The sequence below is a fragment of the Chiroxiphia lanceolata genome, chromosome 8 (genome assembly GCF_009829145.1).
Source record: "Chiroxiphia lanceolata isolate bChiLan1 chromosome 8, bChiLan1.pri, whole genome shotgun sequence".
NCBI classification, from domain to species: Eukaryota; Metazoa; Chordata; class Aves; order Passeriformes; family Pipridae; genus Chiroxiphia; species Chiroxiphia lanceolata.
This window is the reverse complement of record NC_045644.1, coordinates 2,269,883-2,413,679: the sequence shown is the minus strand read 5'-3', so window position 1 is coordinate 2,413,679 and position 143,797 is coordinate 2,269,883. Positions and strand designations below refer to the sequence as shown.

At 42.8% G+C, this 143,797-nt stretch overlaps 1 protein-coding gene and 1 long non-coding RNA gene across 8 annotated transcripts; one reads left to right on the top strand and one right to left on the bottom strand.

Moving 5' to 3' along the window:
• Window positions 1-4,255: 4,255 nt before the first annotated feature.
• LOC116790623 lies at window positions 4,256-7,912 on the bottom strand. Its single transcript, XR_004358427.1, has 3 exons — window positions 7,788-7,912; window positions 6,498-6,606; window positions 4,256-4,368 (listed from the first exon to the last, which is right to left on the bottom strand). It is a non-coding gene; the product is annotated as an uncharacterized LOC116790623 (long non-coding RNA).
• Window positions 7,913-34,918: 27,006 nt separating this feature from the next.
• On the top strand, window positions 34,919-119,093 carry FGFR2 (fibroblast growth factor receptor 2). 7 transcript variants are annotated; one of them, XM_032694810.1, is made up of 18 exons: window positions 34,919-35,367; window positions 40,038-40,294; window positions 55,709-55,975; window positions 56,670-56,744; window positions 63,803-63,972; window positions 70,042-70,165; window positions 87,826-88,016; window positions 90,678-90,822; window positions 92,994-93,196; window positions 101,446-101,597; window positions 104,706-104,827; window positions 105,442-105,552; window positions 106,334-106,524; window positions 109,400-109,522; window positions 110,785-110,855; window positions 112,615-112,752; window positions 113,566-113,671; window positions 117,313-119,093. In XM_032694810.1, exons 2-18 carry the CDS (start codon window positions 40,120-40,122, stop codon window positions 117,475-117,477), a joined length of 2,529 nt encoding a protein of 842 aa, XP_032550701.1. In that variant the 5' UTR covers window positions 34,919-35,367; window positions 40,038-40,119; the 3' UTR covers window positions 117,478-119,093. The 7 variants fall into 7 exon arrangements, with proteins under 7 accessions (XP_032550701.1, XP_032550702.1, XP_032550700.1 ...); XM_032694811.1 differs by lacking the exon at window positions 34,919-35,367 and adding an exon at window positions 36,108-36,202; XM_032694809.1 differs by lacking the exon at window positions 34,919-35,367 and adding an exon at window positions 37,811-37,829 and having other exon boundaries at window positions 92,994-93,190.
• Window positions 119,094-143,797: the final 24,704 nt, after the last annotated feature.

Genomic DNA, 143,797 nt, shown 5'->3' with positions numbered 1-143,797 from the left:
TACTGCATACCCATTAAAAAAAAACCTTGTAGCTCAGCCTTTCCTCGTCCTTCACTGCAGAAACACACCCAAGTTGTATCCTCCTCCTCTCACAAGCACTGTCCAACACTGCCCTTCCCTGGGTGTTAACCTGATTTATTTCTTACTACCTGAAAGGCTGATTTCTTCACTCAGCCTGTGTCTTTTGTCACCAGCATTCCCTTTGGTTGTGGTGATAACGCAGTTACAGCAAAACAAAGGATTTGGTAATATTTTAATATATTGGATTTTTAAACATTAACTATCTCAGCTTCCATTTCCTACAGACAAAGCAGGTTTTGATTCTGTCTGCAATGAGGGGGTTTCGATTTGGTGAAGCTTTAAGATGCACATTAACTGAAGCCTTTGATCTCCTTCCTCTTGCTTTGTGAGTAACCTTCAGAGCAAGCCCACGAAGCTGAGCTGGAGGACGCAAATCTGGCTGCTTCATTTCTGTGCAGAGACACTGGATCAACACCTGTGACACACAGCCAGGACTGGATTCCACATATTGTAGCACTCACTCCCCTGCCGACGTGGGGACAGAACAGATTGTCAGCTTCTGTCACAGCCATCTAATAACCCACCATCTGTTTTCCATTTTTAATTTAGACATGAGCAATAGACATGAATGGGTCCCAGATCCCATGAGGATTGCTAGAAATTCTTCTGAGTTCAATAATTAAATAAACAACAACAACAAAAAAATGGTTTAATCTCTGAGCAGAAATCAGCCGAGCTGTGCACGTGCCTGCACATCGTTACCTCACTCACTCCAGCCCCAGTGCTGTTAGGGCTTGTTCCTTGTCACATCTCAAGCCTGCACCAAAATTTCTGCAGGGCAGGGACTGTGTATGTTTGCCTGGTGATGTATCTATGGGAATAACGTAAAATACTAATGGTATTAACAGCAAGTGTGAAAGGTAGTTTGGAAACTGGAGGTAATTTTGAAGTTTGGCTCTTCGGCTCATCTTGAGTAATCAGGCAGAAAACGGGCAGAGGGAAGAAACATGTCATTAAATGTAATTAAAACTGGGATTTGAAATTAGACATGTCACCAAAGTCATAATGGGTATTAAGGAAATGGCCAATGAAAGACTCAGAGGGATCACTCCTCCTCCTGATTCCTGTCACGGTGTGGTTTTTTCCCCCTACAGCCTCACTCATCCCTTCTAACTTGGCAGATTCTGTGATTCTGTGATTCTCCTCTTCAGCTCTGTTGATGCATTCCTAACCTGCCTGCTGGTAGCCTGGGATAGGTGTCTACCTGGAAAACTGAAGGAATATAAAAGAATAATATTATCAAAATAGAGTATTTGAGGGTGAGGCTTTCCAGTGACTGTCTCAAGCTATTGAGGACTGAAGAGTCATCAAAATCAAGCTCCAAAAAGGAGGTAGTTCCTAAAAGACCTCTGCCTTAATCTGCAGTGGTAATGTCAACAGAAGAAAGAGAAAAGGAAAAAATCTATCCTCCTGGTGTACATCATTTAGAGATAAAAATAGCTGAGTGAGCTCATGTGGCTCCTTGGATTTGAATCACATCAAGCTGCTTTATGTAAACTAGAAATGATTGCTAGAGATACTCCTCCTGTGGCAATTCCTGGACCTCACCCTCACCTGGCTACCAGTGCCTCCAAATTCACATCAAGTGAAAGCATTTCAGATTACAGATTTTGATTCTAGAATTAATTGTGTTGAGTGGGTTTTGGAGCACATAAACCTGGCAGATCTAAGGGCTGGGGAATCTTAGCCCAACTTCTGTGTTTTCAGGAGTCTAGCATTGGTTTAGATTGGATATAGGGAAGAAATTATTTTCTGTGAGGGTGGTGAGGCCCTGGCACAGGTTGCCCAGAGAAGCTGTGGCTGCCCCATCCCTGGAAGTGTCCAAGGCCAGGTTGGACGGGGCTTGGAGCAACCTGGGGTAGTGGAAAGTGTCCCTGCCCATGGCAGGGGGTGGAAGAAGATGATCTTTAAGGTCCCTTCCAACACCACTCTGTGGTTCTGTGATTCTATGAGGGATTACTTGGTGATGGCAGAGGGTTGAAAAGCATTTTTGGGATGAACAGGTGAATCTCTCCACAAGGAAGACAGTGAATGGTCCAGTCCTTTGCTCCCCAAACACAAGGCATTTATTGACTGCCCTGGGTCTATGGAGCTCAGGTTTTGTTGTTCTGTTTCAAGTCTGTGGAGCCAAAAGCTACCTTGGGGTTTTCAGCAGCACCTCAGACAGTCCTCAGTAAAGAAGTGGAAGTCATCAAATGGGATAGACCTTCCAAAGGCCAGTGTCCCCCACATGACTGCAGGGACTTCTGCTTCTCCCTGGGAGAGCAAACAGGGCAGAGGCCATATTCCCATGGAGTGAAGCCAGGTTACAGGGATGAAGCAGAGCTGGATTTGCTGCAGTAAGGACTGCTGGTGGGAGAAGTCAGCTGGAGCTGCATGGCTGGATGCTGGCAGAGAGACGAGAGATGTCTCTCTCCCTTTGGCATCATGAATAGTTTCATCTGTTTTGTTTTCCCCTGATGTGCCAGCATGGTGAACAAGCTGGGAAAAACAGCACTTGTCTGGTGTGTGTGCCAGCAGGGAAGGGGAGTGGAGCAGCAGAACTGCTGAGAGTCACAAGGAAATTATATGGGACTGGGGCAGGCTTCCCTCTGGGTCTTACCTGGGCTTTAAAACCTGGAATGTAGCCTTGGGTTTGATTAGAGAGAGCTTCTACCTTCCTCCAGCTCCAGCCCTGCCCATGAGACAAAATCTGAGCTGCAGAGTTGAAGGGACTATTGTCATCCCAGTGCCTCTGGTGTTATTCCCCCCACCCCAGGAAAACAAGCATGTGGCTCTCTGCAGGGTGAGAGAGGATTTGGGCATTTTGTTCAGCCCTGGACCTCTGAATGGAAAGACTGAGCTCTGCACACCACTGAGCAAAGCTCCTCAGAGCTTTCTGCCCAGAAGCTGTGTCTCCTGCGCCAACTCTCAGCCGTGCCCAGCTCTCCCAGAATGTCCTGCAAAACCATCCTACTTTCTGCTCCTAATTGCGAGGAGCTTAAAATTAGGTTTAGAACAGGTGGGTATCGTCCTGGTCCAGTTCTGGTAAAGCTGATTGATAGGAGTACACCACTGAAAGTGTCTGCTAATGGAGATGATCCTGCAGAGCTCATCTAACGTGAAGGAAACAGCTTTTGTCTGAGTCTCACAGACCAGAAACAAAAAGAGACTATATAAATTTTTTTAAAGACGTTTCAGCTTCTGCCTGACTGTTGCAAGCATCATATTATTTGCTGCATCATTCCTCACCCTCCTTCGGGAGGGAGGTGGAGGGCAGCCCTGCTGTTTAATCACTTGCCTTTACTGCTCACTTGTGGCTCATACTTGCTCCTCAGCCTGGCAAGTGGAATGCAGTAGCACTGCTTTGCATTACCGCCCTAGAGCTGAGAACCAGGCCAATATCATCAAAATTCAAGGCATTCCTCTCCCAAACTCACTTTACATGGAAAAGTACCCTTAACTCTCTCTAGCCCCGAATACCAGGCTTGAGGGCCTCTTTACCTGCCAATGATGCTGGGCAAGCTTACAGCCCAGATAAATCACAGGCAGCTGGGGAATGGGTGGAGGCTCTTGTTTCACCACTTGAAAGGCAACTTTTAAAAGTTGGTTGGAATTCAGCCTTTAATTTTGCACCCACAGATTTGAACCTATAATCAGATGTGAGCTTGGATCTGCAGATCTCATCTGCTGCAGCACTAACACCACCTCTTGCATGCTGCCTGCCTAATCCAAAAGAACAGTTAGGTAATTAAAGGTCTGAGTGTATTTAGCTTTTCCCACCACTAGTTATGAACAGGGCATTAAAATGCACTGGGTCCTCTGCACAAACCCTGGATAAGCAGATTCCTGTCCTCCTTATCTCTTGGTCATTCATTCTGTATCTGTAAGTGCTTCCTGTATCATTCCCATTAATCTCAGGCTGCTTTCCTAAGAGAAGCCCTCTGACATACTGCTCCAAATGGAATTATTATTACTATTATTGCTGTTATTATTGTTATACAAAAACCCCACTCCCACATACTTCCCAAAGTGAGAATTCATTCAGTGGGAATTCTTTAAAACGTATTTATTTTATTTAATTTTCCAAATCCAAAGGTAAGGAGAATTTTGTATGCAGCACATGCAGCATTCATGGCTCGGGGCTGTGCCTGTGGGCAGCTGGAGCCTCCACACTGCTTCCAGGGGAACACTGCTCCACACAGCCCAACAGAAAACTGATATTTTTACTGGCATTCCTGCTGCAGCAGAATTTGGAAAGAGAGCATGGAGGAGCTTTATGGCGTGGTCTTCTTGTTCTTGTTGTCACTGGTGCAAAAAAACAGATAAATTTTAAAACTGCAGCCTCTGTTCTCTGCATAATGATGGGGGAAATGGTCCTCTGGCCTGCTTCCTTAGCTGAAATGTCACTCCACACCTGAGAGAAAAAGTAAGGTGAGTAAAATGGAAAAAAGAAACATGTTTTTTTTTCCTTTCTTTCCTAAGTGTTTCTAATAACTGTGAAAGGGGAAGGTATATTTTTGCTGGGACACTAAAATTGAAGTAATCACCGAAATTTGTGTTTATTGTTGGATCACATAATATTTAAACTACTTCACTCACAGAATGATGCATTTAACTCCTAGAATGAAGTCCAGTGGAGCAAAATGATTGGTCTTACTCCTAAATAGGTGATCCTCACAAGTTCTCTATTATTTTATTAAGAAAAAAATTAAGTCTTTGCACAGAAGCAACTGACGCTTCATCAGGGTTTGGGTGTCCTCTCACCTCACCTGTGGGACTATGATCTCAGTGATCTGGCAGATTTCCAGCTGGAAGTGAATGTTATCTGGGGGTGTTCCCAATGCCCAAACACACTAACCAGGGACAGGGGCTGGACAATTCCCCAGAGAAGGCAGACCATGCCAAGAAAACATCGCTTGCAGTAAGTCCCTGGAGGGGAGGTGCATTTTGCTCTGAGGCTCTGCTCTCAGCTGTGTTTCTCAGTCTGGATCATGAATAAAGCTGTGTCCAGTCTAAAAATTTAGATTTTTTTTTTTTTAAATAACTGGGCATTGAATTTGTTTTCTCTGTTTGTTTTTCTGCTGACTCATTTGAATGTGTCAGGCAAAGTCGTGTACATTTGTTATAAGCACCTGTTTCTTTCTGTGTCTTGGGTTTCATTTTATTCTTTCCATTCCTTTACGTCAATTACCTTGCTTTGTTGCAATTCAGATTGTAAAATCTAAGGGATAAAGATTTTACTTCTACAGAAACAGACCCACAGTGGTATATAAACCATGATGCAGAAGGCACAGTGTGTATTTTCATGGGCTATGGGTTTGTTAATAGGAAAAAGTTCTTTTTTTTTCAGATGAATGAAGAGCATGGAAGTCAAGTGGGATTTGAATTTCACAGAATCATTTAGGTTGGAAAAGACCTTTAAGATCATCAAGTCCAACTATAAATTTACCACTGCCAAGTCCACCACTAAACCATGTCCCCAGTGCCAATTATAAGCTCACAGAGCTCAGTAACGCTGCGCCCTTTCTCATGTTTGAACTCTGTGGAGGACCAGGACAATGTCAGATACCACGTAGGCAGTAGCTGGGAGGAAAACCACTCACAAAACCTCCAGAATTTGGGCGTTGATGATGTTAAACCTAATGTTCATCAATCTGCTTGGAGCAATGAGGAGCTGGAGTCACGCCCCTCCCCAGGGAGCTGTCGCAACAGGACCCCGATTGCTCCCAACCCACTGACGTGCTCACTCCAGCCTCTTGGCCCACTTCCCAGTAAGGATAATTGCATTTTATTTATTTTTTTTTTAATTTTTCTCCTTGCCTTTGCGCTGCTTGTTAAATGCCACACGTTATTCACTCCACATTTGCTGCCTGGAGCGTTGAGCGATGTTGGTGAGGGCTGGTACCTGTCCCGGCAGTGGAAGGGGTGGGGGGTTGGTGAGGCTGTGCAGGCTCCCTCAAGATGAAAGCCCCTGTCTTAGGAATATCGTGTTTTATTATTTATTTAAAGGATGTTTTCATGACACTGCAATTTCTAACCCAGCATGGCGAGACCATAAAATAATAGTGGGTCTGTTCGGAGGAACGTGTTTTATTTGGCACATTTCTGGAATAGCAGTACAAAGGGAGAAAATAAAGTTGCAATGTTTATGGCAGCTGGGCTCTCTGTCCGTTGGTAACCACTCACCACAAATAACTGCTTGCTGGTGCCCACACATGATATTTTAAGATCCGAGCTCTTAAAGAGAAGGTCTTCAACATCAGCAATATTTAGTGCTGTACAGCCTTCTGGCCACCACATAATGACTGCAGTGTTTTTGATGAAAATGAAACTCATCACATTCTGGGCTTTGCTTAAAGACCTCACATCAATCACTCAACCCCAAGCTGTGCCTCACACCTTTTCAATTCCCACAGCCTTGGTCTTTCCGTTACCTTAGTCTTAATGTCTCCTTTTTTTTTTTTTTGCCTTCTTCCTTGCTGCCTACTCCTTGAGGAAATATCCTCTCTCCAAAACTGCCTGCTGAACAATCCTCCTACTGATCTGGAGGAGAGATGGAAACCTGGTCAGGTCTATAAGGCAGATGTAATTAGAGCACAGTTATTGATTGTTACAGTAAAACCAAACATAAGCAGTAAAAAGATCAAGCAGCAGGTAAGACTAGTAAAGGAAAAAGTATTTTTGTCCACCACAAAATTAATGGTGGGACTCATTGCCACAGGATATTGTGTGGGACAGAATTAGAAATCACTTTTAAAAATTAACTAAGAAAAGGAATGAAGGCTGAATTCATCACTAGCTATGAAATGCAATGACTCAGATGAAAAAAGCCGCTGAGAAAGCGCCCAGGAAGTTGGTAGGAGCTGTGAGGACCAGGCAACCACTGCTGCTCCCGTGGGAAGGGGGATGGATCTGACTCAGCCACTCCCATGTGCCACCCGTAAGGGATAAAACAATTACAAACATAATTACAAACTGTTACAGACTGTATAAATGCAGTTAAATTAAGGAAAGGGTTCACCTTGCTGATGAAATGACCCAGTTCTTTAACTTTTTCATCTCTCTGTTTCCTCCTTTCTGCCTAATAATGTCTTTCTCCTGCTCTGCCATGATGAGTTTTGTTTGGCTGCTCCCCAGGGCTATGCCTGTGGCTTTCTGTCTGTAAGGTTGTCTCATGCAACTAAAATAAGTACAGCAGTTTATTCATTCACTTTTACTTTCCCCCATTCCCTGACAACCCCACATCCTATGGCTCTCCTTGCCCCTCAGTCTCCTCCTCTCTACACAGTGGACAATAAATGCTGCACAAACCCTTTCCATCAAGCAGGAAAATTGGTTGGACCTTTCCAAAGCGCTTTGCCTCTTGTCACAGACCCTCGTGGTGAAGCTGGGGTTCAACAAGCACCGAGGCCAGCGCTGAGTGTCTGAAAACTCTTCCCACCACCCTATTTCACTTTGAAACCCCCCCGCCCACCGGTTGTTTTGTTTTGAATTACGGTTTTGTCCTGGGATCGCTGCATCACACGACGTGACGTGAGAATATATATTGCAAACAGAACACAAAGCTGTTCTGTGGCCCTGGGTTGCCTGAGCATCACTTTCCATGCTGTGACTAGGCCAGTGCAGGATGCAGTCAGCCGAATTTCTTGCACGGAGACAGCGGTTTCCTATCCAGGGCTGTGATACCACGAAGGAAATGAAGGATAAGACACTGCTTCAGCAACCTCATTTGTCTTGTCCCTGCTCATCTGAGATGCTGGTGTACAAAGAGACACTGGTGGGCTTTGTTTCATTGCCCTGCTGAGGATGCTGGGCAGCGGGGCAATGCCCAGTGCTGCCAGTCACCAGATGTCCCGGCGCTGCGGAGAGCGAGAGCGCCCGCAGTAAACAACCAGGGACAATGGGCACTCTAAGGAGGAGGAATGGGTTTGTACCAGGGCTGGTAACTGTACCTGACATAACAAAGGGGCAATTCAGCTCCTTGGGACGGTGGCACACTGCGGCACAGCGCAGGGAGAACGAGTGAGGAGAGATTAGCAAGGCTTGGCACATGATAACATTATTGGTTCTGTCATTCGATGCTGGGTGAAGAACGCAGGAATAAAGTGCTTTTAGCCAGCTAAGTTAGCATATGATGTTGGTAAGGTTATTTTATGGTATTTTTCTGTCCCCCCGAGTCATTACTCTTCTCCTGTCATCAGGTGATATCCCTGGTTTTCAGGCAGCAGCAGGATCACAGGGTTCCTGGCTTAGCATCGCCAGTGCTGACCCAGCAGAGATTGATACACTCAGAAATTTTTGGGGTGGGTCACCAAGTGTCTGGGCAGGCTTTGAATGGATCAAAAACTGGATGTCTGGCCTGGGGCATTCATAATGGAGGAAAGGTAACTCACACCTGAGGAAAAAATGGTCTGGTGAAGTTTTTCCTCTGAGAACTCTGGATAGCTCTGCACAGCACTCACCGAGAAACCCAGCATTGCACACCTGGGCTTGAAGATGTTGGTTTGTACTCTCCGTGACACACTTTGTAAAACAGAAATCTTAATGTAAATAGTAGCAGACAAAGGATTTTTTAAAATGGCCCCTTGCCATGAAGTAAAGGAGCTGGGTGAGCAAACAAGCAAAGGCAGCTGAGAGAATGGTCCCATAACTCACTGCATTTGTTTACTTACTTTGGCATGAGACACAGGTGTGAGTTTGTTCTTTGTTTCCTTCTGCAGGCTGAAGGAAGGCTGCCTGCTCCTTACCATGCAGGTAAAATAACTCCAGTACTCTTTAGCCACCTTTTTTTAATGAAAAGCCTTTTGGGAAGAAAAAAAAAGTCCGTGGACCAGCTGAAGTTAAATAAATAAAACCTGCAAAGTGTTTCATGTAAGGCTCTAACAATGGTTTTCATTTACTCCACTCACCTCTCTTTGAAACAACATAAACTGAATGTTCATGGATTACTCTCCCCAGTTTTGCTTCCTGGCGTAGGTCTTTGCACATTTTCACCTCTCAGGTGCTGCAAATCTGCACAGCCCCTCCCCAGTGCAGACTCTTTAATAGAAGCAAGAAGAAAGTGTGTAGTCTTTTGTATTTTAAACGTATTTTTTTGCCACGTCAAATTGTAAGGATTTTTTTCATACACACTTTTTGATCTCAGACCCTTTTTGTGCAAGTTTAATGATATCTTCACAGAGAGGGCAAAGTGTAAGAGCAGTGGTGAGGATGGCTGAGGGGACCCCAGGTAGGAGCTGCTGGCTACAAAGGAACTGGTTTTGGGGAAGACTGGCCACATCCAGCCTCAGGAAAGGGGGTTTAGCTTTCAGAACTTCATGCAGCTGTGGGGAAGCTCCTGGAGCTCCAGGTGGAGGAGGTGTCCGTGCAGGATCACAAGGCAGCTGTGTAACCTGAACGCCTTTCCAGTGGGCTGGATATCAGGGAGAAAAGGAATATTAGGAACAAGTAATCTGGCTGGACTGACAGCATTATCTAATGTGGGGAGACGCCGAGGTTGGAGAGCAGGAAGGGAGAGGAAGAGTGAGAGAAAGAGGAAGAGCAGACAGCTGCTGTGTGGATGGTCGATGTATTTAGCTAATGATGGCAATAAAACAGGATTAGCTGCTAGTCCTGGATTGATGGCCATGGCAATTGCCAGACACTCTGCTTCCCTTCCGTGAGCAAAGGAAGGTGGTGGCATGTGGGAATTACTTTTAAAAGCTCATTAGCTGGGTGTTAAGTCTCATCAGACAGTTAACATTTCAAACAAGTACAACCTGGGTGTAATTGCAGCCTCCGTAAATTTGTTTGCCCCATTAATACCTGTCACTATCAATTATTTAATTCCTCCTCAGCTGTTTGAATGCTTGTTTCAAACCGGGCTTCACATGGGTTTGTTTATTTGTTTCTGGCCAGAAGATAGCAGGAGCCTTTTAAACCAGAAGATGTGTTTTCTGCTCCACGAGCTCTGTAATCTGAAGGTAAGAGGTTTAGTGGGAGACTTGAGAAAGACAATGAGGATGGTGTCCTGATAAATCTTTGGTTTGATGCTACGAAATCCACGTGAAATTTTTAGGGAGAGGGCAAGACCAGGTTTGAGAAGGTTGATGTTTGGAGGACCTGGCTTGGGTCTGGCAGATGTGACAAGGAGTTCCTACCAAAGCAAACTGAGCCTGAGTCACGCAGGAGACTTCTGCTGGTGTTTATACCAGCAACGGGAGAACCATAGCAGCAGGAAAACAAACTCTGGGAGAGACGACAGACGAACGAGACAGCCTCGGGGAGCGGGAGCGATTCCAACAGGGATGCCAGAGGGGAGAGAGGGGCGCCTGCCCTGGAGCACTGGGGAAGTGCAAGAGGGGTGAATTGTCCCTGCCAGCCTGATAAGGAAAGCAATAATCAGAAAAAATCTTTATTAGTGCTGACTCAAACATTTTTGCCATATCTCACCTCAGAATGTTTGCTTTCACTGCTGTTGATTTTTTCTGGCCGCTGCATCTCTGCTGAAATTTTTGTGGCACAGATGGCTCCCCAGTAATTTCTGTGTGTGTGTGTGTCCTTTCAGGAATATGCTATTCCAGGACAGCTTTTTAATTTTTTTATTTTTTTTTTTGAAGTGACACCTGTTGTACGTGGGTATTAATTGGAGACAGCAATAAAGTCGGCTGATAGGCGAAAACCCTTCCCTTGATCTCCCCGTGGTTATCTTTAATGCCTTAAAGCTCCTAGAATCAAAATAATTAATTAAGGTGGCATTTCTGTGGTGGAAGGGGGAGCGTTCCTTTGGCTCCCAGCTCTCCACAGCTGCTCAGCTGACTCGTGAGCAGGCATCTCTGTGCAGTGCATATGTGGCACTCTGCGGTCCTGGCGACCAGGAATAGGGGTTTATTTTGGAAACTGCTAATGGCTTTGTTTGCACATTTATTCCCTTTGCTGAGAGAGGCTGCAAACTGTTGCCGTGACCTTTTGTGTTTCTATGATAAGAAGCTGTTTCAGAGGGAAGCAGGGTCTGATGCTTTGGGCACCCAGGAGCCTTTGGAAAGGCCATCCATGCAGAGGGAGGCACGCTGCTGGTTGCAGCTGGAATCCATAGGCTGGGTAATGTTTGCTGGGGTAAATATTTAGAATGTAGGCGTAGGAATTTAGAAAGAAAAAGGTACATATGTTAGTATGTACTCACTCAAGACACTGGGCTGCTGATTTTGGGAGTTCAGTTATGGAGGCATCTCCAGCCGTGCCAGGACTACTTCAAGGTGATTTCCTATAGCACATAGAGATGTATATGGAAGGGAATGTGCCTTCCTCCCATCTTCACTGAGAAACCCTGTGAAGTTGTTCAGATGCCAGCTGAAAAGGGGCTTTTGGTTTCTAAAAAGGGAAATGGCAAACCACCCTGAAGACAGAGCACCACCAGACCTCACAGTGTTCTTCTGTCTTCGTGCCATCTCTTAAATATAGCTGCAAAAAAATTAAAGTTCAAATGTTAATTTTTATATAAGAAGCAAACTATAAATTGTGCTCGTTCTTTATTTTGACGTTAGAGCTGTGAACAACAAGGCATGTCCTATTGCCTTCATAAATTTACCCCCAAAAATTAGCTCTAATTTACTTTCAAGTTTTGGTAACATTGGTTTCCGTATATGTTCCCAATTTATATTAGTAAGGAAATTCTAGTTACATGAATCATAATTTATGACAGGGAAAACTGAATTATGAACACGTCCATGCTGAAAGTACAATGTGCTGGTTTGGGGTTTTTTGTTAAATAAGGAGCTTGAAACTGGTCATTTTGGAAAAAAAAAAAAAAAAAGAAAGAACAGTGCTTGTTGTTTTTTCAGTGGCCTTTTCAGATCATGCATGTAATAATATATAAAATGAGGCATATTTCCATAGCTGCCTTTCTGGAGTGAACAGAGCTTGTTATTAGCTTGTCTAGCCCAGTTTGTTTGATTTGAACTGCAGTCAGGGGGATGAGTGCATGCTTGACATTTCTTCTGCACTCAAATGTCTAAAGCAATGCCAGCCTGGGCTCCATTATGGGAAACCAGTAAAATCCATTCAGTATGTTCATGAGCAACTATTCTAACTTCCAATAACCCTACAAAGTATATAACCACTTCTGGCTGTTTATGCAGTCAAATGTTTTTGATGTTTTTAAAAACAACCCACTAGCGTAGGTTTTCTTAGATATGGAAAAAGTACCAGCAAAATCCAGTTTGGTTTATGCAGCTGAGCCTGTTTATATTGCCCATGCTAAGGACTATATGCCCTCAAAGAGGAGAGGAATCTTGTCTACAGCTGTTGTGGGGAGCCTTTACTATAAAAGAAGATGCAGAAAAAGTGAAGAACTTTCTTAATGAGTATATAACTAATGAGAATAGAAGGCAGACGAGGAGCAACTTCACTGAACCCTGGAAGTACTCTAAGTACATCCCTGAGCTGATCCCTGTTGAACAAATAATGTGAGTGCATCTTTAAGTTTTATAAGTTTCAATGGGGCTTACACATGTATTCAATAATTATGTATAATAAAAGCTCTGCTGAATTGGGGCTCCAGATTTGCTTTTCAGGTCATGGATAATGGCATTTGTCCAGCTTGCCCTGATAGTTACAGATAAAAGTACTCCTTGTGTTCGAAGTATATTCTCCATGCTTAAAAATGTTAAAGAAGTGTATTTTTCCCTCTCAGATTCCCTGGAGATGTCTGTCTTATTTGACTGATGGTTTGCCATCCTTTCTAGTGTATCTGAGCACATCAAACTGGAGTATGGTGCTTCTTAAAAGATCTCCAACTTGGCTTCTCTTTTGCACCTTCACACCAAGGATGCTGCACATCCAACTCTCTGTCCAAGCTCCAGGAGCAAGTGGTATCTCACTGAGGTTGTTCACAAGCCACCAGCTGCCTAAAATGGGAGTGGACTGATGTCACCCTAGAAACGTAATCTCTCTCTCTCTCTCTCTCTCTCACTTATATCCTTGGAAATCAGCAAAGAGAGGAGCATCAAAAAACAGCAGAGCCCCAAGACCAGGGCAGCTATTTCAATCTTTTTGGGGCTTCTGTAGCTCAGCCATGAGGGCTTGGCAGGTTGCTGTTGGGGCAGGGAAACACAGGGAGCTCCACCTGGAGCATTTGCCCTTTGTTTCTTTATTCCCTATTCATTCAAACGCAGAGGAGAGACAAGGGAGATAAAGAGGGAGGAAACCTGATACACCCTCCAAATCCTTTGCTAGGTGATTAGCAAAACCTTAACTCTGACAAGAACTTAATATGGCTTTTGAGTTGTGGCTAGGAGAGAATCACAGAATCATTAAGGTTGGAAAAGACCTTTAAGATCATTGTTGACCCAGTACTTCCAAGTTCACCATCGAACCATGTCCCCAGGTGCCACATCTGTATGTCTTTTAAATCCCTCCAGGGTTGGTGACTCCACCAGTTTCCCAGGACAGTCTGTTACAGTTCTTGCCCATCCTTTCAATGAAGTAAGTTACCCTAATATCCAATCTAAACCTCCTCTGGCACAACCTGAGGCTATTTGCTCTTGTTTTATCACTTGTTACTTGGGAGAAGACACGGATCCCTGGTGATATCTGTTGCTTTAGATATTGCTGTGCAACCTGAGGATCCCTTTCACTTAATGGCATTATTTATGTGTCTTTAACTATGCCCAAACTTTTTTTTTTTTTTTTTTGCCACATCAATTACTTAACCAGCCTAAAGGCTGATAAAAATGGGAATGAGTAAGACCAGAAATCAGCCTGCAGAGGTGGCCTCTACTACACACCTTTACTGCTGGCTCTGCTGGAGCCCTGTCAAGGCTCCTTCCCACAAGCTGGGTTGGAATGGCTGGAGGGATGGTCTAATTCTCACCCAGTGGCTACGAGCTCAGCCCAGACTGATGTGACAGGAGGCATCCAGGCACTGCCTTTTTCCAGCAGCAGGAAGCAGTTTCAGAGTTCCTCCTTTGGGTTCACGCCACCCAAACGTGGATATTTTTTTGGTAAATAAAGAATGTGTGCAGCTTACTTGACCTTGGTAAATACAGTGTGAATGTGTGTGTAAACTCGAGACCAGCACAGAGCTGGTGACTTTGAGAGGCTGGTCTGGCAGCCAGGGAGTTGCCACCAGTCACAGCCTGCTTCAGGGCTTCAGCCTTTGCCAGCAAAGCAGGCAGTGTCCACACCAGCAGGGCTGGAGGAGCAGCACTACAACCACAGCAGAGATCAGTGCAGGGAAGATAATGATGGACCAAAGGCAAAAAGCCTAGTTATCTGTGAGATCCATTTCTAAATGAAGTAAAAAAGAAATGTTTTTGTGCATAGCAGTGCATGAAGGCACCTGGAAGAGCAGAAATGCATCCTCCCAGCATCCATCCTGGGAGAGCATCCTGGTTAGGGATCCATCAAAGGGTCTTACCTGCTTTGAGTTTATTCTTTTGGGCAGTTAATGCATCTAATCATTCCAGGTCCCTTCCACTGAAACATTCTATTCCCATTGTATTTTCTAAGCACTTCCCTCTTCTGATCTAAATGAGGCACTTTGGCCAGGCTCTCTAACACAGATGTCTCAGCAAGTCATCACTGGTGTGATGCAGGATCCTCCAGGCACGGGCAACCTCTCAGTAGGAGGCCTTCCAGGCTGCTGAAGGCTAAGTCCTAATATTCCAAATAATAGGGATAATCAATTAAACTCCAGGTGAGGAGGAGTATGCTGATGACAAAACACTGCTGTATGATGTAATTTATCTGTGCTACTGTCATGTGTGCACAATAACATCACATCCACACCTTTCCCCAAATTAGCCACTGTCATTTTTTTCCTAGTGGCTGGCAGCTGTTGCTTGAATCTTCTTAACTAACTAGTTTGAGTCCCAAATAGTTCCAAACTGCACCTTAGTCAGTTTGCTATGGAGAGGAGACAGAGCTCTTTGTGCACAAAGGCTGTAAATTTGTGTTTCCTTCATGAAATCCCTCCTTTGGAATGTCCATGAAGTCTTTAAGCTGTCTGTCTCCAAATCTTCCCATAAAAGTCAAGGTTAGTAGCTGCTAGTGGTAGTTTCCCTTAACACTTCACATCAGACAGTGCAACTAACATTTTATTATTTTACTATTTATTGTTTTGTTTGGGGGAAACTTCAGTGATTTTTTTTTTTTTCTGAAGGTTAACCTGGACATCCAAAACAGAGGATGAAGTCTTCTGTAAACAGAATTATGCTTAATGGTCCCACTTCCAAATGGTTCTTGGCAGTGTTGCATTTCTTAAATCCTCACTGTGGACTTCCTAATAGTTTTTGATGGTGTGATGTTTTTAGTCTCTGTGCAAGAGCAGGGAGCTGCTGCCCCTGCCGTTTCTACTGTCAACTGTTAATCTGTGTTCACCTCTGCAGGAGTGCAATGAGTTTTTCCACAAGGCTTCTGTTTTTTCTGAATATAAGCTAACACAATTTGCATGTATATCCATTCCTTTTATAGATTTTTTTTTTTTTTGGGGGTGCATTTTAATGAAGATAATCTGTCCAACAAATGTGTGACTGGCAGTGATGAAATGACCCTTGTGTCACCATTGGTTCCTGTCAGGACAGTTTCAGTAGTGGCCCACTAGTGTTAAAGATGGAGATGAAGGAAGACAATATGGCTCCAATGAAGCTAATTGGAAAAACTCCCATGAACTGCAGTAGAATCAGGATTTAATCCCTGCTATTGTACAGTAAAGAAAAGCTACATGAGAGAGAAGCTTTAAAAAAATTATTAGAGAACAGTCGTGATCTTGTATGTCAAATGTATTTAATTAGAAGAATTTTTCCAGTATCTCTAGAGATTTAGGGACATTCAGTGGGACCTTCTTTTCTGTTTGGAAAATACTTTGCCCATTGTGGGCACTAGGAGAGGAAAAAAATTGAAATAAGCTGTCTCCAATCGCAGTTGGAAATGTAATACAATGGGATAGGGCTGAGACCCACAGGGAAGCAGTGGCAGCACTCCCACTGACCTTAATGGGAACTGGACCACATCCCACACGGCCTCAGAGACGTTTGTGGGGGAAAAAAAAAAAGTCTACTGTAAAACTGAAAGATGAGAATGAAGAAACGCATGGATTTCACAACTTTGTGGCTCGAGTGGGGCCAGGGCCAAAACCTGCTGAAGCAAACACAGAGTCAACGGTCAGGCTGGCTCTGCTTGACTCCTCTCTGTCCTTTTGTTGTGCAGAAAATTTTGTCAGTTGGTCAGCTCCTGCTCTTAGAGAATATCAGTTCCCCCAGCAGATAATGTGCATTAGCAACTCCTTTGTTTGAATGATGTACTGGATTTTATCCAAAACCTCAGGAGAGAGGTTACTGGTGTGTTTTCACTTCTCACAAATGAAGTGCATCAGGAGTGGTGACCTCCACTCTTGGGCAGTTCCCTTCCCTGTAGGTGATGTGAGACCTGTGGGCACAGACTGGGTCATCCTGCAGCCTGGGGTAAGGCTGGCAAACGGGGTTCTCACAGTGATGGGGTCCCTGTTACTGCCAGCTGAGGTAGACCAGGGTGCTGTACAAATGCTGCTGTCCTGCTGGTTTTGAAGACAGCAGCAAAAAATGAGGAGGAATGTTCCCTGGAGGTCAAATATTTTCTGGGTTTGAAAGGCAGCTGAGGAAAGGCTTAACGGTGAAAAGGCATTTGCTTCACAGAGAAGGAAAAAAGAACACCCAAAGGACTGCAGAAAGGGAGTGAAAATACCTTCCACATCAACAGTTCGGGGCCAGCAAGGACCAGAAAGCCCTCAAGCTGCTGTTGCTTCCTTGCCACTTTATGGAATTATGGAAAGATATCTCCACCACAGTTGAGCTCCCAGCAATCAGGTGTCTGAAGCACAAGTGTGGGCAGCAGGGAGCTAAAAGGCAGTAAAACCACAAAGCCTCATCCTGGGTGCCAGGATGAGCTCTGCTCTGTGCCTCTCCAAGTGCATCAGTTCTCCAAACTACACGAAAAAGCTTCCAGAACTTTCAACAAAGCAGGGCTCACTAACACCACCTTTGTAGGGAATTAGGAGGGTCCTCACCCTCAAACAGCACTCAGAGAGGCAAACCCCGACTGAGACACTGCAACAGGCAGGAAAAGCCCAGCTCCTGAGCAAAGGGCTGCTTGTGCTTTCAGAAGAACTTGCTAGAAGCCACAGAGCATCTTGGAAGGAGCGGGGCTCATATTTCAGCCTCGGATTTTAGGCACACGTTGTGACAGCCCGCGGCAGACCTGCCAGGAACTTCGTTCCCTAAATCACATTTCTTGCAAAGGAGGCCTCTGTGCTCAGTAGTAGTAGCATTTGTTTCTTCTTTTTCTTGGCTGCTTTGCTTGGAAGTAGTGTAAAGACTTAACCCTGGTGAGAAGGACCTGCAGAGAAATAATGGAGTATGTGAGAGCTCCGGCTTTTGCCTTGTTAAATGAAACTTGGTCTATATAAACACCCTTGAAAAAACCCACTGGTAATGCTGCAAACACAGGATTCAGCAATGGGCTGTTTTCATTTAGCTTTTTGGCAGCATTTTTAACAAGAATATGTTTTTTTGCGACTTTCAAACCAGACACATCATCTTGGATGAACTATAATGGTAATAAAAGCATTGCAAATATCTCTATTTCTAACCCAGGTTTTGCTGGAAACATCCTACTACCCAGAGGAGAAATAGAGCCTTTGTGTACTGAGTGTAACAACTTGCTTAGAAGTGAGTGTGTACTAAAGCATATTCCTGTCTTTACTCACACTCCAGCTTTACTCTTAGTGTTCTTCCTTTTTATTGCTCACCTTGCTATGGGTGGCTTTTACTTTCATCCAGCCACACTGCAGAAACTTCAGAAGCTACTGATGTATCTTGCCTTTTCCCTCTGAAGTATGTGATGTGTTTAGTGTAATAGTGTTTCATATACACAAAGGCTATCAAAGGCTGCCCCAAATTGTCTGTTTGTGGAGAAATATCTCTTCAGTCAGTTGGTGAGGGTGAGGAAGATCTCTGTTGTCAGGTAGGAAGATGCCTCAGTCTGGAGCAAGGTCTGCTTTGAACACTTCTGAGTAAATATTTTGCAAATAAATGTGTATATGGAAACGTGATGTTCAGTTTGACTGTAGTGGCAACCCTGAAAAATGGTAGTGGAGATAGTCATCCTAGAAAGGGTCTAATTAGTAAAATCACCCAGTGATTTGTAGAATTTGTGAGCGGCTGCAATTCAAAGCTCTGAACCCCATAATCAGCTCTCCCTTCATCACTTAGTGTACTCCTCTGCATATCCAGGCTAAGGTTAGGTAGGAATTTTCCCTCCCTGCCATATAGAAAGTTATTTCAGAGTCTCTCTCTGTAGGTAGAAACTTGCCAACTTCCATGTGTTCTAAGTTTTCCTATCATTGCTAGCTGGTAAGCCTGGCATAAGTTGTCCTTGTTAATCCTGAGCAGCACAACTCTATTCATTGTACCAGTGAACTCAGTCTACTTTTTTTTATTTTGGTCTGTTCTGATCCTCTTCTCCCAGAATGGACACTTCCACCTCCCTCTATTTGACAGTCTTTCTCAGTCTCATGCAATCAGCAAAATTCATGAACGTGCTTCTATTTCCTGTGCCAAGAATATTAATGAGAATATCTCCTATATTCAGCTCCAAGATCCAGCTTCTGGGAACTCTCCTCTTTGATTCCCTCTATGCTGATGGCCATCCCTTCAGTTTGAGATGATACCACCAGCTTTCCTAAGAAGTTCCCTCTGCCCTTGTACCCTGCTAGTTACTGAGCAGCCCACTGAAAAGTGCTAATGGTGGGTCACCAGGACTAAAATGGCCAAGGGTTTGATTTGTGTTTCAATAACTTTGCTGTACAAAATACTGTAAGAATGTAAAGAAGCCCTCCAAATTCATTGTTTCCGTAGTGAGTACTCTTGTGGTATGAGAAAAATAACCAACTGTTGATTTCAGAGGTAATGCCTAAAAAAACCGGAAGGCAGTGTGGAAACAGGTGAAGGAGGGAGTCAATGGGGAGATAATTCAGGGAAGTGAAGCTTTGCAGTGTTATTGCATTTTATAGTCTCCTGAGGTGGCTGAAAAGTGCTGTAATTGTCTTCCACCCTTTGACAGGCAAGCAACAGTCTCATTTTGTAATGACAAGGCCAAGAAGTACAACTTTTTATAATGTGCTGGTCATAGAATCATAGAATGTTTTGGGTTGGAAGGGACCTTAAAGATCATCTTGTTCCACCCCCCTGCCACGGGCAGGGACACCTTCCACTAGCCCCAGTTGCTCCAAGCCCCGTCCAACCTGGCCTTGGACACTTCCAGGGATGGGGCAGCCACAGCTTCTCTGGGCAACCTGTGCCAGGGCCTCCCCACCCTCACAGTAAATAATTTCTTCCTAATATCTAATCTAACCCTGCCCTCTGTCATTTTGAAGCCATTCCCCCTTTTCCTGTCAACACATGCCCTGGCAAAAAGCAAAAAAAAAAAAAAAAAAAAAGAACTCTTGAAGCTGGAGCTGTCTTGGAGCCAAAACACATCTTAATAATAAAAGGCTGAGTGTGAAAATGTGTCGCCTCTTCTGCAAAATGGCTGGGTTTATAAGAATTACATATAATGGGATGTTTATCACCAGTACTTCATTGCTTTGATTAAACCTCAGCCTTGCTGTCCATGAAGGTATAGATTTGGTATGTTGTCACACAGCTGCTGTTTACCAGCACAGCTTATTTCCTTGTAAATGTGTCCTCTGCATGGGGAAGGCTCCCCTCCTCTGGAGCAGAGCTTCCTTCTGGGGATGCCAACTGTGCTGCCCCGGCAGCTGCCAGGCAACCACCACTGACCACAGCAGAAACCATCAGCTCCAAACTCCCTGCCTTTTCCCAGGCAGTGCTGTGGCCAGAGAATTTGCCCTTTCCCCTCTGTCCTCCTTCACCCAGCCGAGTGACCAGCTCTTGCATGCCCATGACCACCAGCCTGCTGAGGGGTGTTTGAGCCTCACAGCCTGAACAAGGAGCGAGGGTGAAGCGAAGTGTTGGCCACTGTATTACTCTACACGGTGTTTCATGAGGCAGGTAGTGATTTAAATTTGTGCTCTGCTGCAGGTTGGAGTTACAAGCCAGCCTCTGGGCACGAACACTGCCCACGCATCAGGGAGAGCTGTCAAGCTGCAACACGCCGGAGCCACCGCGCCACACCCATCGGAATGGTGCCTCTGCTCCCCCTCGCTGCTCCTCGCCTCAGCCTCCAGATTCCAATGGAAAATAACAACCAGGTACTGCATTGTTTGTTTCCAAATCCTCCGTGCCAATGACAATAAGCATTCCCTGCTCTGTGAGGCGTAGGCAGGCACAGGAACAGCCCGCTCGCACTGTCCTGCTGATTTGTGACTCTGCACGTCTAAAGCTTCTTGCATTTGGGGCTTGTGGTGACAACAGCAGCTACAGCCCTGCATGTGCTTCAGTTTTGTGTTAGTATTCCAATTTCATAGAATCACAGAATGTGCTGAGGTCGGAAGGGACCCATCAGGATCATCCCAACTCCCGGCCCTGCACAGGACACCCCAAGAGTCACACCCTGAGCCTGAGAGCGTTGTCCAAATGCTTCTTGAACTCAGACAGGCTTGATGCTGCGACCACTGCCCTGGGGAGCCTGTTCAGTGCCCAGCCACCCTCTGGGTGAAAAGCCTTTTCCTGATATCTAACTTAAACCTTCATAACATATATATATAAAAATTTAATGATGTTTGACAATAACAAAACATATGAGGATAAGCTCCAAGAACAAGGACAGCACAAGGAGCACTTGGTGGTGGGAATGAGCCCCCCGTGAGCACGTCTCTGTGTGGTGGGTGTGCTCAGGGCTGTGTCTTGCCCTGGGACACTGCTCTTGGCTGGAATGGGGGGGATCAGAGAGAGAAATATGGGAGCAGAGGTGACGTGTGACTCCAAAGGCACTTTCCTGCCTGGGGCCACCAGCAGACCTGGGATGTGCTGTCCCTGCTGTCAGTCATACACTGCAGCTGGTGTGTGCTGGAAGCACAACTGACCAGGCTTTATTTTCTTTCAAATGTTAAATTGTTCTAAACAAAAGACTGGGTAACCCAACTTAATTTAGGTTACTGAGGGAACTCCTGTAAATGTAGTAAATTTACACTGAGTTTACTGGCTATTCCACGCCAGGTCTATCTCTCACAGTGTGTACATCACCCCACCGTGCTCTGTGTGGACAAACCATTAGTGCAAAAAGGTACTGGTGTGGGGAAAGGGCTCCTTAATGAAGCAAAATTATAATGAGGTTTTGCAGCTGAAAGCTGAAGCTGAAGAATTCCGACCTGTAATAAGGTGTGCATTCTTGGCCACTGGAGAATTTAATATCTGAAACAATTTGCCTAGGGATATGATGAATTCTCTCTTTGAAAACTTAAATTAAGATGGGGTTATTTTTTTCTAAACCATCTGGTTCAACCAGAAGTTATGGTCTTGATGCTGGAGGTTCTGGGAGCAAGTATATGACCCAGGAGATGCAAGGGTTCAGACTAGAAACTGCAAGTCTCCACTTGGGTGAAATAAAATGTTTACTAAATGTTTACTAAACCGCTGCTTACCTTCATGCTTTAATCTTAACTCAATCTGGAGTTATGGGGAAAAAGTGAGAACAAATGACATTTTCTGAATTGTTTCTTCTGTGATATATCTTTATTTCTTTAGCTATTCCTTCAATAATTTCTCACTGACATTAAATGTGCTTGACCTAAAGGGAATCAGCTCACCTTTATAGAGCCTCCTGATCCCTTTTCTTGTCCTTTGGAATGGGTTACTACTTGCCTGCTGGAATACCAGTGCTAAGGGATAATTCACCAGGAAATACCCCAGGCCAAGTAATGAACTGCACACTACAGCAGCCCTCTTTCTACTCATTTTCCTGCAAAAACAATCCTTGTGCTTAGACATTTAAGGAATGCAAAATAAAATGGTGGTAGTGACTTTGAGCTATTAAGCATATTTTCCTACTCTTCCCTTGGCATCGAGGGGAGTTTTACAAAAGCCCCTGTATTGGGCAGGGCACAGACCTCCCTGGCTGGAGTGGGACTGCTCCTTCTCCTCCTCCTCCTCCTTTTAGAAGAGCTGTGGCTGCAGTGCACTGACATCCAAACCACTGCTACCTGCCCAGATGGCTCCTGACTCCACCATCTCCTGCAGATGAGCTGGGGAGAGTATGTGGGCATGGAAATATTTGCTACATCCCTGGAGCCACCTGGGCTGGCAGGAGCTAACAGGGCTGCTACCACATCAGTGCTGACCAGTCAGTGACAGGGTTCTGATGAGAAGGAAGAAAAAAGGCCAGTAAGAAGAGGACCTTTGTTTGATACAGTGCCATAGAAGCAACCCCCACAGCCCAGGAGTACCCGACATACTCTTCCAGCATTGTGTAGATCTGCTAAATTAATCCAGTATTGATGACTTGGATGAACCCTTGTACTTATTTCAACTCTTTCTGTAGAAGGGCCTTGAAGGAAAATGAAGATAAAAGCCTATATATGAGGTCTACTTGACTTTTCTCTGTTGCTATGATAGTGGTGAATGAGTGTCTACAGGGAATGCCAAACTTAATTGTGTTGTCTGTGAATAATGAGTCTTCTCTTAATACTCTGGAATTAGTAGGTAAACAAGAAAGTGCTTTTGGGGGAAATAGATGTAGTGTTTCCAGTATTTCCCATGATTTTACATTTAAATTTATTCAGTGAGCTGGTTTGATTAGTCCTCAGACCATGTCTCCCCAGTTACATCAGACTCCCTCTCTTATTCTTTAGGAGATCATTGTAATAAATGTTGCTAGTTTTTTTAACCTGTGAGTGGAACAGGGATAGAGGAGAACTGAAATACCAATTTACTACATGTGAAGGTCTTGGGAAAAGCAGATAATGTCCAAGGGATAAAATACTGGAAAATGAGTCTTTCATTTGTTATCATGCTAAAGCCAGGACCATCCTTTTGCCAATGCTAAATTATTCTTTATTGTGTATAATGCAGCATCACAAATTTTTATTACTTTTTCAATCTTATTGCTCAGTAACTGTTGGAATGAACAGAAAAATTCATAGTTTAATTTAAAAAGTGTCTCACTACAGGGAAACAAATGTATTTACCTACAAGAACTTTAATTTCTGAAGCAAAAAAAAACTTTATGGATTTGGGGAAAACTGCATGAGTTCATTTCCCTGTATTTACTGAAAATAGACAGAAAAAATCTTTCTTACAGAGGTTCCCTTTACTGGCAATGAGGTACAGACCTGAAAAGCTCTGCTGGGTTGTGAGCTGGCAGCTGGGAAAGTTACTATGTTCTTCTGCTTTCATCAGCAGAGATGTGCAGGGTGGCATTTTAAGATTGTAGCTCACCAGGAGACTGTGTATTAATTTGGGAATCACACCCTCTGGACAAGCAAGGCAACGAGATTTATATGAGGAATTGCAGAGCTTGCAATTCAGTACTACATGCAGGTAACTTTTGCTGGGCAGATGTTTCTTTATTGGCCTCAGACACACACTTTAAAATGCTTTGTGCTTGGCCAGTAAATTATTTAATGGAACAAACAATCTTCAGTGTCCTAGCCTTGACTCTGGCTCTGCTCTTCAAGCTCATACTTACTCCAGAGCAAATGTTTCTGCTGACAAATTCACAGTGATTTTTCATGTTGTTGGCGTGGTCTGGCACATTTCTGCAAGAAAAATAAGTCTTGATATCAATTAGGGAATATTCACCTCAGGAGGAAAGAATAAAGGCTGCTTACCAGATATTTGGGTGTACCTTCCATCAGGAGAAGGAACTCATCCTTCAGTTTAACTCTTGGAAGGCTTTACTGACTTTAAACAGAAAGAAAAAATATGTTGTTAGCAGGAAAGAGAAAACATCGTCATCTCCTGACAAATATGTAAAATCCTGTCCATTTGTATTCACAGAGCAGAGCTGGAACCAACCAATGAATAAAGACCATCAGTAAACTTCCAGTAGATGAGGCAGCCTGCAATGGTCAGAAAGTAGATGGTATTGCCAACTAGCTGCTTATACCTTTTTTTGGATGATATTGTAAGATGTAAAGGGCCTGGCCTGCTGGATGCAGGGAAACACTGTAAGAGACTGCCCTACCTCAGAGGAGTTTAGTGTGTCATCAGCACAGAAAGCAACAGAGCTGGTACGAGACTTCAAGCTAATTCCAGATATTTTTGCCTGCTTAGAAAAAGGGTTCCAGACTGTCTGAAGCATTTTTCCTGTATGGACTAACATTAACTGAAAGTGTCATTAGCATACAACCATCTCTTCCTTCAGCTAGTCTTCTGATTAAAGGTTGATTAAACCTTGACATAAGGAAGAGGTTTTTTTACAGTGAGTGTGGTGAAACACTGGCACAGGTTGCCCAGAGAAGCTGTGGCTGCCCCATCCCTGGAAGTGTCCAAGGCCAGGCTGGACAAGGCTTGGAGCAACCTGGGCTGGTGGAAGGTGTCCCTGCCCATGGCAGGGGATTGGAACTAAATGATCTGTAATGTCCCTTCCAACCCAAATTATTTTGTGAAGCATAAAGGGAGATGTGACCCTGAGGTGCTCTCTAGCAACATGGTCCACCCAACAAAGTGGACACAACCAAGTGTGTGTAAGCAAGCCTTAGCCCAGCACAGTGACACTCTGAATGGAAAGCTGCTCTCAGGAAGATTAGCTGTATGGAAGTGGTACCCAGCCCTCACACAGAAATAATTTCCATGGCTTATCTCCAGGCCCCTCTGCAGCACTGGGTGACCTGAAGTCAAATATTACCCTTTAAAAGACAATTACGTGTCTTTCACTTCCTCGAGTCCCTCAAAAGCCAAATAGTGCTATCTAATCTAAACCACCCCAGCTCTCCTCCATCCCCTCAGACACATGCTGTGCATTACATTTCTGCAGAGATTCATTGCAGTCTGGTTCAGCAATCCCTTTGAAGTCCTTGGAAGCTTATCTGTATTTCAGCAAGCACGGGTGTGTCTCCCGGCCCGCTTGCAGGAGACCCTAAAGCAGAAATTTATCCCAGAGGCCACAGGTGCCTCTCTGGGCATTTCTTTCCCTGAGTATCAAGAAATCTCCAGAAGTCACCCCAGAATAAAGGGCTGCCTTCTGAGGCTGTTTCTTGGCTAAAGTGCTGCTGAGTGTGAGTGGGAATGTAGTGTGGGACACATCACGGTGTCTTTTGGGCATGGTCCACCAGAGCTTAAAAAAAAACCCTTCAAGAAATCACTGAAAATGGTCACGGGGGCATTTTGGTACAATTGAGCAGGCAGAGATAATGCAGGGCTGGCAAGAGATATCTCCCTGTCTCCCCTCCCATCTCAGGCAAATCCTGGTCTATCAGAGCACTGTAGCCCTCCAAGGGCACCCACCAGCATCAACTTTTCCCTGCCCAGTTCCACTCCCATTCTCCAGAGGGCATCCAGACCCTGCTCCCCCGTCCCTACCCCAGGGTCCCACATCCATCACCATTCTCACCCCCTTTCTAGTAACCACAAATGCCTTCCCCAAAACAAGCTGGAAAATGGCTTTACTGCCCCAGGAGAAAAAAAAAACAAAACACCAAAAACACAAGTCTGACATTAATCCTGAGATGAAAATGGCTGAGCAAGTATTTATGTTGATTTAAGGCTGTTCTTGTTACATTCTTGAAACTACTGAGGTTATCTTGTAATCCATCTGAATTGCAGCTTGTGACATTTTGAGCTAATTTTCAATTGTGCTGCATTTAACTATTCTTTACCTCCTTCTGCCTCTCAGTATATGTGGAAAAACATACATGAGGCTTAGGTAACCCAAACCTATACCCTGTGAGGCGTCTCTGCATCAGAAAATGGAAACAGAGCATTTATTAAAAAGAGAAATTTTGGGTTCTGATGAGACTGCTGAGAGGAGACACTTTCCCAGCGCTGGGCTTTGGCTAGAGGAGAGTTCACTGAGCAGCACTCTCTCTGTTTATTTTCTGAATGCTTTGAGAGAATGCACGTCTCTGTAGATGTTTAGAGAGCAACAGCACTGGAGATGAGGTTTATTTATTCACAAGATATGTATCATGCAAACAGCTGTGGGCTGCTTCTCCTCACTGCTCTGCTGATGCGACTCAGCTCCCAGCCCAGCAGACCACCCGATCCAGCAGGGAGAGGCAGCACAGCCCCCTGGGACGTGGGGTCTGCATGGCCTGGAGGCTGCTGCCTCTTCTCCAGCAGCTCTCACACCCTTGGCCTTATCCCTTTCTGGAGCTGGAGCTCTGTACAGCAGCCTGAGAAGTGGGTGAAAAATTGGGCATGACCTGGCAATAAGGCACTCACAGCCCAACGAGCCAAGGGGATCCTGGGCTGCTCACTGTGAGAGGAGGGTAAAACACCCTCTGTGGATGCTCCATCCTTGGAAGTGTTCAAGGCCAGGTTGGATGGGGCTCTGAGCAACCTGGTGTCCCTGCCCACAGCAGGGGGAGTTGGACTGGATGACTTTTAAAGGTCCCTTCCAACTCAAACCATGCTATGATTCTAACGTGGACACAAAGATTTTGGAAGATTTTTTTTTCCCACTGCTGAAGTTAATCCCCTTCTCCCACTGTTCTCTCTATTAAGAGAAGAGCCCCAGCTGGGTGGCACATTTGTCAGAATTTTAGATGAAAGGCATAAGGAGGAATTTTCTCCTGGGCCTGTTTGGTGATCTTCTCAGCATCCAAAAAAGGAAGCCTCGGTACTAAATCTGGCATGTGACATGTCCAATGACCAGACAGATTTTCCTGAAGTACAAAGCAATTGGGTGTCTCTAAGCAAATGGAATCACAGTGTGATTTTCCTCTGGGATCTTTTGCAAGTCATTCCCTGATGAAGGTGGGGGTTAATCCCATTTTTCACATGCCTTTGGAAAATGCTCTTGGTCTGCTCTTTACCCCTTAAACCATCAGAAACCTGGGTATTCGAGGCAGGGTATGTGCAGAGAAACCATGTATTTCCACATCATTTCTTGGCTTCACAACAGTTTTAGCAGAAGTACCCTATGAGCTCCTTACTTTACTCCTGCAGCTTCTTTTCTCTTTTGTCCCTGCTCCTGACCCCCAGGCATCCCATGGCATAGAAGGAGACCCATCACTTCTAGTTACTGCTGCCTGTTTGTTTGCAGAGACAGGGTTAAATCCTGTGTTATGTCTTATCTGTAAATGATGTTTTCCCGGTTGAGCAAAATTACAAATGCAGCTCCTTTGCTTTTAGCTCAATTTTTCACCACTTGCTTTCCACCCCCCCACACCTCTTGGCTGCACTCTGGTAATCACAGTAGTTTCTGTCTAAAATGTTTCAGTTTCTCTGTTTTCCAGAATTAACTGGGAGCCTGTTGCTACACGCTGAGCAGGGTGGGACTACTGCTGATTCCTTCTTTCCCCCCCCCCCCATCAGAAAATAGATTGCTGAATGTAAAGCTTCAGGGAATAAAATTTACAGGAGAGAAATTGCCTTGCATGTTTTTAACACAGAGCTACCTTACTGGCCAACATAGAATTTTACCCTTTACATGCCATGAAAAACTGTTATTAGTGCTAAAACTTTCTGAAACCCAGGAGTTGGCGTTTCTCCAGTTCCTGACTCCTTATTACTCTTTTCTTTCCTCTGTGGCAAAAATGAAGTTCACTGCTTTCAGATGCATCGCTGAGTTGCTCTTATTTGCATGTCATGAGGCTGAACATGCCAGTAAATATTTGGAGCCCCATTTAAAAAGCTGATTTTTTGAGAGATTTTTGAGATTTATCATCCGTCGCTGATCCACATTAGGGTCCTTTTCGAAGGCCATGCAACATTTTGGGACCTGTCCAGCCTGGGAAGGTGGGGAGAGGCCATCTCTTGTGAGCCCCCTGTGGGGGACACATGTGGGACAGGGTCCTGCAGGGTCCCCAGCCAGGAGCCAGGGCTGCCTGTCTGTGCCCAGGGCAAGGGCCACTGCAGACAGCACAGCAGGTCACCCCTGTCCTCCCACACACACACACACTGCTTCCTCACAGGAAGCATCGTGGGGGATCTGCTGGGATGTTCTGGGATTTTTTTTTTTCAGCCTGTGTTTATGCTCTTAGGACCTGATCTTCCCAAACAGCTGAGGGCTGGGGCCAAGAAGCACTGCAACAGCAAGTGAGGTCCCTGAGTGCCTGGTGCTCTTCCCAGCCAAGGGAACACGTGCTGCAAGGTGGGACATCAGTGTGCTGGCCTCACCAGCATCTGGTCACATCCCTGCTGGCTGGGATGTGTGACCTGGGACCCAGCCATCCCCATCCATGGCAGGGCTCAGCTGGGAACACTGTGCAGCTTTCCCAGTCTCCAGGCTTGTTCCCAGACTTTGCACTCGGGATTATTTCAGCTGAATGAGCAACAGCTCTGAGACTTTACAAACCTCATTTACTACATGATTACCGTCCTCTTGCCTCAAACGGCCCCATTACCTGCTCATCAAATGCAAGGTGGTCAGATAACCAGGTCCTGCTGGCTCTGCAAGGCTCTCTTTGGCAAATTAAAGGAGCACTAACATTACCAACCAGCGAAAGCATTCCTGCCCATCCATGCAGACCTGCTGTATTCCTCCCACTAGAGGACGGTAGCTGGTGTGCACAGCCACCGGTAGCGTTTTACAACAGAAGCAAGAATAAAACAGCCCTACCCTTCCTGTAGAAACATGTTCCTTTCTAGTGGTTTTCACATAATGAATCCCAGTGAATATTTAACTAAGTCTCCCCTGTAATCAACTTTCTGGCCTCCTTACTTGTCTCCACAGTGCAAAACACTTCCTGGCCCACTGAGTTCCCCAGCCCTGGGAGGCTCTGGCAGGATCTGTGTCTCTGCTCAGTTGGCAGAAGAGCAGCAAGATCATTGTTGGGTTTTTCTCAGCCAGCAATCACTGATACGACCTTTGCTATCCCTTCAGAGATGGAATGGATCCTTACAACCTCAACTTGGCTATCTAAATCAAAAGCAGGCCTGCTCTTCAAGCCCTGAAATATTGCTGTATGTTTATACATATATGAATATTCATTGCTATGCATATGAATATTCAGTAATGCAAGTCTAGATTTCATGCAAAGCAAGTTTCCCTGCAACCCTCCATTTAAAACAGGAAAGAATGAAGGAGGAAAGTGTGTCTCTGGGTTTGTGCAAGCAGGGAAGGACAGTTTGAGTCTATGTGGTGACCTGGGAAACCTTTCCATGGTAAAATCCATGACTTTTGCTTAAGGAACTCCCCATGCCTGCATAAAATAGCAAATCCCTATTTGTCTTTATCTGGCTTTATTTGCTTGACCATTGCCTTTTCAGCCTGTTTTTGGGACTGCAGCTTGTGAACTTGGTTACAGAGTGAACAAATGAGGGCTGTTAAACCCTTCTGCATCTCCATTTTTGTGGAGACTTTCTTGGACAGGTCACTGGCTTCTCATCCAGTTTCTCAAATGAAATTGTGGGTACCTTAATCACCTGGTAAAGTGGAGGAGGAGGTCATCTTACAGTGGGGACTGGAGCTGATAAAAGACATGGCTTTCACAGAGAGAGAGACATAGAGGAAAAAGCAAATTCCTGTGAAAACTGTGGTAGGAGATACGGAGGGGAAATTATGTGCAAAGGAAGGGGAGAGAAGAAAGAATATTGACTGCTTGTAGAATGCTGACTTAAAAGATGTTTGAAGGTTGAGTAGAATGAGGCAGGGAAATAGTTGTAGGCATTTAGGGCTTTATTACCCAGGGTTGTGGAAAGTAAAAGAATTATTTTTACTTTATTTTTTCGAACTGCTGCAGAGTGACTGTGCCTGCTTGTGTCTGCAGCTGGGCCCCCGGAAGGGTGATCTGGAAACACGGAGCTTGGCACTGCAGCGAAGGATGTGGGAAGCAGGAGGGATCTGCTGGGATTCAGTGGTGTGGGATGGCTGGGTCAAAGAACAGAGTGCCTACACTGGGGGTCCCTGCCGTTGAGTTTTCTGCTCCTTCCAGGATCTGAGCTGTAACATGAACCCTGCTGCGAGCCTGACTTCACACCTTCTGCTCCGAGGTTGTGCCTGAAAGTGAGAGCACCCTTGCTGAACCCTGTGGTGTCACCAGAGAAGAATCTGATCTGATGTAACTGTGGCAGGGGAAGCTGCCACAACCACCAGTTGGTCTCGTTAGACAGCAGAGCTCCAGTAAAACAAACCAGAGTGTATTGATCAACTGCAAACAGAAAAAAGAGGTGCACGGGCCAACAAGCAAAATATATCCAAGATCTGTAACAGAAGGACAAATTGTCTTCACAGCCTTTGTCTCCTCAGTTTTATAAGTCTGGCTCTGTCTGTCTGTGCCCTGCTTGGCACTGAGAAGGAGTTTATTCATATGGTTTCTCTGAGGTTGCTGTTAAAAGATCTTCTCCAATGCATGCTGCTTTCCACTCTTTTAGAAAAGACATCATTCCCCAAGAGCCAGAGGTGCTCTACCAGGACAGCGTGTGACAAATTCTTTATGAGAGAATACATAATAAATTGAGGATTTTCTTTTATTTTGGTTATTTAGTATTCAATATTTGCATTATGGAAGTGCCTGGAGGTTCCAGCTGAGATCAGTGTCCTATTGTTCTAAGCCATGCATAAAAACATGGCCAGAGATGAGGAGCTTACCATCTAAAAAGATGAACTGGATAAAGGCTGGGAGACAGGAAGCATCTATTATTCTCATTTCATAGCTGGAGAGCTTGGACACAGACAAATTAAGTGCCTTTCCCAGGACTGTGTAGGAAAGCCAGTGTAGAAGGGCAGAAAGCATTGAATGTCCAGGATCCCAGTGTAATACTCTGCTCATAACACATCACATTTCCTGTTTAGATATATCTTGTATCAGTATAATAAAAACAACAAATATTTTTTGAATATTTTCCTTAATATTCAACAGTATTTTCCACCAAATATTTCCACAAAATGAGAAGAGCAGCAGAAAGGTTACATGGCTACAAGGCATAACAATCCAAAGGGAGTGCTGACACTCAAATGCCATTGCAAGACATTGACACAACAGCAGTGAAAATAACCTTTTTTTCCCAACTACTTGGCCTTACTGCCTGAAGAAGTATCTCTTAGAAGATTCTGCTGTGCATAATGCAGAGGAAAATCAAAAATTGATAGACAAAAGTAATTAATTTGCCACTTTCTCTAGCTTAACCAAAATGAGGGGTTTTTTTGTTGATAAACACCCAGTAAAACCATTCCTTTACAGGCCAGGAACTGCAGACCCCCTTCCTGTATACATTTTGCTGTAAAATAACTTGATAGCCCATCTGCTTCACAGTTTGATGGATAATTATTGTTTGATCTCTTGGCATTAAAATAAATTAATTTTTATCTCAGTTTTTCGGTTTAGCAGCACCTTGAAGTAATACCTGGTGACGACTAGTGATGGAAGTCTCTCAACAATAGTTTTTATGTTAGAGAGGTTTTGTGTTTATATGAAATGACTTTTCCCTAAGACACTGAGAAATATATTGAGCAACTTTGCCTATCTTTGAAAACAAAATGATTTTCAGAAGTGGGTTCCTATGATTTGCTTCTTTGGTACCCTAAAAAAAAGTTCAAAGCTGCCAGGAAAGGGAGCCATAAACAGTTTGGAAACCAGGTAAATATTTTAGCTGGCAGAGTTTGGGTTTAGGCATTTAGTTTTAGAACTTTAAAAAAAAAAAAAAAAATTTGGGACAAGCATTTAATTTATCCATCATCATGATGAGATATTTTTGGATGGGACAGTTTGAGTAACAGGGAAGAATTGTTGCTTCCCACTGTCTTCTAGGGAGAAGGTAAACCCTCAGTGATGTGTGTGGCTGAATTAGGACCTAGAGAGTTTTTCCCCACAGATCTCTAAAACTTGAATGTGTGACTTTTCATTTTCTTTCTTTTTTTTTTTTTTTTTTTTTTTTTTTTTTTTAATTTAGCTTCCTGTATTATATTCCTATTTTCACCAGGTAGAACTGTGACAGGTTAGCAGGTGCTGCACCTGGAGAATAGATCAGTACTGCAGAACTTGCTTCCCCGTGGTACCCGTGGCCTCCCTTGCCATCTGTCTGCAATGTGGCAGGAGCTGCAGCTTGTTCCTCACCGGGCTTCCATGGAGGAGCCAGTTCCTGTGGAGCCCTGGCTGCACTGATATCTCCTGCACTTAAAAGAAATGTCAGACACTCTGTAAGGATTAGAACTGAGGAGTGCTCAGAAGCTCTGTGTCGTGTTTTTTTCTGAGGTGACTTTTCCCACATTACTCGGAGGCATTGGTGGCCCATCTTACCTCATCTCTCTGCAAACACAAGTTCTTTGTCACCTGCTTAACCTTCTACCTTCATCCCTAAAAGTTGGGCTTTCTAGGGATGAGTTGGGCTCTTGTGGGTCCAGCCCAGGAACAGCCTGAAGTCAGGCACATCTTCACCATGCCCTGCCAGATGAAAGAGATGTCGGGGGGGAAAGTAATTCATCTCCTCACCTCTGCCTGCTCCTCGCCGGGGATTTGGCCGAGCCCAGCTGTGCCTTCCCCGCAGCTGGAGCCCCTGGCTTGTACCCTGCCCCTGTTGAACATTAACTGTATCCCTGCCTGCGTGCGGAGGGAGGACCAGGGTTCAGCTGACAGCGACGACAAAGAGCTGGCAGGGCTGAAAGATTCAATTTAACTTTCTTTCTCCTCCCCCGCTTCCATATGCGGGGGGACACAGCACTGCTCCTGCTTTTGAAACTTGCGGGGCAAAGGAGCATTGGTGTCCTCATTTTCCTTCCTCCCTATTGATGTATCATTGCCAGGATGAAAAAGGACGTCTCAAGAGCTTTTGAAAAAATGGGTGACTACTCAAGACATTTTATAAAGGAGGAAGAATGGGAAAGAAAATAGGACTCGGTAGGGGGTAGAAGGAGCCTGAATGTGTGCCTTGTCTGTCTATTCTTTCGCTTGAAACCTGGAGCTGTTGTTCCTATTTCAGTTCAAACTGTCACCTTTAGTTCATGATGGCTTTACTGCCCTTGCTCCTGAACCTCAACAGATTGGGGCTTATTTACCTATTCACACTCTGCTGTGGAACCTCATTAATAGGCTTATTAGCCACACCATTCACGTGCAGGAGGGCTCACAGAAAAGATCCCAGCCACTTTGAGAGGAGGAGGAAAAAACTGTAAAGAGATTATGCTCTCATTCAGCAGCCTAACTGCTATGAAAGGCTCCCTGGGCCCACTGAGATCTCTTGAAGCCTAAATATGATGACAGAATTGATCCCCCCCCTCCCCTTTAATTCCAAACATGCTTCTGCTTTTCTCAGATTGAGGAGCTGGGCTGTTGTGGGCCACTTCAGGAGAATGTGGCTCATTTAAGAGAAAAGGCTGCTATTGATAGACTGCTATCTTTTCATCCCCAAAAAGAATAAATTCTGACAAGTGCTTCCAGACCTTGGAAATAGGTGTTCTGATTTTGTCATTTTTAGTGGAATGCTTCCTTTTCTTTCAGAGTATGCAAAGATATCGATGAATGGGGAAAGGTATTGCAGCTTCCTGTGCCGGACAATAATTTATGTGAGAATGTGTTAACAATGTTTTCAATGGGCGATGGACATGCCCAGAGCTGGGAAAATTGGATCTTGACTGTGACATCTCAGCTTCTCAATTAGAACGTTCAGATGTCTGTCGCTTAAGGAACAAAAAAATATTAAACCTGTGTCTCTAATCAATTACAAATTTGTCTGCTGTCCCTCATAAAGCCTGAAGTACTGGCGGGAAAATACTTTCTGGGAGGTAAGTACATATTCTACAGAAAACTTGTTTTCAAGTTTTTTGGTGTCTGGGAGAGTGTAAATAGAGTTACATTATGCTGTGTGGCCACAGTCCTTGAAAATCCCCTTGATCAATATTGCACACAATTTATAAAATGTACAGTAGAGCTATGCTTAAAGAAAGTAACATTAAATTGATCAACACTGATTTAATTTGAGGCAACCACCACTTATTGATTTTGTTGTCAAGTTGATTCTGCAAGCATTACGCAGACTCCATATTCAAAACCTTTTAGTTGATGGTATCTAAAGCAAATGTTTTATTAAGCAAAGATCAGGCTAAGCTATATTGAATTTTGAATACACGTATTATGCAGTTTTAAATCTGTGTGTCCAGGTAAATGATGTTTACCTAACTTTTCGACAACTTTTCCCGTTTGGGCACCACACAGACAGGTATTAAAGGTGCACTGTCAGATAAATTCACAGGGCAGTTGGAATCGGGCTTTGGACTGAGAGGCTGCTGAGGGTGATTTTTGGAGCGGACGTTATCCAGCCATCCTCTAGAGCTGGAATCGGCCACAGGCCAGCCAGAAACACCCTAGGAGAGGTTTTGGGGAAGGCTGTTGAGCTGGTACCATTTTAGTGTGAGGATGCAGACGCTGCCCAGTGTCGGACTGTCGGTGCCACAGCCCGGGCTCAACCACTCCGGCGGGACGTGCCGCGCTCCCCGTCTTTTCTTTCCAACCCATTGGAAAACTCCTGAGTGGAGCGACCGTGCGGGAGCCGCGCTCCCCTCCAGCCCTGCGGTCCCTGCGGGATGCGCTGCCCCGCTCCCCGGGGGAGGCAGCGGCCGGAGCGGGGGGTTCCCTGTTCCCCTCCTGCCCCTCCTCGGTCCCGCTGAGCCCCCCGTGTCCCCGCCTGGGCGGCACCGGCCACCCCCGTGCGGGGTATCCGCGACCCCCGGGCGGGGTGCGGGACTGGGAGAGGAGCCGATCCCGCACCTCCCCGGGCCGGGCGGGCGAGTGCGGGGGAAGGGGCTCGGCGGCGATTGGCAGAGCCCGGCAGCGCCGTCCAGGAAACGGCTCGGGTTGCAGCGGGGGGAGTGACCGGGGGAGGAGGAAGGAGCCGGAGGAGTGCGCCGAGAGGGGGAAAGGGGGGAGAGTGAGCCCACCTCCCACCCGAGGGGGCTGTCGGCGTGACAAAGCTGCGGCGGCTCGGGGCGGGCGGCTGGATGGAGCGGAGCGGGACCCGCGGCGCGGAGCTCGGCGATGCCCGCGCGGGGGAGGAGGCGGCTGCTGGCGCCGGGCACGGCGGGCTCGCCCCTCTGAGGCGGTAGCCGCTGCGGCCGAGCGAGGGGACGGGACGGGACGGGGCGCCGGGCCGGCTCCTGCCTCGCCTCGCCGCCCTCCTGCCTCCCTCATCCCGCGGGGGATGCGCCCCGCTGCGCCGCTGCGGGATCGCCAGCCGGGGCCGCCCGACGAGTGACCGCGGCCGCGAAGGAGTTTCCCCCCCGTCCCGGGAGCCGCCGCTCGGCACCGAGCCCCAGCCCCGCGGAGCCGACCCTGCCCGCCCAGCGCTCCCGCCGCAGGTAAGGGCAGAGGAGGAGGAGGAGGACGAGGGCTGGGGGTCCTGCCGCTCTCTCGGCGCCCTGTGCCCGCAGCAGCGCTCGGACGGCCGGAGCGGGGCCTCGCTCCTGGTGCCCGCCGGCCTCGGGCAGGGATGTGCCCGTGCGGGGCTCGGGGGTCCCCCGGGCAGGGATGTGCCCGTGCGGGGCTCGGGGGTCCCCCGGGCAGGGATGTGCCCGTGCGGGGCTCGGGGGTCCCCCGGGCAGGGATGTGCCCGTTCGGGGCTCGGGGGTCCCCCGGGCAGGGATGTGCCCGTGCGGGGCTCGGGGGTCCCCCGGGCAGGGATGTGCCCGTGCGGGGCTCGGGGGTCCCCCGGGCAGGGATGTGCCCGTGCGGGGCTCGGGGGTCCCCCGGGCAGGGATGTGCCCGTGCGGGGCTCGGGGGTCCCCCGGGCAGGGATGTGCCCGTGCGGGGCTCGGGGGTCCCCCGGGCAGGGATGTGCCCGTGCGGGGCTCGGGGGTCCCCCGGGCAGGGATGTGCCCGTGCGGGGCTCGGGGGTCCCCCGGGCAGGGATGTGCCCGTGCGGGGCTCGGGGGTCCCCCGGGCAGGGATGTGCCCGTGCGGGACTCGCCTGTCCCCGGGGCTCGGGGGTCCCCGGGCGGGCTGTGCCGGTGCGGGGCTCCGTTGCCCCAGTGGGGCTAGGTGTGGGTTTGTCCGTCACTTGGTCGCCACTGCGGTGCGCGGGGAAGCCCGAGCAGCACCGCTGTTTCCCTGCCTTCCCCCTGCCCGTTCCCGCTGGGGGCACGGGTGTCTCTGGGGATGGTGACAGCAGGACGGGCAGCAGGGGCTGAGAGAGAGGTACCGCCCGGAGCAGCCCGTCCTTGCCCCCAGTGCTGCCGGAGCGGGGCCACGGGGTAGAACCGCCCCGCTTGAGAAAAGGGGGGAGAGAAATCTTCAATGAAATATATATTTAAATGCAAAACGGCCCCTTCGAACTGGGACTCATTATGCGTTTGGTGTGAAACGCTATCAACATTTAAAACTTCATTGTCTCCTTTGTACCAAATCCCTGTAAATCTTCCACTAGCCTTTTCTCATTTTCATCTGAAAAGCCTGTTTGGGCTGAATAGACAGCAATCAGCAGCCTCTGGACTTCTCTCTCTCTCTCTGGAATGTCAATTAAAATGCAGATTTCCACCCCCCCCATCTCTTGGTGGCAAAAGACTTGAGAAAAACAGGATAGTAGTCCTGGAAAGCAAATGAAAGAAGTTCAAACAATGAAAAAGTACTGAAGCTGCCAGCCGGTTCCCATTAGTCCTCCAGAATTAATGTTTAATAGCTGTGATGCGCAGATTTACTCGGAGGCTGAACTGTGATGAAGAGTCCTGTTAGATATATATGTGCGGGTATATGTATATATATTTATGGTCTTGCGTATTTCTATCAGTTTCTGTCAATACACGGTTCCCGTGTCAGTAGTATTGTGTATACGGTGTATGTGTGAAGCTTTAAAGTTTTGTCTGCCTTGATTTTTCTGATGAAGTTCTTGGGCTTTACAGGGCGCTTGAGGTTTCTTTGTGGAGGGAAGGTCCATATTTCATTCAGATTTTGCTATTCCCTGCCTAACAGGGAAAGATGCTGAAAAGTTATACGGAAAGCAATGTATTGATTTGGTTAACATACTCTACAAATTGTGCTCTCCCTGGGGAGTGATAAACATCTTATAAACAACAATGGAAGTAGATTAAAAAGAACACTGAGCATTGAATTTAATTAATGCCACTGCTGAACAAGTACTACTTGTTTGTGTGTGCGAGTGTGTTTAAACTGAAGTACAGCTTGGAGGAATTTGGTTGGGCTCCCAAACCAGTCTGCTTTCCCATGCTTGTCAGTTTGGCAGAGAAAATTTGGGCAGGTATGTGACGAGGTGAAAATTGAGTTGATGAGCGAGTGGCAAGGAGAGCCATCAATCATTGGGGGCTGACAACTCCTCCCCAAAGTGTAGGCTGAGAAGAGAGACAGAGTTCCCTTTCAAGGGGAAAAATAAACACTACGTGTGGCTTTCACTGAGTCTGAGACTCCAGGAGGGATTATGGTATTGTAGTCAGGAAGCCAGAATTGTGGAGGCCAAAAAGCATGCTGGGGCTGTGTTCCAAACATTGAGATAGAGGTACATAATTATCCAGCACAGGAGGTCTTTCCAGAGACTCGTCCCCCAGCAACTGTGGCAATTAAACTATGAAAAGAATTTGGATTTTCATCTTCGTCGGACTTCACTTCTTTTGGGGAAGGGCAATCCTCGAACCCTGGTCACTGCTGTGGTGGTAGAAAGTGGCTTGGCTCCATGGATGGGTCCAGAGCTCTGATTTTTGCTTTGCTGCACGTTTGCAAGCTGCGATTTTGAGTGTTCTGCTGCCCTGTGGATGAAGAGTCCCTTCTTTGTGCTGGCGGATGTTCAGGTGCAGAAGCCAGCAAAAATCTTCAGGTGAGGAGACGCGTGGCCAAGTAGGCTTGTGCTGCACTTAAGGATTTGGGATGAGGGTAGGAACCATAAACATGCTTTCAGTGGCATTTTGTGTAGTCTGAAAATCTGAAACAGCAGCAATCTCGGTGGAACTAAAGCTACTGGAGTCTAGAATATATGCTTGCGTTCTGGTATGTTTTCTTTTTGCAAAATTATGATTGAATTTTGCATTTATAGGCATAGTCTTTTAAGCAGAGTTTACAGGATGATGTATGGAAATTAAATCAGCATTACATCCAGCCTGTTAATTAGGGGTTTCTACCCGCTTTACAGCTGCATAAACTGAGCTGCAGAGCCGTGGCTGCCAGACGGGTGGGGCGGGAGGTTGAGCTGGGTGGCAGCATCCAGGGGGGCTGCTCTGCTCCTTCCCCAGGCACAGACGGGTCCCAGAGACAGAGCTCCCTTCAGCTCTACACCTGCTCTGTGCTTATTTGGAGAAGGGCTCGGCAAGCTCTTTGCAAATGTTTATGCAGTGGTCTGGTGGTGTTTTCACTGGTGATTTAATAGTAGTTGCTAGCTTGTGGTCTGGGATGCTCGTTCTGTGCTAAAATCTCCCAAAGCAGGGAGAGAGCTTTGAGGTGATATCAGCTGAGGTGAAAAAAGCTTGCCCTGAAGTATCAGGGGTTCACCTGGAATACCGTGTATTAATTATTTTCCCCAGGTGCCTTATTTTTGTCATCTAAAATCTGTTACTGCTGACTCCAGAAGTTACTCTATATAGTACCCAAGATAAAAGATGCCTCAACAGCACTCCTGTCCTTAGTGCTGTGAGCTTTTTATGTAGCAGACTAATAAAATCTGAATCAACTATTTAATGGTTGGCTTTTTAAGGGGAGAATATTTGTCCCTGTTTCTGTATGCTGAGGTACCGTACCATACCATACCATCCAAATGACAGGGAGTTTGGAGAAGTTTGACTTTATCTCTGCATTCCCTGCCTTTTTAAATCCTTAAGCGTGAGGTCGTGAGGGAAAAAGAGGTTTTCTGTTATTTTTCCCTTCAAGCCAAGTGCTCTCTAAGTTTCAGTTGGGTTTCATCACATCTAAGATGAATCATTGACCAGATGAGAGCAATTGCTGCAGTTACTTGTTTTATCCATCTACTGAGCTTTACCATCTTTTATTTTTGAAGCGGAAAATCGGGTCTAATTTTCTGGTTGAGCTGTTAAATCACCCTGTGAGGAGGATGCTCTTCTGACCCTCACCTGGCATCGTAGTCTGGTGGCAACAGGGTCTCCTGAAGGGAGTGCCAGATAATTTTCTACCAGTTCTCTCTCCCATCAGCCCATGCCTGGGTTACCAGTTGACTCCATTAATTGAAATTAGTTTTGCTGTGAATAAAACAGACTGTTGAAAAACATATATATCAATAAGCGTCATTGAGAGAGGGAGAAAAGAAATGTTTGTCCACACAGCTTGGCATGTATGGATGGAAAATGATGCTGGGCAGGTCTCCCATGAAACTGCAGTCTGTACCATACTTCATACAGATTTTAATTGCCTGTAATGTGGTGCAGTGAACCAGTGTGACTGTGAAGATAAGAGCCTTTCACTTGTTTGGGACTCTTGGCTTTAAAAGGACATTGAACGGAGTCAGGAGAAGGTACATCCATAGGGGAGCTGGAAGTCCTGTGGTGAAATAAAGTTTTACAGGTTTTCCAGGTCTAAGGAGTATATTTTTCAACTGTTTTTCTTGTGGAAAATTACCGAATTCCTGTAAATTCAGCTGGCTGCAGAACCGCCTAGGTGAAGGAATGAAAAACAAGGCAAACTTACATAAACCTTCAAACAATAACAAGAACATCATTTGTATAATTGTGGTAATTTTGTAGCATTACAGGTTATGTGCCTGCACATGTGTGCGCCTCTCGGTTTTTTTAAAACCTGTATGTTTTTCTGTCAGTAAAATAGCTCTCTAAATATGTGCTGAGAAGTGATTTTGTGAAAACAAGGAGGACTTGGTTACGCCTCAGGTGATGATGGAAACTGCTAACAGAAGATGAAAAGTCACTCACTTTTCACATATTCTTGAAGCTGGAAAACTATTTTTCCCCGTCCTCCTCCTCCCCTCCCTCTCACCTCAGCTCTCTGTTCGAGGCTTTATGAAGTTTTTTGGTCTGTGTTGTGAGATGTTTCTGCTGACAGTGTGAAATCTCTCTCCTCCCCACAGCAGCCGCCGTCGTTCCAAGGGAGGAGGCACTACCCTGGCCGAAGGCACGGCTTTCTCTCCATGCTTCTCTAGAGGTGCTCAGATGGGATTAAAGTCCACATGGAGATATGGAAATGGACCAAGAATTTACTCTAAAAAGATGGTCAGCTGGGATTCAGGTTGCCTTATCTGCCTGGTGGTGGTCACCATGGTTGGACTTTGCCTGGCTCGACCTTCATTTAATTTAGTTGTTGAAGACACCACGGTGGAACCCGAAGGTAAATCACTCTAGAACCCTTAATTCTTTAAAAGGAGTTAATTTTAAATGCTTGAACGTCTGAAACAGAAGTCAGCATCATCTGTGCTTGGGTAAATCCAAGGCAAGTAACAGATGAGCCCTCGAGAGTCGTGGGTTTTGACTCTCCCTTCTCTCACATGGGCTGTGTTTGTACAAGCACTCGTTTGTTTGTTCTTTTATGCAAGCAAGTGGTGTCAGTGATTTCACTTGGGACTGTCATCACGTTGTATAATCAAAGTGCATGGCTGGAAGTTTTCAGGAATGGTTCTTTAAGGAAACCAGCCTGTTGCACTTCCATACGTGTTCCGTGTTGCTGCCTCGAGGAACGAAGCGGATGAGTGGCTGCGTGTCTTTGTCATTGTCTTCACCTGAGAAGTCCAAAGGACTTAGTTTTTGGCCTGAGTGTTTAGTTTTGCCAGGCACTCTGCAGAAATGCAGCTTTGGTGGTGTCTGCCCTTAGAACAAGTTTCTCTCTTGCTGTTCATATCCAAGCACGGTCGGTGCCACGTGTGGATTGCAAGTCCTGAAAGTGTAAATGCTGAGATCTGAATAGCAAGGGCTTGAGTTTTTTACTGTCAAAGGCTAATTGAGACCTTCACGTTGGAAGAGGTGTTTGGATAAAATCTCCTGTTTTGAGCCTGCACCTGTTGGCATGTTCTTCTAGGTTGATCTGTTCCTCAAGCTTTGCAAAGTGGTTTTCTCTTCTGAAGGAGTAGGGAAGGGCTGCTTTTTTATTGTCGTGAGCTGATTGTGTCTAAGAATGTTTTTTTTTTCTGGTGTTGTGCTGCATCTTTGCTGCTCTCTGAGCACCTGGGGGGGAGCAAGTGAGGCTTCTTTCATAAGGTTATATCTGTCTTTTGGGAAGTGATTACAGTTCTAATAACTCTCCAGCTGATATAGTGGTCTACAGAGCATTTCTGGTCTGACAGGCTTGCTGGAGAGAATTTGGCCTTTACACGTTCCACTGCTCATGTCCACGAATACAGCTTTGTTTTTATTTAATATATTTTCACACAAAACTTACTTGTTTCTATCCCCTGCCTCTAAAAATAGGCATCACCAGCTAACACATTTTTGGAGACCGTTCCAAGTACATTTTTATTGATGGCAGGGGATGAACTATTTAGAGATGATGAGCCCTCTTCCCTAGCAAGCATTCCTGAAAAAAACTCATAAAGTATAGCAATACTGTCATCTGTCAGCCATGGAGATTGTTGATAGCAAAGATTTTTTTTTTTTTTCTTTTGAAGGTAACTTGAGAATTTAAAAAAAAAAAAGCCCAACTCTCACCACCACTTGCTGTATGATTTGTTAATTGAACATCTGGTGCCTTTTTGGCTTTTCAGGGGAATGACAAAATCATGAATAATTCTGGTTTCAGACTAGCTTTGTAGTGAGGTCCCCTAGTTTTAGGGTTAAGTTAGAAAGAATGTGATTGCAGAATTGGTGGAGTATTTTATGGCAAGAAGAGTAATATTTTTTGAATGATGCCTGATAATTTTTCAACTCTTCAGTGAAAGAATAGATTTTATTGTCTTAGAAAGCACATTTTAAAAATATATGTTTCTTCCACAGTGAATATGGAGGGGGTGGAATCTGGGTTTTATCAAAGAGTAAATTGTTAAAAGGGATTTAAAGCTTCTTCCCTGGGCAGGAATGTTACTGACATGAAACAATTTTAGATGTGAGAACCCAAATCATTACCAGAAATAAGAAAAAAAAATCAGAAAGCACTTCTAAGTTAATGGCATAATAAGAGCTTTTATGCTGCAGAATACAGGGAATTGTGTGGGATTTATATCTGAGATTTGGGAAATAAAACCTCCTTTATGTGCTTTGTTAAGCCCCTTTAAAAAAATCAAAACAAAACCAAGTTTTTACACAATCACCTTCTCTGGGTTCTATCACTGCCACCCACAAGCTCTTCAAGCCAAAACTAAAAAAAAAAAAAACCCTTCAAATAATCTCTTCAAAGACAAAGCAGACTTCTCTTTTAATTTAGTAAATGCCAAAACATTTTGGCCACAGCTAATCTGGGGGGCCAGGTGCTCTAATAATGTAAATTTTCTGTGGGGCTGCTGACTGTGCAGTCATTAGAGCTATGACATTTCATACCAGCTGAGAAGGTCAGCAAGGCCATGACCTTTGGTGACACATGTTGATCTGTTCCTGAGTCTTCCTTTTTTTTTTTCTTTTTTTAGTATGTTAGATGCTTTTATTGTTATTGTTTATTGTCTTAGTGACTCAGAATATTGGAAAAGCTGTTTGCAACATTAACAAGAATTGAGATGGTGGCTTTTTGTTCCTTAGGTTGTAACAGAGAATATACCTTTTCTCAGATAAACGTAACTTTAGGGATATTTGCAATCATTTTCTTCAGAGTCTCTGTTTAAGTATGTGTTTTATTATAAGCAGTATTTATCTAATAGGGCAATCAGCTGCATGGATAAGTGCAGGACATGTGCAAGATGTTGTCATGCCTCAAGGTACTTTTGGTTGTATTCAGTCAATCTTGAATAAATAAATATCCATCTGTGACCACTGGATATCACTCTGGTCCATATGAAGGTATTTACACTGAGAATGGCACACTGAGCCACTGTGACTGATAATCTTGGTGCTGATATCGTGGGTGCTCACTGAGGGCTGGACCCTGGGTGTGGTGGGTCTCAGTGTGGTGCTTTTTTCCTTCAGCAGAGGTGGTAAAACACGAGGCTGTTCCTCAGTGTGAGCAGAAGCAGGACCTGTAGGAGTTACTGTGGGCACTGTCAGCCGTCAAGCTGTGTCTTGCATCACCTGTTTACATACATGTTTTTTGTCCTGGGGAGCATAAAGACTTTCTGCTTTTAAGACTTAGACATAAATCCATCTCAGTGTGTACAAAGGAGCCATTCTGTGTGTCTCTGTGTGTGCCCAGGCTGTGGGGACCTTTGATGATAGCCAGCATTTCACAAGGGCTCTGACCGCACACATAGGCTGAAGGGTTACTTTGTGAACTGAATAATTAGTTTAGACATATATTTGATAAATAGCAAGCTCTCCCTTGACCTTCCCTTGCCCAGGCTGTGTGTTATCGTTCTGCTGGGGAGCTAATTTGGTCTCTTCCCCCCCCCCCCACGTGCAGTGCCTTGACACTGTCCTTGGAGCACCCACTTGGTGGAGTGACATTGTGTTTCGGTTCTTTTAATTTAGGTCATATTTCAGAAGATTAATTTAAGCTTTCCACAAGGCTATTTCCGTGTCCTGTGAAAAACACGATGGTTCAAAATGGCCTTAGATTTGTGTTTTGGAGCAGGAGGGAAGGAGAGAGAGAGCTCCTTTAGTGGGTGACAGAGTGTTTATGGTGGGGTCCAGAGCGAGTAACAACTTGTTATTTGGGTTTTGACTTGCTCACAGACACTTTCTGGCTTTAAACAACATACAAATATAAACACGTTCAGCGCAGTAGCTTCCTTTTTGTTAAAATGCTGGATAATATGAGCAAAATACCTTAATTTCTGTCAAATGTTTGCAGTGCTTAAAGATGAACGTCACCTGTGGCCGCAGTGGTCAGCACAGTCCACTTGGAGATCCCTTTTAGCCACTGTGAGCTGCCTGGATGAGGGTGTGGGATTTTAGGAGCGGGCAGGGCTGCAGCATGTGGAGGAGGGATGTGGTGATGGGATGTCCCCTCTCCCACGAGCAGCAGGGTGCTCTCCATCCTGGGGTGCCCCTGTGGGTCCTCTCCAGCCAGTACCACGCTGCTGACAGGTGACCCTACACAGCCATCATCTTCCATGGACAGAGGCAGTGTAGAAGCACCAGGATGCTGCTTCCAATTTGGTAGGAAAAAATAAAGCAAATAGTTCACTCAGGGTTTCCTTGTTACTGTTGTGTTTTGGCTTTTTTTTTTTTTTTTTTTTTTAACAAGAACAGCGGCTTTGATATCTGCAAGTCAAATTAACAATTAAAGCCAACTCTGATTCTCTGATTTAGCTAATCAGTTTTATCTTTTGACTTTATTTTACTTTTAATTTCATTTTAAGGAAGGGCAATTATCAAAGCCCATTAGGGAGGAATGTGACATCCCCACAGCTTCGGGTGAGGGCTGGATGCCCTTTCAGGGATCTGGTTCAGTAAGTTATTTGGCCCAGTACAGGATTTGCCAGCTGAGGTTCTGGGGAGTCGTACAAGCAGCCGGATTAAATCAGTTTTAATGTGTCCATTCTGTGTTTAAAATATGCAGTGCTTTAGCAGGGCCATGGTCTTGAGCTGCAAACTAATTGGGCATGGGTAGGGTTGTTATTTACAGTCGGTGTTGATGAGACACTGGGAGCTGGTGTGTTGGTGTGGCTACTACTTTGCAAAGGAGCAGAAATAATTGCATGTTTTGTGTTTATCTGCCATACAGTCACAGCTTTTTGAAGGGGTACAAAAATTATTAACTTTTAGTAATTTGATTCCTTTAGTGATTTTTTTTTTTGATTTCTTTTTTTTTGAGCCAGAAGATTTTCAAAGATGCTGAGTTGTGAGGGTTTTTTTATCCTTTTTTTTTTTTTTTCAACCACTTGTATGGATAAAACCCCAAACCAGCGGCTGACTCCAACCAGTGCATAGTTTCCTAATTTTAAAATAGTTCTTCCTTGGCAGAGAACTTGCCACAAGTTTCAGGCCATAGTAACTTTTTTTTTTTTTTATAGCCAAGTTACAAACCTTTGAAAGCAGAATTTGCCATGAAAATGCTGACATTTCCACTTATGCAAGGTTGTGTGCTCATGAGATGATGGACAATAGTCCATAGTGATGTTTTAATAATATAACACAGCTCTTAGTGAGTATATTTCTATATCCAACTCCCCAGCTTCAGTAGAAATGATCACTTGGCTTTAAACAAAAACATTCAAAGATTAGTATTTTCTTAGAATTAATATTTAGTTTAGGATCAGATGGGAATGCAGGAAAAATAGTTAACTATCCATTTTTCTATTGGAAGCATCAGATTTTTAAGTGTTAAACATTTTGAGAGTCCTCAAGGTTGAAGCTTTACAGTGGAACAGAGACTTTGTTCGAAGCAACGCTCCTGAGCAGTATAAATCCATGTTTTTAGAAGAACCATCACCCACTTAAGCAAGTTACATCTTGCCTACTTGTAATAGCACACCTGGTTTGACTAGAAGAGAAAATTTATTTCAGCGTAGTTAAAGAAGTGCAAAATTCAGGCTGAAAAGACTCCAAAACATGAAATGACGAGAGATCTAGAGTTTTGCACCAGTGTGACTGAGGGTTTGGTTCCCCAGTGGCAGTGGGACACGCTGTGCTCCTCCATCCCAGCTGGACAAGTGGGAGCATCCTCTGCAGAGTTGTCAGGACATGCTGCTTGTGTTACTGGGGGTGGTGGGAAACGGGGCAATGCTTGGTTTGGCGTGGGGCCTGCCAGTGTAAAATCATCCTCACAGCAATTTGGGAGCTGATTTGAAACTCAGACCTTTGAGTTCTGGTTCAGCACATTGCAATGTGTGCCTGTAGTGGTTCCTGGGAGTTTTTGGCACAGCGTGCTGCCCGACTCAGAGATGCCGTCTTGCAGTACCGGGGACTAAACTGACTTCTGAGCTGATTGAAAGAGAAGTTGGAGCAACTTTGTAGGAGTCGAATCTTAAATAAAGACCAGATTTTCAAGAGAGCAGCAGCCAACAGCTCCTGTTGTAATTACGAAACGTGCGCTGGGTGTGCTGAGCTGTTCTGGGAGTTTGGCCCTTCGGGTTTCAATCGCAGTCGAGAGCGTCAGCAAATCTGCGTTGGCATTTGCTCCTTGGGGACTGTGCTTCCCAACAAGGGTAGTTGCAAAACAAGATGTTCAGTAAGAGGAGTGGATTTTTTAATGTGGATTTTTTTTTTTTTTTTTTTTTTACTTTTAAAACCAGCTTATAATTCAGAAACCAATGAAGTACGTCTCCAGGTCGTCCTTTCCCATCTCTTAATTATCACTCCTGGTTTTCTTGTGCTGTTTTGCTTGGTTGGTTTGGTTGGTTTTGTTTCCAAAAAAACCTTTTTTTTTTTTTTTTTTTTTTAGGGGTTTGTTTTTCCTGGACTTCTGAGTACTAGAGTAGTCAGCACCTGATATAGGGATGTGTCTTATGGGCTTCACTTTCTGCTGGTTCAGGTTTTTCTACTGCTTGTCACCACACAAATGGCATTACCTGTATCGATGGAAGGGACAGAAAGCTGAATTCTATGGTGCTGCTTCATGTGCTTGCCATGCTGTTATTGTTTTAATTGTATTTTTGAAGTGGCTGTAAGTGAAAGCATTTGGTGAACCTCAGCGAAGCTGAGGAGTTGAGATCTGACCTACTTTCATTCCCCTCCTCACACGCCGTTGCAAGTTGTGTGTAATTATTGCTTTTCCTCCCCCGCCAAAGAACTGGCTCATCAGTTTGGGACATTACCCTGTGTCTAGCAAAGTGCCTTACAGTACCAAAGCCACAAGAACAGGGAAGAAGGGAAAATTCCTTTGTTCCGAGGGAACAGCTTGCATTTCTGAGGGTTTACTGGAAGGGACAGTGTGCTGGAGGACTGGAAGGGAGAGAAACAAGGATGAGAAGCTGGCTGGGGAGGAGAAAAATCTATCTTTTCACGAGTTCCTATTTGGAAAGGAGTTTTGTGGCACAGTAGTTATTACCTCAGGCTTTCTCCCAGGGGGCTTGTGGCTGTTTCTGAGTGGGGTTGGGGTGGGATGCTGTGGCTGGGAGTGCCTTGGTGGGCTGCACTGACCAGGGCAAGTCTGCAGGTTAAATTAGGGTTGTATGGACAGAACTTGATCAGAGCACTGCGTGACAACTTGGTTTTCAAGAATAATAAAAAATAGTGGGGTAGAAAAACTCTGTGAGGTTCATGCTGTGCTTCCTTTAGGATGGGCTGTATGGATGGGTGAGCTGCTGGCAGGACCTGCTGCTGGGCAGCAAGGAGAGCCTGCCTTCGTGAGACTGGCTTTGCAAGTTTGTACAGTGCCCTGCTCAGTGTCTCAGTGTTGCAATATTTAATTTGTTTCAAGGAAAGTAATAAGACTTCTAATTCTGATTGCCACCCAGCAGTTCTTAAAAATAATTTTAAGACCCCAGTTCGGATTTTGAGTCGTGCTTGAGCTTGGTTCTGTTTGATCATGGAAAAATAATCCTGTTTAGATACTACAGTGGTGAAGTACCCAGATTTCTCTGATATTGTTTACTCAGCAGGGTAGCACAGGTATTTCAGAGGTGCAGGATTAACGTGGAGCCTCTCTAATAAATCTGCAGTGAAGCACTGCTCAGTAATAGCCCTTCTCCTAACAATTCAGAAGCGTTTGAACAATCTTCCATTAGTGTGACAAAGTGCCCAGGAGCCACTGCTACCGTCAGGAGTGACAGAGGTGTCTGCAGGTTAAAATTAAGCGTTGTGTAAATGGTTGTGTTCCACCTGGAAGGGCACAGAGCCAGCCTGGCTTTTCACTTCGGGGCTTGTTGTGCTGCTCTTTTCCCCCACTGGAGACTACCCTCCATGTGGAGCTGGACTTAAACAAGTTACGATGCCTTTTGCCTAAATATTGCTAAAAGGCAGCCTGGTATGCCTTGAAGCTTCAAAGTATTTGGAGAATATTCCATGGTTTATGTGTGCTGTGGATAAGACTTTCAAAAGTGCTAAGGGGATGTTTCGGGGATATTGTTTCCAGTGACTTTTTTTTTTTTTTTCAAATCCTGCTTTAGGAAGTGGGGGAAGATGAATTTCAGGGGAACAGGCAAGATGAGACTTCCAGATGAGCTGCTAAAATTAAGGGGATTTGTATAGTCAAGTAAAAATGGGACCGTGTACAAAAGAAACAACTGCTGACTTGCTTGTAGGGAATCTGAAGAGAAGTTCTCTGCCTCCAGAACTAACACTGCAACACTGAATTGTGCAATTTTTAACCTCACGGTCGTAATTTATTTCTTTTGCACGTTGAGCAGTAATAGTCTTGAGTGTGGCCTCTGGCAAACCTGGAAGAAAAAGGTTGTGTTTTTATGTTTGGATTTATGCTATGTTCTGTTATGGTTTTATGTTGCTCATGAAATGCAAATAAAGAACCTCAAAAAAAGCTATGGATTGGAGTAGATGCAAGAAAATTATAACCCAAGAAAAACCCTTTGCGACCAAATATACGTGCTCATACATTTTCCCAAGGCTGTATATCTTATTATGGAGCCTTTCCCAAGCAGACTGTAAAGCTGGGTTGAACAATGGGACTTGGTTAAGTTACTCTGCTGGTTGGTTATGTGCAGAATATAGTCAAGGAGATTTGAAGTTTTGCTGCTGCTGAAAGAAACGATGAGAAAATGGTCCTGGTTTTGAATTCTACTTTTACGAGAGGGAAGATTGATTTATTTTTTTTTTTTTCAGCTTTTCATTTGAGGTTCTGGCAAAAGGTGATACATTTCCCCTTTGTATTGTATAATAGATTACATGAGAAGACTCTTCTGTAATGAGTTTGAGGAGTAGTTAATTATTTTTGAGATTGGGTTACATGTGTGTTAGGTTTTTATTGTACTCCCCAGTTCTCTTAAAACAGAGACTCTATTACTTTAGGCAGGTGGTGGAGTTTGACTTGAACAGAAGTAGTCAAGGTTTGGTGCCTGGAACCAGAAGTTCAGATCCTGAAGGTGGCCTGTAGTTCCTCATCATCCTGATGAAATGATAAAAGGCAGCACAATAACGTCAGGGGGTTTAGTGTGGCCTCAGGGTTGGGGGTGTTCTTTCCCTCCATGGTTGCCCAGTCTTTGTGCAGAAGTCATCCTGGTGCTTTCCTGTTTCTTGCTCTGTCCCATATCTGGGGAGATAAATCCTGTGGTGACTGCTGTGTAAAGAAGTCTTGGTCCTGTCAGGAGCAGACCGTGAGGAACGGGGACAAGCAGGAAGAAATCGCGGGGCAGTTCCCAGCAGCAGGAGGTGGCCTCGCTGGTCTCTCTGCTGTTTACTTTGAACTTGGCATGCTCCGAGTCTTCCCTGGCTTGGCTTCCAGAAGCACAAAGCACACAGCCAAGCCCACGAGCATGTGATACTTGGCATTTTTGACGCACGTTGCGCGGTTGTGCAGCCATAACTCAACGATCCCATCTATAAAGGCAGGTAGGAGCAAGCAGGCTACAAGCTGGAGGAATTTTTAATCTCTGCACGAAGCCTTGACAAGTACCATTTCTTTCTCTCTCTCTGAGAAGGAGTCCTCTTCCTTTAACCACGAGAGGGCTGAGTGAGGCACATCAACCCAACTGCTTGGCAGCCATCAAAGCCAGGCTGAAACAGTTCATGTACCTCACCCTATGTCAACCAACATAACAGGGTTATGAGGTTTACTCCCACTTAAGAGGTTTACTCCCACTGCCCTCTTCTGCTGAGTGCAGTGGGCCCATGTGGCTGTAGCCAGGACTAAATACTGCTTGGGGGTAGCCACCTCAAGGAGTAGCAGTTTTGTAGTTGCTCCTCTGCCAAGGAGCATGACACAAGGCAGATGGATGTAATCACGTGGGGATCATTTTTGGGTGCGTATGCAGAGGGTTTTTTTTTTTTTTTCTTGGCCAGGGGATCCTGCAAGTGGCAAAATGCTTTGCTGCTCACCAGAACTTTTTATTTTTCTAAGTCTTCAAAGCTTAGGAAAACAAGTTATAGTGCAGTGTAATATTTTCCCTTACCCGTGATGACATTGGCAAGTTATTGCAATTGGAGGAGATTCACTTTTTTTTAATGAGCTTGGTATATGTAGCACTCAATAGGAGTTGACATGATGCTGGAGGTCCAAGCTCTAGCAGGTCAGTGTGGCTGGAAGCTCTACACTCGCTGGAGCACCAGGCATGTGTGATGTGGCAACTTTGTTTTGCAAATGTTCACTTCCAGGGGAAGAGGATTATTCCCATTCGTTCGTTTTTTTTCTGTCTGGTTTCATCTCTTTACCCATCATATGACTAGCTCCTTATTCTATAAGGATAACAAGATTAAAGACAATACCAGGAAAAATTTATTTTGGAGAACCTGGCACTTTGTTTTGTGGAAGTTGCTGCTTTCACAAAGAGAAGCCCAGGAGCTTGTGTTAAAGAAACAGGTGAGGACTTAGAATCTACCACATGTTGATGTTTGGAGCTATCATGGATAGCTCTTTGATGCTTTGTGTTTGAAGTTTTTCTGCAAAGCCTAAATGCTTTTCATCAGATTTGAACAATTAATGTTTCTATACATGGGAGGGGGGAAAATGATTCCTGCTCTTCGTGGTCTTGTTCAGGGACAAGGGATTCTTAAAAAAAGAATAAAATCATTTAGTTGTTTAATGTTACAGGAGGAACTGTAGCAATTTGGAAAGTATTTTATCAGAACAGAGACTTCCTGACAGTGCCTGGCGGAGGCAGAGCTGGGCAGAGCTGGCAGCTAATGACGGAAACACAGCACAAATAGGACAGCAGGAATCCAGTGACTTTGGAGCAGCAGATGGAGGACTTGCAAACACTGCTTTGTCCCCCTTTGTGTGAGGAGACGGGCTTAGCCTTTGTGGCTTTGGTTTGCTGTTGGCTAATGGAAGATAGTCACCATGGCCAGGAATGACTCTTTGCATTTTTAAACTGGTGGCCGTGCCTTTTACAATCTGAGTTTGTCATCTTCTTGTCAGAAGAGGACATGGAGCTACTCTTATTATTGGCCTGCCAATGTAAAGGAAGGGAGAATCCCACCAGCTTTTACCTGGGACGTGGGAGGGGAAGGTTTCAGACCTGGCTGGTGATACCTGGGCTGCCTCCTGGAGAGAGCATAAAGCCTTGGGTCTGACTTGGGACCCGTTTGAAATCCCCATTCCATGTTGTTCATCCAGTGTGGTCTTGCTGGACTTTTCCTCAGTGAGAGGAAAGCCGTGAGCAGGGGGTAGGAGCAGCAGGAGCAGTGGTGGTGGTTGGCAGCCTGGTGTTCCCTGTGGGGACATTCAGTTTTGCAAAGAACCTCTTGGATTCTTGACGGGTCAGGTCTGTTGACCCTTCTGGGCACACTGTGGTGAGTGTTTAGTTATTTACTAAAGCCTTTTGAAGTGAAAGTGGCTTGATGGGGTCTGAGGCTTTTGTGTTCTGCAGAGCTGTGTGAGAATCTTTGCTGGGGTTAGCTATTAGCTGATCGTTTAATTATTTGGCTCTGTAACTAAGTAACTAAATGACTTGAGACTTAAGATAAGCAGCTCTTTGTTAACATTTTTATTAAATGGAGAAAAATAATAATAATAATTTGAAACCTAAGGAAGTATAAATCTCTCAGTGACCTAGTCCTGAACAGAAATATGATTTGGAATACAATCGTGTATCATAATAATCTGAGATAGAGCAGTCAGAGTGTCCCCAGTCCTCTATTGTGGTCATGGCTTTTATACAAACAGTCTTTACTCCATTTGATGCCTGGATGGCATAAACCATGCTGTGAGCCTGCATGAGCAGGCAGAGAAAAAGTTCACAGCTGTTTATTTAACAGCAGCCTGGTTTTCCGTGGCAGTATTGTTCAACAGCTCCACCTATAAAGTTTAAATACGTTGTGTGCACCACTATTACGAATAAGGATGTAGCTGAGAGCAGACAGTGGCAGAAGCAATTGTCCCTCCTGTGTCCCTCAGCGTTTCAGAATACCCCCAGAAATTTTGCACGTGCAGTTGTTGCTTTTTTGTTTTTTTAAGGGGTGATAGAAAGGTGTAATTCACATCAGGTGGTGCACCTTTGCAGTAGGAGCTAATGGCATTATTACAGGATTTGCAGGACAACTTGCTTAGAAAGGAATCCTGTAATGCCTTAGAATCATGGAATGGTTTGGGTTGGAAGGGACTTTTAGAAGCCATCTAATCCAACCTCTCTGCACTGATCAGGGCCATCATCAGCTAGACAGGGTTGCTCAGAGCCCTGTCCAGCCTGGCCTGGGATGTTTCCAGGGATGGGGCATTGTGGGCAACCTCTCTGGGCAACCCATGCCAGTGTTTTACCACCCTCATTGTAAAAAAACCTTCTTCCTTATATCTAATTAACAAAGCAAGCAAAGGGCTGGTTCACAGGCTTCTGGTGATGGCTGAGGATCCAGTTCCAAGGCAGAGCTCCAAAGAGGGCTGGAGGGGCATGGATGTGATAGCAGATCATCAGGCCTTGCCTGGTTCTGCAGGCTCTGCAGGGCAATCTCTTCCTTTTCCCCACGAGCTGTTTTCACTAAGGGAAAGTTCAGGATGCTGCTGAAAACACTGGAGTATGTGTACAAGTGATGGCTGAGCAAACTCACAGCCTTGTGTCTCCAGGTGTGGAAAGAGGGAAAGAGTCCTGTTGTCAGCCTCAGGGGAGCCATTGGTTTGATGGTACAGCATGGACATGAGTTCAAAATCTGTCCCTAAATTTCAGAGCAGTGTAAAAATCCTTTTGCAGTCCTGGGGAGAGTTAACTTTTGCAGAGCAGGTTGTTTGTGTGCTGCTGGGAATTTTTTAACAGTTTGAAGGGGTTGATTTTCTCTGAAGCTGTTGGGTGGACTCGTGCCTCAGAATCCCACCTGTTCTTTGTTTGCTTTTGGGCACCATTTCAAACCCACACTGGAAAAAGTTTATAGGCAAACATTATAAAAAGTGACAGTCTAAGTGCTGCTACATTCTAGTTTGGCAACACAAAGGCTTACCTGAAATAACTCACAATTTCCAAACATGACTTCATTATTTCATGACAACACTTTGCTGCATCTTCCCTGATACTCTAGAGGTAAAGAAATAGAGAAAGATAATGTTTATCAAATGCTAATACCTATTTGAAACTTTATTTCTTTAGTATACTATTTTCTTTGCAAAAAGAATTTTTTTCCTTGTAATTTTGAAATAGATTACTGTTCTTGAGTTTTGATTTGGATTTATATTGAAAGACTCAGTGTAAACTTGGAGTTAATAGTTTAAAAAGAGTTGAAATCACGTATGTGAGGTTAGAAAATTATTTTCCTTTTAATTGTATGTAAACAACTGATCTGCCCAAGAGCACACTGCAGCCTATGGGACCATCCTGTGAGTTTACTGGCACTATTCAGCAAAAGCCTCTAATGCACTTAAAGGAGAATTGAGTTATTGTCAGCCAAGGTGGCTTTTAAAAAGTTTAAGCAAAGACAGTTTTAGACTCTGGTGCACTGTTGGCACAGTGTAAACTCTGTACAAGAAATTTTCTTTGCAGGTAGAGCATTACAAAGGAGTCTTATTAAGTTCAAAGTAAATTAGGTAACTGGCTTCAGGTACCTTTTTTTTTATTTGACAGTGAAATCTAATTAAAAGAAATCTCAAGCAGACTCAAATATATTCATTACTGTTACAAAATATATGTAGAAAGGAGCTTATGCTCCTTCTGGAAATTAGATTTCTAACAGCATAATGTAGCAATCAGTGAAACACCTGCATTGCAGATCTGTGGATTCGTGACTGTATCAGCAAGACTGAATTAGTTTATAAGGGGTATAAATCTGTGTTGGAGCTCGTCCTAAACTTTGAGATGTAAGTCTGCACGCTAGAAAGTTTAGAGACCTTGTTATAAGCTCTAAATCCAAGAATCTTTACAGTCTACATAACTGTGGTTGAATGGTTTTATGTGCCATCTTTGTGTGATGCAGGTGTCCAGTCTTTTGTTTGAAAAAACGTGTTTACCCTAAGAAAAAAGGCAGAATAAGCTCTGAGAGGGCACGTCCCTGAAATTACATGATTCCAGGATGAGTGGGGAAGAGAAATTGGGCATGCTGTTTTCAAGTCCATCAGTCTAATCCAATTATTTAAATGTAGGAGTGTCCCATTGTGGTGGTCACTTCCGGTGCTCACAGAATCATAGAATATTTTGGGTTGGAAGGGACCCATGAGGATCAAAGAGTCCAACTTCCTACACAAAACTCAACTACTGACAGAACTTCAGCGTTTCCAGGCTCCCATGCACAGACTTGCTCAGATGTGGTGCTTGTTTCTGACTTCTCTGTTGGAGGCGTGACACAAGAAATGCCAACGCTGTGCCCCAAGGACAAGGAGCACGGGTTTCAGGGTTTCGGCATCCTTAGAAGGAAGGGTGGACATCAAAGACTCACCTCTTTTAATACTCTCTCAGACTCCCAAGCAGACAGAGGTGTGTTTTATTGCTGTGTGCACACAGTGGTGCACAGCTGGTGGCTGTGCAGGGAGGGATGTGCGCGGGGAGCAGCTGTCTGTGCGGTGCGACCCTCCCCGTGAGCAAACAGAAGATGCCCGCGTGCTTCTTTCCTTTATTTACCATTCCTGCCACCCTTGGCGAGGCCAAGAGGCTCGTGGGAGAGGGACAGTGTGTTTGTAGGGAGAATCCAGTCTCAGGAGCAGTGCCTGTATCTGGGACAGCCTGAGTTCATCCTAGGTGTGCCGAGCCTTCCCACTGCACTGTGGAGACTGTCTGGAGTGCCCGGGGCTGCAGTTCCATTCCCCATGCTGAGAGCCAGCCTTGGAAGGAGGAGGGGGTGATGAAGTTCTAGTAACTATAGGCAGATGTAGTTTTCCAAGGATGTTTTTTTGGAAAAAGGCTGTGGTTTGACATTCTTCTCGTTGTTTGGTTACAAAAGGGAGCTGATGGATGAGCCATTTCGTTTTGAACTGCTGCGTATACTTTGACTTTGAAAGCTTCACTTGTGTTCCTGCTGTATTCCACTTGGGAGAGGTTGTGAAATAAGTAATGAAGCAAAAATAAAAAGATTAAAGGAAAAAGTTACTATGGTGGAGAAAAGAGTTGACAGCGTAGAAGGCTAGCATAGAGACTTTGGGGTGAGTGCAGGGAGAAAAATGGAAGGCATCATATATTCTGCATATAGGAACCAATGTTTATTAGCTTAGTTAGTGAGGGGGTTTTTTGGCCATCCTTTTCTTTCAAAAGAGCACTTCTCAGGCTTAAAAATAAAAAAGCAACTTAAAATAAAATCAGATTGGGGGGAGATAAATATTCATTTGAATTGTGGACCCAAAACGCTAAGATGTAAAACCGAATTTGCTTTTTGAACTCCTCCTGCTCCTCCAAGTTCTCTGAAGCACCCCCCCCCCCCCCCTCGTTCAGCAGTGCTCACCTTCCCAGGGTCAGTTTGCTGTGTCTGATGAGGAGGGTCATGCCTTTGTGTGGCACTGGGGACAAGGCACATGGAAGATACCAATCAAAACTGAATGAGCTTTGTTTGTGGTTAACTTCTTGAAGATAAAACCTCTCCCACACCTGCATGTGGCTCAGTTTAACAAAACAGATTGCTGGGCTAATCTGGATGAAACTTTTTTTTTTTTTTACTTAACATAACTTGATTTCTGTGGATGAGAAGGGCCTTCACTGACTTTTGTTGGAAATTCTCTCCTTTCCCTTCTCTTTTTCTTCTTTTTTTTCCTCCTTTCCTTCCACCTTCGCAGAGCCGCCAACCAAATACCAAATCTCTCAGCCAGATGTTTACTCAGCACTTCCAGGAGAACCGCTTGAGTTGCGCTGTCAATTGAGAGACGCCGTCATGATCAGTTGGACTAAGGATGGGGTCCCTTTGGGGCCCGACAATAGGACAGTGATTATTGGGGAGTACTTACAAATTAAGGATGCTACAGCCAGAGATTCGGGCCTCTATGCTTGCACTGCTGTTAGGACCCTAGACAGTGATACTCTGTACTTCATTGTAAATGTTACAGGTGAGTGAGTTAAACATAGGTGGGTTTTTTTGCATGTAGAAGCTGTAAAATGTGATATAAAACCACATTTTGATCTGACATGAAACAGTGCACTTGGGCACAGTGAGTTAAGCTGAGTTCTGTAGCTGTTACTGGGATTTTTCTCCTTGTCCTGACCCTGAAATGGACTCAGTTTGTATATACTCCTTTTGCTTTGTGGGCTCTATAGTGATTAACAGCTGCTGAAGAGCTCTCTGTTTTATGCCACTGTGACAGGATTCAATTAGACAGAGTCACTATGCTGATGATAAAGACAGTAGAATGAATATAAGCTTTTGCCCCCTGCATCAGAAGAGGAGAAGGGATGTCCTACATCCTTTAAGTTCAGAGAGAAATTGTTCTGGAGATGCTCAGTTCTGTTCAACTGAATGTCTTTAAAAAAAGTTAAAGTTGCAAGTGGAAAGAAATTTTTGGAGTTAGCAAAGTCCCTTGGGAAACTTAGCAGTGTTTCAGGATTATTAGCTAGTTTTGTTACAATTTTATACCAAATAGCACATTTTGTGACTGGATTTTCTTTTTTTCTCTCTGGCTTCTGCACAACTAACATGAGATCTGTTCTCCTTGATATACAATCTAAGATGTAGCTTATTGGGTTTTTTTGTCTGTAAAAAAAAAACTAGGCTGGTTTAAAGACTTGGTTATTTTTAATGTGCAGATGCTCTTTCCTCTGGGGATGATGAAGACGACAATGATGGGTCCGAGGACTTTGTGAATGACAGCAACCAGATGAGTAAGTAACAGTGAACTGCCAGAAGTCACTAGCAAGATCCACGTGGAAAATAACCTGCCATCTCTTGCACTCCTGTCTTCAGAGCTTCTTGATTGTTAACTGCATGTGCTGTCAAATAGTGGTATCTTTGTCCTTCTCTGTTTTCTGCTTCATGTAGTTCGTAACTTGAAACAAAAAAATAAACTAATATTCTTTTGAACGTGCTTTTCTGGTCTGTACTTTCTTTTCTCTTTCCTTCCTGGCATTCCTGCAGTTTCCTTTCCTCCTGAATTGGAGATCGGTCTTTGTCTCGTTTAGACTCTCACAGATGAACTAACTTTCCCTGAACCTGAGCCGAAATTTGACAGGAGAAACAAAGATCCAGCTCATTTTGTTAAAAGGTGGTATGGAAACTTTAAAAAGAATAAGTTGTAATGAAGCAAATCCCTCAATCCTTAATCTTGGCCAGATCTCCCTGGGGAGAATGAATTTGGACAGTGAGGTTCTTTTGTCTGCGAAGGACCTTAAGGTTTGTTGCAAAGAAATCAATTCGGCGCTAAACCCACGTTTTATGTTACTTATGCATGATGAAAATGGGCTAAAAGAATCTTAAACCTATCTGAATGTTAAACGTCAGCCCCTTTGGAGAATTCAGGAAGCTATTAATAGGCTCTAAATAGAGCAGCCTCTAAGAAGAAAGAAAAGAGAATGTAAAATTCATATTGGTTCCTTGTGCCGCTCTGCGCTGTCGCAGAACCCCCTCGGTGACTGGTAGGTTGCTGTCGCTGGTGCTCTGTAAAGTCAATAACACCCAAAACACAGAAATCCTTCACGGGAGATGTCAGCAAGTGCCTGCAGTAGCCAGGTCGTGTATTTGCTCCTCAGCCTGATCAGTAATTGGCAGCTGTGCTGTACCTTGGAACACTCCTTCAGGTGATGAAGTAAGAGCCCGACTGCGGCTCCCCTGGTTAGTTCCTTTTGTGAACCACTGCCCCTGGTCTGAAGCTGTGAAACATTAGATGCTATTTAAAATGATATAAGTTCTTAACTGCCTTTTTGGCCCCCGCCATCTGTTGGTGTGATTAACCCTGGGCTGATTCACAGGTGCTGCTGGAAGGGGCTGATATCGGGCAGCTGGAGGCTGCTCTGACAAAGGAATGAGGTGGCAGAGATAATTGGAGAGTTTGGAAGAGGGACACTGCTCTTAAAAGAAGTTGTCTAGGTAAAACCCACCAATCCTGAAATGGAATAATGGGTAGAAATTCCTTTTAGGAAACATTTCCAATGTCTACTGTTTCTTAAAGCATTGTTGGTGTAGGTCAGAAAACAGTTTGCATTATTTTCAGTGACAATTGTGCTTCTGATCTGTATGACGGCTTGGGTGATTCATTATGAGCAGAAATGGCTTCTGGAAGTAGGTATAACGAGGGGAAAGAAGTAAAGGATGTGATCTCAAGGCAACTGTGCTCTGTAATGGTGCCATAATGATTCCTGCCCCTCCACGTGCGAGGGAGAACTGGCGCTAGCGACGTTCCTGTAGGACGAGCTGTCATTTTAAGCTACTGTTAATCAATCTTGATTCAGGAGCTGGTGAAAGGCCGGTGACAGTCTCCATCTGCCAGGGTGGGGGGGGCTGTGCTGCAGCAGGGGTCAGTCACACTTTCCCTGCTCCAAGTGAAAGATGCCTCTCGAGCGTGAACGTTCAAACATCTCGGATGGCGGGAAAGCGCAGACTCGCAGAGCGGAAGGGAGGGAGCTGCAACAAGACGGATTGCTCCTGAGCAGAGCATTGCACAAACAAGTCCTCGTTGGATTCCTCTTTTTACAAGGTGCCCACAGTCTGCTGGGGCTTCTTGCAAGGATGCAGGGAGCAGCACAGCCTTCCTGCTGGGCTCTGAGCTGGAACCGGGAGAACAATCGTGGCACCGCATCCCTCCGAGTCTGTTTTCAATGAAAAGTTGCATCATGGTAACTCTGGATTAATACAAGGTTGATGAAAGAGGGCTGTGATTTGGCAAGATTAGAGCTGTATGAAAGTGAGGGCTGGGACTTGGTGCGGTGCTTTTGTAAAGCACTGGAGCTCACATGTCTTCTAAGCCTTCTGTTCCTCTTACACATTTTTTATATTGTGTCCGAAAGACCACGTCTCATTTAAGATACTGTGTTACAAGACAAGTTGAACAGTGAATGAGGAGCTGTGGGGTAGTCCCAAGTCTTCTCTGAGCCTTCTGTGGGGCAGGCAATGTATCCAATGGCCAAATGCCCCTTTACCTCCTTCTCCTGCCTATGGAAGGTAAAGCCTGGGGAAGTCCAGGACCTCACAAGGGTCCCTGGTTGCTGCTCTTTAAGAGAAGTCTTTAAGTGTTTCCTGAATCATGGTTTGAGCTTTGCAGATCTCAAACGATTTAACTGATAATTTACATACAAATTACAGCTGTGATCATTAAGGATAAGCAATGGAAATTGGCCTGGTTATGCCTTTACTGATGGAAACAAAAGACCATAGTCTTCAAAGGTTGTTGCTTTTTGATGAAACAATTCTGATAAAGTCCAGCTGTCCTGGCACGTTAATTATGATGAGATGAAGCAGGAAATGGCTGTAGTGCCTTCCACAGGAAGCTGAACCTTGGCATTCTCATTCCTGCATATTTAAAACAAAGCTTTTAGAGCTGTTTTATTTATGCTGCTAAGTATTCTTTTAAGCTGTTTTATTTTCTTTGCCTCTGTTACAAATATAGATTCCAGAGGCCAAGGTTTTCAAATGCAGGCAGAGAGGCTGTTGAGTCAATTTTTCAAGGCTGCCCAGAAAATGCAACTGTTCCTGGAGTCAGTGGAGGCTGTGACTTGGTGGCTGTGAGGAGCAACTCGCCCTCTGGAGAGGAGGGCACTCGTGTGTACACATGTGCATTTGACCATTTGCCCTGTGTGTATTTTTAAGTAAAAGGCATGCACAGCAGATTTCACTCTGTGTTTGGTGTCCTTTTAGCTTGACAGATATTTTAACTGTCTGAAAAAAAACACTGTGGTAGATTTGTTCCAGACTGCATCCTGAATAGCTTTTTATTACTTCCAGCTTTTGTTGAAGGGATTAGTGCTGGTGGGGAAGGTGCAGGATTGGTTCCACTGCAAAAAAGTCCTATCTTTCCATGAAATGCCTTTGTTGGCAACTCAAGTTTTCCCCTTTGTTACCCTAAAGAGGTGCCTTAGCTTGGTTCTGGAGGGTCATCTCCAAGGACAGTGACCTGGAACTGACTTTTACAAAGCTAAGGGCTGATCACCATCAGTTCATTCTGGCAGCAGTGGAAAAGACATGGTTAGTGCTTGTTGCCTCGTCCTCATCATGATTTTAAGAGGTAGCCCTAATTTAAGGGGTTTCTGTAATCCTGACTTGATGCTAGCAAGGCAGCAGCTGTTGTGATGGTTGCAATGAAATCCACCAGCTAATTTATTCTGTAGACCCCTGGGTAGCCCTGAAGATGTTGCTGTTCTGCCTTCAATTCTAGTCAGGCGACTGGAAGCTTTATGACATTTTTTTTCTTATCGCCCTTTAAACAATTTCTTCTGGGCCAAGCAATGGTAAATTGGCACCAAGAACAAAAAGTATCTAAATGTAATCCACATGCTGTTCCTTTCATGCCTTGAAGAGCTTCAGAAAGGATGAAACAAGGTTCAAATTCATCAAATCCTGTAGAGTGGAAATCCACTCAGGGGAGCAGCAAAAATTGGATGTTGCCTAGAAGTGTTTTTTAATTAAAGGTCAAATACAATAGTACTTAAAACCTTGGAGGGTTTGATGTGGTCACTTCAGGCACACTATTGCCTGCTTGAGGTGCTTGTCAGGCAGGCTCGGAGTTGACTACTTTTGTATTTCTTTGTGTTAGATAAGTCCAAATAAAAATTGAAGAGTCCTGAAGTGAAGTGGTCCCCTGGGCTTCCTAATTTCAATTTCGCATGCAGGAGATTTGGCTGATTAGATGTAATGTCTTTGCAGTGGAGTGCAGTGTGGGTCAGCAGGATATTTTCTTCGCTAATGAGAACTCTAAAAGCAATCAGGAATTCCCACCCGTTCCCCTGCTGCTTGTTACTTCTCCATGCTGGAGTCTGCCTTGTTGTTACTGTGAACTTTTAGCAGCGGTGTTACCCTCCTTCCACCTGTCCTGGTAGCAAACATGGGATGTGATAGACATGGTCTGTGAGAGGAGTCATCACCTGGTGGTATCCACTCATTAACTATGTTCATTATTTGTTTTAGTGAGTCTGGGTGGTTTGCCTCTCAAGGAAAAAGAGAAGCAATAAAAAGGTGCTTTTAGGTTGCGATGAGTTAATCTATAAAGAGAAATGCTGTGTGTTAATCAGATCAACTGCATGAAAGCACAAATTGAGGGTGATTGTGATTGTGGGTGTTGCTGCCTTTTCCTCTTTTCCCTTAAACCTACCCCCAGTCTGTGTTACTGCTTCCTAGTAAAAAACCTGAGATGTCTTGAAGCATTTTCAGATGGCACTTTCCACATGTGATGTCTGCATGCTCTTCTCCAAGCTGACTTGTAATTCAGGAGCATTACAGGTTATGCTGAGGATTGCGCAAGGGGAAGCTTTCCAAGCAGAATCCTTTCTCCTAGTCTGCTCTGTTTCCTTTCCCCCCTCTCTCTGTGGTACAAAACTGAGTTGCTTCTATTCATTCATGCCTGCATCTTCCTGGGTTCTTTTCTACACCCACCTCTTCCATAGATTTTCCCCCCTGGACATTCGTTGAGTGCGAGTCTTACTGGAGCTTTTCCAGAGGCAGATTTTTAAAGAGTGAGGGTTGATGGAAAGGATAGTTATTTATAAGAAAAACAGAGGATGAGTTGCACTATAATGCAGTAGATAGAAACCTGGCTGCATGGAGCAGCCTTGTTTGGGGGGCTGCAGGTGGCTGTATCCTGACCGACTCTGGTGCTCTGGTCCCAGTCTGCACCCTGATCAGAGCTTTTCCAGAGCTTGGTCCATCCAGCCTGTGCACTGCCATGGGCCAGTTCTGGAGCCTATGGCTCGGAGGCTGTGCTTGCCAGCAGCTGCATCCAAGCTCTTTGTGTCCTGTCCCTGTGAGAAGGTGCATGTGATGGATGTGATGGGAGGTGACCGTGCTGGCTACGGAGTTGCTGGGTTGGCATCACCCATCTGGAGTCTGAAGTGAGCCCTCTGCTCTGTGTGAGATGCTGATATAACTTGTGTGGAGGGTTGACTGTCTTGGACCTGCCCCAGTTTGCTTTGCCTTTGTGGGAGTTGTGGGAGCAAGTGGTTGCCTTGCATTACCCGGTGGAAGATGTTTAGCAGTCCACAGAAAATGGCCTTTTAATCCATCAATACCAGCATGTAATTCTGACTTTGCCTGTTCTAATGTAATTTGGCCTTTGCCTGTAGTAGTTAATTCCTCTGGTTGGCTTTGTTTAAAGTCTTCTGTTGTTTTAATGTGATCCTGCTTTTAGCAAATAATGTTAACAGTGATTTTCCTTGCATCCCTAATTCACTTTAGTCTGTGTAACAATTTCTTAGTGTTGCAGTTAAATTTTCAATAGTTACCTGATTTTCTATTTTGATTACATGCACAAATTTGCTTTGCTTTTCTACTTCATTAATTTTAACACTAATTGCCACTTCAGGCAAAAAAAAAAAACCCCAAACACTTATCGTTTCTAGCATCATTATAAGACTTGCTTTTAGAATGTTTTCTTTATGCTGAGAGAGATGTTGTTAAAGGATTTATTCCTGTATTTTCTGTCCAGCTGTATTTTTATTTAGAGAGGGGGGTAGCAGGATTTGTGAGTTTGCACTGATTGTAAGAACTGCTATAAATATTTGAGGAACGGAAGAGTTTATTTATAGTGGAGTGTTGGGCTGCTAATGAAGGAAATGAAACAAGGCTGAGAGAATTGGAGTTATTTTTCTGGACCCCTCTAGTCCTAAAAATTCCACGCTAATCTGATTTGCTTCAGGAAAACTCCATTGTAAAAGAAATTAATGTTTCCTACTATTAAACAGATCTTGAATATTTAACTTCTTAAACTGCTATGGTGAGATGACTGAAGCGGTGCCACGAAGACATTGTGAAATGTAGCTGAAGTGGTTCATGGATCCAGAGCATGGGATAACCTCTGCCTCGATCCAAATGTACTTCTTGGAGGGGTAAAAACAGGATGGGCAGTTGTATGTTCTGTTCTGCTGTGTTTCCTCTACTGCTACATAACAAACAGTTAAGAACCTGGATGAGGGACGGGTTTTCCATGTACTTCTTATGCTGTTGGTGGTGGCACAGGCTGGGCCAGAGCATGGCAAGGAGGGAGTGAGAGCCAGGAGAGCCATTTCAGGGTTTGGGAAAAATGATCACTTCGCTGGGCTGAGAGAGACGCTCTCATTTCATGCCATGTTTTTGGGTGTCACTGAGTGTTTGTACTTTGACAAGCTCATCAGAGTGGGAAATCCCTGCAAAATGATAAATGCTTTTTCTGAGTTTTGCTGATCCACATTTACTCATTTTTTTCCTCCTCTTTGGTTAAGATTTCAGAAATATATTCCAGCTGTAAATATATTTCAGTGGTTTCTGTGACAGTAACAGCACAGTTCACCTTGGCGTCACACACTGTAAGTTTTGATGTGCTGTCCAACAGGTAGGTATGCTTATCCCCCTTCTAAAAGAAGGGGAAAGATGAAGGATGATGCTTCCAACAGGTCTTCTGTCCTGCTCTGTCCGGCTTCCCTTCTGATGTCCAAGAATTCAGAGTTTACTGAGCACTCACAGTAACTCAACTTGAGGTCAGAAGTGTCCGATGAAAACTTGGTCCCTCCGTCTTACTTGGCGTACACAAAACAAAGGTTATCTGTGGCTAATTATTGGAATTTTGTCATGAATTAAATGCTCATAGCAGCAGACTGAGCCCTTTACAAAACTCTGGTTGACACTTGCAACATGATTTCTCGTTGGCAACTCTTGCTAAACTGTGCTTCAAATGAACGCGTGAAGCGCTTTGCCTGCGGAAGCGGCTGGAGAGGGGGCTCGGTTTCCAAGTACTGATATTTCTGAATGTGTCTCTTTGAAACAGGGGCACCTTACTGGACACATACAGACAAAATGGAGAAGAGGCTACACGCTGTGCCAGCAGCCAACACCGTCAAGTTTCGTTGTCCAGCGATGGGAAACCCAACACCGACCATGCGGTGGCTGAAAAACGGGAAAGAGTTTAAGCAAGAGCATCGTATTGGCGGGTATAAGGTAAGGTCTCATGGTGTGGTTTTGTAATTTTTGTTCTTGACCAAAGCTGTAAAAAAAAAAAAAAAAAACAAACCAAAAAAAACCCAAACCAACCCAAACAAAACAACCAAAAAAAATCCAAACCTAAAAACTTGCTGAAGTCAACAGAAAATCTTTTAATGGCCTGGGATCAAACGTGGAAGCAAAAAAACAGTAGTTGTTTTCTTCTGGGGAAGGGTGAGTGGTTTCTTTGGCGGTTACTGAGCACCAATTCTGTATTTTTTTTTTTTTTCTGAAATTCAAGCTTGTAGCATAGCAGTGCAGCTAAGGATTATTTATAGAGAGTTATTTGGAAAACTAAAGACTGACTTTACAGAGCAGGTTAAGACTCTTTTTTGCTCTGTTCATTTTCAGCTGCGTTGTTGGCCATCCACTCTAATGAGTGTAGGCAGCTTAATAAAGGAAGGGTTGGAAGTCAAAAGTTATTATTTTCTATAGGGTTTATGGTCTGTGAAACTGAAATGGGAAGAAGAGTTTGAGGGAAAGTAGCAGCAATTACTTGGAAGGGTCTGTTTGAATTTTAAACAGCTTCAGATTAGATGTCTTATTCTAAATTGGTGGTTACTGATTAAGAGAGAGTTTTAGGGAGGCCAGCTTGCTCTGTGTATTAGTGCACGGACCTTTAACCTCCTGGTATCTGCCTGGGTCAGGTCAGAAGTCAGGGTTGGGTCATCTTATCCCGCTCCTCACAAGGAGTGGGAATGCGTGACTTTGATGGCAAATTGCTGTCCAAGCACTCGCCACCCTGCCCTGCACTTCTGAGTTACTTGAACCTCTTCCGCAGATCTTCTGTCAGCGGCTTTCTCACGTCTCCGACACCTCAGCAACTTCTCTCCAAAGATGAGAAGTTTCCAAGGTAGTCACCTCGTGTCACGGTTGTAAGGCACAGCCTAGAACCCCTGCTGAGCTGCTCAGAGCAATTTGTAATGGTCATTAAGACAGGAGTTAACTTTTGTCAGGCAATATGGTGAGCTCAAGACTGAATCCTGAGCTCCCCTGTCCCCCACTGCCTTACCCCCACGATTGCAGTATTTTTGGGGTGCTGCTCGATTGAGCCAAGGGTTGTATTGCTTTGTGTGCTGTTGATTCAGATGCTGCTTGGTGCAAAAAAAAAAAAAAATCTGTTTTCCAGTGCAGAGGAGGACAAGGCTCAGTCTCCTTTCCTCTCTCGCTGGATTTACTGCAGAAAGTGTCAGTTTTTCCAACATTTGTGTTAGTGGAGAGCGGAGCCCAGAAAATCTCCCCGCATGAATGCTAATTATCTAAGTAGACTTTTCCATCTATGTTTGCTTACACCATAAATTACTGTTGGTTAAGAGTGTACACCTGGCAACACCTTCTGCCTTTCATAACGCTGTGGAGTGTTAACGAATTGGCTCCAGTTCAGTGATTTTTTTTGCCTTTCTCGGTGCTTTTTTAAAAAACAAAACCAAAAAAAGCCAATTAAAGAAAAAAACTCAACCAAACTAATCCCATCTTGGAAAATAATAGTAACTACTCTGGTACTAACTAGGACGTTATTAACACTTTGCATCTTATGAAGGGGAAATGCAGATATCACTCTTGAAAACCATGAAGGAAAATGTGTGTCTGGAGAGGCAGGATGGAGATACTTGGTCTCTGTTTGGGAGGGCGACCTTTGGCAGAGTAAATCAGCCCCTGTGGGGCTCCATGCTGGCACTGCTATCCTGTTTTAGGAAGAGATCATTTAGATTTGGGTGAGATAATTTAGATTTGTGCCCATTAAGTGGCACAAGTTAAATTTTTGTTTGTATGTATTAAATGTATACAATTTCCTAGGTATGTGTGTACTCCGGGGGAAAAAACCACGGATGCCTGTTTCTAAAGCCAGCTGGGTTAGTGAAGTCTATACCTTTAATTATATATTGTAACTTCTTACATCTCTTTAGTCTAAACTAAAAAAGAGATGACACCGCTGAGGGTTTTAGGTTTTCTTGTTGCTCAGAAATACATTAAATTATCTGGTAGGATTTACTTATCATCGTCAACTCTACCAGATCTCTGTATATTCTATATTCTGTCATTTTGAATAGTCATCTTTTAAGATGGAAGCTTGTTTTCAGTGAATGAGTGTTGAAGAGTGAGGTCTCCAGGGCTTCTGGAACCTGTGTCCTTAACTTACTAGAGGGACAGAATGAAGTCACTGTGGGCTTATTCAAAATTATATCAGAATAAAGAGAGAATTGTGTTTTCTTGACACTACTATACCAACAAACCTTTCAGGAAGGAATCCCCAGGAAGGACTGAGTCCATCTGTGTTGGTCTGTGTTCGGGGAGGTATCACAGCAACCCATGATAATTCCTGCACGCGAGTTTGTCTTGAGCCTGGGCGTTGCTCTCTGTAAAGCATTCCTGTGGAGATATAATACTTTTTGGGTGACTACAACAGCTGGAACCAAACTTGGCCGTATCTGATGTCTCCTTTTGGAAGAGACAGTCATCCCCTTGAAGGCTGAAGGGACAAAGCAAAGGGAAAGAAAACGTGAAGCTTTCCACTAATCCTCCAGCCACCTCTTTCCTGCCGCCTTGAGCTGAGAAATCTCTTCTTGTATTGTCTTTATCGGAATCAGATAGTGGCCTGTAGCACTTTGTCCCTCTGACTAGGAATGTCTTGAGTCAATTTGCACTCAGGCAGGGTAGCAGGAGGGTGTATGTGCTGGCCAAGATAGCTTCCAGAGTGAAATTCCTCCACCGTGACTAATTCTGGGTGGTGAATTTCAAAATCGATCCTTTTACGATTTTTCAAGATAGGCCCAAATTTCTTACAGTGAGGAGAATATGATCAGTTATTGAATGTCTAAATCCCTTTTAGTCTTTTTCTTATGCCTGTCTCTGAAGTGATGATGGCTCTTGCTTATGCCTTTAAAGGTATTTTATGCTTTCTTTGAGGTAATAATCTAAATCCTCTATGAGAGATCAGAGGAGCCTTTACTTTCCTGTACACCACCCAGAAAGCAAATGTACTTCTATCAGCTGTTACTGTTTAAGCTTTAACAGGTGTGTGTTTTCACCTATATGCATTTTGATAACACTGCAGTCATCTTATACACATTTAAATTCAACCAGGTAAATACAGAGTAAGGAAAATTCTGACTACAGGAACAACTGCACAACCCCATGGGTTTTGCAGGGGTATTCTGCAGTTGTTCTCTTTCCCTAAGCAGTACCACTGTATGTCTGAACTGTGCTGATTTTAGGGAGGGTTGTATTGTGGTTTCTAATCCTTTTCTTTTGAAATTATTGAAAATTGCCCCCTTTTTACTAATTTTTAACTAAGTGGCAACTTTTCATGACATTATCTATTCAATGAAGACACATATTTTAAGACTAAACAGAGTTGTCCACTATTTTTTGTGATACTCCAAAAGCAAAATGTTTCCTTGAAAAATTCCTTACCCCTTAGGTTTCTGACCGATATTTCTTGGCATTTTAATTCCAGTTAAAGTTTCCAACCCCCAAGCTATGTCTTAAGGGTGCAGTAGTATGAATTTGGTACTGAAAATCTAGTTTAAATATTTAATCTTTTGGAGAGCTGTTTGGAAGAATTGGTTAAAATTTTGATGGAGAAAATTTGTCAAAAAACCGTGTCAGTAATTTGCTGGAAGTGTCGATAACTAGTTGGGAAAAACCCATGTTGAGATTATATTTATTATCTCAGTCTTCTTGCAGATGAAGTACCATTTTTGGGTACGAAGCACAGATAAAACATGAAAACGGGTTTTGCAAAGCGATAGGAAAATAAAAAAAGAGAGGGCAGAAGTCCCCAGCAAAGGGAAGTTTGTCTGGGCTTTGCAATGCTGCACTTGTATCTGGAAAGCACTAAGCCAACAAGCTGAATCTAGTTGGATCCAGAGCCATGGCATAAATCCAGTTGTGTGACAACGTGTCACAACTGCTTTGGGCCTCTACAACAGTTGTTTAGCTTAAGCTGAAGTGGCTTAAGCTGTTGTTTCATTATAAAGATATTATCTCTGCTCATTGGAGTTACTAGAAGGGGAATTGCACAAATACTTTTTAATTTTGCAATCCGGTATATCCACTTGTGTCAATAAGTTAGTTACATTTTCTTTTTGAATGCTAAACAATTTCTTGTGTTTTCCTATCAAATTAATGACTTGCAGTTACTAATTTTTATTTTGTTTTAACTTTTGTGGAACCATGATCTGTTCTTCCTGTTTTGCAGTCAAATTGGCTAAAAACACTTGTTCTAATTCCAAGAAGTGTGTTTTAACTTGTAATGGCAAAAGTTCAGGTCACTTTGACCATGTCTCCTTCAAAATAACTCATAAGGAAGTAAAATACCAAAAACATGTAGCTGTTGTATTTGTTATTTGCCAGTTGTTTGTGACAGTGATTCTTCCCGACCCAAATTGTGACTTTCAAGGTTGCTTAGCAGAATGACGAGACATTAAAATAACACTGATAAACTTTCTGGCTTTATGAACTTATTCCTTAGGTCTTCATAGTGGGAAGAAAAATCAATATATAGTTTTCACGTGTGCCATCAAAAGGAGGGGCTGAGGAGGGAGGCCTTAAATCAGGTCTGGCAGTTTTGAGGTTGTGTCACACAGTGCCCTGACATTAGGTTAACACCCGTGTTCTTCAACTGCTGCTGGAGTCTTGTCTGTACTTTCTTCACTCTTCAAAGCCCAAATGGTCAATCCTTAGCTAATATTATTAGCCCATGACTCAGCAATAATAGTAATATTGAGATATTGAGCTAATTACTAGTTGGGGGAACTAGGAAAGCCAGGAGCCTCTGGCAGAAAGAACTTTTCTTCCAGGCTTTGGACTTAAGGCACTTTTGCCTCCAGCAAGTGTGAGGGCTAAGCTCTTGGCACTGGGATGCAGCCCTTTGCAGCCTTTTCCTGCTGGATAAGGACCTACACAATAGTCAGGCACGAAGCAGGATTTCAGAGCTATGGTTGTAATGATGTTTTAAGAATGTATGGTTACTGGAAGTGTCACTGAATGGTCCATAAATTTTTCTGGTGTTCTGCACTGAATTACTACTTTCCATTTGGCTGATTAAAATGACTGTACCAGATTGTGCTTTATTCCATTTGCTGAAATATGTACTTTGCAATTGAAACGTTGTACCTTACAGCTACATGATGTTAAACTTTTTGAGTGCTCTGTCAGAAATATAATGCTAAAACAAGGGATTAGTCTGTCGCCAGCAGAAGGTCATTTTGGGAGCCAACTTATGATGCAGGAAATATATGTGTTCCGGATGACTCTGTATCCTTCCAGTATTGGGGTGGATCCTATTTTCTGTGAGACCAGTGCCAGTGTTCCTTTTGAGTTCAAATGGGAACAGAATCAGCACTTTTAGTGCATTCTGTCTGAGGAGGATTGCGTGAGATAAATGTATATATCCTTATGCTCCCTTTCCATGGGTGTTTTCTTCGGTCATTTCTTGTGAGGCAGCATCTTCATTTCTTTCTTGTGGTACCCCAGAGCAGCAAGAGGTCTGTCTGCTCCATGTGTCTGGGGGAGGGATCCCAAACATCACACCTCAGTACTCTGTATCTCCAAAACCCGAGGTGCGTAATTGAGCTGTTAGGGAAAGATGGAGACGTAGATGTTAAGGGATCATGTCCATCCTGTATTGCTGGTGGGCAGTTATTATCAGATGATTGTTTGGAGACGGATGGGAAATATCCTGAGGGGGTGAATTCACTTTAGAGTGGATTGAAAGGTAAAGTCCAATACGACGAGTGCTGCTAATTGGTGCCATCCTCAGCAGGACTGAGAGTGCACCAGTGTGTGCAGTGCTCAGAGCAGGGGCCAGGGAAATTTATTGCAGAACGTGTGGAAGCTTTCACTGCTGCAGCCGTGCTGTCCCAGCTCAGGCATAAATAATTTCAGTGTCCAGAATGGTTGAATGAGCACAGAAGAGGCTTTTAGATGTGAATTACATGGGGTTAACCATTCGGGGAACTGTGGAGGCAGGGAGGGTGAAGCTGTGCTAGTGAAGATCCCAGCATCTCTCCTTCCACCCCCCAGGTCCGTAACCAGCACTGGAGTCTCATCATGGAGAGCGTGGTCCCGTCAGACAAAGGGAACTACACGTGCATCGTGGAAAACCAGTACGGCTCCATCAACCACACGTACCACCTCGACGTGGTGGGTGAGTACAGCTGGCACGTGGAACACTCATTGGTTCTCACCGATGAGTTCCTCTATTAAAACATTTAGAACTGAGCTGGTGCATTTTTCATTAATTTTGGAGGTGATTTCACATTATTCCTAAGATAAGATTTCACTACACGGCCAATTGCTGCATAACTTTATATGTTCACCCGTCTCACTCGTGTCTGTAGGACTAATCTGCCCATGCCTTGGCAGAGGTGTAATATCCATGTCTAATATCCACCTACAAACTTACCATGACAACTAAATAAGAAATGCTGATGCAATTTTAATCGTTGGTATTACAATTTAATTATTACTTTCACAGTTGTACTAACACAAGTTTTAATAACTGTGGTTATGAAAACCGTCGAGCAAATCCTTTAGATTGCTGTTATTATAGCTGAAATGATTTTTCTTGGTTTTTTTTAATGAAAAGCTAGATGTTGAATTTGGTGAAGCTAGAGCAGATCTGGAGCTTCAGGAGAGGTGCTTTGAATTCACAGCAGTCCAAGAGAGATCTGACTGTAGCCTGTTGTGTGGGCTCTGAGCAGTCCCAGAAACACAGATGATAAAAATTGTGGAGAAGTGTTTTACCTGAGGACAAATTCTAAACAGCTGTGTGAAGTCTTATGTAGTAGCAAAGCTGTGATTCAGCAGGACTATTAAACACATGCTTAATAATGTTAACTTATTAATACCCAAATCCTGTTGACTTTAATAAGGCTTGCAGATATTTATTTAAGTGCTTAGCTAAATTAGGGCTTGAAATCTCAGAAACCATTTCTGTTCACCTCTGCTCGTGTTGATTAGCCTGGATGGGTGTGAGCAATTTTATTGACTCTGAAGGCATTTCTGTCCACAAGTAATGGGTTCTAATAGGACCTGCTGGCAGGACCTTTGGGGATCTGAGCTACGGCTTCTGAAGCATGTCTTGAATGGGCTTTGCTCTCTCCAGCTTTGTGAGGTGATCTGAGCATCACAAGCTCCGTGAATAGAACTTCTGATTAATCAGTATTGAAAGCAAAAATTAATTTGATTACTGTAAACTGGTTTTGGCTGGTGACTGACGGTGCAACTCCATACCTTCCCTGTGGAGAATGTGAGTTTGGGTTTATATGACTAAAACAATGACAAAATTTTCGTTTCCCTAGTTCTTCATTGGTTTTACATGAGTAAAAACACATCCCTTGCATTGTTTTGGTTGGTCTTTAAAAGTAGTGTCTTATTTTGTCAGAGGCCACTTAAATCTGCGGAAACCCCCAAATCCAAAAGAAAACAAGTGCCAACTTCTCAGGCAGCAAGAAAGGAAAAGGTTCCCTGTGAAAAGGCTGAGGAGAGGCAGCCTTTGTGGAGCAGAGGAAGAAGAAGGATCATTTTGTGATGGGGTTACCATCAGACCTTACCACCAGCCCTCATACATTTAAGCCTACGGAGAACCACCCAGCTCACCTCTACTTGGTTTTTAGGTAGTCAACACTGAAAGCAATGAGGATTTTCATAGCCTTGGTGATATTTGTGTCATCCTTGGTGTAGAGTGAGCTATGGGTATGGTTGAGGTGAACTGAGCGACTGGCAGAGCTATTTTTTGTTTGAACACTTGTTTAAACAAAGTTTATGGAGGGTGCAGCAGCAACGGCTGCTGGAGGAGGTGGGAAGTTGTGTTCTGCATGATGTGGTTCTCTGCTGGCCACCTCACTGAGGGCACAGGCTGCTGCCATGGGCTTGCCAGGGACTAAGCTCCACTCAAAGCCTGTCCTTTCTGAAATGAAACTGGTTAAAAATTCCCTTTCTCTGCCCCCCGTCCTTTTTCCCATCCCACTCTGGCATGTTTCTTGTTGACCATAAATTTCTTCACCCAAGCAAATGTGTTCATGGGTGATGCGGTCACTTGAGCAAATATTTGTCAGGAGCTTTCTCACCTCCTCTCCCCCTTTGAGCCTTCTGAATGTCTTCCATTGAGGAACATTTTGCAGAAGTTTATTTTTTCTTGCAGTAAATTATAGCGACCTGCATGAATGAATGGAATGGTAGTAAGGATTATGTCATTTATTTAAATGTCTAGTCCTTTCCTATAGAGAGGCAGAAAAGTAAATAATGAGGCTTTTCAGAAGTGACTAGTGATTTGAGGTGCTGGGTACCCAGCTGATGGCACCCAGAGGACCTTGCTTGGGTCCTGTGGGACATGAAACCAGAAGTCCAGAAATTACTTTTGCAAGTCACCACCTGCATTTTGGAGTCCTGGGTATTTAATAATTTTACTGCCTTTTTTTCATTTAATTTGATGAGTTCAAGGGTGTAACTGGTAGTTTACTTTGCAAACCCGTGTATGGGAAGGTGCACCCTAAGATACTTTGGTTGAGTTTAGTGTGAGTCTCTTGAGATACCACTTTTAAACTAAAGGGGATTGATGTTTGAGAGCTCAGCCATTTCTGTGTAGCTGAAAGCTTGCAGTAATTGTGGAGCATAAAATTGCTGAAGCAGTAAATTAAAGCTGGCCAGAAGGGGAAACTCTGACGGTTTTTCTAGCTGAGACAGTTCTACAGAGTCAATTTTATGCCTTTTTTTTTTTTTTCTGTTTTCATATGAATTTTCAGTTCCCACAAGATCGTGGAGAGTTATGAATGTTTGTTTAGAGGCACTTGCGTACGCAGGCTGCATCTTACAAACTTCAGGTCGTAATTTTAGGTCAAGTTCTGTGTAGAAAACTGTCAGTTGAAAGCCTCTGAAATTGCTTTTCCTATATGGTTTAACTGGTTCCAGAGCTGATTAAGTGTAAGTAATAGCAAATGGTATTAAACATGGTAACATATTACACTAACATGAGCATCTGACTATATGGTGTAATGTAGAGAACCCTCTGATTATGTCACAGAGTTGGGAGGTATCCCAGGAAAAATCGTGCCAAATAGTGACACAATGCTAGTTAGGAATATGCCAATAACTTTCCAAACCTTGAACTCTTTTGACAATTAAAAGCCTGGAGCCAGCAGGGCTGAGAAGTTTTCAGTCAGAATGTAGGTGTGAAGTATTCTCATTTTTACCTTGTAATTACTTGCAAGAACTCTTTAAAGAGTCAGCTCAGATGGTCTTGTTCAAACTTACAAACCTGGCAAAACCCTTGCACTGATTTTTTTTTTTTTTTTTTTTTTTTTTACAATGGGAATAGAAAACACAGAAGAAAAAAGCAGCAAGTCATTGGCAGCCTCTCTATTGCACAGGATACTTGTGCACAGTGATTGTGTTAGCAGGGAATGGCCCATTCACGTTGGCCAGGATGTTCTGTGTTGGACAAAGTTATTCTTTAAATGTTTGGGATACCCCAATCAATGGCCTTTTTCTTCCTCCTGCTCCGTTTCCAAACAGGGATTTAAGGAGGCTGTTTGCTTGGGGGGTTAAATGTGTTTGATTGCAGTAGTGGCAAATGGTGGCCATACAAAACTCCTTTAGGACTCCGGGAAAGGGAGAGGAGTCGATTTTAGCTTTTTTATTGGAGTACTAGCCAGAGGCTTCAATTAATATCGGATACTTACTGTCCAAGGCAGTGTGCCAGGGCACAGTAATTGCTCACAACTGAAATGCGTCAAGGCAGGGAGAAGGAAATGTCACTGTCCATTTTAGAGATGAAAACCCGAGCTGGGGAGTGATGAAATTTCTTGCCCTGGGTCACACAGGAAGCTGGCGACAGAGCCAAAAAGTAAAGCTGGTCTTTGAATCCTAATCCAGTACCTTAATTAAAAGAATGTTCTTTCCCTTGTATGGTTTAGCCCATCAGCTGGTCTTTTCCATGCAGCTGAAGTGCCTCTCTCTTCCCTTGTATTTAACAGTAGGTAGAAACTTGAATTTTTATAGTAAGCTCACTAACAGACTAACTCCGTTCTCATTAAATGTATATAAAGTCGTGCAGTCTTAAGGGAGAGGGACCGAAAACGATGTGGTTTTCACTTACGAGTTGCATTGTAGTGAATCCGGGTTGCAGGAAGCAACGTGGGAATGCAACCACTGAGACTTGTGTATAATTAGATCACTCTTGGATTGCAATTATCGCTGGAGTACAATTTCAGCGGCGGCAGCTCTGTTTGAGCATGGAGGAACTAATTGAATTTGTGTTTTAACGGCAAAGGAAGAAAGGTTGGGCTTTGAACAGTCCTAGTGCAGGTAGCCATTTCTGCCCTATTTAATGGCATCATCCTGGGAGGCAAAAGATAGTTTGGTTTCAGATGAAGTTCCCCGTGTTACCTCATTTATTGAATTCTGTAAGCAGCTGCTATAGCACGACACATCTTCCAAAAATCTATAGGATGACCCTGCCATTTACTATGAAAATGAACATACCACAAATATGTTTTTTTATCTAAAGTCCTTTTGCAGCCAGTTTAGCTGTGCTTTGACCAGTTTTTCGTTTGCCTAATAGCCATGCCTTTGGCTCTTGTTACTGAGGAGTGAGCTCCGGGGGTGGCAGAGTACAACACAGTTGTCCCTTAGCAGTAATTCGTATTTTCATATAAAACCAGTGTGAGAGTAACTTCTCATCCAGAAAGCATTTTAAATGCCTCTCAGTTTAAAGCTTGTGCCTCAGAAATCTCATGTATGAGTGATTTTACTGATGGGCTGTGCAGAAAAACACTTTTGTTCTGAACTCTTGGAGGTTTTAGAGCTCTAGGACGAATTTTATTCTTGTTTTTTATAGCACGTTGTTAAAAATCTGATTAAAGTGGAATCGACATTTTGCTATTGGTACTTCACTGTTTTTATTTCCCCTGGTCTAGGCAGAAGGGGAAACTTTTGCCTTTGTTTCTAGTCAAGTTTTATTTTTGGGTTTTCATGTGCTCTCACAGTCTCTAACTGTGAACATGGCATGAGCACATACTTTTTTTTTAAAAGACATGTTTCCATTTTGTCATTCCTTAATTCATAAAAACATATGTATTGTTGTTTGCCTTTAGCTGGGCCTTGTTTTGTTGAAATAAAGCTCGGAATTAGTTCGACTTAACTACAGTTTGTTCCTTGATTTCCAAAGAGTCGCCTTTAGGATTCGGGTTACACGCGAAAAAGGAACTGACACCAACTAAATACATGCCTGGGACGTTGCATCACTGATGTCTGGCAGGAGTGAAGTGTAGGTATTACAACCAAGCCTAAACTTGCATTTCTGGCAGATGTGCTTGTAGTTGTTGACTGGCTCCTTTACACTGACAAGCTTTGGCTTGATGTCTTCACCCCCGGCGCGGGACATGATGAGACAGGGACAGGAGGCACGAAGGAATCCAGCCCTGGTGCTTGCCCTCAGGGATTTGGTTAGGCCGAGAGAGGGAAGATGGTTTTATTGAGTGTACTGATAAGTGTGTGGACTTTACACCTGGCACCGGGCTTTTTGGCAAGGTGTGTGTGCATCTGAGAAGGAATTACGCAAATTGTTCGGCTCTGGGGGCTGCGGTGGTTTGCTCCTGGAAACAAAGCCCACAGTGTGATGGTTCACCTAAGGGAAAAATAAAAGCTTATGGGTCCTCCCCCCCTGCTTTCTTAATAAGGTAAAAATATTCTAACCCCGTGGTTTTATAGCATTAAAGCTTCTGATTTCATTGGAGTAGTCTGGCTAAATTACATTTTATGGACAAATACTAGTGTCATTACTTCATCTGTTGGGTGAACAGTGAATTTGTCATGTTTGGAATGCTTCCTGCAGAGTCTGCTGGGGAGGACTGGTCTCCCTGTCCCACTTTCTGTCTTATTACAGCCCCAAGGCAGGTATTTCTCTTTCTTTTGATGAGTGATGAGCAGGATATTGTTTCAGCTCTGTTATTATAATTTTTAATCATGCCTTCTAATTTGTGCAGTATCCTACTCATGGAAATGCAAGTAGGAATTTGCAGGAGTTGTCTGAAGATGCAAACAAGACTGGTGCCTTGTTAAATCTGCAGTTGGCATGTGTCAAAAGCAATGTCTGTGCCTAATAAGAGGGGCTTTTTGACCTCATCCAGGCTTTTCTAACGATTTTATTAGTGAAAAGAAATGGCAGTGTAATTGGCAGTAAATCGGTAAAGCTATGTCCTCTTAAAAATAGAAGGGCATAAATCTTATAAAAAAAAATACAAAAAAGCTGCAAATGAACTGGTACAAATTAGATAAATGGACCATTTTAAAGGCAAACACGAGGTTATTAATCATGTCTGTCTAATTAGTGAGGAGGTTTTGCCTATATTTCTTCTTATTGTCCCAAGCAGGAGAGAAAAGGCAGAGGTGGGACAACCCTTTGACTGCAATGGTGGTGGGTGACATAAATCCTGAGACCACCACATTGGTGATTTTGGGGATAAAACTGGGACTAAAAGAGATGTAGCACAGAGGGGTGTGGATTGTATTTACAATCCAGGAGAGGAAAAAATCAATCCAGGAGAGGAAAAAATCATTAAAGGTTGGGGAGATCAGGTTGTCAGAGTGAGATAGGTAAGCATGGAAAAATCAGTAAAATTCTGTGAAATTTCTGTGAAATTCATTTCACACAGTGAAATTCTGTGTCCAATAAAACCCCAACAGGTCACACTTAGAACCTTTTGTGTTGTGTCCTCTCCTCTCACTGCTCTGCAAACCACTGTGTGACCTGAAATCCAGAGGTGGCTGTGATTTGCAGGGTTTTGAGCATTTTAAACCATCAGGTCATCTTTGGATTGCTGCTTCAACAGCAGTTGTTCCACTTAAACATAAAAAAGGCACATTAAAAAATCGTAGTTTGTTAAACACTTCTGAATGTTGAACTGCTCTGTAAATGTAAAATATTGAGTTTACTTTTTTCAGATTGCTCTTTTAAAGGTAGCATGAATAAGTTGTAATTTTTAACTTCATGAAAGTAAAACACTGATGCTGTCAGAACTTGAGCTGAGGGAAGAACTCAACATGACCATATTAGTTGGAATAAAGGCAGTCTACTATTTTTACAAGATGTTTGTGAAAGTCTAGAATTATATGTATACTTGTAGGGATTTTAATCACCATCACAGGTTAGGTGATCAAAGCATCAGTTGTTCATGTATTCTGCATTTACAAGTGAATACCTATGCATTGGTTAATTGTTTATATCTGCAGCATCCTTCCTGCTCTTGCTTAGAGTATATGCATTACTGAGCAACAAAATTTCATTGCACCAGTTGGTTTCAAATGTGCATTTCCTTTGATACCTGTGCTAATGTACTACCTGGAGTGTTTGTGAACATACCTATGTCTAAATTTGGATGAATATTCCAACAAATGACCCCCCCCTTCTTCTCTACCCCCACTCTTCAGTGACATTTTCTCAGAAAGCAGCTCTGGCACTGCTCAGCCAGAGGCTGGTGATGGTATTCCTGGCTCTCTGCTTTGTAGGAAGAAGTCCATTCAGAGTGTGTGCTGAAAGACAGGAAAATGGGGGTGCAGAAGTGTTGTGGATTAACCCCAGCTGGCAACTAAGCCCCATGCAACTGCTTGCTTATTCCTATCTGTGGGATGGGGGAGAGAATCAGGAGGGAAAAGTGAGATGACTCGTGGGTTGAGATGAGAACAGTTCAATAATTTAAATATAAAGATAATAACGAATAGGAAAATAATTAAAAGAGAGAGAGAGAGAGAGAAATAAACCCCAAGAAATACAAGTGATGCAAATGAAAAACAGTTTCTCACCCCCAGCTGACGGGTGCTCAGCTAGTTGCCGAGCAGCAGCTCCCAGCCAGCTCTTCTCCCATTTATACCCTGACCATGACAACATATTGGCTGGAATATCTCTTTGATCATTTGGGGGCAGCTGTCCTGGCTGTGTCCCCTCCCAGCTCCTTGTGCCCCCAGCCTCTTTGCTGGCAGGAGAAGCTGACAAGTCCTTGACTTAGTGTCAGTCCTGCTCAGCAACTGCTAAACCATCAGTGTCTTATCAACGTTATTCTCATCCTAAATCCCAGCACGGTGCTATACCAGCTACTAGGAGGAAAATTAACTCTACCCTGGCCAGAAGCAGGACAAAAAGAGAGGTCAAGAACTGCAGAAAGTTAACAGATAAACTTCCTTGTTTTGGAGCATGAAGTTTGTGTCCAAGCATGGCCAGCCTAAGTGCTTTCTCTGAACACTGTTGCATCTTGAGAACTTTACCTGGGTTTATTGGAAATATAATGATGGATGTGTATAGTCAGGGTCTTCCCAAGAGTAGTCATCTTCAGCATCTGGTCCAGTGTTTAGAAGAGGTTATGGATTGTGTGTTGTAGAATTGAATGTGATGCTGAGGGAGGGTTGTCTCCCTTCCTGACGTGGGGCCACGTGATGACAAACTTCATCACCAGGGAAGACAAGCCCAAAGCCTGAGTGAGATCTGACACAGACATATCTTGAAGCTGAGCCAGGATTACCCAGCACAGATCATTGAAATTCTGGGTGCTGGAGGTTCTCCTGCCCCAAGAGCTTGCACAGTGGTTATGGTCAGTGAGCCTGGCAGGGAACTGGGAAACGGCGAATTCCGCAGTCCTTCCAATAATTTCACACCTGCGTTGCTCAATAGAGCAAGTGTGCTGTATAAGGGAAGGGGGGAGAAGCATAGAAATACAAGAGGGCTTTTAAAGCTTTACATAATCTTTTCCATTTTACTTTAAAGGCAGAGCTGTTTTCAGGAAAGGAAATTTGGAGGATGAAAAATGTGCAGTCGGGTCACAATAACAACAGAAATAATAACTCCCCCTGTGTGTTTTATGGCATCACTGGGTGCGCTGGTGAGTTAAACCCACTGCAGCTGGAAGAGGGACATCATCCCTGTGGGAGAGATGCTGTTTGCCAGGCATACAGTAAACCTTTGGCAGAGCCTGTTGGAGGGCCCAGTCCAGTGATGCTGGACCCAGCATTGTCTCTGCTTATTATCCAGCAGCTGAGTGCTGGGAGCTGTGCACAGTACAAAGGATGATATCTCTGTGTGTAAAAATTAACACGTTCTCTGGAAACAGCCAGAACAATAAAATTTTACCACTTGTCTGTGAGAAGTCACAAGCTGTTTTTCATAGTCTCTCGTAGCCTTTTTCTTTTAGGGTACGCTGAAAAGAATTTCAATGAAAATTTTAGCTCCTCATTGTTCTGTTTCCCATGGTTTTTCACACTAAAATAAGGCCTCTCTGCCCTTTGTTCAGATATGTATGAAGCTTTTGCTTATGTGCCTGCTCTGTGTGAGGGATACTGCAAGGCAGCTTCAAGATTACTGTTGTACAACTCTGGCTGCTATGACTTTTTCTGCTCCACGGGGCTGATGAAACCCATGCTGTGTCAGCCTGACAATAAGGCTTTGCTTTAAGGACAAACTGGTCTCAAAACCCTGTTGATAATTTCATGTTTTAAAACAAGAACATTCATGTTGCCTGCCTTAGCCCTGGGCTTGCTGAACATTCCTGTCTCTTTAACCCTCAGATATATGTGTGATTTGAAAGAGCAGCTTCTAACTAGTTCTGATGGTGATTTTTTTTTCCCCACCCCTACTGTTTTCACTGACATCAATGGGTTTTTTATCAAGCCAGATAAGTCAGTCTTGCTTACTTTCTTTCCCCCGGCTTGCTACCATATGGGAAAGAGGTGTGCAGATGCACTTCTGCTGTAAAGGTGTGCAAAGATGGATTTTGAGCTAAAATGCACATAGGACAGTGAGCTGAAGCTATGCTGTAGAGCTATCCAAGGAGACAGATGGGATAACATCAGTGGGAGCTGTGCCTGCTTGAGAAAAGTGCCGTTACTTAAAATTGGAGGTGAAGGTGGTGAAGCCAAGGACAAAGAGTTTGAATACACCTGATTAATTTCTGTGAAGATTTCAAAAAGGCACTGCCTTTTACTTGACTGGCCTTGGTGAGTAGTAGGGTTTGGGTATCACAAGGAGGTTGGATGGGGGAGCAGAGACTTTACTATGGGGTAGCAAACGGGTCTGTTTCTGATGTATCGGACAAAATTTTAATCTTTAGCATTAAAATTCTTTAATAGTCAGTGCTGCAATGTTCTCAATTTCTTGAGAAAGTATTCAGTGACATCAGGGAATATATGGAGTCTGGTTCCCTGCTGTCTGGGTACTGAGCAGAGCTGGATATTGGAGCCCAGTTGTTAGCAATGATGGAGTGTGTGACACAGCAGCAGAAAGAAATGCCTCAAGTTTATATGAGGCTTCTAAATTAGAGGACAAAGGGAGTTGAGAAAGTGGTTATGGATGTTGGCCCCTCACTCCCATCTGCAGGAGCAGATCCCTGTGCCAGGTTCACTTGAGAGGGCCAGGAGCTCCAGCTGCAGCGATACCCCTTTGAGATCTTGGCCACTGAGGTGGCTTCTTCAAGTAGTGTTGGGCCAATAGGAAATGCTGTACATGGAGACTCCTGCTGTACTGGAACACTGAGCAGCATGGACATTTGTTGGCTAATGCCCACTGGTAAAAGATGCCAAAATTTGTAAGGCGTGATATCATCAGTACTGGTTATGCTGGTCTGATCCATAAGCTGTTCTGTTAGTCTGCCTGAGAGGCCCCTGTTCTTTATCAAGTGTTCTTGCCAGGGATGGTCTTTATCTCTTGGTGTTTTATGACAGTGACACATTATTCCTTCTAGCCTTACAGCATCTTGTGATTTTGCAGGGTTTAGGAAGAGAGCACTGTCCCTAACTTGCTGCGGGCGCTACCTCATCGTGTATAAATTACCTAGGAAGCAATGATTTGAGGGGTGTGTATCTATGTACTTATAAATAGAACATGACAGTTCAGCAGCACTTCTGAATTGGCCATAAACAACATGCAGTGCTTCATGTTATGCAGAAAGAAACCCAAACTGACGTGCAGCTGGTAGAAGCTTCTCAGCTCCTGGCTCGGGTGTATCTAGCGTATGACATTAATTAGCAGAGGTGTTTTGCCTACACCTGCTTGGTTGTTCCTGATTTTTTGAAAGAGCAGCCAGCACTCAGCTTTACTCCTCCACACCGTGGAGCAAAACAGTGGAGTTAGGAGTGTTTTGCTTCCAGCATTTCTTAGAGCACAGGCCCCCATAAGCAGTTGCTTTGTGCTGGGGAGAGGAAGCGAAGGTTTAGCTTGGCCCGTGTGTACAGAGCTACCTTGAAGGAGGAAATTCCTGTGGGGACTGACATCTGTTTGGTTAGACCCCTCCTATGCCACTCCACCTAGGGGTATGGAGAGCAAGTGTAGTTTCAAATTGGGTCCTTTGTGTGAACTTGGATAATGCTGGATTTATAGAGAAACCTGAGTTGCAGTTCCTCATGCTGGAGTTGTTCCTGGGACTCACCTCAAAAAGAGCAATGATTAATCCAGCCTCTGAGTGCTTGTGAACTGATTTGCAGCTTGCGTAGATGGGATCTTTCATGAAAGATGGTGGTACTTGTGTTTCTCCTTGCAAACTGGTTCCTTTGCCATCAGCTAGCACAGGATAGAAACCTGGAGGTCTTTACTCACTGAACAGTGAGAGATCGATAACCTTATAATCTTTTCTTTTAATGGTTGATATTTAGCCCAAATAGGCAGTGATCAGGGACTGATATCCTGTGGCTGGCCCTGTGGCTTTAGTAAGTGCTCTCATCCAGTAGTAGGTGTCCACACCACCAAAATCATCATCAGAGCCAGCAGTAATAGTACATACATGTACAGTCTGATAGGGGATGCCAGAAAGGGAGCACAGAGACAGAGTGGCTTGCAGAGATAGGGAGAGCTGTTCCCCCAGACTGTGACTGAAATGGTCATTAGTGTCACTTCTTATATTTCAGCTTTGAGGTGCACTGGTCCTGTGGGAAGCTGAGCTATACCTGAGGGAGATTTCACCTTCCTGTCACCTTCAGGTTAAATCACCTGAAAAGTTACTGTAGAACTGCACTTTTTGTTGGAGCAGTTTTGGTAATCCCATAGATGCATTTTGGAAGAGGGCACTGAGTGTCCCAGAGATGGGTGACAACACTGATTTCCCACTCTATGAGGCCTGTGGGTCAGTTGGGTGGCATGAGGTGTCAGGTGCTCACCATGTACATCCCTAAAATATCTCCCAAGGGAATTCCCAGGTGTTGTGGGATAAAAGAGGATACCTGCAGTTAATTTGGGGACAGAGCCATGTACTGACATGTTCCTCCATCAGCAGTGAAGATGGAACACAGGAGAGGAATATTTCAGTCCAAGCATATGATGAAAGGGCTGTGGTTATTTTTTTTTTTTTTAAGGCTGAAGAGTCAATCTTACAAGTTCAGTCAAGCTTAGTTTTTTGGCTAAACCAAAGCCAATGCAAGAGGCTGTGATTACAGTCTGGCCTAAAATGCTGTAGGATGCTTTTGAGACCCATAATTTACAGAGTATTTAGCATCTTCCACAGCAACAGATGTTGCAGGATCCAAAGGAAGGGGGTTGGGAGTGGAAAGTGTTTCCACCAAATAGGATCCAGGCTGCTGCTGAAAACTTCCCCCCTTTGGAATTGGACAAAATAAGCAGCTAGAACTGAAGGTGCTGTGCTGACCAGGGCAAGTGAAGAAGAGGGCATGGCAGGTCTGTGCTTTCATTTAATAGAGAAACAGCTGGGACCACTACATTTTTCATTCAGTGATGACTGAATACACAGAAACTCTACCAGGGGCTATTGATTGTCATCGTTAGAGGGATCCCTGTGTAGCTTCTCAGTGGCAGCCATCAAGATGAGTCCTTAGAAGTCAGTAACATTTCAAAACTGGTATTAAAGACTCTGATAAATGTGTCTAGTTAAAAATCGTGGAAAAGAATTAGGTAACCTTTTTCTCCCTCTCTCCCCCTCCTTAGCTGAGGATGTCTCTGTTGTCCCCAGAACTCGTGCTTGGTCTTGCATTTGCTATTCAGCTTTTATTTTCCTAGCCTGCACTTGAATCACACATTTGCAAGGAGAGGAAACAAGCACATTCAAAAGGAGAAAATAAGAGTAGTTTTCCATTTTTTAGAAATGAATCGGATGCCTTATGCAAAGCCCATTGAATTCCATGTGAGTGTTCCCCCTGACTTCAATGGGCTTTGGTTCTGGCTTTTAGCTCCCGTGAAAGGTCCTGAACTGTCTGTGCTAGGGTGACAAGGAGGCTTGGATAGACAATTCCCGGAGCTCTTCTCAGCCCCCGGCACAGCCAGGTTGCTAAGGAGACTTGGCCTCGCGAGGGTCCCGGAGCTCACCCCTTCCGGGGTTATTGTCTCCTCTCCCTGCCAAGGCACTCCAGTCGCAGCAGAGCCACTCTTTCAGTCACAATACACTCCCCTTGGGCCTCTTGACAGCAGCAAACCCTGCCCTACATCTTCCCTCCGGGGGTGTGCTTGGCGAGCAGCCTCTCTTCCCGCAGTCGCTCCGTCCTGCGCTAGGACCGGGGCGGTGGGATCGTGTCTTCTGGTCTCTCTTGGCTGTGAAACGTGGGGTTTGGGCCCTGTGAGCCACCTCCATGCCCCAGAGTCTTCACCCCATATGGTTGCATCACGACTTTTTCCTGTTTCTCTCCTCTCTGGTTTCCCCTCTGTGTGGGCTGCAGCTGGTCAGCAAAAAAAAATGGAGGAGATAAAGCCAAGGATGGGAGAGAGATGATGCCCTTTTGTAGGAATCATCTGTTTGGGGGCTTCAATTTCTTCAACAGCCAGTTCTCAACACTCCTTGCTAAGCGTGTAGGCTACAGTAGTCATTCCCAGTCACTTCTGCCTCTGTCATCTGTGGCAGGACAGGCTCCCACCATCTCTGTGTGTCCTGCAGAGCTGGAAACTTCCCGGGCAGCTCCTTCTGTTGCGCCAGTTTCTTTGGAAACTTGTTGTTTTCCAGCTTTCCTGGATTCTCTGTAGTATTATCTCTTGGAGGAAAGTATTCTGAAGTTTTAACATTAACAGGCTAAATGACAGTTTCCTCTAAGCCTTTGGGCAAGGTCTCCTTGTCCGTTGCCTCTTCAGATAGCGAGTCTGTTTGTCTGTAGATAAGTGAGCAGAAATGCTCAAGCCCTGGGCACTTTTATGGTGGTGTAAAATTTAGGTGCTTGTAGCCTTGAATGTGATAGTCCTCACGTGAGCAGTCATTTCCATTCTGCCTTGTGTAAATAATTGATTCCTCGAATGGGGATGATGTTGGTTTTGTATCTAAGCTGCAAGGGGGAGAAAGCAAGCTGGTGTTTGTCTCTTAAGGTGGGATCCAACATTAAGCGTGCTGGGGGGGATTTTCTGTTTTAACAGCATGTGCTCTTGACTTGGTTTTGTAATGTGAGACTAGAACACTGAAATTTCAGTGTTCAGGAAGCAAGGATTTATTTCTTGAAGTGGTTCTTCAATATTAATGAACAAGGGGAATATTGAAATCACTAAGGCTACATTGGTTGCCAACTTGTTTTGTATAAAAATATTGTTTGAGTTAAATAACTAGAGGTGTATATGGTCACTATATTTTAGTGATGATCCTGGTTGTAATTATTAGGTAATGATAAAATTAGTTTCACCAACCTTTAAGATTTTTTTAAAGAGAACTTCAACTTCCTTTGCTAGTCTTTAATAAAAAAGAACATGCTGTTTCCATCTAATATTAGTGTAACTAGCTATTTGAGTGATGAGATCTGCTTACAAATGTACAGTTTGTATTTTAAATGCTAAATAGTGATGTGAGATTTATGAATATGGCTTTGACAGTACCTGTGCTTAGCAGAGTCCTTAGATTTGTGTGGGTTTGCAGAGAAGTAGGCAAGACAGAACAACATCCTGAAATTACTATTTCCAAGCTATGATACTGTACAGAATTAAACCCGGTAATTGGAATTAGTGGAAGTTTCTTCATATTTAGTTATTTTCCCAATACCAAGTTTATTTCCTGTGGTCCTTGGACTCCAGGTTTGTCCTGAAGCCCTGCTGTATTTACATGGTGATGATTATGTGATCCTGTGTGGGCACAGGAATATTCCCCTTTGCTGAAGTGGGAGAGCTGATGAACATTAATCATTGCTCCACGTGTTGGAGGGCAACCAAAGTTTATTTTTAACACATTTACCCTTAAAGAAGAAATTCTACAAACGTCCATACATATACACCTATACGTATGCACACACTTCAATTTTTTCAAAAGGAATTTGGGACTGAGAGTGTAAGAACTCTGCTTTTACTTCTCGGCTTTGCCTCCTCTTTTTTGGTAGAGGAAATGTTTGACAGTCATCAATAAAGGATTAAATCATTGATGGCTATCGGGATAAACTAAACACATTTCGTGTGTTGATGCTGGCATAGTAGGAACTTTTCCAAGATGTTTCAGGCCTCGTTCTCTGGTTTGTTTAAGGGCAGAGAATAAGGTCACAAAGGAAATCAAACCCTGATGTGGAGAAATGAAACATGAGGCCTACTGACTTCTAAAAAACATTTTAAATAACATTCTCTAAGGTTTCATTTTATACCGAAGGCAGCTGTAATAAGTTTTGGAAGATGGTGTAAGGTTTCTATTAAAGAGAGATTTTTGCTTGCTGTTTTTGTACCCAAATGAAGGAATGAGGGAGATGGAATTAGAGCTTATTTAGCATAAGGTGAGAAACTAAAAGTTCTCTCCAGAACTGTAAAATACTAATTTATATGTTCTACTGTAATTTACAAATTAAAAAATGTGAAACTGTTCCTAGATCTTTGCAAATGACACACATATAACCATGGAATAATTTAGTAACTGCAACACAAATGCACTTTTGCCACAAGTAAAGTAAGACTGCTGCTTTGTAGTGTGCTGCCAGCATAGCCTTGGTGAATAAATTCCCAGTAGATGTTTGCTGCATGCCAAATATATTGGACTGTATAAAAGATCCCATTGTTCAGTGGGCATCATTATTTGCTATTATACTCACAATGTTTGCTTGTGAAACAATTTATTGGAAACTAGTATGTTTAAGAAAGAACGCTTGATTTGAAATTCAGCTGATTTGGCTCCTAATGTCAAAGCTTTCACAGTGTATAGCCTCCAAAAATAAACATTTAGGTCTGCTATTTTTTACTTATCTTTGAAAGGATTCCTGGAGCAGGGGAGAACGGAGAGCTGAGGCTGGGCAGTGAGCATTTCACTTCTAATTCGTAGAATCCTTTAGGTTTGGAAAAGCCCTCCAGGGTCATGGAGTCCAGCCATTAACCCAGCACTGCCCAGTCCCCAGGTGTCACATCTACACGACTTCTGAATGCCCTCTCTGGGCAGCCTGTTGCAATGCTTGACAACCCTTTTGGTGAGGAAATCTTCCCTAATATCCCATCTAAACTTTCCCTGGCACAACCTGAGACCATATCCTTTTGTTCTGTCACTTGTTACCTGGGAGAATAGACTGACCCCCACCTGGCTACACCCTCTTTTCAGGTGGTTGCAGGGAGTGATAAGGCCCCCCTGAGCCTCTTTTTCCCCAGGCTAAACAACCCCAGCTCCCTCAGCTGCTCCTTGTAAGAGATTGAAAGTATGTGTAGGTCAGTATTAACTTTACATTTTTATAAAAAGAAATGGACAGAATTAAATTTGCCTGAAGAAGGTGGTGAGTTCCCAGCAAGGCTGATGAAACCCCACCTTGTCTGAAGGCTTTCTGGGCAGGGTGGCATCGTCCCTCCTGCTCGCTGGGTAACAGAGCAATTTGCTTAAGCAGAGCTGTCACTTTGAGGACCTTTCATTCAGGCATCATTTAAGAGAAAGTTTTTATGCTTTGCCCCACTTGCCTTGTCCAGCAGAGAAGGGCTGTTGGTGGCCCTGGAGGCTGGGGAGCTGGCTCATGTGCTGCCCACCACCCAGAAGATGTAGATGACTGTTAGATCAGGCTTGGTGAGGGGGATGGGAAGTTGCCTTCATACCAGAGCTGAGGACAAGGTCCCATCAGTGCTTTCCCCAAAGACTGTGTATATCACATCCACAAAATTGGGCTGGGAATGCTGGCTGCATTCCTCTCTGGGCACCCAGGTGGTCCAGGGTGTGCTCGGGATATCCAGTAATGTGAACTTGACCGAAAATATTTGATAAATGCTTCTACAAGTGCATAGATTAAAAGCTGTATTGACTCACATGAAATACACTGCATTTTTCTGGAGAGTTCTGTATTTCCCTGTGTCTTGCTCAGAATAAGAACTAGTGTTTCTGCTGCTGTGTCTGGGTAAAGCAGAGAGCAGTGATGGTGATGGAACTGGTCAGAGCATTTTAGAAGGTTGAGCTGCCTGGTAAGTGCATCCTGCACAAGGAGTTTCAGGCTTCTGCTGCTAGTTCTGGGAAATTCCCTTTGGTTTGTTTTAGCACAATAATCAGTTTCTAAAATTAATCTATAATATTTCTTCTTAATTTGCAAAGATTTAGTCAAATTAGAATGTTTTAGAACTCAGAGGTACTTACTACAACAGCATTAAAAAAAAAGGAGATATTTTACTTAATTACTGCTGAGTTGAAACTATGGAAAATGCGTAAAGTTTTTAAGCATGGGTTCTCCCCTCCCCCCAGATGGCTGTTCTTTAAATTACAAGTGTAGTGCTCGAGTCATCATCTCCTTTGAACTGCAGTTCTTGTTATACGTTTTGGCTGCAGTGTTATTTCGGAGGAGTCAGCCAACAGGCTTACAGGGCTTTTTGGCTCGAGTTCACTTACAGCTTTCTTGGCAGCTCCACTTATTTATGCATCTTTATTTCTCTCTCTCTCTCTCTCTCCCTCTGTTTCTTGCTCCCCCTCCCTGCCCGAGCAGAGCGTTCCCCTCACCGGCCCATCCTCCAGGCCGGGCTCCCAGCAAACGCCTCCGCCGTCGTCGGAGGGGACGTGGAGTTTGTCTGCAAAGTCTACAGTGATGCTCAACCCCACATTCAGTGGATAAAACATGTGGAGAGGAACGGCAGTAAATACGGGCCTGATGGACTGCCCTACCTTCAGGTTTTAAAGGTGAGGCTTTGCAGGTGCCGGCGATGATGGTGCCCTTCTTTAAAGGAGTTTTGAGTTCTGAACTTTTTGAAAAATGGAAGTGTTTGTGTTACATATGAAACAATGAGTTGGATAATCATCTGGTTGGCTAAATGCTAATCATGCAGCTTATTTTGTTCTTTTTTACTTCCGTAAAAATTCCTTCATCTCTGAATGTTTCAGGCACGAGTTATTCGGAAAAAAAGTTAAAAACCCTCTTAAAGAACATCTTTGACATTTCTGTATGGGTAGAAAGCATCCAAAACGTACCTGGGACAATCTACTCCATTTTTTTTGTATTTCTTCAATCCCTTTTTTTCAAAGTAATGTGGCACCTGCTGCCAAAAGCTTGTTGGCAGGGTTGGGTTGTCTGGATGCTGAGCCTGCAAGAGATATCTGGGTTTTTTACTGGTGTATCAGTAGTGTCATTCCTGCCAGCAGGCATTTTGAGCAAGCCTGACCAAGGAAACCCTAAAGTTTTCCGAGCTGGCATTGCCAAAGCTCAGTGTGCTGGCAGGTAGGACAGCCAGTTCTGCACCTTCTTGCTCCACACTGCCAGTGTACCTGCCCAGGTGCTTTTTTTTTCCCCCCCACGCTGCTGTTTTCTAACTTTTCACGTGATGCTTTGGACTTAAAAAGACTCGAACAAAAAAACCCCAAACCCCAAACCTTCAATGTTTTGACGCTGATCCCTGTCTGAAGTGGAAGCCTTGTTCTTGTGACGTGTTGGTGGTGGGACCATAGACAGGTTGGTGTGGGTTTTGGGCAGCAGTGACGTTGTTCTCCTGTGTTATTGGTCTATTCTAGCACTCGGGGATAAATAGTTCCAATGCTGAAGTGCTGACACTGTACAATGTGACAGAGGCGGACGCTGGAGAATATATTTGTAAGGTCTCCAATTATATAGGGGAGGCCAACCAGTCTGCCTGGCTCTCTGTTCTGCCGAGTGTACAAGGTAACAATGTTTTTTAAAGCAAGCTGGATGTAGAAGCTGGAAAAAATGGTGCTTTGGGAGACTGCAGGCAGCTTGTAGGATACTCTCTGGCCTTGTGGTATATGTGTAATCCTCCTTCGGTGATGCAACTGGTGTTACACCAGCAGCCATGGAAAAATTCCCACAATATTCTGTGTGTACCATAAGCACTGGTTTCTGATGCTGATCTTTGTTCTCTCTTTGGTGTCTTTGTGTTTGTGTGTTTATGTCCAGTTTTGGTGTTAATTCTGCATACCTTGCAGTTCATACGTAAGGTTCACATTGAATAATGGAATTACAACCTAATTAGTGTACATTTATTTATACATATACACCCACAGGAGTACATTTATTTATTTATTTAGTTAGTTAGTTAGTTATTATTTATTTATTTTAAATGTTCATATAAGTACCCACTAAAGCATAAGTCAGGTCAGTTTAGTTACAGTTTCCCACCTCACCTGTGACTCTGCAGGGTTGGGAGGAGTTTCCAGTTGTTACTCACCTCTTACTAACTGGTGGTTACTCAGCAGTAACAATAAAGACTGGCAACCGTGTGACTACAGCTCACAACTGAATTTACTTCATAATGGTCTGGTAAAAGGGTGTTTATTCCTTCATCATTTATTTCAAAGTAGCATTTTTGAATGGAACAAGAGACAAAAAGCAGCAGAGATTAATTTCTCTAAATCTCCATCACAGAGGCCTTGATGCTGGTGCCCTGGTCTGCCCATCTGGGACAGCTGGGAAGTTCCAGGTCTAAGATTTACACCACTTGTATGAGTTTGGATAATCACTGATGCTTGTTCTGGTGCACAGTGACTTGTCAAGACAGAGATTTAGTGAATTTGAATGATGACTGGAAAAAACCCAAAAACATGACTAGAAAAAACCTGAAAACATGCATTTTTTTTTTTTAAATCTTTAGTACATAGAAAAACGTATTTTATTTCCATCTCATGGTTCTTGAGCCTTTGGAGTCTGTTTTTTCTCTCACCTGTGAGAGCCACAACTGATTGTTTTTGAACACGAGTTGAGATACCTTCCACTGTGCTTCTGAGCAAATATTACCAAATATTACCAGATTTGAGATTAAAATGACATCTGGCAACACTGCACAATGCACAGTAGTAGTTGCTACACAAAAGTGTAGAGCATTGGTTGATGCAAGGATCATACAGTGCTTAAAACAGACACTAAGTTGTGTCTTTTGGAGCAGAATTCACACCTTTTTTTTTTTTTCTTTAGTCCTTTTAGAGTATGTTTTTATAGTAAATTCTTTCCTCTCAAACAGGTATCTACATGTGAAGGATCCCACGTTCTGTCCTACTTTGTTTTCTCCTTGTTTTTCTTTCAACTTTCTTTTATTAAAAAAGAAGAAGAAAAAAAAAAAGCTTTGTGGGTTAATTTTTCCATGTCATTTGATTGCATGCATGTCTAGGTGGTGAGTTTAGGCCTGGTGAAGGGTGTTGATTACTTTCTGAGGTGAGCTGGGACCTGTTGGTAAATGCCTTTTGGATGAGGGATTGTGGATGGGGAAGGAGCTTTGCATCTCTCCACCTCTGCCTTTACAAAGTGCAAAGCCCCGTGGCTCCACATCTCCCTATCCACAACAATTCTCTCAGTGTCTAGCTTTTTTTTCTCTTGCTTCCCTCTTGTTTTTTTTTTAGGCTGCCGGTGTTAACACCACGGACAAAGAGATTGAGGTTCTCTATATACGGAATGTAACTTTTGAGGATGCTGGGGAGTATACATGCTTGGCGGGTAATTCTATTGGGATATCCTTTCACACTGCATGGTTGACAGTTCTGCCAGGTATACACTGCTCTCTTTCTGTGGTTTTTCCTCTTTTTTTTTTTTTTTCCCCCCCTTGTTGGTTGCTGCAGAATTAGCACAGCTTCTGTCTCAAAAAAAAAAAAAAAAGGCACTTTTACAATGATTTTGGTTTTTTAAACACGGTTGTCTCGAGCCAGTTAATTGTTTTGTCGTGTATTTGGAACTCCAAAAACCTAACAACAAAAATAGAGGGGGGGGGGGAGTGTGTGCTATTGCACTTACTGAAATATTTTTACTGTTAAAATGTGTTAAATGTTCATCAGAAATGCTAAGGAGCTGCATTTCCTTAGCACTTCGGTGAGACAACTGAAAATCTGCACGTAAATCATTGTAAACTTTTTCAAGAGGATGAAATTCAGTTTGTTACGAAGTTTGGAACAATTTGGCCACCGGTTCGTTAAAATGCCCGAGCTATTCAGTGTACTTAAATTCACTTTTACCTGTCATGCAAATCTGGAAATTCTAATTTCAATGCCAACGGATCACGTACAGAAGCAGTGCCTTCCATATCTTGGGAATCGGCTCCGTGCATCTTTAAACATTGCATGCTCTAAGAAAACAAGTAGTCATTTGCTTTTGCTGCAAAGCATGTCTTGCTGTTCTGGTGTTGATGCTGTTTCTGTCCTTAAAAGAAACAAACATCAATGTGCTTTGTTGCCTGAAAATTGTTATCAGCTGTTAGAAGATGTAACTGTAGCTGGTTTTGACACTAGTCAGATTTTCTCGTTTATAACTGTTGGCAGCTGCTTCAGGAGTTCCTTTGAAAAAACATGAACCACCTGAGGTTTGCTGGGTCATCTTGTGCTTAACATTTATTAATTGTTTATTAACTTATTAATTAATCCTAAGTAAGAGGTATGAAACCTGCATGTGCATATTGCTGAGGTTCATCGTATGGGAGTTAAACGGTCCCACTTTCTGCAGATAATTTCTTACCCTTTATTAAAATATATTCAACAGTGCAGCTTGATTCCATCCCACTGTTAAGTGAACACCAAGCCTGTGTGGTCTGTTACCAAGCAGGCAGAGCAGTGTTTGTGTAGAGCTCGCTTCTGCTAGCAGTGTTTGCATTTTGCAAGTGCTTGAACAGCATTTTTTTTTTAACCAATTTTCTTGACCAAAGTATTTTTATAAGCCTAGAAAGGCACAAGAAAATTTCAGCTTGAACGTGCATTGCTTGTGGAGTGACCACTGATTGCCGTGGAATGCTGTTTATCCAGGGGTTGAATCCCAGATAAGGGATTAGGGACAGTGTTTGCACATATAACTGTCTTGGAGATAATTTCAGAATGGTTTCAATCAGAGTAACAGCTATGGTAAAACCACTCCCACTAAAATCTAATCTCATAGACCAGTAACCACTGATGAGGTTACTTGAAATACACGGTCCTCACAAAAGAGGACTGATTAATTAACATATTGCTGTTCATTTTTCACTTGAATTATGATTTTTTAATCCAGCACTCGGCTCCTCAAAGGAGCTCAAGGAAGCTGGGCATCCAACATGAAGTGCAACAGGTTAAGCAGCTGGACAGCCAGGTTCTGAAACCCTTTTGAAACCCCTCAGTGTATAGACATGATGAGGGACTGAGTCATCCTCTCTTCCCTCTGTATTTTGAGATCCTACTGAAAGCTTTGGTTAAACAAGCAATGCAGACTCAAGCTGAAATGTCTATTCGCGAATTTAGACACTTTTCTTTTAGTCTAGCTAATTCAATGTTTTAACTTATGTTTTTGTGTGGTTCAAAAGAATTATAGTGCTTTAGAAGTTTGACTCCAGTAACAAAATGAAGCCGAACCCAGTTTGAACAGTTTTTTCCACCCCCTAAAATTATGCTTGATCGTGCAATATTTCAATGTGTGTGTATCTACCTGTGTAGGCAGACACATGTATATGTCTGTATGTGTGTGCATAGACACAGAGTCTCACACTCAGTGGCAAACTGAGAAGTCAAAGCAGTGGTCTAGAAATAGAGATTACTCTCAGATTGCAAGATGGCCTAAACCTTTAACAGTATCCTGAATGTCACACAGTCACTGCAGGAACTGATTTATGTCTCACCATTTCAACTCGTTCCACGTGCGACGATGCCTGTGCCGTGCGCTAACTCTGTGGCCTGATTGTTCCCTCCTAAAAACTTCCAATGCAGCTCCTGAGAAGGAAAAGGAATACCCAACGTCTCCAGACTACCTGGAAATAGCAATTTACTGCATAGGGGTCTTCTTAATTGCCTGCATGGTGCTGACAGTCGTCGTGTGCCGCATGAGGAACACCACCAAGAAGCCGGATTTCAGCAGCCAGCCCGCTGTCCACAAGCTGACCAAGCGAATCCCTCTGCGCAGACAGGTAACAGAAAGTAGATAAAGAGTTTAAAAAAACTTTTTACCAAACAACTCAGCCAGCACATCCTCCTCCTGAAAGCTTTGGGAAGGGGAATGCAGCGAGTGTTATATTCCAAATTGCGGTAGGGGTGGGATTTAATCCGGCGTGGGAAGGAAGTGCGTCCTCAACTCAGTGGTTGTCTTTCGAGGCGAGGAAATCAGGGCAGGGAGAAATGTGAAAAATGGAGTAGGTTCTGTATTAACAGTCTGTAGATGAAAAATATATATTTAAAGTATTTTATGGCCCGATCCCACAGCTCGTTGAAGTCCATGGAAAAAATTTTGCTGACTTAATGGACTTTGGAACATAATCCTGTTTAATTGTGTATTTATAATGTTTCTAAGGTGATTATTATTGTGGTAACTAGGTACCAGACACAGAAGGTACTTTTCAGGAAGGATTTTGAAGACCGAGGGGAGGGAATTTCGTAGCTAAGCATCCAGAGAACACCCCAAAATAGAAAAAAGACTGCAGTAAAATAAAAATAGGGGAGATACTATATCAGATCTCGGACAGTTTGATTAAGATGTTGATGCTTTTGAGCAAGGAACAAAAAGCAAATGTCAGGTTTAAAAGGTGCACAACATCATTGCATGAAATATGTTTTGTGATCGTTTGTGGCTGGCAACGAGCAGTTCTGGAGAGGGCAATGCCATGGGCAACAAACCAGCTGAACGAGTAACAGGACTTTGGCTTTATCACAGGAAAAAACAGCCTCCATTCCCACATGCTATCCTCTCCTGAAAGACTTGGTTTTTTAGAAGCTGGAGGTTAATAGGTTTTGATTTTCTTGCAGTAGATGTTCAAGAATAGACCTCTGCACCCAGTAAATCCACCCTCAGGTTTCAGCCCTGCAAGACTGGGGGATGTTGGTGTCTGAGGCTGTGGTTCACCTTATAATCCAAAATAGGGACCATCTAGAGGGGTTGGGTCCAGGCTCTGGTCTTGGGGTTTGGAGATGAGGGCTCAGTTTGGGTCTGTCAGCACCATGAGTAAGCGATGCAGAATTTCTGCAGATTGTTTTTACAACCTGTCCAGACTATTGTCATTGTCATGTACCTTAAAAATCCTTCTTCGGTGTGGGTAAGTGTTTGAAATTAGATGCACGGGCACACAGAGTGGGAGGTTTTGAACAGTGTTGCTTTTTACTGAGCCCATGTTTCATGGTTTCTGAATCTCCTTTGTTAAAAATACCAGGGAGTAGTAATGCTTTAGCCTTCTTCCTCTGAATGCAGTATTTTATGAAATCTTAAAATGGGGGACTTTGTCCAATCTGAAAAATATTTGGTTTCTTTTATGAGCAAAAGTGTTAATTCTTATTTTTTTCTGACTTTCTCGGCTACTTTGGGGGTTTTGGTTTGGGTTGTTTGTTTTTTCGGGGTTTTTTTTGGGATTTCGTGATTTTACTCGTTTGCTTGAATATCACTAGGATGGAGAGGGACTTTTGACTCTGTATCAGAAGGAATGATGAGGAGCCCTCAGCTCAATTCACACATCTCTGGCTAGAAATCTGTGTATCTTTCTGGACAAAGGAGGCTTTTCAAATGTTGTGTGTTTAGCCAGAGAGAGAGAGATCCATATCAGCTGCTCAGATAGAAGACATTTATTAGATTTCTGCCTGAATATAAAAGCATCGTGATGACTCAGAGATAAGTTGAGGGCATAAAAAATACCTCAGTTTTGGTGTGAGCTCAGTTGTGTCAGTGGGAAATGGTTCCTCAGGGGGCAGTGTTATTTCACTGCGTGTGACAGCAGTGCCAACCACTGCCCTCACTTTAGCTATTTATCATTAAATGATGCAATATGGACCTTCTCCAAAGCTGTTGTTTTCACAGAGGGGAAAAAAACCAAACTATCTTGCAACATGTTTGTCACGTTGGGTTTTATCTGTTTTGGTTTTCTATGTTTTCTTAGCTGAAAGGGCATTTTGCTTTCAGAAGTGGGAACAATTATTATTTTTTTTTTTTTTAAAGAACATTTTGTATTTGAAAGTGCAAATGCTGTTTCGACCCCTGAGCAAAAATTCCACTACTCTCAGTTGTTCCTAGTGCTGTTTTGTTAACAGGAGCTTCTCATTGAAGGGCTCTCTGCCTTTTTGTCTTCATGGAGGAAAATGTAACTACTGTTTTACGAGCAATCCGTGTTTCTGGTTTGATAATTTCACTGGTCAGGTTGCAGAGGCAGGATGGGACAAACATTCCCTGAAGATTTGCTTGTCAGAACTGAAGTTTCCTAAAATTTTAGTTAGCATCTCCTTGGTCTTGAGGCTGCAGTAGTTTAGTTTCTGCATCTTTTAAAGCTGGTTTTGGGTTTCAGAATTGTTGCCACAAATGAGGAATTGAAAAAAGATCCCTGTTTTATTTGCTGGGGGTGTGTGTTTGTGGATTATTGAAGTCTGCTTTGTTGTACCACCAAGTTTACTTTGTTTCAGTTTATTTGTATTTCAGAGAGTTGTATTTAAAGCCTGGTGGGGTTTTGTCACTGAACCTTTATTTATCTGTTGATCCCAGAAGGTTCTCCCTTGCCTCTGTGCTGTGTGTGAGAGGAATAAAGAAAGTGGCTGAGTTGGGAGGATGGGTGAGAGTGAGCAGGGAAGATGCTTGTGGCAAGTAGGCTGTGAAAATGGGGCAGAGATCCAGGGTGATGGGATTTGTTGGAATTCCAGAGAAATGAGGCCACGGATTGGGAAATTCTTGATACTGTTTTCAAAGCTCTCTGCTGCTGGGTCAGGCTCCCTAAGGATACGGGTATGAAAATAATCCTGGTTCACAAGGAGGCATTTGCACGGCTCTGATGCCATCCTGTCTGAGCAGGAGAAGAGTCTTGCTGAGCTACATGTGGTTTGGTTTGCAGGCCTGGATTCCCCTACACTCTTTAGTCTGAGCCACTACAGGATTTTATCATTCCCCACACGCAGGCGTGTTTTTCCCTTGCCAAAACGCGGCTCTTTTCGCCTTCACGGGAAGGGTTGTGATGAAGTCAGGAGTTATCAGTTCCCTCCCCCTGCAATCCTCAGCCTCACCAGGATCTGGTTTTCGGGTTTTTACAGGGAAACCCAGCAAGCAGCTCCTTCTCCTTCCATGCAGGCAGGGAGCTGCAGTGCCCTGTTGGCGTTGGCCACGGCCTGCAGGGAGGTACCAGCTTGTGAGGTGTTTGCAGGATTGAACCTCCCGGGCTGATTTGCAATACAGCCTTTGAGTGACAGGTTCAGTGAACCAAAAGATAAATAGTAGCCTTCAATAGGATATACTTTTACTTTATAGAGCTTTCTTATAACAAATAAATTATACTTGAAACAGGCAAAAAGACAGTCCCATCCCTTGTGACTTGCCCAGTCGAAGTCAGGTACAAGTGTTTGTCATCACTAGAGTGTTTTATTAGGGCTACCACAGTCAATCTGTCAAATTTGGACCCCCTCAAGTATGTTTTTTAAACAGAGAGCAGTGATCTTTTTCTGCTTAGTATTTAAAATACATTCCCATTAATTTATGTCTGAACTCGTTGTTGAGTCTAATCCTTCATAAAGATACAATGAGCATATTTGTGATGAACAAAGACTGATTGGTTTAAAGTAAGACTTGAGCTCACCCAGCAAAATAGGTAATTCAAAATAATAATAGGTAATTCAAAATGATAATTTCCAGCTGGAATTTGGAAAGAAGAAAAATAATCAGGGAAAAGGAGAGAGTCATGTAACGTTTCTCCTGGTATTGAGCTGTGAAAATATCATTTATTTCAAGGAATAGACTGTGAAATACAAAGATTAATGTACAACTATCAGTTGGATAGTGTTGAAGGGAATTTACCTTGATACCTATTTTATTTTTTTTTTATCCTTGGATTTCTCTATATGGAAGCCATTGTCTTGCCTGTAGTACTCATAGGACTTTATTTTGTGTGGAGGTGTTTCAAAAGGAGAGCTTTTCATGCAGGGGTGGTGCATGTGTTTTAAACATCAGTACTTAACATTAGGGTTGCTCAGTTTTGTGCAGTGCATTTTACCTTATATTTTCCTAGATCTGGTCACTCAGGTGGACTGTTTCTATCAGCAGCTACCAGCATCACTTACTAATTATACATATACATATATGCATATGACTTCAGATTAACTTTTATAGCAGAGCCTTCACAAAGACTGACAATTATAGGAAATCACTGCATGGCTGCTAAAATCTCACAGCCTGAGTGCCAGAACTAGGCTTCAGGACATGGTATGAATTATCAGTGGAGGAAAACACCCTTCATAATCAATTACAGACAATTACACACTGCTCTGCAGCTGATTTTGCCACATGGCATTTAAAGATTCTAGCAAAGATTTGTTTGTTTTAAATGCTCTGCTGCTTAGAAATGCTTATAAAGCATTAACTGAGAGCTGATTAAACACAGCCAAAGGAAAAATATGTTGTTAAAATGGGGATATAATCATGCATTGATGCGGGAGGTTTGGACACAGTGGGCTTTTCTCCATCCCAAGAGCAGATATGGAGCTAAAGATCTGTCTGAGGCTGGTACTGTTCTTAGTCCTGTCCTCCTAAAAGCAGAAAGGAAGCACACAAAGAATATTTTCTGGTGGAGGGCTGCCTTCCTGTTGAGGTTAACATATACCATAATAGGTCTTTCAGTGCTCTGCTCCATTCAAGCTGACTTCTGCCTGCCTTGCTTTAATTAAGCACTCAAAATACCTCTTTAGTGTAATGTCATCACTTAAAACAGGTGTCACCAACATGCTGAGTGGACCTTGAAGGTGTCTAATTCACCTACATCAGGTTAACCTGCATGGTAAGGGGTTGGAGGGCAGTGTTGCAAGTGGCAAGCTGGAAAAAGGCTTTCTGTGTGCTGTTACTTAAATGTATAATGTAGATTAAAATTGACCGTGCCTACTGACCTTGGAATAGATAGGATTTTCCTCCCTGTTTTATAGTGTGCTCTAAGGCAGTGAAAAAAGATGCTTAAGGGATGGGATCAAAGGTTAATTCTTTATTATTGCAGGAAAGGTGAAAGGCCATTTTGAAATAGAAAGTCTCCTCCAACCACAGGCCAGACTGTGTTGGCTTCATCTTTTTTGGAGCAGATTTTTATAGCCCTTGAGCTCCTGTAACTCCTTGTGCTGCTCCAGTTAATCAATCAGAAGAATATTCCCTGGGAGTACAGTCCATTTTTCTTCTCCCAGACACTGAGTAGTTCCTCTGGATTTCTCATCATTCCTATCCACGTTAATGCACTTTGGTTACCTACAGCATCTCTGGCCCATCATCCAGTTCTTCTGTGAAGTAAAAATGTGCAAAAATGTTAAAAGGGAAACTGTCTGAGTCTTTCATTTTTTTTTTTCTATACATTATTACTGTTTACCCTCTGTGTTTAAAACACATCACCAGAGTGTTTTAGTTTATTGCAAGTTTACATTCATAGGCTTTAACCATACTAAGACTGCTGGATGGGGAGTGTAGAGCTAGTGAAAAGATGAAACTCTGGAAGAGATCCACACAGTGTCTGATACAATTATTGTGTTTCATGAAAATAATAAAAGACCCCAGAACATTTTGAACCATTTCTCATGTGTAAGATATATAATCTAAATTTTTTAGCTTGATTTTCACGCCTTCCTGATGTCCCTGAAAACAATGGCTATAATGGCAAAGACAGGTATGAAAGTAAAGGCAATGTTTAAATAAAGAAATAATAATCAAAACTTGAATAAAGATCTTGGTAGAATGGCTGGAGAATAGTAGGTAGATTTTGGAAATATGGAGGAAGTGGTCACAGAGTGTTAATAGGATTAGGGTGAGAGATGAAAAAATGGAGACCAGAAGTAATAGAAAAATGGAATTCAGGAAAGTCAGGGGGTAAGGGCAGAGGAAGTGCCACGTTGGTCATGGAGATTTGCACATTTCTTTGTGCTGAGCTGGTTCATTTCATGAAATATCGTTTTTAAACTGTAATGAAATAATGAAAATGAGCAAAAAAAAAAAAAAAAAGTCTGATTCCAGCCCTGGTTCTCATGCTGGTGTGTCCAACAGGTGAGTTCCCCTCTGCAGACTGGCCGTGGCAGCATCTCTCTGGAAGGACTCTGTTCAGTGTTCACTTACAATTTATTTAGAGCTCCATAGTCTGCCTTAATAGTACTTTTCTGTTTGTATCCCAAGTGGTCACTGGATTTATTTTCCTAGAGGAATGTGCCAGGTGCTTATATTTGCTGAAAGTCAATATTATCATTCATGCTGGTGGGATGAATGAGGGGGAAGCAGTCCACCTCTCTTTTTTGAATGGTGGCCTTGTTTGTGCAGTAAGACTCTCTCCTTCCATGGACACCACATCTTGCCTGCAGGAGCTGCTTCTGATACCAGGAAAGGTCTGTCAGCTGCAAATCTGGTCACCAAGATTAATTTTCTGATGGCTATCCTTGACACTTTCTTCCCAATGAAACCTTTCCACTCTTAATCTCTGATCTTAGAAAGTTGTGTCAAGAAGACAAATGCATTTAATGAGACGGGTTTGAGGATGTCTACCTGCAAAGAGACAAAGCAGATGGTGAGAGCTGTGATGAGAAATTTGAGAGCCTCAGTCTTGCCAAAATACACTGTGTAACAACATGATTTGCAAAAGCCTTTCAGTCCCATTCTGAGGAGCTCAAGTAATTCTGTGGGCTGAGGCACTCTAATTCTTAATTAGACTTAAGGAACCACAGAGTTGGGCTTCCCATATGTCATAGAGACAAATGGATTTTCTGTCCATATCACTGTGTCTCCCTGATTTGCACTTTAATGCTGTTAGGATCTCTTTGCTTATAATTGCTTTTTTAATCTAGTTATAAGGCCCGTGGAACCAAACTGTAGCCCGGTGACATTTGACATGAGCAAATGTGGTGCCAAAGTCAAGTCCAGGTGATGAGGATGAAGGTGGAGGGTGGTAGTTACTCTGGTGTTCCAGGCTTCCAGCTTGGGCAGGGTCCAAGAGAAGAACCTCCTGCTGCCTGGTGTGAGGATGGGTACCAGAGATGTCACTGAAACAACCTGCAGCCCCAACTTGGCCACGGGATTTGGGCTTGACCAAGACTGTCATGGCCTGAAGAGAGAAGGAGGATTCACACTTCAAAGAAGGGAAGACTGGCAATACAAGCATTTTTTTTTTTGTGTTAGTATTCACTTGAAACTCTGAGGTCAGCAGAGGACAGGCTGCTGCTTGCAGGTTTGAGGAAAGAGCATTATAGAAGATTCACACCATTCACACCAAAATTACACGGTGGAACAGCTGCCTCCTTTTTCAGTACATTTATCATTAAGTACCTTTACTGCTCTAAGGAAAATGTTGAGGCTGATGAGAAATCACACTCCAAAGTTTCAAATCATCGGACATTAAATTATTTTTAGGAGCTCTTCTCCACGTTACCTGCAGAATCTTTAATTAAGAATGTGATTAAGTGAAAACTTAAGTATCCCCCAATTATTATAATAGCTTCTTCATGCTTTTAATATTGAAAACATGGAAAGTATAGAATAATAGAATCATATAGGTTGGAAAAGACCTTTAAGATCATGAAGTTCAAATGTAAATCCTGCCAAGTCCACCACTAAAACCATGACCTCAGGACTGGTGTCCCTCCAGGTCTGGTGACTCCACCACTTTCCTGCACATCCTGTTTCAATGCTTGTCCACCCTTCCGTTGAAGAAGTTGTGCCTAATACCCAATCTAAACCTCCCCTGGAGGCCATTTCCTCTTGTCCTATCACTTGTTCATTGGGAGAAGACACCCACCCCCACCTGGTTGTGTGGGAAAAGCCATGGTGACATGGGCAACTAGAAGTGAGTGGAAAAAGAGAATTTATTGGTCAATTCTGTTTGTGGTATAAGCTGCCCACTTAGATATCTGAGGGTGGTGATGTAAATGCTGTCAGTTGATAAAAAAAAAAACCCACACCAAAACCCACAATTTGATGACCAAAAATATATTCTGAGTGAATTTATGTAAAACTTATGTGGATTTTGGTCTATGGGGCGGACTTAGAGCTTTGGCAGCAATGAGAGTCAATATTGTGCTTACAAGGGAGGGTAAATGACAGAGCAGTGCACTGGAAAAACAGCTGTAGGTTCAACCCCTTCCTAATACCATGGTTCTGAGCTGGCTTGGTATCAGGTACTGGTGGTTTTCAGATTTTGGGTCGAGATTACATCTCTGCCTTCTTTTTTTCTTCTTCCTGCACCTTGCATTGCAACACCAGGTGTCGGCGGACTCGAGCTCCTCCATGAATTCCAACACGCCCCTGGTGAGGATCACCACCCGCCTCTCCTCCACTGCTGATGCCCCCATGCTGGCAGGAGTCTCGGAATACGAGTTGCCAGAAGATCCAAAGTGGGAGTTTCCAAGAGATAAGTATGTAGCCCGTTTCCTCTGACACTACCTATACATGCCTGAAAAACCTGACCCATTATAGGAGGAGGCATCTTTCCTGATGTCTCCCAGGGTTTCTTTAGCTTAAAAGAAAAATCTCAATTACCTGAAGCCCCTCTGAACATCAAGATTCAATTCAATTACCTGGAATCAGTTTGGTTAAATAGTAACTAAATTTTCTCTGCCTGCCTTTCTGATTATATTTTCAGATTTCTTGTGGGTTTTCAGATACTCTGATGAAAGGTAACTCCTCTGTTAGGAAAAGAGTGACTATTTCAGATTAGGTATAATCTAGACTGGGAAAAATGTCCACATACAAGCATTGTTGAAGGGCAGTCAAGCTTTCCCTAAACAATACCTCTGAACATGAAACCACGTTTCTTAGTCGACTACTTAATTGGTTAATATTTAAAAAACAGGTAATACAATATCATGTAGGAGATACAGAAAGTCTAGGTTTTGCCATTAGACAATCTTTTCTTTCTGTCAGGACTCTGGTTAGGGTTTGGTGTTGATTTTACATTAACCTGTATTAGTGGAGATGATGATTTTTGATTTAGGGCAACATTTTGCATGTTGTGTGCATGTATGCACAACTTCTGTGGTTTAAAAATATTAGGTTTCAAGCAGAACACACTGAATATATTCAAATTCATGTGGCTACATACTATTTTCTTCAAAGTCTGTTGACTAACATGCAAAATGAGTTTTTGAATAATATAATTAAAACTGTAACCATATTTCTTAATATAAAAAAGACATGCAAAAGAGAGAGAGTATTAACACAGGTGGAATCGTGATTATTTATCAGAGTTAGTGCTAACTTTAAGAAGTCTTTAGGTGTCTTTGAGTAAATAACACCTTTTATCATGGACAGTTATATTCAAAAGTTCAGGATTGTAACTTCTGAATAAAAGAACTGCAATTTTGAACCTTTTGACAACTGTTCTGGAAATTATTTTATTGATGTAGCTGAAAACTAGTGTAAAATGCTGTACTTGCCACCTGCAGCATTCTAGTCAACAGTGGGGGCCTGTGCTTCTGTCAGCCCATACCCTGGGGGGATACACTGAATGCGGAAAATTTTAGAGTTGCTAAACATTTAAACCCAGCGTTCAGCACAAATGGAGGTGGAGCAGATTTGCAATGAAAGGAGGCTATTTAGAGGCAGTTTATTAGGTTGGGGGGCAGGAGGCACACAATGAGGGGTTTGTTACTTTGGTCCTAGCAGGGCAATGGCACATAAATTAACCAGTTTCCAATGCAAATGTTTGTTCTCTGCCAAGATCCTAAATTCAATTTTAGTTCTGGAGAAAACGCAGGGTGACCTCAGCATAGCATATGCTGCCCTTCAGTCTTTGCACCTTTTTAAACTTGCATTTGCCTTAGAAACCAATCCAAAACAGCTCGAGGAATTCTCACCAAGTCAAAGCCCACATTTCACGGAGTGTGCTGGCTGCCCTCGGGAGGAACCACCTCTGACTTCTGTCCTGTGCCTGAGCAGATAAGTGAGGATTTCAAATCACTTAGTCCTGGTCTAACACTCTTCTGCTGATGGCCTGACAGCCTCTCGCTGTGTTTCACGGTGGAGGACAGGAGTCCATGCTTTTAACAATGAGTCCATGTATCACATCTGTGAATCCTGCTTTTGACCATGGAAAGCCAAGTCCTTGAGAACTTCTTTATGAAAATGTTTGCCTGAATCTGGCCCCTACACTGGGTAACACTAGCAACCATCACACTTGTTGAACACCCTCTCTGATTCCTGCACAGCACTGCTGCTGGGTGTTAGATGGTATTCTCTGCAAGTAAAGGAGACCAAATCTGGCCCTTAAGCACTTAGGCTGGAACAAAAAAGATTTTGCCCAGAGGCTTCGAAGTTTGTTTTTTTATTCTGTAGCTTTCTCCTCATGAAGTCGAGGTCGACATCTCTGTGTCTGTCAGAGCCAAGCAGGTTTTGCTACCAGGTAAACACAAAATGCTCTCAACAGGGCCCACTTAGTGACTGCTCCTTTTAAAAGGGTTTTGTGTTGGTGCTGTGATTACAACCGAGTTTGTTTCCCCCACTCTCTGCCTCTCCTCTATGAGCTGAGCCCAGGAGCTGCAGGCAGGAGGCACCTCCTGGTATTTTCTGTCTGGCCACCCCATCAGCCACTAGAAAGGGAAAAGGGTGCTGTAATTACCCACAGCTGGGTGTCAACTGACTTACTATCTCTGTCTTTTGGCACAAGAGATCATTAGGCAAAGGATCCCCAAACAAAAGGCAAGAATATGGATTTTGAACTAAAATATAGCTGCCTGACAGTGTGTGTGATTTTCCTTTCTGTGTGCACTGTGCTGCTATGTCACAGGAGTTAATCATATTTAAAACATTCCCCTGCTCTTGACACCACCCTTAACGTAGTTCTCAGCTCCATCAATAAAACAATTTCCAGAACAGTTGTCAGAAGGCTCAAAATTACAGTTCTTCTATCCAAAAGTTACAACTCTGAACTTTCAAAGAACTGTCCATAACAAAAGGTGTTATTTTCTCAAAGCCACCTAAAGACTTCTTGAAGTTAGTACGAACTGATAAATAATCATGGTTCTACCTGTGTTAATATTATCAGTCATCAGCTGCCTGAAAGCAACCACAGGGCAACACACACAAAGAAACTTTTCTTCCACGTCTCTGCAGTCCACGTGAAAACGGAGATGAGTGGCTGTGCTACAGTGACAGGAAAAGCTGGCCCGTCGCTGGCTGCTCCTGAATTCCAGCCATGGTCTGATGCTCTTTGAAAGCTCTGCCCCTCCATGCTGTGTCTTCCTGCGAGCCATCAAGTACAGCCTCTTGTTACAAGGAGAGGGAGAGCTTGAAAGCTGGGTTTGGTGACCGATGTGCCTTTCTAGGTGCTCTCCCATCCCTAAGAAAACATGCTCCGGCGTGCGCGAAAACCAACGCGCGCCCGGGGCCTTATTGGTTCCATGTGATAAACGCTTCGTGCTGCTGCAAGCTGTTGAAAGCTTTTTATATTTTAGCCCTGGAATTTCACTGGCTGCATCCCTCCCTTGCCCAGCTGCTGTGTGTTAATCTGCTGTTTACACCTCTAGGCTGACACTGGGCAAGCCCCTGGGAGAGGGCTGCTTCGGGCAGGTCGTCATGGCCGAAGCGGTGGGGATTGACAAAGACAGGCCTAAAGAAGCGGTGACCGTGGCAGTGAAGATGTTGAAAGGTAAGAAAATTGGGTGATTAGGGATCAGAATGGGCGATATGGCAGTTCTCATATCCACAGAAAGTTTCTTTTGTGGCATCTGAACTCTGTCATCGTTGTGGGGGGGGTCAAAGAGCACATAGCTGACCTCAGCCTTCAGCAGTTTGGGGTGTAAATCTGCGCCCTTGACAGCCTGTTTATCTTGAGCAGTGAGTATTTAGGAGCCAGGAGATGTATTAACATCGTGTGGGTCTCTCTGCTTTTAGTTCATTTCATGTCAGAGGCTATCCATGTGTAGATCCTACCCCATTCAGTCCAGGTGGTTGGTGCCTATTTATTTTCAATTTAATTGTGAGGGTAGTTTGCAGGAGAGGTGTAGTTATTGCAGGTTTGATAGCTAAAGACAGCTTTTTTATGTCTGATATTGCTTTGCTGCCTTTTAACATTAAACACTGAAGACTTGGTTAGTCCATCAAAGAGGTCAATACTATTTTATTTAAAACATAACATATGACTTCGTGTAACATACGGTGTGTTCTGCATTTTGAGTCACGTATTTTACACCAACTGCTGAGCCTTAGTGAAGTCCAGGCTGGCATGCTAGAAAACATGAACTGAACCTGTTTCTTCTACAGATGATGCCACAGAAAAAGATCTGTCTGACCTGGTGTCAGAGATGGAGATGATGAAGATGATTGGGAAGCATAAAAATATCATCAATCTCCTTGGAGCCTGTACCCAGGATGGTAAGTAGAGAAAAGAAAGCAAACCAGGACTTTCCAACAGGTCTGCGAAAGTCTCATTAATCATAATTTTTCGAGAGGTTTTAAGGAAGCAGTCATGCAGTGATGGGATTTTTAGGTATTTCTCTAGCTTAACAGCAATATTTTAACTTCTGTGTCTCATTATAGCTGCAGCCTTAATATGAGAAGGGGTACTATATCATATGAAAACTATCTAATCCTTTGCTGTAGGGAACCAATGACCTTTTGCAGGGGCTTTACCCATGCCTGTTGTTCTGAATTGTCAGTCCTGCTTTAGGAGAACTTTTATCCCAGGAATTTGAAACGAGCACTTTTAGTCCAGGAAAGCTAATTGTGCCATGTAAAACCGTGCAGAATGGCATAAGACTCTGGAAATTAAAAAAAATTTTAAGGAGCACTTTCCCCGTGTTTGAGATCTCACTATGTTTTTTGATTGAAAATGTTCATTTTTCAGTACATGGCGTGGTCTGAAAGGAACAGGCACGGGGTCAGGGTTTAGGTACTTTAAGCCACTAATTGTATTGTAATTTAGGTACTTTAAGCCACCATCCTGCTGTGGAGCTTTGGGCCAGCCACTTCACCAGGTCCAAACCTCCTCTTTTTTTTTTTTCTTTCCCTTCAAGTGGTGTTTACTGATTTCCCTGCGTGACATTTATTGAATCAGTTAATTTATTACAGAACGCTGAAAAAAACTTCTTTACATAAAAACCCTTTTCCCCTTGGACCTGACTCCCATTTTCCCCACGTTTCTGTTCCTCCCCAGGCCCGTTGTACGTGATAGTGGAATATGCTTCCAAAGGGAACCTGCGGGAGTACCTGCGAGCTCGCCGCCCCCCGGGCATGGAGTACTCCTTCGACATCAACAGGGTGCCAGAGGAGCAGATGACATTCAAGGACCTTGTGTCCTGCACGTACCAGCTGGCAAGAGGCATGGAGTACCTGGCTTCACAAAAAGTGGGTAGAGCTCAGCAAACACCTCACAAAGCACCTGACCTGTGTTTCCTCGGCGATTTTTTTTCTGGTTTAGTTTTGTTCTCGCCTCACTTATGTTCGAGAATTTGCTGGGAGAGTGAGCTTTCTCAAACAAGTTGCATAATCCATGCTCACGGAGATCAGTGGGAAAATTCGTGCACTTCAAGTTTTTCCATCTTTTGTTTAACAGTATTGCTAAAATGAGGCCCGGAATGGATCATTTAAAGTAAATATTGCATGCATATCTGCAGTTTGAATTCATAAGCACAGGTGGTCACTTGATTACACAAGTCACATTACTCCACCCATGAGACAGCAGGCTCTGTTTGCCTTCTGTTTCCAGTCAAATCAACCAGATCCATTCACATAGTGATGTAAAACAAATGAATTCAGTTACTGAAAGGATTTACAGAATAATAACGGGCAGAGTTAAGAAGGCCCAAGACACCAGGGCAAAAATAGTGAACAGAAGAGGCAAAAATAAATGGAGTGTATTAGTCACTTAAATTATGCACTTTACTTAAAACTGGTGTTTGCCAGGAGAGCAAGCTTGTTGAAAGAATTTATTTATCCTGTCGTATCCCCAGACACTTATTTCTTAAACTTGGTCTTCAAACGTTATTTTTTTTAACCAGTAATTTGATTAAATTATAGTTATGAAACCTTAAATAGCCCTGTATAACTAATTCTGTAAACATACTGTGGCTTGGTGGACAAGCAATCATGAATACCCTGGGTGGTGTTTGGGACCGAATGGTTAAACCAGAGCAGCAGATACTGATGATAAGTGCTTCCTGCAGGGTGTGGAGTGGTTAGTGGGATTTATACTGATTTCCAGTCATGCCCACTCCCAAGCACGGAGCTGTTTTTAACCAAAGACCAGAGCTGAGAGTGACTCTCCATTCCCGTTGCGTGGAGTCATGATTTTGTTACTGTTTTTTTCTGCACTTGTAGAGACTGGGGGAGAGAGGGAATCTAGGTTTAATTTTACTTTTTATTCTTTTGTTTTGAAGCAGTAAATCTTAGTGTAGTAGGGTCAACAGGGTGATGTGCATGACACCAAAGCTCTTCCAATGGAGTAAGCAGGAGTATTGATTAGGTGACACATCTCAGGATGTCTCTATCTAAGATTAATGAAACTCTTGCCTGGCACTGAGCCACGTCTCAAGAAAATAGAGCTGATGTGAAAGGCAAAAATAAATCTTTCGATTGGCAGATCTTGAGAACGGGCGTCCTGCTGAGAAGCTCAGAGGTGCTGTTGTAGGGCACTGCCAAGAAGGTGTGTGCTCACACAGATGGACACGGTGGAACCACAGCATCCTTGGTGCAATTGCTTTGCAAAAACACTTGATTGGTGCTTTGCCTCTGTGTGAGGCAGAGGGAAAACGAAGGCAGCACGCAGCAGAACTGTGCATTCCGGTGCCTCAGATATCCCACCATTTCTGTTTGTGTTTCACAAGTCCTTTTCCCCTTAGGGATCCATTTACTGAGCTGGAATAATAAGAGAGCTGGTCTTCTCACGGTATTTCCATCGTGCAGGAGCTGTGAGAAGGCCAGTGTTCATGTTATTTAAACCAATAAATGGCTCACTGAGACTTCAAAAAAAAAAAGATGGTGTTTGTGCACCGACTTTTTGCCTTAGAGAAAGTTTTGCCTTACAAGCAGTTGTACTTCAAAACAATATCCCATTTGCAAAGTTGCTTGGATGCTTTTGAAAGTAGAAAGGGTGGCCCATGTTGTCTCTGCTACCATAGCATTGCTGATGCTGAATTAGAGGGCTGATGGGATGCTGAAATCATGTACTGTTGTCTGGTCCTGAGCACATGAAGGCATTGCTGGAGCAGGATTTTCCTGGCAGTTCCCCATGGCTTAACCCAGCGAGGATCAGAAATTTCACAGGCTCATTTGGCCCATGTGGGATAAGAGATCTCAGCAGATTCCTGGGGCAAATTATAATGCAAGAAAGAAGTGGACTGTTGTATTGTTTTTTGTAGTGGGGTTGGTCCAGCATGTCTGTGCACACACTGAAATAAAGAGTACAACACAGAGTCACCCAAAATTGAGGAGGGGGGGAAAAATATATGTTTAACTTGAAAATAAGCAGAATATCCTGGTGGGATTCCAAATACCACGTTTCTTCCCATGCTCCACTGCCACATTCTATCAACCCTAATAATGCTACTTAAACAGAAGTAATATCCAGAGCAATCACAGAGTCCTTTCAGTGTCAGGGTAGTGCTGACATAAGGAAGCATCTCTCAGGAGATAACACATTTAGTTTCAGTATCAAAGCTGTTTTAAAAGCAAACAACCAAGCCCCAGTTGTTTGGGTTTTTTTTCATCATTAAATTGTTACAGTCTCATGGTTGAAGTAAATATACACACCCTAGACATCTAGTTTACAATTATATTAACGTCTTTAATACTAAGAACCAGTTGCACTGATCCAGATTGTCAAGTTTGAACTCTGGTGAGACAATATAATTTAAGAGAAGCAATACAATAAAATGTTCATTAACAGTATTTGTAGTGAAAGTGCTGCAATACCTTTACCTGGGCACATGTAATGGAGTGTGAATCACAAAATGCTTGACACAATTTGAGTCACCACCCAGCCTTAGCCAAAATGAAAGTCTTAGGGCCTTTGTTCAATTTGGAAACAGCAGCTGAGGGGGTGGATTGCAATAATTAAGAAAATCATGTTTCACAGGCTTGTTATAAATGTGTGGCTTTCCCACCTTGTTATTCAGGTTAAATCTGTAAAGAAGACTTAGTTATGGTGCTGGAAGCATTGGAAGTACTTTCACTTTTACAGCAGTTTATTGCAGTGGCCTGTTTTTTTCTTCTTTCTTTCCAGTGTATCCATCGAGACTTGGCTGCAAGAAATGTTTTGGTAACTGAAAACAATGTCATGAAAATAGCAGACTTTGGTTTAGCCAGAGACATCAACAATATAGATTATTATAAAAAGACTACTAATGTAAGTGGATGGTTTTCTAATCTCTGGAAACAAGTGTTTCTTTCAGTGATTCATTTCAAAACTGTGGTTGTAAACTTAATGGGCTTCTTGTACAGCAGCCTCACTTTTCATCGCTGACAGAAAACAGGGATCAAGGACATGAGCATTTCTGTCCCCTCTTACAGTGACAGCTAAAAAGATAAGCAAAGAGGCTGTATATTACAGGATTAGAAATGCTAAAATACAAGAACTTTTTTTTCCTGTGTCCCTGACTCCAGCCACTTGAAATAAGTGGAAAATAATAATAAAAATCCTGTTTATATGTGGTTTACAGCTTTATGCCTTTGCCTGTACTTAGTTTGATATGTGCAAACTGTGGTGGTGATATCAAAGTGGGGCTAGAGGTTGAGAAAATGGATTTGTCCTCCCCACACTGTCACTGGTTTGCTGTTTAACCTGTGCCAAATCGAGAAGATAAAACGTTTTGGATGTAGTATTGGTGCCTAGTTTGAATTCCTTGCATCCCCTCAGGGGATCTCTTAAGGTCCTGCTGAGCTGCATTTGGGTTTTGATGGGAACTCTGCAGAACTCATTGAGTTCTTCAGACTTTATTATGTATAAATACGACTTAATGTTAACAATCATGTTAAGTGGCTTGTCTGTGAAAATCACTAAGTGATTAGTGGCATTTTGCTGGTAATATTTGCCTACTTCCAAAAGCCAGAAGAAGAACCAGTTACAGCAGTACTGGAGGGAATTGAATCTTCTTCATGTCACACTTAGCACAGTTCCTGAGCTCCAGGCAGACTTTGTGTGCAAAGCAATAGGCAGCTCTGACTGTGAGCTCTGGATCACTGCAAAAGGAACAGAAAAACAAAATTCTTGGGTTTAGTAATCAATTTATTTTTGCAGGCAGGCCTGTTTTTCAGAGGTTTATTAATTGTGGTGTTTTTGTCTGTAAGGAGCCCGTAGTAAAATGATATTTTCTGTTTTGATCTGCTTATCCTATCGTTCTCCTAGCAAGCAGTCTGGGAATGTTTTGAGAAGTCTCAATGCTTTTAATTTTATCTTCAGTGTTTATATCCATTTAACTTAACAGTGTGCCTACTTTTGCACATTTTACTAATTTTTCTGAATATGTTAGAGGTAAATTATGTGCTGATTTGCATCAGCAGACTTCTCTTTGAGAATTGATTAATCTTTAAAAAAAATTATGATGCTGGAATCATCCTGGAAGTTGCTGCCATTGTAATTTTTTCTTCCCTTCCTCTCCAAACTCACAGGGACGGCTTCCAGTAAAGTGGATGGCTCCAGAAGCTCTGTTTGACAGAGTTTACACACATCAAAGTGATGTGTAAGTGGTCTGATTTGAATGGGGGTTTGGGGGGTGGGAAGGAAGGTTGTTTCGGTGTGTATCTGTAAAAGTTTGGGATATTTCAAACGTATTTTGCTGTTGTCCTTTACCTTTAAGAGTTTTCATTCTACTTCACATATTAATAGATGGAACAGGACTGGCCCTTAGAAAGTGAGGATTTTATGGTAGACTGCTAACCAGTGCTCTGTTACTAATCTGCCCAGCTTCAAAGCACATGAAAGGTGGAAAATGCTAACCTCCTTCTGTCACTGCGGAAGTTTCCCCCCTTGAACTTATTTACGGATGTGCAGCTACAAAGAGTCTATCTAATTTGCTTGGCTTTTGACATACTCTGGACTTCCTTCAGGTTTAAAAAAAGAGAGAGAGAGGGAGAAAAGAAAGTAAAAAAAAAAAAAAAAAGGGAAAGTTCATGAAAACTTCTTATAAAAATCTGTGCTAAGATTAGGTGTAATAAAACATAGGCTGGGCATACTGGAAAAGATTTTGCTGGTTTTTGGAAGTGGTGTTGCTTCCCAGCAGTAGTTCACATGCAGTAGGAAATCATTGGACTCTGACACTCCAAAATCTTTTAATGTGAGCACAGAGTTGCTGGCTGATGCAACTGCTCGGGGTTTATTCTGCTTGCTTTTACAGTTTGGTGTGCATTGTGCTTGAAGTAGACGTGTATTTCTTATGCAATACAGATGAAGATCTTAAGTTTTTTATTTCTCCAAGAGAAGCTGTTAACTATAAAGGGCTGGATGCTTCCCAGCACAGGTGTAAAAGGTTATGCATGTCAGTGCAGGGTTAAAAAGAGAAAAGGCAGGATGGAGAAAATAAGAAGTATCTCCCCTGTCTTTAACCCGTGTGCACTTCCCGAGCTGCTCTCTCCTTATGAAAACCATTTACTGAGGCGTTTCCTGCAATCTTTACATCATTTACAAAGGAAACTATATACACAGGTTAAGGGTGGACCAAACTTGTGTTTTAAAATAACATCTTGGCAAAATATTTAGGTGAATGTGAAGCAAACCACTTCACTGGTTCAGGACTGAAAGTCAGTCCGAGCTCCTCAGCACGAGGATTTCAGTGCCGGGCCTTGGAGACTCTTGGCCCCATGGTGGCTTTGAAGATGGCTAAAGATAATATTATTGTAAGTTTGTGCAAACAGTTTACTAAAATGCCCTGCTGCAGAGCTGGGGGAGCTGCAGAGGAGCTCAGGAGCCAGTGCAAGCTGTGTGCTGTTGCTCACCTGGCAAAGCTGCCTGCCAAAGAGCCCCAGGTTGCCAGCAAGACGTGATGAGGCAGGCAAGCAGGCAGGAAAACTGCCTTAAAATTATCCTCCTTCATTTCCTAGCAGAAGTTAACAACAAAAATAAAAAAAAAAAAGAAAGAAGAGCAGGGTGATGCAAAATATTTTTGTTTTGAACAGCCTGCTTTTTCCAAAATATCCTGCCACATGATTGCGATCCAGCTGAGCTGTGAGTGTTCTGTAAGTCATTAAGCTGTGAAGATGCAGTTCTTTGCAGTAGCTCAGAGCACATCAGACAAAGGCAAAGGGTGTGTTTGGGAACATACTGGGGTCAGTCCCCATTCTGTATGCTGTCCATGCAGCTGATGCACTTTCCACATGGCTGTCCTGCTCCGGGCAGTCAGAGCTGGGCAGAGGCTCATTTAAGCAGCTCCTAGGAGGGACTGGAATTCTCTGTTTCCAGCAGTCAGGCAGATCTACTAATGCAGTTTTCTCTTTGATTTGCAGCTGGTCATTTGGTGTGTTAATGTGGGAGATCTTCACGTTAGGAGGATCACCCTACCCAGGAATCCCAGTGGAGGAACTTTTTAAGCTGCTTAAAGAAGGGCACCGGATGGATAAACCTGCCAACTGCACCAATGAACTGTAAGGACCCTGATTTGCTGTGCCAGGGTTGAAGGGCACAGTTGCACTGAATTCACATGTTTAATGCTACCCCCAGCAGAATCAAACGTTTTCAGAAGTGCCTGACTCTAAAATTGTGGATATATGTGTGGGTACAGATATATAAAGAAAGAGTATGAAAGGGATTTCAAGGAATGTTTGGAAGAGGAGGCTTCTTTGCACACCCTGCTGTGATCCAGTTGAAAAATGAAGAGATTATCTGCAAGCCAGTCTTTGACAGTGTTTTTACACCCATATTTGTTTTAATATTGTTCACATGAAAATTCGTAAATGCTGCACATACCACTGATCATATGTAAGGCACATCAGGCTGCTTTTGTACACCAAAAAACACATCTGGGAACTTCTGTGTTAGCACAGCATTATCTCCTGGTGATGAGGGGAGTGTGCTTTCCCTTTCTGGTATTTCAATATAGACCTTAACTATTTTTAATTATTTTACCATTTTAATTTCTTCACAAAGACTGCAGTCCCTTAACATGCAAAAAATACTGATTCACGTGTAATTTAATACCTTTGAAATTGCTGGCACAGAAGGCTGCAGAACTGAGTCCACAACAAGGCAATTTAGGCACTGAGCTGGGGAGAGACAGAAGTAGAAAGCACCTTTGAGGGCAGGGAGTGTTGCAGGAGTTTGGGAATTCAGTGGTCCCTGTGTAGAGCTGCGTGTGCTCCCTGCTTTGCTGGTGAAGAACAACATGGGCTGTGTATGCAAAGGTTTGTGAGGAGGATGCATGATTTTAATTAAGCCAGGCAAATGTGTATTTCTTGCAGCTATATGATGATGAGAGATTGCTGGCATGCTGTGCCTTCACAGAGACCGACTTTTAAACAGTTGGTAGAAGACTTGGATCGGATTCTCACCCTCACAACTAATGAGGTAGGTAAACTGTTTCCCTCCATAAGCCACTGATCGGGACAAATGGTTCAGGAGGCAGATGGAATTTATTTAATTATGAAATCTTGCTCAAGCTCACTTCTTGTTCTGTTTGTCGTTGTGTCCTCCGAGGTTACACACAGCTAAACTATGTATCCTGTGAAATCCTCAGCCTCTTGCCATTATACCTTGATTTATTAACTGAAAAGAAACACACCACTAAGCTGGTTTTGTTTATTGCATCTCTTGATGTTTTGAGGGACTGCACGCAACAGGTTGAGAGGCAATATTTGTGTTTCAATGTGAATTTCACCTTAAGGAGAGACGGAGAGTCGGTGGTGTTTTTCCATTTGTCAGCTCAGTTCGATCCCCACCCATGATATGTAGGTCAGAAGAGGAGAGATTGTCAATGGCAGATTTCAGATGATGTGTCTGAGAGTGAATTAGGTTCAGTGAAATAGCTCTCTGTGGAGGGAACGAGGACCCACAGGGGACGTGCAAACAGCCATCCAATTATCCAAAGGTCCTGCCTAACACTGCTTCAGGTTGGGGTATGTGAATGCAAAAAGGTTTTATTTGAAGAGCGTTCTTTCAGAGGTCTGAGATATTATTAGTTTTAGCAAGGAACACACTGATTAGGGTATTCACACAGGAATCAGTTCTCTTATCACTAAACCACATGGCACCTTTGAGGAAAATCACAAGTGATGGAAACGTTGATTCTTTTGGTGGAAACTTCTTTTGAGAGAAAATACTTGGTGTCCCAGAAATATTCTACAAACTCCTATTACTTCTGAAGAATTATATGTATAATGGGAGGGAAAAAAAAGAACAAAGCACTTACACAGAAAAGTTGCAACAACTCGTTTTGACCATTTCAAAATGAGATTTTCAGATTTTTTTTTTGTTGCTTCCTCATAAGGGGAGAAGGATAGGAGGAAAATTTGAATCACTTTATATGGCCTCTCAACATTCTAATTTTTTAGAATTATCAGAGAAATAAAGAGTGGATTATGGAGGAGCTTCAGGAAAACCTGCATACAATGGAGATGACCAGAGAACCCAAGTCAAGAGATGCCGTATTTTTGTAAACATCATTTACCCAGTAGATCTGGTTGAAAAAGATTCTTTGGCTTCAGCAGCAGCTATGAATTTATCTTGATTCTGGTTTAAAGGCTTGCTCTAAAAAGTAGCATCTTCAGGAATGGCTCAGAGATGGGGCAGGAATATGTGCTCCCTACGGAGTCGGTGACGCAGTTCTGTGTCCTGGTACCATTTTCACCTCATCCAGTGCTGGCTGCCTCTTTTCCTGCCTGATTTGTGTATGATTTCACAAGACCAGTCGGATGGGCTGGCTGCCACTGTGGACTGCTGGGTGGCTTGGACTGGATGCATGTTTGCAGATTCAAGAGGGAGGTTCTGGGCTGCAGTTCTAAGCCTGGGAAAGGATATTGCTTGCTTTCTTTCTTGTGTGTGTTTAACCGCCTCACCTTCCCAGTTCTGTACTGCTCATAGACCTGGAATGATCTCAAAGGTAACCTGAAAAGGCCTTTGGGGTTATGTAAATTACTTAAGAGTAGAATCATAGGAAAAACGGTTGGAAAAAGCTTAGGAACACGTCCAGTCCATCTGATGGGCCTACAGCAGGATCCACTATACGTTTGTCATTCCCGACAGATGTTTGTGTAACTTGTCCTTAAAGATCTCCATTGCTGTGTTTCGGCATCACCCCTTGCTTTGTTCCTCTAATCTTTCACCATCAGACATTGCTTTTGTCCTATTTACTCTGGACACAGAAAGTAAATTGTTTTGCTTGTCTTTGTGGCGCATTTCATGTTCCTGAAACCTGGTCGTCATCTCAATGTCTCCTGAGGACTCCAACATTTTCCTCCATAGCTTTTGAGATCTCTGATTTTGTGTAATCTGCACAGTTTTCCAGAAGTGGAGGTCCTTCATGCTTCAGTGTGACAGCACTTCTGGCTATCCTCTCCACAGTGGCACTTTCCCTTCCCCCCAGAATCACACTTGTGACATAGGGTCAACCTAGTTTACCCAACAACCTAAAGAATTCCTAGGGCAACCAATAATATCTTCTACATTTGTGTAAGTAATTATTTCTGCTTAAAAAGTAAAGTCTTGCTCTTTTCCATGTTGAATCGTCACCTGTTGTGTTTTTAATGGGTTTTCTTGTTAGGTTTTTTCCCCAAAAGACCCTATTTCCCAAGTTTCTATGAGCCACACGAGCAGAGGTCACCAAGAGTCAGTGTCCTGGCTGTGTTGCTGTATCAACACCAGGAGCCAACTTGGGTGTTAGTTCTTATGCCCCTTGATGTGACTCTGGCCATTGACACTGGATAAGGATGTGGGAGAGGGGATATGGATCCTCCCTTCAATACTGAATTCATGACTGAATTACATCAAGTCTTTTGATATGACAAGCCACATCTTGATAGCCCTTGAGAAGAAAGCCCTCTTGCTTCAAATACTGGGATACTTTCCCATTCTGTCTGTCTAAAAAGTGGCTGATTATTTCTGGTCGTTTAGGACTGATTTTCTGATCCATAAATACGTGTCAGAATTGCCCTTGAGGATTTTTCAAAAGCCTTGGCAACCAGACGGGCAGCAGTCAATAGATCCAAACTCCCTTCTTTTGCTCCCTGTTGTACTTCTCAGCATTTTGAAACTTGCATTCCACACCCTCCTTTCAAAATGGTGACCATTTTTTAACTATAATATGGTAATGATTGAATGTCTGACTTAAAAAAAAAGTATGTTGGCCAAACAACTAAATTACCCCAAACCTAAGCACAGCAGCATAAAATACTGACTGAGGTGGAAGACTTGTCTCGTCAGTATGATCATAACTTGTGGTTTAGCAAATGAAGAGATTGCATTTAAATGAATGCAGCTGCCTTTAGAAGTTGAAAGAGAAGGAACATTTCAAGGGGAAAAATAACTTTATTCTCTTGCCAAAACTGTTGTTTCTAGTGAAAGAGCCTTAACCCAAAACTTGGATTCAGCAGATGATATTTCCTTTTTTAACGACTGCTTTGGTCATGGCTACTCTGGGACACACAATACACACACACACAAATATGCAGTGTAAAAAACCCAAATCTTGTGAGTTTAATTTTGTTTTTCTTTGTTATTTTTTTTTTTTTGCACGTGTGCCACTGCGTGTTTAAACACAAATTTAATATCACAAAATACAAAACAGATATTCGAAGTGACCGAAGGAATATAAAGTTGGAAGTGTCTTTCCCTCTCCAAATCACTACCACGTGCTAAAGAAAAAGTGGTTCTATTTAGGATGAAATTTCATTTTTATCATTGCGAGTGAAAAGTCCTCTTTTGATGTGGTTGCCATGTTTATTCCCACTGACACAGCTAATGCTGGCGATGTTGGACTTCAGAAAATACCGTGTTATTGGTTTGGTTTTTCTTTCTCTGCTCGAGCTCCTTGTTTTATGAGATGTTTTGAGCAACAGGCAGCTTTGAATGCAGCTGATTTGCAGAAACCAGTGTAGTTCTTAAGCTACCTTCTTTTACCCACTGGGTGATCGACCCAAATCTGAGCAGGGGTGACGTGTTACTGTCAGCTTTGCTCGCTGTCTAAAAAAAGCACTTTATTTGTTCTGTTACAGGAGTATCTGGACCTCAGTGGACCTCTGGAGCAGTATTCACCCAGCTACCCCGACACGAGGAGCTCGTGTTCCTCGGGTGATGACTCCGTGTTCTCTCCGGATCCGATGCCTTACGAACCTTGCCTTCCCAAGTACCAGCACATGAACGGAAGCGTTAAAACATGAAGAGGAGTCACGCAGAGGAACAAAGAAATGAGAACGTCAAGCTACCTACCACGTACCACACCAAAGCTTTTCTCCAGGGTCTTAAACGTTTCTGCTTGTACATATGAAATATGGGGGGAAAAAAAAAAAAACCCTGACAAAACCCAGCTTGGAGGAAAGCAGTCAGAACCTGCGTAAAGAATCTCATCGTTTGCGACTTTTAAACAAAGAATGTTTGTGGGCTGTGTCCAGATACCCATTCCCATGGATTTTCTGGCCTCCTGAAAAGCTGCAACAGACTTTTGTTTGTACAATGGACCCAGTTGGACTTGAGGCAAACTCGGGGGGGGGTCTGCCTTTCTTGTTTATTTTGTAATATTTGGAGAAAATATATGTTGGCACACACTTACAGAGCACAAAATGCAGTATATAGGTGCTGGATGTATGTAAATATATTCAAAATATGTATAAATATATATTATATATATTTACAGTGAATTATTTTTTGTATTGATTTAAAAAATGGATGTCCCAATCCACCTAGCAAATTAGTCTCTTTTTTTAACAGCTATTTGCTAAATGCTGTTCTTACACAGAATTTCTTAATTTTCACCATCCAAGGGTGGAAAATACTTTGCTTTCAGGGAAAATGGTATATCATTAATTTATTAACTAATTGGTAATGTACAAAACAGTTAATCGTTTATAGGGTTGTTGTGTTTTTGTAATTTAAATGGCATTTCTATGCAGGCAGCACAGAGAACTAGTAGATATATTGCTCAGACTTTACTAGTTTTCAGATCTTAAAAAGAAGAAATATTTACAGTATATAACTAATTTTGGGGAATTAAACTTTTGATTTATTTGTGTTTAAATACTGCGGTGTCAGATGATTATTCTTATCAAAACCAAATCCTTTAACAAGAAAGTCTTTTATTCTCAATACCTGTCACTTTAGCAATTTAACTCTTTAGCAAGGTTTCCCATGGCCAAAAAGCAGAGTCATTCCACACCAAAAAAAAAAAAAAGAAAATTTTAAAAAGGGTTCTTAAAGAAAGGAAAGACATAAAGTTGTCTACAACCATAGCAGAACATGCTGCTCTAAAAGGGATTGAGCCTCTACCCTGAGTTGCACATGCATCAAATTAACTACAATTCTCTTCCCTGAGTTGGGTAATGGGTTCCAGATCTTTTGACCTGGATCTTTTGCCTTTTAGACTATCCCTCTATTGTAACTTAAGTTAAAAAGAGAGAGAAGTTGTTTATAATGACAATTTGCCATAGGAATATCAGCGTCTTTTTAAGGGATTAATTCATGCTGACTCCAGTATTTCCTTCTGTTCCATTCCATAACAGTAGGTATAGCACTGGCCTCTGCTAAAATATCACTGTTGTTTGTATCTTTTTACGGAAGTCTCGTGTTTTTACTTTCAAAACACTCACACTGATGTGGCCATGGAATATGAATGCAAATTACACTGTTTTATGTGGTGGTGTGTTTGTTTTGTTTTATTTTTTTTTTTAATAATTCTTTTTTTAATTGGGTAAAATAAGTATTAAAATCTGTTAACTTTTGTACTGACAATAAAATGTTTCTACAGATCTTAATGTTAAAATTACAAAATAAATGTCATGCAGCTTATTTTTCCTAATCCTTTGTGTCATACAAATTGGTTTCCTGAACATCAAGTGATGGAACACGTCCAGAAATGCTTCCTTTTGACCTTATCATAGATCCTATATTACAAAGCAATCCTTTCAGGAATAGTGCTTTTTCCTCTGTCTTGTAAAATGCCCACTCATGAATAGCATGGGTTCTTTGAGTAAACATATGTACAGTCTTTGGTGGAAAATGGTTTGAAGTGCTCCTAATGTAGACATAAAGTGTGTTTTCTTTTTCTTTAGTCAGGCTATGTCCTTTAATTAGTGAGATTTCTGATTCATGCTGGAGAGGCTGGAGGCGTGGGAGAAGTAAAAAAAAAATCGTAACAGATGGAAAGAGACAACATGGAAAGAATATAAAAGTTTTTTTATTATTATTATTTGGTTTTTTACTTGAATACAGAAGGAGGACACACCAAAATAGCTAGTGCTTGAGACAAAAATGGGGACTTTATGGCATATTGCTGCAGGTTAGCCAGAAAAGAGGGTTTGGATGTGGTCTTCCACCAGTTCTTCAGACACTGAACTGTTCTTTCGGGGTTTTTTGTCTCTTTCTGCTTTGACTATAAATCCCATACCAATCCCAAGAAGCTTTCTCAAAAAGTTCGTGTTAAAAACTAGATTTTTCTAGTAAGTATTATCTAATTGCAAAATTCCTACTGACTTCACTAAAAAATGTATTCCCTTTCCCCACAACATCTACTAATTAGCATCAGTGGTGGCTACTGTTGGGCAGAAAGCACAATATTCATAATTACACATGTCTGGTTTTATAGGGTTCTTTTAGAGGCTCTCAGAAGATCTTGAATCTTGCTCTGCTTGTACTGAAATGAATTTAAATGCATCTTTCCTACTTTGATATCTTTTTAAAATAACAATATGTACCATGATGGAAGGTGCTGCTAAATAACTTTCATTTATTTGATTACCCTGATTTTGTTTTAAACAGTTTGTTTGCTTTTCCTTTGTTCATTTTTTAGCTCTCCAAGAGTTAGATTTGCACCTTGGTGATAGATCACAGTTTCACAAATGTTGGCTGAGGTGTGTTACACCGTTTCCCTGATTTTATTGTGTAATACTTGGATTATTTTTATTCTTTCCTGCTATGTGGAGACTTTCTTGTCCATTGAGTGGTGACCAATTTCCTTCTCTGAAAACCCTGGCAATGAAGAGTAGCATTTTTTCAGGAAATGGATTTATATTGATATGGATAATGAGGGTTATGTTCTGTGGATAATCAGTTTCCTGAAGCACCTAATTGTTTCTTAACCCCTCTTAAAATATTGATTTGAATCAACTCTGCATAATATTTGAGAGAATATGAATGTGGAAATAATGTTTGTTATGGCTCAAGTCCATAAACAAGTTCTTATTGCCTGTTTTGTCGTTTTTTTCCCACTGTTTTACTACAATATATAGCAAGTAGTATGGACTCTATCCATCAGGTAAGAAAATAGCATCAGTTCTGTCTTTCTGATGATTTAATACCATTCAATATCTGCTTCATTATGCTTTTGCAAAAGTAAGAGTTGAACTGTGTCTTGAGTTTTGAATGTCTAAAGACAAATAAGTTTAATAATTCTTCCCTGAAAGCTCCAGTGCCAGTTGGAGCAAACATCCTCTCCTGTAGCTCAACACTGAGCAAAATCCATCAGGCAGCTGGTTTTCATGTTTCCTCTTGTCCTCCAGATCTGTGATGGGAAAGTTCACGTCCTGCAGATCCCCAGTAATAAGTTTTGGAGATTTTCTGTAGTCCAGGACGTGGCTGCTCAAATCAATGCCTGTTCAGGAAAGGTAAAGAATTGTTAGAAGACAAATTCCTTAACAAACCTCCCAGAGACTTTAATGTGTTTTAATTTCATTTGCTTTTTTTTTTTTTTTTTTTAAGCAGCCTGTCATACTTGAGGGGAAAAAAAAAGGAGGTAAAAAAGTTGCTATCCATAGAAAAAAAAAAAAAAGCCACAGAAGGGGGGGAAAAAAAGCCAACCAGCCAACACTTGTTTTTGAAAGGTCATCTGTGCATTCTGTAATCAGGAAATTCTGTAGCTGCATAATTTGATCTAATAATTGGAAAAATTTCATTGATTTTTCCACAATAAATGTAATAAATTTGTTGTCATGAGGCATAAGTTACTTCCCAATAATTTGTGCTTGGAAAGGCCTGTGTGTCTTTGTACTTCTGAGCTTTTGTCACTGGGAGGCCTGAATGTTCCAAGCAGCTTAAATGCAATAGACTTTGTGGAGCAAGTCTTTTTTTCCCCCTTTTACCAGGTTTGCCTGTTAACCAGATTTCCTGCGAGACTCCTAAAGGAGAGAGAAGCTGGACGTGGTCATTCTCTTCACAGGAATGCACAGAGAGAACAAGGGAATAGCCACCAGTTGCTTCAGGGTATTTCTGTGTGAATTTTAGAAGCAATTTCTTCACTTTGGGACCACTCAGATGCTGGGATAAGCTGCCTAGAGAAACCTGGCTGAAAATATTCCGGGCTTGGCTTGACAGGGCTGTGGATAACCTCGTCTGTGGCCCTGCTTTCAACACAAGGTTGGCCCAGACGGTCTCCGGGGTCCCTTCCAGATGATTCTGTGATGGTTCCAGATTCTCTGTGGTTTTGCAAGTCTGTGTTACTGGCCAAAGGTAACCCAGATCTGCAGCAGAGTTCTGGAAAGCTGCGCTGGCACGTGTTGAGGTTGTCAGTGGTGGGATGTATTGTTCAGTAAATTCAATTTAGTGATGCACTTTACAAGGGAGATGTCCCCCTCTATTAAGGATGTTAAAAATCAGGTTCTGGCTTGCTTTGATTATCACAACTGGCCAAAAATTTTGTGATTGGATTCCTATGCAGTGGAAAACACTGTTTTGTCAAAAGCTTTCTAAAGCATGAGTGTCCTGCAAAAGATGAAGTGTTTTGACTTTATCAGAATGACATGACCCTGTCATAGTCGTCTTGTCAGAAGAAATGAAGTAATTTTTATGTTGCAGCTATTTAATAGTAGACAATAGCATATAAAGTCAAAGTAAGAATGGAGTATTTCGATTTTATCAAAACGGAATGGTTAGACTAACCCAAAGTGACATCCAGGTACTGGAAATAACTGCACTTTTAAAATGTTTTATTTCCAGTTCAGGCTGAGGGTGAGGTTTCCTTGAAGAATACACTTTTAAGTATCAAAGATGTTTGTATTGCTCAGACTGCCTACCAGTATTTTGACAGGCTTTTTCCTGATGCACCCGCTGTTGTCCCCTCCCACCAGAGGCTGTGAGTGAGGCCAGGGGCCCGGATATCTTGGGATGGTTTGTAAGGAGCCTGGTACCATTTCCACTGCCCAGCACTGTGTGCTAATGAATTACTGGGAAAGCTTTTCCAAAGCCTCAAAGGATTTCCAGGGAGGACTAGTATTTCTTTGTGGCAGAGGAGCAACTCATCTCTTCTGCCGTGGCATTTGAATGGTCTGAGGCAATAAGGAGAAGGTAGAGATAGGACATCAGATGAGAGCCCTGGTGTCAGTTCTGTCTGGGGAAATCTATGGCCCATTACACTGGAACCTATGTGAAATACAATTTATGGGAAAAAAAAATCAATACGTACAAGGACTGTTTTAAAGACATCTGAGAGAAGGTAGCTGAGGTGCAACATTCTGTCTAGACATGTGTCCCTGGCACAACTATAATTTTTTTTAGGGCTGTTCAGCAGCATGCAGGGCTTTCTTTTCCAAAAGTTTGTTGGCACAGAGGTGCACAAATTGCCAGCTGAACACTGCTGTGTGGCTAAATTCAGTAAGTGACAATGATGCTTTGGGTGTTCAGAAGAGCAGCCACACCCAGGGCTGGACAGAGGAACTGTGACAGCACTGGAGTAGATGGAGCTGCATCTTCTTGCAAGGTGCCTGAATTTCAAGTGTTATGTGGCAAATCCTAAGTGCCAACAGCTCTTGAGAACAGTTTGCCAGCACGAAAGCTCCTGAGGAAATGCCGGGCTGTGATGAGGTCTCACAAGGAGAGCAGTGAAGCACTGTGGCAGAAGGAGACCCTTGTTCTTTTGCTCAACCAGCTGGTTTTGGAGTGGATAGGACAGAGCCCTCAATGTGCAGTTTCTGCTGGTGATAAATTAGTTTGAAGACGAGGAACCTTTTGGTGCAACCTTCCTGCTGACAGAGGATGCACACAGAGGCCTTCAGCCACAGTCTACCACCAGCCAGAAAGGAGAGAAGAGAACTTGCACAACTGGCACTGGATCTTAATTCAAGGTGTTTCCTTATGAGACTGTTCATTTTCTCCCTATCAGCCCCAGGACCTGCTGCCCCAAGTGCCTGTGTGCTTCTCTCCTGTGCAGCTGCTGATGGTTTTGAGCAGAACTGCTGGTGGGCAACTTGCCTGGCACATCCAAACCTCCCGAAGCATTTTCTGTCATGAATACCCCCTCTTACTAGTTTTCTAGAGTAGAGATTTCATTTACCTTTCAGTAAGATTTTTTTTTTTAAAACTGTTTGAATTTTTCAGGTTACAGATTTGAGAGAAAAAACCCAATCATTTTGCGTTTCTACTGGGAATTGTAAGTAATAAAAATTTGCTTATGTAATTTTTCAAGTTCATATTTTCCCTCTCCTTTAAAATTTCCAAGGCTTTTTTCCCTGACAGCTGCTGTAACAAATGGTGGGCTTCTTCAGCTGATGTAATCCAAGTCTTTGTTCATGTCAGAGGAGATGTACTGCTTACTTATCAGCTGGTAAGTGAAGAATCTGTTGATGTGTTCTTTAAAGGTAAGTAGCACTTGAATACTATTTTTCAGTCAAAATGGTATATTTATTTCTAATTATGTATGTAGACTAGATTTGTACAAGGTTTTCTGTAGGTCCAGCCTTACAGGTTGCTAAATCATGAAGGTAATGCCATCTAAATGTTCAGTAATCACATAATAGACATAATCATGACAAGGTTCTGGAAGAGTCACTAAAAATGTTACTAACCAGATAAAAATGGTGAAGGAAAAAATGTTTTTACTGTGAGTTAAAAGTAGTGTTGTTTTTTTTTTTTTCCTTTATTATTTGGCAGCATTTGCTTGCTCCTCATTTGACTTTTCGCTCCATTGTTCACAAATGCTCTGGATTCTCATCTGGCTTAATAGCTGGGAAACAACAGTTACATTCAGGATACTTCCAACCAGCCTTAAAATCCCTCCAGGATTTCATGCCTGGTGTCTCTTGTGATAGTGAGTGCCCTGAATATGAAGGATGTCACTTGGATCCAGACTCAGATCTTGTAATCTCTATTTTTCTGTGTATGTAAGTGTTGAATTCACAGTTACACAGTATGTGTGCTGAGCTCCCTTTTTCCTCGGTGTTGCAATAAACAAGGGGGAGAAAATCTGCTGTGGTTTTCCTCAGGCTTTTTTTTTTTCACTCATTGCAGACAGATGAGGAGGGAAGAGGCAGCAGAGCCTTGCTTTTGTAGAGCCACATTCGTTGTCTGTCTTGCTGGAGCCTCCACCACCTCCTGCCCTGATTTTGGTACACCCCAGATCAGTAGTTAAAAAACATACATCCTCAAAGACTCATATTTAGTGGAGATTTCTTTGTAACTCGACTAGTCAGCCATTGCTCCATTAATCAACTCCCTCTGTTTGACAAGCAGTAGATTTATGGCTCTGCATTGATGAAACCAAAAGGCAATTAAACACAATCCATCAGTTCAGCTGAAATTTCCAGATACTGCTTGTGAAATCCTTTTCAAACGTCATTAAGAGTCAGGGCTTCGAGAAGCCTGGAGTGAAAACAAAGAAAAGATGGCTGGTTTTCCAGGTTTTTCCAAGGTATTTTCAGTCTCTAAAATTACACCCACAGAGGTTTAAAGGGATTTTTTTTTTTTTTTAAAGAAATAAAGAGCCAAGGGGAAGACAAGCATCTAGGGGTTTACTTTAGGTCCTGGGGTGGAAGTGGGGGTAAAAGGAGCATCAGATGACAAAGTGGTAAGTCACTAAATTTGTCTGGTTTCTGCAGGCTCAATGTCTGCTTTTACTCTGAGCAGCACAGCAGTCATGAATGGTGTGTTCCTTTTCAGGGGGAAATGTTCCCACTTCATTAATTAACAGCAGAGATATGATACAAACATGACAAAGTTCACTGCTGGATCTGTAAACCCTTTCTTAAACAGCTCTGGAGGACTTGATTTCCACAGTGTTTCTATGTAAAGTCGTAATCCACCAACTGACTTCAAGGAAGTTGACTACCATCAAGTAGAAGCAGCTTAATTTCATTTATTTATTTATTTGCTATTGCGTGTGATCCTTTTTCCTCAAAGCAGCTGCAATATACATGAAACAGAAAAAAAAACCATAAATTTTTATTCTTCCATCCACTGAATATCCTTTGAGGAGAAATGCTTGGTATTCCTTGGGCTTACACACATTAACAAATGTCAATATTGTTGTTATATCTGTTACAACTACAAGCATGTGTAAATTACTGTGTGCTCTTCATGTCATATGAAAAGAGAAAGACACTCAGATATTAGTTCCTGTGCTCATATGCACTCCAAATATTGGGTTGATTCTTATAAAAGAAATAAAGAATATACTCCTATACATACAATGTCCCCAGAGCTTTTTAACCCAATGAAAAACATCTTGACAATGAAAAAATTCTGGCAATGAAAAAAGAAGGGATTCGACTTCCATAGCAATAAGCAAAGTTAAGAGAGAAAATAAGCCTTTGTCTTTTTCCTTTTTCTATGTGTTAGGTCACTTAATAAACCTTTTTGGGTTTCTGGCACCTAATCCTGTGTATGATAGTCAATGAAGGCCAGTATCCATTTTTGCATATTTGTTTTTCCTTACAAGCCCATCATTACCTAAAATACTTCTGTTTTGAGCCAGCACTCAAAACCCACCATAAAAAAGTAACAGGGATCTGTCTCAACAAAGTCCATGTGTATTTGATGCCATTAAAAGTAGGCCTTTTGCCAGCAGCCACATGATTAAGTTTCTTATGGTGCCAGAGTAATGTGGTGAGGAAGTTGTCTCCATCTCTAAATCCCCACTTTATGCTGTTCTTTGAAAGGCGAGGAGTATTTGGAGGGTGAGATGCTTGACTTCAGCACACCACTGAGAAAGGGAGCCAATGACATTCTTCTGATGATGGAAAGGCCATGGACATCTAGATTGTGATCTTTTCCCCGTAAGTAATAGAGAAATGTTGGATTCTCTGAAATCTTGTGATAATTTTGTGGTAGGATAAGTGTCACATTGTGATAGGAGGTTTGCTGGTTGCAATTCTGGTCCAGATTCTTGGACCACCAAATCCAGCAGCTGCTGCTGAGGGTGCTCAGTACCTGGAGCAATTTGCTGTCTCCAGTTGGGCTGCTGAGAGACTTTGGAGAAAGGCACTGCAACTCCAGATCCGTGTCCTTGAGAGGAACATTTCTTTGTAAGATTCATCATCTCTCTGTGAGCACCTTCTCTCTTTTTTGCTGCAGTACCCCCCACCCACAGCTGCTTCTTCCCCTGGTGCTGCTGCTGCAGCCAGAGGTTAAAGCTCCTGACCCACACATCAGCACCTCTGGCTGCAGTAGCAAGCAGCTTTCATGCTGGTCTTACTGGCTGCCACTTTACCTCTTAAAAAAATGCATCTCACTTTTATTTTGGAACAAAATCCCCACTTCCAGTGTCTCTGCAGTGTGATCCTCTAAAGACAGCTACTGCATTGACCATATAACCTGGACACTGCACACACTCAGCTGGATTTTGGATTTGTTTTAAATTTTCCAATTGTTAATTTTCTAATGTGTCCCTCAGGTCCCTTATTAATGGACAGCTTCTGGAGGAGGTCTGGGTTACTGTTTACCACAGCCCTCAATACTTTGGCATCCCTTGAGTCAAATTGAGCTCTCAGGCTTCTGCTTGCCAAGTTAAATCCTTTTAGCATTTTTATAATCTCCAAACACACGTTTCTTCATCTCTCAGGCTCTGTCTCTGCAGTTCAGTAAGCATTTGTTGTTTGAAATCAGATCATGATGAAATCACTTAATAGTCGCTCTATGAAAATATTTTGTTTAAAAAACACTCAAAACTTAATTGGAATGAAAATACCAGCAGCTGGATTGTAGTTTGAAGTCAAAAGTCTGAGAAGCAGCTGGAACAGCAGGATTCAGAGAGACACTTCTAATTCTTCCATTTCCTACAGGAGCGTTTCAAGGCGGCTCTATTTTGGCAGGCAATGAAAAGGACCCACTTGAGCTCAGCCTTCTCTGACCAATACAGTTTGCTGCTGGTACATCTGTCACTTAACTATGCAAATAGAGCACAAAAATGTTCTGTTTCCCTTTTTATTCCATGCTTTATGAAGGGTTCCTATGAGCTCCATGTATTACCAAAACATCCTTGCCATTACTGCAAGAGAAATTAATTTCTTCTCGGCTCCTCTAATGAGACTTACTGAAAAATGCACTGTAAAGAAAGATTTTGGATGACTTGCTCACTAAATGAGGGCTTACCCCTTCAAATGTATTGAGCTCTTAACTTGTCCTTAAACAGAGATCTAATTAAAGAAACACAAGCACTCACTGGCACAGGTTGCCCAGAGAAGCTGTGGCTGCCCCATCCCTGGAAGTGTCCAAGGCCAGGTTGGATGGGGCTTGGAGCAACCTGGGACAGTGGAAGGTGTCCCTGCCCATGGCAGGGGGTTGGAATTAGGTGATATTTAAGGTCCCTTCCATCCCAAACCATTCTGTGGCTCATGAACTTGCTAGACAATTTTTGTTGTGTTTTATTTATCCTTGATTGGAGAAGTTAAGATTCAAATAGTTTGAGATCTTGGATATGCACAGTAGTGTCCCTCCCATGAGTTCACTGGCAAAATGCTGTGAGTTTTCAGACCAGATCTCTCTCCAATTTCCACTAGATAAAATTCCTTCCATCACAAGAGCTAATTGATAAGGCTGGAATTAGTTGCCTGGAGAAATTGCCTTCTTGGGGTAGAAATAATTTCTACACACAGCACAGCAGCTTCTTGTTTCTGTCTGAAAAGTTTGGCTCTTCAATTTGATCACTGTAGGACATTCTGCTTTACATAAAGTGGAAAATGAATGTATAAAAAATGTAATTTTGACACTGAGGCTCTAAGAGGTACATGCAAAATACCCCTAAATTAATGCAAACTTACTGGAGCTGCCTTTAGATAAACTCTTCTCATTGGATGTTTACTTTCAAATTGCACATCTGACCAGCAGGGTATCTGGATGCCTAAAACCTTTTTTTTTTTTTTTTTAAATTACAGATACAGTATTACAAACTTGGCACATAATGCAATGAGAATGTCAGCAAACTCAGAAGTCTAAAAGCATCCTGCTCTCTGCCAGCAGCGATAAAGAAACTCCAGCAAGGACTTTTGGGAGTTTAAAGAGGCATCCAAAGTGATTTAGCCACGACTGCAATTGTCACAATATTGACAGGCTTTTTGGTATGTGGTTTTCTTGAGTTGTCTTTCTTTTTTTTTATATATAACATGGCATGCAAACTGAGATCAGGGAACATTAATAACAGAGTGTAGTTGCAAAAGTAAATGGTTAAGGTTATAAACCAGACAAACATATAACTTGAAGGTGTTGTCCTTATTTTATCTCCTGCTGAACCATCTATTTATCCTAAAGTATTCAAAACTACAAGGACGTGGAGAGGGAGCAAGCATGTTTTAATGCAGAAGGGGAAGGATTATCTCCTGTTAACTCCTGATCATACTGCAAGTTATTTGTTGAGGATAAAACATGCTATTTTTTCTTATTCTTTCTCAGCAGTATTATTTCAGTGGCTATAGGCCACTTGTTTTGTGCTTCAGGTATCTAAGACAAAACTGATTTTTGCTGTATTTTTGATTCCTCCCTCGAGTTTGACGAGGTGCATGGACACTATGCCTGCAGATAAGGCTGACACTCATTAGTGCAGCCAGAACTGCAGTGTTCACTCTTTCCTGAGAGCTTTTGTGGGAATGAAACTTGGGGGATGTGACTGGAGAGATATCCGACTGGTTCACTTTAATGGGCAGTTTCTGAAACTCCTCCTCCATGAAGAGGTTCCCTCTCCCTTCCAGCTCTGCTGCCCCATGTGGAGCAGGACCTTGGTGCAGGGCTGTGGAACAGGAACGTCCCTGGGGAGAGGAGCACTGTCAGCTTTAGCAGGATGTAACACAGGTCTGGGTTACCTTTCTGGGCCCACCTCCCTGCTGATGCAAACACTGCTCAAGCCAAAGTTGTCCCGAGGAGGAGAACGTCCATAACAAATACAAACAAATCTCTTTGAGCGGTTGGCAAGTAATTCTGGAGGGGTTTTTTTGTGTACTACAAAGATGTTGTCCTTTCTGGACAACAGCAGGAGTGTCTCATTGGTTTGGCAACGTGAAAGGGACACAGGTTAAAAATGTGACGCAGACTAGACCTGGTGAATATTTGCCAACATATTCTGTGAATATTTGCTTGGATTTTTTTGAACTGAATTCGCTTTGGCTTTGTTTTCACTTTTCTGGACCTCGTACACCGAGAGTGTTGCAGTCTTGTCAACCCTGACCATGTATAAAAGCAACCTTGGAAATAGTTTGCTTCAGCAGAAATTAAGTTTTGTGCTGGTCATTTTTGTATCACAGATACTTGCCCAACTCTCCAAAAAGAAGGGAGAAAAAAGTGAGTGCAGCACTTCTCTCTGATCAGAACAGTGATAATGAGGAAGGGAATAGTGCTGCCTCATAAGCATAGCAGAAACTTAATTTGGGGAGGGAAGTCATAGGAAATGTATTTATTCCTGCTCTTTACTGAAGGTTGGATTTCACCCAGAGAGTGGTCACACCAATACTGAAATCAGTATGTGATACTGAAGGAGAGGGAGGTGTCAGGTGATGGGATGGGAGTGGAAAAGGGCACCTGGGGCTCTACAGCAGGTTGTTTGCTGTCACTGATGAGAGTTTCTGTTATTGTAGATGATGTTTGTGTGCTTGTGTCCAAGCTGTGTTGAGGGTTTCTCCCCCAGGTTGTCTCACATCCGTGGTGAATGTGGGTATTGCTCTTAGGGAATGGAGCACAGCAACCTGATAGCAGTGGCTGGAAAATATAACTGGGGAGGCAGTGCCAGATAAAATGGCTTTAGCACAGAGTATTTAGCAGCTCTGTGAACAATTGATGAAAGAAGGGCACTAATGAAATAGAAGAAAAGAAATCCCGTTGTGGTTTCACTATGGAGAGCATCCAAACAGGTTGTAATCTGTTCATGGAGTCTCTGCATTCAAGGAAAAGTTAAACCTGTCAAGCACTTTACTGTCTCATTCTTTTGAACAGTCAAGGGGTTCATTCAACTCCTAAATAAGCTCCTAAACCAACAGATAAACGTGAATATCTAGAATAGCTGACTGTCCTAAGGCCAGAAGCTGAGATTCCCAGATGCAGTCTGGTAAATCTGTTTTCCTTTATCCTTCTGGAGTAGCCAGAATCCCGAATTGCTAGATTAGGTTTACCTTTCAGAAGAGAGTGATTTCAACCAAAATATTTTATCAGACATATCCCAGCACTAAGCACAAGCCCTCAATTGTGCTCTGCTGAAATTCATGTGAATGCCATCATTGTATTGATCAGTTGACCATCACTGCAGATGTTTGAGGGTTATGGATTCTTTCCTGAGATCGTATTAAATCTTAAATTGAGTTTCTGAATTACCAAAGTAAATTAATAAAAGAATATAAATGGATAACCAAGGAAGTTGCATCAATTTACACAGCCCAAGGTTGTGAGCTGTACTTTGTTTTGTGCCAACTCGTGTTCCTACATCATTAAGTTATTCTCGTGGTATCTGGTCGTGGCATTTGATTACACAATAATTTTGTCATAAAAAAAAGAGGCTATCTTCTAATACAAATCTATATTTAGAGTTCAGGATTTTTATGTGCTGTGAGGATATCAAGTAAGAAGCAAACCTTTTTTCACGATTTTGAACGTACTCTTGAGCATAATGGATTTAAAAATCCGCTCTAACCTCTTGCTGTTGGCACACAGCATGTGTCTGACCTCCTGACCTCACAGCTGTACTCAGGGAATTGTATACTTCAATGATTTCTCTTTATACAAACCTGTGTTTGGTTAATTTTAAAAATAATTATTCTGAGTTTTCGTAGAAGTGAGAGTCAGAGCAGCAGCACGTTCCAGCCTACAAAAGACAGCTACTAAAAGCACTTTAGTTAAAAACCTTATTTTTTTCATGGTATGAGTGTTTACTACTGCCCCTCCTTATCACTGTTAGTATGGTTAAATATGCCACTTTTAACTACAGTGCTGCTGCTGGTCTTTAAGAGTAATATACCATGAAGTAGAGCTTCAGTAGGGTTTTATACACTGGTGTTGTGTCAAAGACTTTAAGGCTGAGAGGGTCAGATGAATTATTCTGAAATACAAGGAGGTTTTTTATGCTGTAGTGAGGCATCAGATCAGCTGGCAGGCTTCCCTTTGCAATGAGAGGTGTGCAATCACCTAATTACTGCAAGGGCTCTTTGAGAATCCCATTCTACAGGCATGGGTCTGGATGGTGATTGCACTCACATTTTTGCTTTATGTTTTATAACTTTTATGACTTCACTAATCCAGTTTCTAGCAGACCATGGCAAAATGCTGCACCAGTGCACCTGGTGGGCGGTGAACAGGGATGTTGGGGTGATAAGGCATGTGTGGAGGGTGTGAAAGTAGAAACCTTTAAAAATCATTTTATTTTTGGAGGAAGACTGATATTGTTCCATCCTCATTGCCATACTAAACCTACAAATGAAAATGTAATTTCCTCAGAACACTGAACAGGAAGATGTAAATGTGCATAGACAAATACAAATGTAATCAAAGTTCTGCTGGTGGACATCTAGAAGTAGATGCACTTGTTTTTAAATTTCATGTTATGGCAGGGCTTCTAACAACAGCTTTAAACATAGGAAAGGGAGAGCAATATTCTGAGTTTCACTTTTACCTACATCTCGATGCCGGTTCCTTTGTACCTAGCATTGCTTTAAATAAAACAGGACAGATATGTGTTTTCAATGTTAGCTTTTCCATTCCTTTCTGACTTACAGAATGAAACTTACTGTTCCCATCTGTCTTTCTCTCTTCCAGAAATACCAATGGACCCAGGTCTCAGCCCTTAGGCAGCATCCAAGCAGTTCCTTCTTCCCACATGGACTCCACTCACGGCAGTGCACTCGCTCCAGACCTCAGCCTGTCTCCTCTGCAACATCTTGGTGAGTCCTCTGCCAATCTGATCTGCAAGGTGAACTGTGTGCTTTTCCAATTATCAGAGTGTTCACAGGTTATTTTATGTGTGTGTGTGTGGGGAATAATCTAAGAAAAAAACCGACGACCCCATTCATCTTCAATATTGCCACATGCCTGGCACGTTGCTCCGTACAGTTCCTAGTAAAATGAGCCTGTACAAATGGTATGGGCACAAAAATTAGCATTACATAGTCGATAAATCACGTAAGGAATTTTGTATCTGTGTACTTAATCTAAATTTGTTAACACTGGCAAGATAAAGGTCATTTTGACTCCACGCCGACTCTTGAAACTGGGACGCTGTTCAGAAATTTGAGGTTTCTTCATCCAGCTGTGTACATGTGCCTGGTTATCTAATACTTTAATTGCTAACAAAACAGCGGGTAGTGGAGAATATACTGGTCTGTGTCAATATTTAAGCAGGACTTTACTTATGGCTGAAGTTTATTCACCTTGGAGAGGGAAAATTTTTGCCTCACTTGAATAATTGGGCAAAGAAAAAAGCAGGGTTTCAACTTGCTCCTGTGGTTTGTACTTACTATAGGCAAATAGAAAAATATGTGAGCTATTTTTGAAACCTGTGTCCTTCAGGTCCTCTTATTTTCTTTTTCTTTTTCTTTTTTTTCCCCTTTTTTTTTTCTCTCTTTATATTTCAAGAACTGTTGAGACCTCACTAGTGTTTGGGACCTTTCTTCTTCCCCCTTACCAATGGCTGAGACAAATTAAATTCACTGGCTTGTTTCTGATGAATATCTACCTGAATTCTTAAAATTCTTTCACAAAGGAGGTTAGCAGTTGTAATTGTCTTTCCTTCTCATCATTCCTTGAAAAGCTGAGCATGGGGATGGGGACTCCTGCAGGAATACATGCAAGGATACCTGAGAAAAGAAGGGATAAGCTGCTGACGTTTAGGTGCAGCAATCACCACCACTGTCTCTCTCTGCTCCATTCTCAGTGGCTTTCCCCTGAATTTGCTTTCCTTTAAGCTTCTAAAGGCTGAATCTTGCTGTTTTCCATGTCCAAAAGTCTGATTCTTGCTATGGAGGAAGTTAAAATGAGGAATGCCATCCCACTCACATAAAGCCATTGGAATAAAGTCATTGGAATATCTATTAAGGAGGGGGTTCTAGAGGTGGATATTTTCTAACTCAAACTGGAGTTGCCCACGTGGGACAAGCAGCAATGTGGAGCTGTGAAATCTGCCACGTGCAGAGGCTCAGTTTGGGTGATTTTTCCTGGAATCTGTTCACGTGGCAGAAGGATCTGTTTGTTTTTAATACCTCATGTTCACCAACCTGTGATAACGTTAACAAACCAAGTCCTGAGGAAGTTCCATACCTTAATCATTCCTTTATGCTTCCTGGAAGCCTCTCCTGAGCAGATCCTACTTCAAATTTCCCCCTCCATACTGTGAGCTGAATCCTTGCCTCTACTTTTTGCCATTTCTGTGCTATGTTGGGACTTGAAATAAACATGTAGCAAAATAGAACCCCCAGATCAAGGCAGAGAAGGTACATTCAGTCTTTGTCCTGTGAAATAAGACAATATTGCAGCCCAAATGTAGCATAACTTGTGGCCATACTATACATCACAGGATCCTAGAAACTAGGAATCTAGGGACCAGACTGCTGGTTTTAATACAAATCTCATTATTAGTGTAAGACCTGGCTTATGGCCATAAAAGTGGTGGGTTTGTTGGGTGTGGTTTTTTTGTTTTGTTTTGGTTTGGTTTTTTGGAGGGGTTTTGGTTTCTTTTTTCTCTAAGCAGAGGAAGTGTGCAAAGAGCACACACACCATGAGTTAAAGCCATGTGCAGATAATTGGAGAGAGGAAAAAGAGGCAGCAGAGCTTTGGACAAAGGACCTTTTCTCCACAGGAGATGTGCACATGTGCCATGCCTTTAAAAACGTCTGCCAGCTCTGACCAGGCTTGTTAGGGGAGCTGACTGGAACTTGTCCATGTATCTCCTGAAGGAGATGGGGCTCTAACTATCCCTCTGGGAGGAACAAAACAGTGATTCAGGGGTGTAGACTGATGTTTGTGGTGCATGGAAATGTAAAGGGAATATTGGATGAGCTGTATTTAGCAAGCTGACCAGCAGTTTTCAACCTTTTTCTGTGATGCTCAGCTCTCCACTGACCTTCAAGGTGAGCTTTGGACATTTTTCTTAGCTGGTTTCAAGCTGTGGCAAATCCCAGTGTGGCTTCTGATTGCCAGCCTGAATTTTCTTTTGCATACTATCTCTAATCTTGTTTTTTTTCAGTAACTCAGAGCAATTCTTACTGATAGTCCAATTCCAAAAAAACCCCAAACACTAGATTTAGATATTTAACTGATTTATAATAACTTTAATTCTCATTCATATAAATATTTTCAGTAGGAATACTTATTGGAAGGACACCATTTTGCAAAGTCACTACATTATGGCATGATGAGGATCTGAACTGTGCAGTGTTGAAGTTAAAACTGACATTATCTGCTCTGAGAATAAAAGTTAAATCTGCAGCTCAATATTGCTAAATCTGAATTTAAGCCTCTTGTCTGTCCTTCCTATCTCTAATATTTAACCAAGTTGCTAGACCAGCTAAAATTTGAGGTAATTTCTATTAAAATTCTGGGGTTTGGTGTTTAGAGTTTACATTTAGAAGACTTTTTTTCTGATGAAGGCTGAAGTTCTCATATGATCATTCTAAAGTATCAGTGATATCTTAAGAAAAAGTGCTAAATTCTTCTTAGAATTAGGAGTATGGGAGGTCATCCAAGAGGATGAAATTAGAAAAATTTCCAGATGTGAAAGAAACAAGTGAGTGTCAAAGAAAGCTCAAAACTCAACCATATTTAAACGCTGTTTTATGGAGGTGTATTTTCTTTAGGATTTGCTAAAAAGGATAGATACAGCATCTTTTATCATGTCAGTGATTTTGGCTTTCTAGGGGAACTGGTGTGTGGTGGCAAGAAAGAGTCTTCCTAGATGGCCCATGATAATTGTTTGGTCATAAACCCGTTTTTGTAGTTGGGACAAAGTGTTTTCCTTCTAATCCCAGTACTTTCCTTCTTGCATTGTCTGTGGTATCTTGCTTCTCAAAGTCAGGTTTTGTCTCAGCCTAGCAGACCTTTGAAACACAGGTTATTAGTAATGTTTTTCCTTTTGTTCCTTCTAACACAGTTAAATCCGGGCTGTTTTACATTTCCTATGCCATTAATTTTAAATATGCATTTTTGGGTCCTTTCCCCACTTTTGGGTCCTGGCAGGCTGCAAAGAGCCACGTGTTACACTATGCCAGTTGTTCTCAATCATTCCTGTGACAATATTATCCCTGTATTATGGCCAAAGCAGAGCCTGTGGGGATTATCTGATGCTTAATTACCTGAATTACAAGATATAAAATGTACTATGAGAAATCATAAGGCATGTAATCAAATTATTTGACTGGTTTTGTATTCTCCTCTGCTTTTTTTCTTCTTCATGGTTTGCATTTTTGAACTGTTACTTAAAAAAACCCCAACAAACCGAAACAGGTGATTTATGTTTCTGTGCTGGTTTAGACTATGTAAATAATGTAAATATAAGAGTCAATTTGTGGGCTTTCATCCTTTCCTGTGTTTGAACCCAGGGCAGCACAGTTGCTCTGGACTATTGGGTTTTCATATCTTCTGCCTGCCAATATATGTGAATTTTTTTAAATCAGTGGCTGATGAATGACTTCCATGACTTTTATGTAATTTCATGTACCTGGTATAACTCAAATATGGATCCAGAGACCCTAAAACTCTGGAGGTATTACTAGCCAGATGAGTGCTTCAGGGGAAGTATTTCTGCAGTAATTTTAGAAATATCTACATCTATCATTGCTTGCTTTGTTGTTGTCACTAGACAAATGCTACCTCATGTGCACTGCTAATATAGATTTGGGGACAGCTTTGACAGACTATCTTCAGAGGTCAGTCCTGGTGTATCCTCACCTTTACAAGCCACTAAAGAGTTCAGAGTGGTAATTCTACAATTGTCCAAACTTTTATACTGGGGGAAAAAACAACCTGGTGAACTCTTATCCTCTCTTTTAGGGTCACTATACTTCCTAGCCAAGTAGCCCCTTAGAGCCATACTACCCTGAATTTCTGTGCTGCCTTAACAAGCAATTATTCAGCTGGTGCCAAGTTATTCTACACAACCTCATAGTAAAGTTCTGAATACTTCTCTATGGTACTTCCTTTTTCCTTTAAAAAACCCCCAGATTTGCATGTGGTCTTCACAGGTGCATAGTCCTTTTCTAAACCATTGCTCTTAATCTCCCCTGTGTGTTATAAGCTGCTCTTACGTTGTGTGTTCCAGCAAATGGAATCTAAAACAAATGGTTTCACTTGCAGAGACTATCACTTAAAGCTAATATCATGCCAAAGTCTGTGTTGCTTTGAGACTTTAATCAGCCACCTTTTGCAGTTAATTGCTATTTTGGCAGGCTAGAGGAGGGAAATGGAGATTTTTAACAATTTCATATCAACACCGACCAAAAAGAATTTGATGAGACGAATAAAAGGTCTTTTTCTAACTCAAAGATGCTCTGCTTGCCAAGTATCAGAAGCTTTTTGCAGACATCAGAAGTGGGAGAGCTTTTTTGAGAGCAGCCTGTTGGACTCCTTTATAATGGAAGATTTTATGCAAGGAAGGTAAATGCATGATATGCTCCCATTTGGAGCATGTCCTGCCTAACACAGTGGACCACCTTCTTGGAATGCTTGGAAAAGCAACAAAACCTCAGTAAATTTATCCCTATATCTGTATCCTAGGTTGTATTTCCTACAGTAGCTGTGCACCACAGCATCACTGACTTTCACCTCACTAACCTCACAAACACAGCCAAATGCAGCATTATCAGTAAGGTCTGTCCCCTCCAGATTCATCCAGTGAAAGGCAAAGGTAAGAGCTGTTAATCAAGAAAGTGAATGTTTGTCATTAATATCCACTTTACTTTAAACTTACTTAAGCACTGGAAACCTCAGAAGCTGCTATTCCAGTTGCTTATAATGTGCTCTTTGTTTTCTCTTTGGCTTATCTTTAAGCACAATACAATCTTGAGGAAGTACACCCACTCCCTGATGTTTTCCTTGGGAGCCAGAAATGTGCTCTGCAGCGTTTTTGGGGGCACTCGCAGAGTAAAAGTGAAGTGTGTGCTTTATGAAAGGTGCGGGGGATGGTGGTGGTGGGATGCAGGAAATTATACTCAGCTTTCAAGGTTGCAGATCCAGGCTTCAAACCAGAGCTCTGACACTTTCTGATTTAAAATTGTGCAGCCGGAGTCCAAAAAGCTCAAGTAGCAAGCGCAGAACTGCTCGGTTTGATGGATGGCTTTGCAGGGCTGGTACACCTTGTGCTATGAGTACACCCAGTCTTTCAAAAGTTCAGCAGCTAAACTGAAACTATCCATTGTTCAAATACTTTTGGAGTGAGAGAATCTTGTTTACTTTAACGGTTTCCCTTCCTAAGAAGCGGGCAGGTTTTTCCCAGCCTGCGGTGTTTCTTTCCTCACAGTGTTTCCTAAAGTGACAGTATCCCTGGCTCCTTAGATATTTAATCCTGATTTATTTGCAAATTGCTTTTTAAAAATAATAATGTATTTTATGTATTTATAGAAACAATATATGTTTTTCCTTAAAAGCACTAGTTTTATTTTAGCTCATGATAAATCCGTTAATGCAGGAATTTTAACTTTATACATGGCTGGCTTGGGAGGTTACTTAGGTAATCCAGATCTAGTATATTTCTATTTCTATTTATGTTTATTTGGTGTAGGTAGGACATAAATACAAAATACGATGTTTAAGTATTATGAACTTGCAGAAGGTACCATCATCCATACCATTACCCACTCCTGTGTATGGGCAATAGTATCACAGCCAAAAGTCTGATCTGGATGGGGATCCAAACTCATATATATATATATATATCCCTGTCCCCTCTCATGGCTCATCTCAGAGAGAAAACAGCCTTTTGTTATATTACTTACTAGAGATGCTCTTTTTTCAAGATACTGAATCTCTGCTCTGAACATCTCAGTGCTCTCCAAAGCCCTGTGGGATTGTCTGTACCTGCACTCTCAGCCTCTACTGTGTTTTGGCACATGATTCTTCATTTTCTGCTGCATTCTGAATGTAGTTCCAAGGTACCAAAGAAAACATGATAAAAAATTATTGAATTCAAAAGAAAATCGTGCATGTGTTTTGTGTCCCCCCTGCTGCTTCTTCTTAAAAAAAAAACAACAAAACTAAGATGAAATTATACAGACACCAGGTATGAGACCTCATTTTAAAGTTCCTTTAAGTTTCACAAGGATTCAATCTTAAAGGGGGAAATTGAAAAGTCATTTGGTATCTTGGTTCAGAGTCACAGGTAAATATTATTGGAGTCCTGTTTGCAGGCTGCTGAAAACTCAGTTTAAAGGCTGATCTTGGAAAAGCCCTGATATAGCAGAAGTGTCTTTCAAGCAGTTTAAGGGTTTTTTTCTTTCTCTGAATAAATCTCAAACCTTGATTTAGATTAACTTATAACTGTGAGTTTTTAATGTGAATGCAGTTTGTGAAGCACTGCTGACATCTTACTCTATCTTGAGCAAAGCAAGTTAGAGACAAGACTGTTTTTCTGTTAAATAAATAAGCACTGCTATTTCATTGATAGTTCTTAACTGAAAAGGTCAGGCCCATTGTTTCTAAAGCAGCAGTATATGAATCTGAAACATAAATTATTAGTATCAACAACAAGAACCATGGTGTAGTCAACCATTTGTCACAATGAATGGAAAAATAAACAAGTTATTCCCCCAAGACCTCGGTGCTATTTAGAGATTAATGAAAACTTCATTGAATAATATAATCAGCTTGAATATTTCTTTTATTGTTCTGTGACTGCTATTTGAGAGATTATATCTTACTGAAAGGTATCTACACATAAAGAACTTGACTTTTAAAAACGCTGTAAATTAGAGGTTAAGCATTAAAAGCAGGTCTCTTCAATCCCCCTTTCACAGCATCCTAATGTTTGTAATTTTTCCTAACCAAAAAATCTTAGGGAAATAAAGAAGGTGGACTTCCCTGTATTTCTAGTATCTCATGCTATTTCATCCTTTCTGGAGAGAGAAAGGAATAACAGAAGGGAGAGGAAAAAAGCTGAAACTGGAAAAAAGAAAATTGAGATTTTCCAGTTTTCAGGACCCAAGCTGAAATATTTTGCACTGAATTTGAAACATTTTATTCAGTGAAAAATGAAGGGGGGGAAAACCCCCCCAAAATAAATATGTGGGTCTTGGCCAGCTTCTTTCTTCTGCAGTCTTGGGTGCTGTGAGTACAGCAGTACTTTCTTCTTTTCTTTTTCTCCTTGTATAGAAAAGTATGTTGCAAGACATGGAATTTTCATTTGACTGAATATCCCTCTGAAATTCTTGCTGCACCTCTTCAGAAAGAACAGAGAAAATATTCTACCATTAGTAATATGTGGTGTGAAAAGTCATTGCATCTTGAATTTATATATAGATATATGTGATTGGTCTTACACCTTCCAAAGAATAATTTGCTGTAAAATATTAAGTTCCACAAATTTCAACAGTAATGAGAATGTTGCAGGGAGGAAAAGAAAGAAGGGCACCCTGCACTGTGCAGTATTACTGTTGGTTAGGGCAACCTCTGCTTCAGTGCAGGTCTGCCTGGATGGTCGATAGAGCAGTGACTAGAAAATCACCAAAAACAAGATTTGAAAGTGGTTTTCTTGTTCTTCTGGCTTTGACAATTTTCCTTGGTTGATTTTTAAGCCGTAGAGTTGGTAGATGTTGCCTCCTGCCTTTGTCCTTCCACCATCCCAGCTGCAGCACTTACATTCACATTTCTTGTGTATGAGCTAACGTAGGAAGGGAGCTTTTTTTTTCAAGTCTGTCCTTGCTAAGTCCTATTTTGACTACTGGAAAAAAGCATATTGGTCTAGGAAAGCAAAAGAGTGCTGGTGGGCACGCTGGATTTTGCTGAAACGTTGGTCCCATTTTGCTGAAATGTTGGTCCCAGTTTTGGTTGGTCTCTGTGGGAATGTGCTCGCTGATGAAGAGTCTTAAATACCTCATGTAACTTTTGAATCTCACTTTATCTCCTCAAAGGGCCCGAGGGGATGAACACGAGAGATGCAGGTTATGGGATGACCTGTTGTGATGAAGGACTGTGCATAAATTGGCTTCAGGAACATCACAGTGGTTGTGAGACTGTCACTGGGTTTAGAAGGTTTCGGGTTGTGAGACCAGAGGTGGGAGTTCCATTTACTCACATAGATTTTATTTATCTTTACACCTGTTCCTATGAAAGTGGTGGTTGCATTTCTATGATGTTGCCTTCTACTTAGTACAAAACCAATTACTTTTCATGTGTTATTTTCATAGACTAAATGAAGAGTCTTGTAGTATTTCCATGACTAAATCTCAGACCAATGAAGGCAGTGCACTTGAAATTATATCTCCTCTGAAGTACCTCGGTGCATCAGGGGCTGCCTTGGGCTTCATTTTTCAGGCTGTTTCACAAGCAGAAACTGGCTGGCCTAAAGTTTATAAACAGCTTTAAGTACCAGCTACGTGCTTTGTTAGAAGAGGATCCATCAGGACTACATCAGGGATGCAGCAGGGTGCTTTGTCTTATCTTCTCCCTCTCAGCAGTCGTGTGTTCTCATACCTAGACGGTTGGCTCATTAAAACAAGTGTGTTTTAATGCTGAGCACAAAAAAAAAAAAAAAAAAAAAGAAAAAACTAAGAAAGAGACACTGTTTTTTAAGACTTGGATTTATAGCTCCGTGTTGTAATCAGACATCACAAATTCTTTCACAAGAAAACTATAAAACAAGTTTTCTCATGAGAAGGAAAAGCAAAAAAAAAAAAACAAGGAAAAGGCGAGTGTGCTGTCCCCCATTAAACAATTGTGAAGTTCTGCTTTAGTGCAAGCTTGAGGGGAGAAGGGGGACGGGGCAGTAAATCATCTGTGCAGCTCTCAGCCATAAAGTTTCTTGAGCAGTCAAAACTGCCAGGGCTTGTTTGGATGACTTATTCCTAGGCAGGGGGGATGGAAGAACGTTTATAATACAGCTGCAAACTTTTGCTGTCTGTAGTGTCATTGTTGTTTACTTTTGCTGTCTGTAGCACGATAATGTGCTACAGAAACCTCCTACCATTTCAAAGGTGACATTTTTCCTCCCTGACCTTGCTTTGAGATTATTTCACCCATCCAAAGGAGCAGAAGTCTGGAACTGACTCGACACTGGGGCACTTTTGTCAGGTCTTTGCAGAGAATGGGGGGTTTGGGGAAGGCTCCAGCAGCCAAGCCTGCTCAGGCTGGGGTGGAGCAGAGCAGAGACCAGTGGGGTTTGGATCAGACCCTGGAGTGCTTGGCCAGGAGAGCTGGCATGGGCCCTTGTCCAAATTGGTGACTGACTGAGTGATTGCTTTGTGTGGAAATTGGAAGGGAGAAGGGTGCCAGTTGGCTTGGGTGGCTGGAGCTCTTGGATAACTCACCTGTTCCTCTGAACAGGCTGCCAGCATCTTGTGCTAAATCATTAGATCCTCTCCATTGGGCTCAGGCTAAAATGTTTGTTGCCTATCTCAATCAAAGACATTTAGAATCACAGCATCATAGAGTGGTTTGGGTTGGAAGGGACCTTCAGGATCATCTCATTCCACCCCCCAGCCATGGGCAGGGACACCTTCCACTAGCCCAGGTTGCTCCAGGCCCCATCCTACCTGACCTTGGACACTTCCAGGGATGGGGCAGCCACAACTTCTCTGGGCAACTTGTGCCAGGGCCTCCCCACTCTCATAGGGAAGAATTTTTTCCTAATATCCCATCTAACCCTGCCCTCTGGCAGTTTAGAGCAATCCCACCTTGTCCTATCACTACATGCCCTTGTCAAAAATCCCTCTCCAGCTTAAAGAGCTTCATCACTGTACTTGTATTTCAAATTTTTACTCCTGGAAACTGTGTGATAGAGGTGGCAAGACCCTTTTCAGTAGGAAGTAATGCTTCCATTTGAGAATGCAGTGATTTATCTGATATCAGCATGTGCCTGGTGCCCGAGGGGGTCCCAGCAGTGTGTGCAGGGGTGCAGTTACACCTGCAGAGTGTCAGTGCCTGAGGGAGCAGTGCAGGTGCTGAAGAACTGAGAGAAAAATGCTCCTGCAGAACTGCAGAACTTGCCCAGGATAGTGCACCCTGATGCAAGTCAACTGACAAGTTAGGGTAGGATAAATGTATTTTAGATACGTGTTTTAGATGAGCAACTTGCACATTTGTGAGAGTAATACTAGAATTGATTCCTAAGCTGTGTTTTTCTGGGGGGAATGGAAGAAACTAGACCTGAGTCAGGACTGCATGCCTCTCTCTTCTCCTGAAATTCTTCCTCCTCACTTTTTCCAGTGTGCACTGTTATAAGAAAGACTTTCAGTATCCTGAGACTTCTGACTAACGCTTGAGATGAGTATCTTTTAAATTAAACAGAACTCAGCCTGACCTGTCTCTGTCTTAAATTTCTTAATAGTATGAAATGTACCCTTTAAACAATCTTAGACCTGTGGTTTCCCCTTCTCCCCTTAATCTAAGGTATGATTAGTGCTTAATGGACCTTAAAAAGCACCTTTCTTTATAGTAGCTACAGGTTGCTCTTGTCTAGATATGATCTCCAATTTTCTGTTTTCTCTTGAAAGGAAACCCAAAATAGTGGGACACATACTTGGTTATTATGTTCATATATGCTACATTTTTTTTTTCAGAACCACCCTCTTTGGTGAATGATTTAATATATATAACTTCTTTTACACCAGGGACAATGGGCTACTTTATTCTGAGCAGTACTGATAAACACAGGATCTCTTACACAGGTACACCAGGGTATCAGGTGCCAAGGGGCTCTTTTAAAGGAGGAGAACACCTGAATCCAGGACATTTATTCTGCACCTGAGGAGGTGCAGTGAGAGAAAGAGATAACACTCTCATGCTCACCACAGCAAGAGATAGCACTTCATGCTCACTACATTTTCCTGCACAAAAAAGGTCAGAATGCCTCAAAATGTCAGTCAAAGCTGATTATCTGCCCTGTGTTATTTGCTGAAAAACAGGGATAGAAGTATCCAGGACCTAGTGTTTTAAGAAAAGCAACCCAGGCAGGCAAAGACCCAAACTGTGATTCCAGCAACATTTTGTGCACTGAATAAAACCTTGAGGTAAAACCAGTATCAGTTATGCCCGAGCATCTCTTTACTGAACACCTGTTTCTGAGGAGAAACCTTCCAAGTGCCTCTCTCAGACCTACCTGACTCAACTCAGACTAGAAAGAGGTGAAGCTCTCAGAGCTGGTAGCTGATCCTGTGGGATGAGACAAACAATCATCAC

Bases quoted from the DNA above. Each gene is read 5' to 3' on its own strand.
- FGFR2 (XM_032694810.1), top strand. From the start codon at position 40,120: ATGGGATTAAAGTCCACATGGAGATATGGAAATGGACCAAGAATTTAC. The intron at 55,976-56,669 runs GTGAGTGAGTTA...TTTAATGTGCAG, and splicing joins CTTCATTGTAAATGTTACAG to ATGCTCTTTCCTCTGGGGAT. The intron at 56,745-63,802 runs GTAAGTAACAGT...TCTTTGAAACAG, and splicing joins GAATGACAGCAACCAGATGA to GGGCACCTTACTGGACACAT.